Source organism: Mustela nivalis (assembly GCF_964662115.1).
Source record: "Mustela nivalis genome assembly, chromosome: 16".
In the NCBI taxonomy this organism is placed as follows: Eukaryota; Metazoa; Chordata; class Mammalia; order Carnivora; family Mustelidae; genus Mustela; species Mustela nivalis.
This window is the reverse complement of record NC_139035.1, coordinates 42,978,463-43,106,227: the sequence shown is the minus strand read 5'-3', so window position 1 is coordinate 43,106,227 and position 127,765 is coordinate 42,978,463. Positions and strand designations below refer to the sequence as shown.

General features: G+C 50.4%; 2 protein-coding genes and 1 long non-coding RNA gene across 3 annotated transcripts; 2 read left to right on the top strand and 1 right to left on the bottom strand.

The window, feature by feature from the left end:
* Positions 1-23,304: 23,304 nt before the first annotated feature.
* Positions 23,305-71,719, top strand: LOC309850297. The gene is made up of 5 exons (XR_014304176.1): positions 23,305-23,580; positions 63,362-63,535; positions 65,809-66,829; positions 67,212-67,386; positions 69,442-71,719. It is a non-coding gene; the product is annotated as an uncharacterized lncRNA (long non-coding RNA).
* A 16,378-nt stretch (positions 71,720-88,097) lies between these two features.
* Positions 88,098-98,334, top strand: FMOD (fibromodulin). The gene is made up of 3 exons (XM_082702566.1): positions 88,098-88,296; positions 91,023-92,010; positions 96,547-98,334. The coding sequence occupies exons 2-3, from the start codon at positions 91,032-91,034 to the stop codon at positions 96,696-96,698; spliced, it is 1,131 nt and encodes a 376-aa protein (XP_082558692.1). The 5' UTR covers positions 88,098-88,296; positions 91,023-91,031; the 3' UTR covers positions 96,699-98,334.
* A 21,979-nt stretch (positions 98,335-120,313) lies between these two features.
* On the bottom strand, positions 120,314-124,516 carry BTG2 (BTG anti-proliferation factor 2). The gene is made up of 2 exons (XM_082702585.1): positions 124,240-124,516; positions 120,314-122,917 (listed from the first exon to the last, which is right to left on the bottom strand). The coding sequence occupies exons 1-2, from the start codon at positions 124,391-124,393 to the stop codon at positions 122,583-122,585; spliced, it is 489 nt and encodes a 162-aa protein (XP_082558711.1). The 5' UTR covers positions 124,394-124,516; the 3' UTR covers positions 120,314-122,582.
* Between the last annotated feature and the right edge of the window lie 3,249 nt (positions 124,517-127,765).

Sequence of the window (127,765 nt, the reverse complement as noted above, 5' to 3'; positions counted from 1 at the left end):
GTCCTCCTTGGTATCCCTCCCCCTGGGATTGGACAGCAGCTCGGGTGAGTTAATGGGGCTCCAGGGCCTGGATAAGAGGATGTCGGGGTGGGGGTGGCCACAAGGTTCCTAGTTAATATCCCCCCAGGATGCTGCTGGCCACGCTGCCCTTCATCCCAGGAGGCCCCGGGGTGGGGGTGGGGGTGGGGCTTCTGGCCCTTTCTAAGACTGTGTGCGGAGGACAGAAACCTGCAGAGCTGTCATTTCCTCCTGGAGATACGCTGACTGCCTGACTCTCTACCCGGGCCTCAGTTTCCACAGAGCCCCACATTCTCCCTCGACCTGGCCCCAAGCAGGGGCCATTTCTTCTCTGAGTGGCAGAAGCTTCCTTGTCCCCCTTACTTCTAGCCAAGACACTTATGTATCCTCAGGCACCCCCAAGGGCTGAGTCTTGTGGAACATGAAGCCAATGGGACTTGGAGGCTGTCTCCATGTCTGTGTCCCCTGAGGCAGGGCGCACAGAGCTGGTCCGCAGGTTCCAACCCAAGGGAAGGAGCGGCAAAGACAGGCGAGGAAGGAATGGAGTATCTGTTGGCCACGCGGTAAATGTGCTGGGACAGAAGGATCTGAAATCCCTTTCTCCTCACCGTACATGATCCTGCCTATGGCTTGTCAACTCGTGGGCCAGCCGAGCCGTCCTACCGTACTGTCATCAGGTATAAGCCGACCCCCCTGGCCGGGGTGCACGGTCCGCACTGCTTCCGACACTCCTCAGGGGCCGGAGAAGCCAGGCTCAAAGGAGTGGTGATGGCCTTTTGCCTTCCAAGGGGTCCTCTCCCAGGTTCTGGGAGGCCTCGGCTGCCCCGCCATCATCCCTTCCAGGCACTCCGGTCGAACTTAATTCTATGTCGTGAAAATCACTTTTCACAAGTCACAACACCTGGTTCTAACTTCCGGGTCCCCGGTATCATCTGAAAAGCCAGCAGTGCCACCCTGCTCCGTGCAAAAGAGGTCCAGGCAGTGAGGCCGTCTCACAGAGGGCACACATGCTGCAGCCAGGTGACAAAAACCAGTCTGTGGACGTGTGCAGTCAGTCACGCCCCATGTCGCAAGGTCTAGGAGGGCAGGAGCAGGGCAGCCACCACCTATGGCCTTGGGTGTCCTTAACTCCCGCAAGGGCACCTGGCATCACCTTTAAACTGGAGTTTAGCTCTTGCAGTGGAGACTGCAAGAGCTAAAACTCATTGAGGCTCACAGATGCCAAGCATTTTTCTGCGAGTACAACTCCGTTCCCTGTTCAACTCCCCGCAGCAGGTGCTGCTGTAATGCCCACGTCACGGGCAGGACCCCAAGGCACAGACGACTACTGAGCTCAAGGTCTTACGTCTAGCAGTGGTGGAGGCAGGATGTGAACCCAGGTTGCTCTGCCTCCCACGCTCTTGTTTGTGTACCTCTGTGTCCTCATGATGCATAAAATGCAAATAGTTTCAGATCATCTCTAGGTCCACGCAGCTGGGTATCAGCTATTTTCAATTCATGCGGGTTTAAAGAAATCCTCACACGAGAAACTGTTGAGAACACTGACCCGGGACTCAGTTTCTCATTTCTACAAGAGAGTTAGTCTCCATGTCTGTCTTCCTTACCCTCCGTACAGGCTCCCCGAAGCCTGTCAGGTCTATTGCCTTAATGGCTTTTGTGCCCACTGCCCCTTTCCTGCCATGGCCTGAACCATTGTTGGAGATGCCTTCCGGGTTTCCCTGCCATGCCCCTCCTGCTGCTCTTCACCCTCCCAGGCTCTTGCTAAGGCACTGATCTGCCCAGGTTTCCCCTCGGTGGCTACCTGTCCCCATGATGGTTCTTACCCTATAGTGCATGTCAGAGTCATCTGAGAGTTCTAAGTGGCGAGAGGCCTCAGCCTCTGAGATACAGATTCAGTCTGATCTGGATCCTTCACAGCTGTCACCACGAGCGATTCGGGCCCACACCCTTGGCTGACAACTACAGCGCACAGAATGCAGCCCAAGCTCCCGGCTGCGACTGCTGTGTACTTCCCCAGCCCCATTGCTCAACCTCGGAGGCAGTCTCACAGCACCCAGAATACCCCAAGATATTTTGTATCTACACATGTTTGCTCACAGCTCCTTCTGTCCAGACAGCAACCCCTTCCCCGAGGTGTTCTGTCTTCTAGAATGGTCTGCTGCCAGGGCTCTCCTCTTCAACCGAAGGGAGGGATGGCCACTATGTCCACATGCTGCGGCTGTCCTCTGGTGTGTGGTCATCTCAGGACCTGCACCACGTCCCTGCCCTCCCCTCTTTTCCTCTTTGCCTGGTCCCCAGCTCCCCGGGGGCCTGTGCCCAACCGGATTCCTCCTCAGAGCCCTGGACCTGGAAGGGTTCTGATACACAGTTGGGTAGGCACCCCAGTCCCAGCGAGCCTGGAAGGACCAGAAGAGTCTGTCATCCTTTGTGTTCTCAAGTTGTCCCAGAACGCTCCCACAGGCGTGTTTCTGCAGCCCACTCACTTTCTGATCTCTTTTCCAGGACCCACGGAGTGTGTTTCTTTCCCAAGACACACACCTGACCATGAAATTCCCTTGCGTTGGATTCGGCAGTGTTTCTCAGCTATTTGAGGAACGGAATCAAACGTTTTAGCGTGACGTCTGCGGTTCCCACAGTCGGACCCCGCTTCCCCGCCATTCTCATGTCCTTCCATGGCTCTTCCAGAACCCAGGAACCAGACTTGTGGGATTAGGTTTCCCTGGTTTTCAGGTCTCTAGGCCTTTGTCCAGCCTGGGTTCACGTGACCTTCTTCCCTTAGTCTCCATTTGGGGAGCTCCTATCTACCGTGCAAGGCCTAAATCTTCTATTACCTTCTGTATGACATTCTCCCTGATTCCCCTGGGCAGAGTGCTCCTGCTTGTGCTTTCCTGGGCCACCACTGTGTCCCCGCACTCGCTGTCAGTGACTGCTCATTTCCCCTCTCCCCACCCTGTGTGACTGAGGGTCTCCAAGGCAGAAGACCAGATGCTGGCAAGGAGCCGGCGCATCAGTGATGATCAGAATAGCTAACGTGTGCCCAGAGCTTACTCTGTGCCGTGTGGGCACTTGGAGTCAGTTGGTGTCATAAGAGCCCCCAGGGCAGATATTACTATCATCACTGTCTATACCATTTTACCAAGTGTTATCCAGTCCCTAAACGTTGAAGCCAGGATTTGAACCCAGGCAGTCTGGCTCCAAGGTCCATGCTGTCTATACCAGACTGCTAGTGTTCAGAGAATGAATGGTGATCCACAGTGTGTGTGTATGTGTGCACGTGCACGTGCATGCGGAGGAGGGATATTAGTCAATAAAACATATGACTTTTTTTTTAAAGATTATTTATTTATTTGACAGAGAAAGAGATCACAAGTAGGTAGGCAGAGATGGGGGGAAGCTGGCCCTCTTGCTGAGCAGAGAGCCTGATGAGGGGCTCGATCCCAGGACCCTGAGACATGACCTGAGCCGACCGCAGAGGCTGAACCCACTGAGACGGACACCCAGGAGTCCCAAAACATGATATGACTTAGTGTCTACCCAGGCCATTCCTGGTGTCAAGCTAGGTTGGAGCCCTGGTCTCTGGAGGCCTGGTCCGTGGCTTTTAGTAAAATAACAGCCATCATCTCTTCTAGCAGGTGACACAGATGCTTGTCCAGCCCTCCTATTATCTCACAGGCCTCGGCCTCCTTTCTTCTTATTTCTCCTTTCTTCTGTTTTGCAAGGTCTGAATGGTTGGCTTGCAGCTCGAGGACTAGTGCTCATCTCCCTCTTGGCCGCGTGGGCCCCCTCCCTCCACCTGTGGTGCAGAGCCCTGGTCTTGCTCAGAGCCAAACGACGGGGCTCGGGCTGCCCACCTCCGGCTCCCTTCTGAGTGTATGAGCCTCTTGACTCCAACCCTTGCAAAGGGAAAGAACCCAGCCAGAGACAAAGATGGAAGCCAGAATGTTCTTAGTCCCCAGTTTCCTGCTTCGGAGGCCCCAGGCCGCTGCGTCAGAAGTGCTCCTGTGGGATGTCTCAAGCAATGTGTGGATTTAATCCTGCCCACTGCCTGGGGCTTCGTCACCTCCTGGGGCTGGTGACACAGGGCAGTAGCGGACTGAAGCAGGAAGAAGGAGGCAGAGCGTGTCCTCCGGTAGCTGCCTGGCCTGCCCTCTCCCCAGGCTTGGCTCTGCAGAGAGCGGCGCCCCCATCCGGATTGTGTGCAAACACCCCTTCTCCAGCAGCTCCCTGGAGCCCCCCTGCTCCTACACTCAGCCCACCTCCCGCTCATACTCACTCGCCTGTGCTTGGTACTTGGGTCTCCTACTTCCCCTCTTCATAAGCTGTTGCTCTGCCCTTAGACTATCAGGTTGAACCTGTCCCCAGTCAGACGCCGTGTCTCCCCCATCAGACTGGCATTTCCCAAAAGCAGCATGACAAGGGTTTCTCCCAGTTGATGGTGTGGGAAAGAGCAGTCGTGCTCGGCTTCATCCCCACTCTCCCTACTCAGTGCCCTGTGAGCATGGCTGGGGGCTCGGGGCCCATTCACTGAGCTCCGTGGAATGAGCCAGGAAACGTGCTTCCTTCTTCTGTAAGAGCGGACTCACAGACTACAATGGGCAGTACCTACACAGACAGGACAATCGGGACACAGACCCACAACGACTGTCTGACCCCAAGGATACAGGGTAAAAGATGAATAATTTTTTATGGCTGCAGCTCATGAAACAGTATTAAGGAAAGATCCAGAGCATTGTTATGAAGCGTCTTTGCCAAGAGACACTGTGTTTCCTTCTTGGTGTTTATGCTGGCCTTGGCATCCATGGACAGAGGATTTAGCCAAGGGAGCTCCGGCCTAAAGGCTGCGAGCAGAGAAGTAATTTGCTGGGCACAGAGGCAGCCCCTGCAGTGAGCTAATGTGGCCATCCCAGCCTGCCCTCAGCCATCCCGGACGCCCCGTCTTGGGCGGCACTCTGGGGAAGGGACCGTGGACTGTGCAGCAAGACCCCGAGGCTCCAAGTTATGGCCTCCTGACACCCCTTCCCCCTCTGTGGCCCTGGAAGCTCCCCCCACCCCGTTAATCTAAGGGCCCCAGGCCTGTTGTCACATCCCAGAAGGCGGTTCTGAGGACAGTGTAGTGCTTTCAGGCTGGAAACAGTGATGCTAGCAATGGAGCGGCCCATCTTGGCCCACTTCAGGTGTGGGGAATTTTCAAGCCCCGTTGAGCCAAGCCACAGAATGAAGGCAAAAAGGCAAAACATGTTTTGGAAGGTGGTTGGCAGCCCCGTCCGTCTGCTCCATCAGCCAGGGCTCAGTGAGAGGCTTTGGGGTTGGCAAAGTGGGGTGGGGGGAGTGGGGGAAAACAGCTGGGATCCTGGTGGCTCTGCTTTCCCCAGAGACCCCCCGACATGAAGGCTGTCACCCCACCATGCTTCCTTCCCCCGGTGTTCCGCAGACTGAAATGATCTTGTTGGGAAGTTCTTCCTTCCTTCTACCTCGCCTCTCATGCTGGAATTCAGGCTCCTCTCTTGTATGTAGGACCCTACTGGAGAAAAGGGAAGCCCCCTGCCGCCTTCAGCAGAACTTGGACTTGAGGGAGCTCTGGGCTCCTTGGAGATGGGTGCTAGGTAACTGGTGTTGTCACTGGACTGTTGTATCTTTAGCATTACTCATCTGTGGCCCTCCAGAAGCCAGTAGCTCTCGGCAGGCAGCCACACTCCTGTCTGTTCCTGGAGGTGGGGGTGTGCGGGGGCCTGGGGACAAGGAGGAAGGCCACTGATGGGAGCCTGGCTTCTGGGGGCCAGGGCAGGTGTGATGTGCGGTGACCCCGGGGGTGTGAGGCTGTCACACTCGGTTCCTCCTTGGTGGCCTTCCTCCTCTACCTTCCCCTGCCTTCTCGGCCCCACTTGGCCCCCTTCACCTGTCCTTCTGCTGCCTCCCCTCCTCCTGGGCCAGGGCAGGGGCGGGGGTGGCTGCTCGATCCTAGCTTCCCCCTCTTTCCTGCCTTCTGCTTCCTCCTGCAGCCCCAGGCTCGGGAGGGGATATGAAATTCATTAGCAGCCACATTGCCACAGGATTAAGTCATGGGCCGCTGCTCTCCAGCCTCGCTCTGCTGCTCTCCAGCCTTGCTCTCTTCCCCTCCCATCGGGCCCAACAGCCTCCGCACCCTGCAGGCCCGCCAGGACTGCCGGCTTCAGCTCAGTGGGTGGGGGATGCAGGGGGCACTACTGTCCGCTCCCCCGCACCCCCCCCACCCCCCGGCCTGGGACCCTGCTCCGGATCTCCTCCCCATCCAAGCACCCTCCTCCCCATCCACCACCGCAGGGGGGCACAGGGGCCACTTTTCAGCCTTCCTCCTGACCCCATTTCGCTTTCTTCTTCTTCTTCTTCTTTTTTTTTTTTTTTTAAAGATTTTATTTATTTATTTGACAAACAGAGATCACAAGTAGGCAGAGAAGCAGGCAGAGAGAGAGATGGGGAGGCAGGCTCCTTGCTGAGCAGAGAGCCCGAAGCAGGGCTCCCAGGACCCTGAGATCATGACCTGAGCCGAAGGCAGAGGCTTTAACCCACTGAGCCACCCAGGCGCCCCCCCACTCTGCTTTCTAAGCCCAGTGCTGGGCCCTTTCTTAGGCCCCCCACCCTGCCATCCGGCTGTCCTAAACGCATCTTCCGGTGCCCCTCTGCCTCCCCGTCAGGGCTCCTGGGCCCGCCCCTGCTGCCACCTGCCTCCTTGGGCCTGTCCTTCTCTCTTCACTCGAGGCTCCTTACCTCATACCTTCTGCTCGCCTCTTGAGACTGTCTTCAGAACAATTACTGAACTGAAGTCACTTGGGGTCCCCTTCAGATCACAGCTCTGTGAGGCTCACGGTGTCCCCAGCACCCTGCACAGGCTTGGCGCTGTTCACGGATATTTCTTGTTCTTGTTCACGGATGTTTCTTGGGTGCCTACTTTGAGGCTGGTGCTGTGTGATGCTCTGAAGAGGTCAGAGACATGGTCTCTGCCCTCCTGGAGAGCTCGTCTAATGCGAGAAACAGAAAATAAAACACCTTTAAAAAGATCACAGTGTTGGGACGCCTGGGTGGCTCAGTGGATTAAGTCTCTGTCTTCCGTGCAGGTCGTGATCTCAGGGTCCCGGGATCAAGCCCCGCATTGGGCTCTCCGCTCAGCAGGGAGCCTGCTTCCCCCTGTCTCTCTGCCTGCTTCTCTGTCAAATAAATCAATAAAGTCTTTAATAAAATAAAATAAAAAAATAAAAAGATCACAATGTAAAAGCAACGTCCATACAATTTTTATTTGTCAGTCATCTATCCACAGAGCTGACGAAAAAGAAAATAGACACAATAGCATAACATCATAAGTGGCCAGGTCATAGGTAGTGCTTCAAAAGGCCAGGGAAAAGTACACAGGAGGTGCCTACCACATTTATGTAGTGTATGAGGAATTAACTGCAATTTTTTACAATTTTTACAATTAGCTACTATTTCTTGCCCCCACTTGCTTCCAAGCTGAAGGCTGTCTGGTCTCTACCACCTAAAAATATCTTTAATTATATCCTGTCCTAAATTAGTCTCTCATTTGTTTGCCTTGTATTAGTCTTGTCTCATTCATCATAATAATCATAATTTCCATGCATTAAATGGCTGCTAGGTGCCAGGTGCTATGTTAAGAACCTTATTATATCACCTCAGTTTAATTTTTATCCCCATTTTCAAAAAAAGAAAACTGAGACTCAGGGGCGCTTAGGTGGCTCCGTCGGTTAAGCATAGGCCTTTGGCTCACGTTGTGTTCCTGTGGTCCTGGGATCGAGTCCCGTGTTGGGTTCCCTGCTCAAGGGGGCGTCTGCTTCTCCCTCTGCCTGTGACTCTCACTGGTTGTGCTCCCCCTCTCTCTTCTTCTCTTTCTCTCATTCACACTAATAAATATATAATAAATAAATAACATATAATATAATATATAATAAATATAAATAATATATAATAAATAAATAAAATCTTTGAAAAGAAAAGAAAATGAGACTCAGATTAAATAACTTGTGAGAAGCCACCAGGCAGCTGTAGTAGATCTGTGTCCTCTATTTCATTATCATCTCATGGGAGGGGGTCCCAGGATTCCACAAAAGTTGCTGGGGAACCAAGCTGATGGGGACGGACAGGTCGGGAAGGACAACTCTGCCCCAGGCTCCTGCTAGACCCAGGAAGAGTGGGTTGACAGGCTTCCTACTACTCGGAAGGCTCTGCCTCAGGGGCCTTCATGCCCCTCTTGGCACCTGAGGAAACATGAGAAGACCCACCCTGCTCTCTAGGTCTTGCCAACCATGTCCCAGAATGCCCCACTGTCTTCACTTTTATGTCTCTTCACCTACCCTCCCTTCTTTCAAGCTCTGCCCATAAAAGAAGAGGGATAAGGCATTCTAGGCCTTTCTCTTCTTATAAGACAAGGCTGCCTTCTTCAAGAGGCATCTCTGGGTTGATCCCACCCATCTCTGGCCCCTCCGGTGCTCCAGATCCATTCCCACGTAGCTCCGGAATTAGCCTCATGAGCCACTCAACCCCATGTGCTACCTACTGACCTGTCTTCACCTTACAAACTCATTAGTGCTGTATTTATAACCGGGAGCATTTCACTCCCCCCTCACCCCACCTTCCCCATAGCCAGACTTCAGGCTCACAGATGACTGGGATGGTGAGCAGTGCCCAGTCTTTACTGTCTCATAAGGATCTTGTGCAGGGCTGCTTGCTACTCTATAATCCATTCTTCATGGGAAACAAAAGATATTTGTTATTACTTTTTAAGCTGTATTATGCTTAGAGTAAAATGTACCCATTTTCAGCATATAGTTTGATGAACTTTGGCAATGTACATACTCATTGTGGCTACCGTCACCCAATCAGATGTAAAATGTTTCCAACAGCCTGGAAAATTCCATGTCATGTCACCACTACCGCTCAAACCATTCGGTGAGATTACCAATCTGCAGTAATGGTGGATTAAGTTATTTGAACTAATTTTATCACTGGGAAAAAAGTAAAACTGAGGGATGCCTGGGTGGCTCAGTATGTTAGGTGTCTGCCTTTGGCTCAGGTCATAATCCTGGGGTCCTGAGATGGAGTCCTGCATCAGGCTTCTTGCTCAGCGGGGATCCTGCTGCTCCCCTTGCTTGTGCTCTCTCTCTCTGAAAAATAAAGAAATATTTTGTAATAAAGTAAAACTGATAAAATATTAAATTATTTTCTCTAAAAAACAAGAGCTGAGAATAGAGTTGGTAATAGAGAATGAACAATGAGGCCAAACTGAAGAGGAAATACACAAACTCCAGAGACAGACACTGAAGGTTTGCCCTGAGGGCAATGCTGATCCCAGTACATTTGAACCTTATCTCAGATGCAAATCAAAGCTTGGGTCTTGAAGAAGATGGGAAGATATTCTCCTCTATAAGCAAGGATGACAAAGGACTACACCCTGAGAGTAAAAGTAAACCAAAGTTAAACCAGATTGGTAATAATTTCACAGAGTTCTCATCACAGTCTGGTTCAGGGAAACTCAGTAACCTGAACTTGATTTAAGGTGGTTCCAGATCAGTGCCCCCAGGTGCATGCCAAAAGCAAAAAACCAAAATGAAACAAACAAGAACATTTCTCTGCAGGAAGGCAGTCTTATCTCCTCCATGTCAACCTATTTCACCAAATTATTTTTCTAGCATAGTGAGCAGCAAACACAAAATAATCAAATATACCAGAGAACAAGCACCATGAGTAAGAAAGTGCAGATACAACTGACAAAAGAAACCAAACTGCAAAAAGGTTAGATTTTATATTTATCAGGCCCAGATTAGAAAACAAGTATGATTACTGTGTTTAGATAAGACATGCTTGAAAATATTTGCAGTTAATAAGAAACTATGACAATTTATATCTGGAAAAAGACCAACTCAAACTTCCAGAAATAATTAATTCAATTAATGAAAATAAAAGCTCAAAAGATACACTTGGAGAGAACTAATAAACTAATAAACTACAAGATTGAAAAAATTACCCAAAATTTAGCCAGAGAAACAAAAAAGGCAGATACTACTAAAGACAAGTTAAGAGCTGTAGAGGGACAGAGGGAGAGGAACCAACACGTGTTTAATTGGAGTCCCAGGAACACAAGAGAGCTAAACGGACTCGGGGCAGCATGGTGACCAAATCACAACTGATAACACTCCAGAACTGAAGAACAATAGCAACAAATCACAAATTCAAGAAGACAAATGCAGGGGTGCCTGGGTGGCTCAGTGGGTTAAAGCCTCTGCCTTCAGCTCAGGTCATGATCTCAGGGTCCTGGGATCAAGCCCCACATTGGGCTTTCTGCTCAGCAGGGAGCCTGCTTCCCTTCCTCTCTCTCTACCTGCATTTCTGCCTACTTGTGATCTCTTTCTCTCTGTCAAATAAATAAATAAAATCTTAAAAAAAAAAAAAAAAGAAGACAAATGGCAAGTCAAACACGATAAACAGATATCTAAAGCCATACAAGTAATGGTGAAACTTTAGTATATCAACACACAAAGAAAATATGAAAGACACACACTCTTCAAAATTATTTTCAGGGGCTCCTGGGTGGTGCAGTTAAGTAACTGCCTTCTGCTCAGGTCATGAACCCAAAGTCCTGGGATAGAGTCCCACATGGGGCTCCCTGCTCAGTGGGGAGCCTGCTTCCCCCTCTGCCTGCTGCTGGCCCAGCTTGTGCTCTCTCTCTCTCTCTCACTCTGACAAATAAATAAATAAATAAATCTTAAAAAAAATTTTTTCCAGTATGCTGAAAAACAATAGCTGCCCAACTAAAATTCTTTTTTTCAGTGAAAATACATTTCCAGAACAAAGGTGAAATGCAGACATTGCAGAAAATAAAGTAAAAAAAAAAAAAAAAAAAAAAGGGTGCCTGGGTGGCTCAGTCATTTGTCTGCCTACAGCTTAGGTCATGATTCTGGAGTCCTGGGATTCAGTCCTACATGGGTTCCCTGCCCAGAGTGGGGATTCTGCTTTTCCCTCTGCCCCTCACCCCATTCATGCCCTCTCTCCCTCTCAAATAAATAAATAAATAAAATCTTGTTTGAAAAACAAAACAAGGGATACCTGTTGGTTAGGCAACTGCCTTCCTCTCAGATCATGATCCTGGGGTCATGGGATCGAGTCCCGCATCGGGCTCCTTGCTCAGCGGGGAGCCTGCTTCCTCCTCTCTCTCTGCCTGCCTCTCTGCCTGCTTGTGATCTCTCCTTGTCTGACAAATAAATAAATAAATAAATAAAATCTTTAAAACAACAACAAACAAACAAAATATAAACAGGGTGTTTGCTACCAGCTGATTTTCACGAAGGGAAGTCCTGACCTTTAGGCAGAAGGAAAATGAGCCCACATGGAAAGTCTGAGAGGCAAGAATGAACAAAGAGCAAAGAGAGTGGGAAATAGGTGGTAAATCTAAATGAACATTGACTCTATGAAACAGTAACAATGTCTTGTGATATTTAAAAATAAAAGGCATAATGGGTTTCTCAAATTTATGACGTCTAAACTGAGATCTCTGCTATTTCCCCCAAACCCGATCCCATGGTACTCCTCCCCATCTGAACAAATGGCGACTCCATTTTATCTGTTGCCCAAATCTCAGAATTCACTGTGTCTCTTTCTTTTGCTTCTCATATTCAATCCATCAGCAAGTGCTCACAGTTCTACCCAGCAGTGTGTGGACACTGGTCTGTATGGGCTTGTAAGAGTCTGTTGTAAAATTGTTAGGAATCCATCCTGTGAGCCGGTTGACATCCCTTAGGTGGCTTGAAATCAGCCACGTCAAGGATATTTACACAACGGAAACCAAGCACCCCCGCCCCCCGCACACACACCCCACAAGCCGGTTGTTAGGCCTTTACCAGCACATCACTGGGTTTACCTACCAAGTATGCCCAGAGTTGGATCACTTCTCACTGTCTTCAGAGCACCACCCTGGCCCCAGACATGGGCTTATTGCCGGAGCCTCAGAAAGGCTCTTTTCCCTTCATTGTTTGCTTCACTTCATTCTAGTCTCAACACAGCAGCAAGAATGATCCTGTCCCTCTAACAGCTTCCAGTCCCATTCAGAGTAAAACCCAAGGCCCCAGGCACTTTGGCTTCCCCTTCCCCCCTCTTCTTACCTCTCTGACCTCTAATACTACATTTCCTCTCCTCGGTGAGGCTATCTCTGGTCACCCTGTCTGTAACTGAATTACTGGCACAAAACCTAAGTGCCTTCCCTGCTTTTTCTCCTTAGCAGTTATTGTTAAGACACTAAAAATTTTACACGTTTATCTTCACGGTATGTCACTCCACTTAGAATAGCATAAGCTTCATGAGAGTGCTTTTGTCAAGTTGTATCCCACACGCCCCCCCCCCCAAAATGAGACTTGACATTCCTGTGTGACCCACCCCAGGGGCACTTGAATGTCTGAATTCTGTCAAAGAAGGTGGGGGCTAATCCCAGCTTCACTGGCATCTTGGAGAACTACGCGTGGGCCCGAGTCTGCAAACTGGCAGCCTGCACTCAAGTCCAGCCCAAGAATGTGTCTTGTTTAGCCACTAGATATTTTAAGCAAAATTAAATCAGTTTCCAGCACTTAAAACTGGGAAATTTCGCATTTTAAAAAATCCAGATTTTCAGCTTCTCTGGAAAAATCCAAAGATCTCGCAATCCTGAGGCTGCATTCCCACCTGGCAACAATCATCAGGCACAGAGCACGACCCGCAGTCCTGTCCCCACCCCATCCCGGCCCGCTTCAGTCACTCGCAAGCCCGGAATGCCTGCCTCCCGGCTTAGGTTTGCAGCCCTCCGACAGCAAGGTTAACAGCAAGACCTCTGAATTGGAAGCAGAAGCTCTGAGGTTCAGTCCTTATCTGTAAAAGGAGATATTATCAATACCAACTCAGAAGGCATTTGTGGAACAACATCTGTGACTGGACGGTGTGGGTTGCAGAGCCTAGAACACTCCGAAGGGACAGTCACGGCAATTCATATAAGCACTTCGTAAGGGGTCGCTGGCCTGTCTCTGTCCAGGCTGGTCCTGAGGATCCCACCCAGATATTCTGTGTAACAGCCTCTGTCTCTCAGGTGACATCTGGTTCTTATGCAGAGCTGGTTCTCAGCCTGTCCAAGGACCCTTACTCAGCCCCCTTTCCGGCACATCTGGTCTACTAGGCTGACCCAGTGGCCAAGTCTGAGGGTCTGTGGCATCCCCACCGGACAGGGCTCCCCTGGCCTGGGCCCTGGGCTGCTCGGTCCGTGAAGTCTGACAGGTTGATGCCTGGAGATAATCTATAGGACCCTGTGCACCCTGGGCCCTGGGAGAGCCGTGGCTCTCTGCCTGCCCACAGAGCCCACCAACACTGCCACAGGAGCCCAGTGTGGTTCCTGCCGAGCTCCCTGCCTGAGACCAGAAAGGCAGGAGTGTGGTAAAGGGGACACCATTCCCCGGGCCCATGGTGGCTTTGGGGTGGGAGCGCCTTCTGTTAACTGGAAAACTTCAAGAACGTGTAGGGAAGCCACAGGAATGCCAAAGGAGGGGAGATGGTGGGGTGGTAGGGATGCCAGAGCTCAGGGTGTCTCTATGCCACGTCTGTGGGGCTCAGAATCTTAGCTTTGAGTAACCCTGTGGTGCTGCCTGAGGCAAGTCCATTTAACTTCTTAGAGCCTGGTTTCCCTCCTCTGCAAAGAGGAAGTTTCTTTACCTACTTTTCAGTTGTGACAATCACATGAAACCATGTGAGAACAACATCTACTGAATCTCCTGCTGTGTGGCGGACCCTGCTCCTCACCCTCTGGGCGCGCTGACTCACGCACCCCTCACAGGAGCTCTGTGATGTAGGCTCTATGTCCACTTCAGAGACAGGGAAACCGGGCACAGCCTGGTTAAGGAATTCGCTGTGAATTTACATTTAGTAGGTGGCAGAGTGGGATTTGAGCCCAAGAAGTCTGGGTCTAGAGTTCAGGACCCTTGTAAGCTCTTGCTATACCCCTTCTCTGGAAAATGGTGCTAAGGAGCACCCGAAAATGTACTTCAAAATGGAAGGGCAGATGGTTCAGGCTGACAGCTGGGGCTTCCCTCACGGGGAGGGGGTATTTGTGAGTGGAACAGACAGGCTGTCTAATGAACCCCTCGAGCCCTGTGGGGTGCCAGTTCCGCCAGGAGGCTTGGATGCAGGAGGCCCACAGCTCCCTGCGGAGACTAGGATTCACAGGCTGGGGAGAGAGAAGCATCAGCACGAGGAAGAGCCCCGGTGTTGAGCTGTGTGCGGAGGCCCAAGAGAGGAGACCCGTAAGCGATTTCCAGAAAGTCTTCTGGAACGGGTAGTGCCCGAAGGATAAAGTCTTGAAACATGGGAGGAGATAGAGGATAGGAGCCACCCCAGGTGCTGTGGTTGTGGTGTGATTTGGAGACCTGCTCGCTGACCCCTCTGCATTTTATTTTATTATTTATTTTTTTCTGAATCCTACTGGCTCTTCCAAACAAACCCAGGGCTGGGATCATCCCCTGATTCATTCTGTGGCAAAGGGCAGGATTCTGGGGTCTCAAAGGCTTTGTTCAGCTTAAGGGTAGCCGTGAATGGGCCCGGTGGCCTGCCCTCTTTGCAGGCAGGGGCCTTGTCATTACTTTATGATATAAACTATTCTCCTTGTCACTTTCTGAGCAAGAGAGCCAATGGCTGCCAGAGGCTGGGTCCTGGGGCTGGTGGCCTAAGAAGAAGGAGATGGGAAGTAAGAATGTCATCTTCCCTGCCATGGAGTCACTCCCTGCATCTGTCCTGTGTCACACCCTCTCATCTTTGGGAGGAGGCTGGCTGAGGCTGGACTGGCCTGGGGCTTCATGAGTGGGTTTCTGGAAGACCTGCTCTGGTTCTGCCACAATGTGACAGGAAGCTCTCTTTTCCAGAAAACAATCACATCTGTTCCTGGAGTCTCTCCTTCTCCCCTCCCTAGACATGATCAGAACAGAGTGAGACACTTCTCGCCCCTGACAAAGCCATGTTTATGAAATGACTCACATCCAGATTTCTCGAAACCAATCAGCTCTCTAGAAAGTATGATTCATTCATTCATTCATTCATTAAATATTTCCTCATCTATCAGTGGGATTAGTGGAGTATCTCACGGGGGAATTGTGAGGTGCTGAATGGCCCAGGATGTGTAAAGCCCCTAGAACCTGGGAATTGTGCCGGGAACACGGTGAACACCACGTCCGGGTTCGCTGGTGCTATTCAGTCCTGGCACTACTCTGCATGCCCTGGGGATTCGAAGTGACCCAGACACGATGCCTGCTCTCGAGTGAGTTTTGGAGAAGCTGACTCTGCACTCATTTCTTCACCCAGTGACCACGCTGAGCCCCAGAGAGGGAGATAAGAGGGATCTCCCAACAGGAGGTCTGGACCATATTATACGGGGACAGCTCCAGGTGGCTAGGAGCTCAGGGAGGAGACAGGCTACATGGGACATCTAGGCGGGTGAAGGCCTTATGGAATTTTCTCTATGTTCCACACATGGTGGGTCCGGGTTCGCTGGTGCTATTCAGTCCTGGCACTACTCTGCATGCCCTGGGGATTCGAAGTGACCCAGACACGATGCCTGCTCTCGAGTGAGTTTTGGAGAAGCTGACTCTGCACTCATTTCTTCACCCAGTGACCACGCTGAGCCCCAGAGAGGGAGATAAGAGGGATCTCCCAACAGGAGGTCTGGACCATATTATACGGGGACAGCTCCAGGTGGCTAGGAGCTCAGGGAGGAGACAGGCTACATGGGACATCTAGGCGGGTGAAGGCCTTATGGAATTTTCTCTATGTTCCACACATGGTGGGGCTCCAGAGTCATCTCTGGGTGGCAGAGAGGTAACAGAGAGAGCCATCACCATCACTCTGAAGGGATCACAGGGGAGGAACAAAGGGCATCTACCCACCAAGACCAGGTGGGGTGATGGAGGTCCCAGAGGAAGCTTCTGCAAACAGGGGACATGGGCCTCCTCTGTCCCATCCACTAGATACCCCTTTGGGGAAAGGGTTTGGTTCTTGAAGATTCTGCCAATCCAACTGAATGAAAAGTCAAAATAGAAATTAAAGAAAACAAGGCAGTCACACTTCTCATATACATGACTTTGTGAACAATTCATAAAACTTCAATCATATCAACATACAGATTTAACAAATTGCCTTTTTAAAAACTGAGGCTTTCTGGGAAGATGTCAGGCAGGGATTACTGTATAATATAAAACTGAATCTTAAGGTGCCTTTAAAAATAATTTTTTTTTTTGAGTATGGTTGGCACACAATGTTACATTGATTTCAGGTATACAACATAGTGATTCGACTTCTTTATACGTTATATATGCTCACCACAAGTGCAGCTACGTAGGTGCTTTTTAAATGAAGAAGGAGAAATTATTCCAACTCCTCTCAAAAAAAAGAAAAGGAGAAAGAGGGTCATTGTAGTGCTAGCAGCCACTTTCCAAACATTTGACTGAAAAAAAAAAAAAACCCTCTTGAATCTAGTCATTCATTCATCTCAGGCAAATACGGAAAAACTGGAAGAATTAGCAATGAACAGTGAAGTTACCAGAACAGGGGCTGGAGATGGAAAAGGCTTTGCAATTTCATAGCCGTCGCCACCTCGGGTGGCGTAACGGGTCATGAACACCGTGTGTTTGGGTCCCTGCTGGTAAGGGCAGCCCAGAGGAGAGTCCAGACACTGGCTCCTTTGACCTTCACGTCTTTAATGTCCCGGCGGCCCTGATGTCTGGAACAGCTGCCTCACCCGCTCCTGTGGAAGACGCGCTGGCAAGTCCTGCACTCCCCGCCCATCCCCACCAATTTGTGAGGTGGAGTCATGGAACCTTCTGCCTTCAGGGGCTTCCCACTAGGCTGGGCTGCAAACGTGCACTTGGAAAAGATTCTTGCTAAAGCAGAGGGGGACCCCTGAGAAGGGAGAGAAGGGCTTTGGCAGGCAGCAGAGGCAGAGGGACCTATGTTAGGTGTCAGGAAGTACTTTCCAGATCATCTGTACCAAAAAGCGTGGGTTCATGTCCCCCCAGGGAAATTGGGATGGTGGGAATCTGTTCAGATTGCCTAGAAACAAGGGTGACTCTGTCACTTAATGCCATCCTGCAGTTTTGTGTTTTTTACAGGGCCTTGCACTTTTAATTTTTATTTTTATTTGAGAGAGAGCAAGCGAGCAGAAGGGGGAGAGGAGGTGTAGGGGAGGGGCAGGAAGAGAGGGAGAGAGAGAATCTTAAGCAGGCTCCACGATCAGCACGGAGCCTGACACGGGGCTTAATCTCACGACCCTGAGATCATGACCTGAGCCAAAACCAAGACTTGGATGTTTAACTGACTGAGCCACCCAGGTGCCCCTAGAAACTTCCACTTTTAAATATACCCACAGACACACACAAGCAACAGATTTACTTCCAAGTTCTCTCAATGGTGCCTCAGTCCTTCAACCGGGCTTTTCTCCCTCAGCCTTGCCTTGAAGAATTTTCTCCTACCCTGTGTACTAAGAGACCAAAGCTTAAAGGCTGTCACTAGAGCAGAGAAATGGACAGGACAGAGAGGATAACAGTCCACCCCCCAGTCCCAGAGACTCTTGTCGAATTCAGGCATATCTCTGAATTCATTAGCCCACCCCTCCAATCTCGCCCATAGTGGGAATGGAGAACAGAAATGCCTTACGTCAAGGCGGTCACCCTGTCTCCCCATCTCCCAGCATCTTGTCTCCTAGATAAAGACCCGGGGATGAAGTCAGTTGTGTAATGTGTTATTCAGAGCTAACCAAGCAATGAGAGTCTAAACATTTTTTCAGCACTTACTCTCTGCCAGGCCCTTGATGTGGTCTGCTTTATTGAATTCCTCCAAAAGCCCTGGGAAGTAGAGATATTTATCAACTTCATTTTTCAGAAAGCCGAGGAGCACCTGGGTGGCTCAGTCAGTGGAGCGTCTGACTCTTGGTTTGCTGAGGTCATGATCCAGGATCATGGCATTGAACCCCACGTCAGGCTCCATGCTTAGCTTGGAATCCGCTTGCCATTCTTCCTCCCTCTCCTTCTGCCCCTCCCTCTGCTCATGGGCTCCCTCTCTTTCTAAAATAAATAAATAAATCTTGAAAGAAAGAGAGAGAGAGAGAGAGAAGAGAGAAAGAAAGGAAGAAAGAAGGAGAAAGGAAGGAAGGAAGCAAGCAAGGCGTGCAGAGGGTAAGTAACTGACCAAAGGCTGCATGGCCATTAAGAGGCAGACTGGGGTTTGGACCCAGGTCTCTATGACTCTAGAGCAGGATCTTGACTCCTGGGATCTACCATTTCCTAGAAAGGATATGGAGGGATGCATGACATATGGAAAGCCCAGAGATAAGTAGACTAGTGCATGAAATGACAGGAGGGGCGAAATCTATTTTAAAACTATAGATAATGTCGGGGCATCTGGGTGGCTCAACTCCAAGCCTCTGCCTTCAACTCAGGTCATGATCCCAGAGTCCTGGGATCTAGCCCTGCATCGGGCTCTCTGCTCAGCAGGGAGCCCGCTTCCACCTCTCTCTCTATGCCTGCCTCTCTGCCTACTTGTGATCTCTGTCAAATAAGTAAATAAAATATTTAAATAAAACAAACAAACAAACAAACAAACAAACAAAAACTATAGACGATGTCTTTGGGGCAATGCTGAAATTTCTGTTGTTGAAAATCGTAACCCTGTTCCTGTGCTTGGCAAATAGACATGGAGGCCATGGGTGCACAAACTTGTAAGACAATAGAAGTCGGAGTCAATGAGTTAGAAGGTTTGGAATGTACCAACATCTTCCAAATACAGGTTTCCCCCACTATCAGGAAATAGATCCTCCCTCTGAAAACGTTTGCAAGAGGAAATGACATAAAACAAAGAAGCACTTGCCATTAATTTACATGGAAAACATTTTGAGTGTTCCCAGACCCCAAAATGACCTCTCCCAGGGTTTCTGATACCTCAGGCCACATCTTGCTAACACGTGTACAGAGCAAGTGGAGAGAAGGCAGCAATGCTCACAGACACAGTTCCGAGCTCCGGCGCCTGGATGCTGAGGTGCTGAGCACAGTTCCCCTCTGGGGAAGGAGCTGGGGTGCTGCTCTGGGGTGCATACTGCCTCTCTAAGGGATCCCTACACTGCACCCCACTTTCAGTTGTCACCTTTGTTCATGAAAGCACAATCCCCCAGAGTGAAGTCGTGTACTTTTGAAAAGCAGGAAACATATAAAGGCATTGCTCGTTCTCCCTGTCCTAGCTCAACTCCAAGCCCCAGCTCTCTAACTCCCAGGCCTTCTGCTGAGCCATACTCCCCACCCTGTCCAACCCCACCAAACTTCAGGCCTAACTCACTAGCTTCCAAGAAAATGGCAGGGTGGGACGGCCGGAGATGACAGCTCTAAGGGAAGCTGCCAAGCCTGCTCTGCCTCCAGAAGCCAATGGAAGGCATGATACAGAGAGGAGGAGAGCCAAGCTATTACTGGGTGGGAAGCTGGATTCTCTGTCCAGACCATCTGTGGACACCTATCCGAAGTTTGGTTCCTGCGACCTCTCTGAAGATTCTGAAGGGACTGGGGTGGGGTGTGTGTGTGTGTGTGTATGTCGGGAAGGTGGTTGGTAGCATTCTGAAGGATAGAGATTCCAGGTAAAAGACTGAGCAAGGGTAACCAGCGGCTTAGGAGACAAGCCTGGCTTAAGATAGGGACTAGCTGCTAGGCTTCCAAAGAGTGTTGAGAGATCTAGCTGGAAGCTGCAAGCTTTCTTATTACAAGCTTTGAAAATTCCAGAACATCACTTCTGCCACATTCTATTGGTCAAGCAAGGCACGAAGGCCAACCCAGCTCTCAAAAGGGGGAGTAGCCATCTTTAACATACCACACATTCTCATTTGCCAGAAGGAATAAGTGACATCCATAAGTGGTACCTGACTGCTTCTAGGTCATACTGTTGGTAGTTACTATATTAGTTTTGTATTGCTGCTGTAACAGATTATCATAAACTTGGTGTTTTATAGCATCACATTTATTCTCTTATAGTTCTGGGAGTCTGCAGTGTCTTACAGGTGAAAATCAAAGTTTCAACAGATGGTGTTTCTTCTGAAGGCTCTAGAGGAGAATTTGTTTTCTTGCCTTTGGCAGCTTCTAGGGTCTGCCTGCATTCCTTGGCCCATCCTTCCTCCAGCCTCTGCTCTGCCTTCACACCTCCCCTCTGACTTTGACCTTGTGATTAGACTGGATCCACCTGGATAATGCTGGATGGTTACCCCATCTCAAGATCTTTTAATTTATTTTCTCTATGGTTAAAAAAAGTTACATTTAGGTTTAGCCACCTGGACTGAGTTTACTTATTTTTTTAAAAAGTTTTATTTATTTATTTATTTGAGATTGAGAGAGAGAGAGAGAGGGAGTGAAAGAGATCAAGCAGGGGGAGCAAGAGAGGGAGAAGCAGGCCCCTCCCTGAGCAGGGAGCCCAATGCAGGGCTTGATCCCAGGACCCTGGAATCATGATCTGAGCCAAAGGCAAATGCTTAACCAACTGAGTGACCCAGGTGCCCTGGTTTAGATGATCCCCCCCTTTTTAAAGATTTTACTTATTTATTTGACAGACAAAGATCACAAGTAGGCAGAGAGGCAGGCAGAGAGGCAGAGTGGGGAAGCAGGCTCCTTGCCAAGCAGGGAGTCCGATGCAGGGCTGGATCCCAGGACCCTGAGATCATGACCTGAGCCAAAGCCAGAGGCTTTAATCCCTGAGCCACCCAGGTGCTCCGAGAGAGAGAATCGTAAGCAGACTCCATGCCCAGCACTGAGCCCTAGGTGGGGCTCGGTTTCACAACCCTGAGATCATGACCTGAGCTGAATCAAGAGTCAGAGGCTTAACCAACTGAGCCTCCCAGATACCCCAAGATGATCCCGATTTTGTTGGCAACATCCAAAGCAGCAGAGTTAAGAACCAGCCAAACTATGCCTTCTTCTCTTCATTGGGCCTGGTCAGGGTGTTGACCTTGCCCGTGTCAATGTCATAGAGCTTCTTCACAGGCTCTTTGATCGGGTGCTTGTTGGTCCATCTCAAGACTCTTAATCCCATCTGTAAGGTCCCCTTTGCTGCATAAGGTAACATATCCACAGGCTCTGGGAATTAGGATATGGCCATTGAGGAGCTATTATCTCACCTTCTAGAGATACCAAGCCTGACCTAGAACACAGGCTCCCAGCTCACGAGGTGTTTTCTGCAAGAGTAAGAGGAGAGGCTACAGGGTTTACATATTGCTTAAAAATGCACATAAATGATCAATTCCCAAACTTGAGGCCTTAAAACTATACATATTCATTTAGCTCACAAGCCCGCGGGGTGATGGGTGGCTCTTCTCATCTTCCCTGGTCTTGCTCCCATATTTGTGTGTTGGTGTTCTTCAGCAGGCACAACTGAGGCAAATCGGCTCCTTTCCACATGTCTCATATCCTCCAATGGGCCAGCCCAGCTTATTTTCCCATCAAAGGCTGAAGTGCAGAAACCCCAGGAGAAACACACGAGTGCATTTAAAGTCTGACCCACATCTGCTAACAGCCCAACCATCAAGACAAGTCATATGGTTGGGGCCAGAGTCAGGGTAGGGAAGACACGCTAAGATTTCATGGCAGGATTGTGGATCCAGGAAGGGGTAAAGACTTAAGACTCTGGATGTATTTCCCTCTTTATCTCAGGGAGAGCTGTTTCAGTTTCAGGTGCCAGTGGGTGCTAAGTTCACCAGGGAGCATTTGTTATGGGCTCGCAAGGGCTGGAGATGTTCTGGTGCTCTGTCTTCTCCAAACGGGGTCATGCCTGTGTATTTATGCCATTCCTCGAGCTCTTCTTATACGTCGCTGGAGCTCCTCCCACTGAGAGGCAGGGTTTAACAGTCCCCTGACCAGTAGGGAACAGCAGAAGTGACAAGACATGACTTCCAAAGATTGAGTTATAAAACAGGATTCAGTTTCTGTCTACCTCTTTCTGTTTCTTTCTTTCTTTTCTTTTTTTTTTTTTTTAAGATTTTATTTATTTATTTGACAGATAGGGATCACAAGTAGGCAGAGAGGCAGGCAGAGAGAGAGAGAAGAGGAAGCAGACTCCCCACTGATCAGAAAGCCTGATGTGGGGCTCTATCAGAGGACCCTGGGATCATGACCTGAGCGGAAGGCAGAGGCTTTAACCCACTGAGCCACCCAGGCACCCCACCTCTCTCTGTTTCAAGATGATTTTCCTTTGGAGCCCAACAGGCACGCTGTAGAGAAGTCAGGCCACAGGGAGGGTCCAGTGGGAGAGGAACCAAGACCTCCCGCCAACCGTCAGCACCGACTTGGCAGCTGTGGGAAGAGGTAACCTTTGGCAGTGGATCCTTCAGTCCCAAGCAGACCTTCAGAGACTGCAGCTCTTTGACCACAACAGCACGAGAGCTGAGCCAGAAGCCCCCAGCCAAGCCACTCCCAGACTCTGGAGCCACAGAAACAATGAGAACTAAGAAATGATGACTGTTTTAGTCATTCATAGTTGAGATGCTTTGTCATGCAGCATTAGCTAACAAGTACACACCGGTTCCTAAGGCTTAACCCAGAAAGAGAATAAATATAGTCTGGGACCTTAAGGAACTCACAGTCCCCAGGTGACCAAGCAGACGTTGATGGAATCAACTGCAATACATGTGTGAATCTGTTTGGGCTCCTGTAACCAAATACAGCAGATGAGGTGGCTTGGGAACAACACAAATTTGTTTCTCAGGTTCTGGAGGCTGGGAAGTCTGTCATCAAGTTACCAGCAGCTTTAGTGTCAGGGTGTCCTGACACCACTTCCTGGTGTCCACTTCCTGAGTCTTCGGGCTGAGTCCTCACATGGCAGGAGTCTTCGGGCTGAGTCCTCACATGGGGCCCCTTTCATAGCACCCCTAATCCATTCATGAGGACAGAACAGGGTGTTAGTTCACCTGCCAGACGCCCCACATCCAAACACCATCACATGGGGGGGTGATGATTTCAACATCTGAATTTTACGGGGACACACACATTCAGTCCATAGCAATACGGGAAGTATTTAATATAATCAGAGTATATGATTCTAAGATGCTTCTAAGAAGAAGGGTGGGTCAGAAATCTGGTGACCATATTTTCTCAGCTCAAAACTGGGACAGTTGACTAACGGTGGCTCACTGTAGCTTGGGGTGAGAACAAAATATTTAGATCAGGGCTGACTGAAAGAGTCAGGTCGGTATGGTCATTTTGTCTGGAAACGGCCCGGCCCTGCTGGGACTTGGCATGATCTGGAAGGGCTATCTATGGGGACAGCTCACAGGTGACAGGGAATAAACAACTGCTGCATGAATGTTTCCATTCTCTCCTGCCTGGGAAAGAGGGGCTTTACCACGTCACCTGCTTCCCGACCCTTTCTCCAGAGTGTGTGGTGTGGGCTCTGGTGTTGCAGAATCAGGAGGAGCGCGGAGAGAAGGAGAAGGGGTGTGTGGCTACAGCCGGAAGAGGAGTTTGGGAAGCAGGAATGTGGAAGAGAAGAGGTCCAGGATCTGATGTGGTATGTAGAGAAATACGTGGGGGAGGAAAAACAGGATTTCGAGAAGGATAGTTCCGATTTACTGCGTCCGCTTCCTAGTATTTGAGAATTTGCACAAACAGCTTGAGTTATTTTGAAACATGTGTTGGTTGCCAGACTGCATTTATTTGATGGCAGCCGCCGCGAGAATGGACCATGTGGGTGACGGCGAAGTGCGGCGCCTTGATTTCGGAGCAGAAGGGAATGGGGTGTGGTGAGGAGGAGACCGTTGGGTCGGCGGCCGCGAGGGGAGGAGGCTGGAAGCCAGGGAAATGTTCGTTTGTTCCAGCGTGACTTATGACCTGGAGAATGTGGGCTGCCCCAGGCCCAGCTGTGTCCAGATGTGTGCGCAGAGCTCAAAGGCCCAGGGTTTTTACAGGCCTGTTCGTGGCGTCACTGGCCGCTCTGGCAGTAGCCCCTGGAGCAGCTCTGGGAGGAGGGACTTGGCGGAGCAAAAGGGCAGGAGGGAGATGTGGGAGGTTTGCTGGGCCCCCATGAGGAACTCAGAAGTAAAGACAGGGAGGGAAAAAACCCTCTTGGGGAGGCGGGGGGATGTAAAGAGCTTGCTCCCTTTTCTGGAATTTCCCAAGGGATTGTGAGTTTTCCAGGGGGCAAGGGTAGCTTCTTATTCCTGTTTGTTTCTTAGCACTAGCCTGATGCCTGCCAGGTTGTAACTGCCCAGTAAACAACGTTATAGGGATAGAAGGAGGGAGGGAGGAAAGGGGGCAAACAGGAAGGAGAGGGAAGGGAGGGAAGAGCAGAGATCGCATGGTTCCGTGATCCGGATTTTAGTTGCTAAGGTTCTTGAATCCTGGAGTTTAAGGCCTTGGTTCTCTCTGGTCCCACGGTGCCTCCTCTCTCAGCTGAACAACTCAGATGTTAGGAACCCATTTGGGATCTGATAGACCCGGATTCAAATGCAAGTCTCGACCCCTTTACCCTGGGACCACAAGTAAGGGACATGGATGACTTATGTAGGTTTCAGGCTCCTGTAAGAGAAGGCGGGGTTTCGCAGCAACGTGGGGCCATGGAAATAAGGGTGTGCAAGCCCCTGGCCTTACCTTTTGTACATGGGTCTCAGGAGTGCTGAGATCTCCCTTTCCTCTTCTGGGTGAGCTCAGTCCCTGCCCCCGTCTCGCAGCTGATCTGACCATTCCTTACGCTTTGACCTCTTCAAGCTGCCCTCGCGCTCTTTCCTCCTTAGCTCTCACTCTGTTTCCTCTTGACATTGTCCAGGCTCGGTTATTGCTCCCTGGCCCCTTTTTTTGTAGAGTTTCTCTTGCTAGCTCTGCTTAGTCCGCTCGATAGAACTATGGCAATGACCCTCCCAGAGGCTCATGGCCTGGAATATGAGGGGCCACACAGCACCCAGAGATGAGCCCTAAGGATAGGACTGTTTACACAGTGCCTTCTGGAGGGTTAACACCCATCTTCTTCTAGCAACTGAACACAGCTTATTATGGAGGGAAGGAATAAAATTAAAAATTAAAAAAAAAAAAAAAACCAGCAACCAGATGCTCCTATATTCCAGAACATTCCAGGGCTCTGTCTCAGCCCCAGGTCAACTCCATCCTCTACCAGCCTTCCCCTGCACCCCTGTACCCCCAGGCTCAGGGGCTTTTCTGCCATCCCCTCTGACTCTGCTCTCCAACTTTTGCCTAGAGGGACAGTCAGCTGCAGGCTGGCAGAAGCCTTGGTTCCACTCCCCTCACCCCCACACCTAAGGTGGGAGGATGACATAAGGTGCCCCAGCCCCCATGCGGGCATTTAGACCAATAGCCCAGCTCTGTCTCTGAGATTGCACTGAAATAAGCCCACCGCGGGGAGCGCGTCGGTGCCTGATTTGAAGGACGACTCCTGGGCTGGGATCAGGCAAAACCCTGAGACCAGGTAAGGGGTGGGTGGTCCCTGAGAGAGTGCAGGGGCCGTACCCTAGGCAGACCCCTTGCAAGGGAGGAACAGCATGAGCCCGAGCCCTCTCTCGTTGGGACATGAAGCCTCAGGAGGGAGTGAGATCAGGGCCTGCTTTCTGTCCACCGCGGGGCACCAGTGCACCGTGAGGAGGGCCCAGGACAAGCTGCCAGCGTGGCTCTGTCCAGGGTGAGGAGTGAGTGGCTCGGGGAGGAGCCGCTCTAAGGCGCCCTGGCAAGCCCTTGTCACATTCCAAAACGCAGAGGACCACGAATCCCCACTTGGCCTGAGGCCTCCGGGGCTGGCATCCCGCCCAGGCGCAAAACTCCCTCCCGGGCTCTCCTTTCTCTGCTTGTTTTCTGCATCCTGGGGCCAAAGGTTCAATGGCGCTTCCATTTTTCTTCCTTGTGGAGGAGCTGCACTGGAACTGGGGAGACTAGGGGAAGAGGTGGGTGTCAGCCGGACTTTTCTGCCTTGTTTAGCGTGGCTGGAAAGTCAGACGTCTCTAAAATACGGACTGAGCACCCCTGAGGGCCCAACCCTATGCCCACCAGCCCTGGAATAAAGGCACGAAGAGGCCTGGTCTCTGCTCCAAGGAGCTCTCTCTGGGGGTGGGGGGGGGGGTGGGAAACTGTGCTTCTGGAAGGGTCCTTGAAAACCTCACTGGCTGGGCACCTCAAGGAGATGTCACCGAGGCTTCCAGAACACTGCATTGCATATGCGGCGCGAGGCTGGAGACCATAGCTGCTTGTTCTCGGCCAGTGCCCCACACAGTGCCTTCCCCACTGGAGGAGCTTAACACACATTTCAGTGTGGAATGAATGAACCAACGAATGAGTGAATGAAATGGGGTGGTCCAAGAAGGCTTTCTGGAGGAAAGGGAATCTGAATAGTGCCTAGGAGGGTGGGCAGGATTGGACCAGGCCAAGCAGAAGGAAATGGATCTTAGGCAGCCTTGTACAGAAAGGCAGGGAAGGGGACGGTCCACAGAAGGGACTTTCTGGACTCCTCTGTTCTCTCAGGATACAGTGCGGTGTCCCTCCCAAGCCCCTTTGCTAGCTTTTCCAGCCCCTTTGGTACTGTCTCTGATCTCTGTCTCTGACTAGTGTCTCTATCTCCCTTCGAGCTGACTCAAGTGTTTATTTGTAGCCCATGGAACATGCTTCTTGCTCTCTCTCCTCCAGGCCTGCCGTCATATCATTCTCATGTCCCCTGGCCAGAAGGCTGTCACCCTCTGCCCCCGTGTCAGTGGTCCCTTGCTCCTAGGGAACTCCCTTCCCAGTCAGGTCAGCCGGCCCTCCTCGTGTGGCTACACAGCTCCGTGCTCGCCCCACGCTAGCCCCAAGCTCACACTTGTCAGGGTCTCACGGCCATGAGCGAGTTGCCATATTCCCCCGGAGACTGCCCACCAAGGTCAGAGATAGCCGACCAGGACTCCAGCAACACAGACCTCAATGTCCCAGGCAGCTGGCACCCAGGGACCCCATGTGCAGCCGCCCTCTCAGAGACTGTGCGTCCCAGATACTCCCGACCTTGGCTCACGTAGATCTTTCCTTCTCGTCTCCAAGTGCCAGAGCCTGGTCTCAAATGGCCTTGGCTTCCAGAGGTTTTCCATAAAGCGGTAACGATTTCTGATCATACTTGGCAAACTGTCTTTGTGGAGATGGATTTCCCATTAGCTTGCAAGCTCCTGCTGGAGGTCTAGGCTCACTCTCCCTTTAAGTGCCATGCCAGTCACACAGTAGGCTTCAGAAATAACGGATTACTTATTTGGCTCATTAACCGATTATACCCTCTTAAAGAAGGTGTCGTCATAATTTCCAAGCTCAGCTCTCAGTCTTGAATGGGCTGCAGGCAGGGGCCCGGCACCTAGAGCGTGTGCTCAGAACAGAGCATAATACTGGAAGAAGGAATAAGAAAGCTCAGTCAGGGGCGCCTGGGTGGCTCAGTGGGTTAAAGCCTCTGCCTTCGGCTCGTCATGATCTCAGGGTCCTGGGATCAAGGACATTGGGCTCTCTCCTCAGCAGGGAGCCTGCTTCCCTCCTCTCTCTCTGCCTGCCTCTCTGTCTACCTGTGATCTCTGTCTGTCAAATAAAATAAATTTTAAAAATCTTAAAAAAAAAAAAAAAAGCTCAGTCAGTGAAGTGTCTGACTCTTGGTTTCCACTCAGGTCATGATCTCAGGGTCACGGGATCAAGCCGTACATGAGGCTCTGTGCTTAGCTCAGAGTCAGCTTGAGATTGCCTCCTCCTGTTGCCTTTCCCAAGAAGTGGCCTGGTGGAAAAATCGTGGACATTGGTGTGATTCTGCTCCTTCATCGCTCTTCGGCCTTGAGCAACCCTCCAATCATGCTCTTCTGAAAGCGAGATCTGTACCGACTGAGGCCGGCGTGTGAGTTCTCGGTGAGTTCATGCTGGCAGACCCAGGGTCCCCAGTAAGCGTCAGCTCTGTATTCTTCTCCCTTTTCTTGGGAATTGTTCTTGCTTCTCTGTCTTTCCCTGGCTCCCAGAAAACCATAACCACTTAGAAGGGCTTCTGCGAGTCTGTGGCCTACTCTCCCGTACAGTCCGTCCCCCTCTAGCTCCTTGCCACATAAACACGTGCCAGCAGGGGCAGGCAGGTAGGGCCCGCCTTGCCTGGGATCTAACCCCACACGTCCTCCTGCAGTTTAGGGATGAAGCCCTCTTCCTTATGTTGCCTCCAAAAGGAAGCAAAACCCTCTTTTTCCCTTCCTCCTTCCTCTTCGTATTCTGCGTGTTGATTCTCTCTCCGATGTCCTAATTTACCCTCCCTTGCCCCTTTCCCAGGCCTTCAGGAGCTAACCCGTCACCCTCGCTGGCCTCCCTCGCCCCACCCTTTGTCTCTCGACGGTCCCACACAACCTTTCCAGTGCACAGCCCCCTCCCACAGCATCCCACCGGACCCAGGTGTCTCGGCCCCGCTCAGCACCTGCTGCCGGCAGACACCTTCTCTCTGTCCCCACAGACAGCTCCTGTGACAGGCAGTGAGGGCAGAGGGATGCTGAACAACTCTCAGGAGTCTGCAGACAGGGTCCCCGGGAGCTCTCTCAGCCAGCCGCCTGCTCCGGGAGAAGGGGAATGAGGCCTCCCTTCTCCCTCCGCTTCTGTGACAAAATGCCACAAGACTCCCAGGGCCCCCCGTGCGTTCCACGAGATGGGAGCTACTACCTCTCCCCGCCCCAGACCCTTCTCCCTGAGCTGCCCTGGCCCCTTTGCCAGAAGATTCCAGGGCAGGCTGAGGCAAACCAGCCAGATGCCAAGCCACCACAGGAAGGGCCAAAGGGTTTTGGTTTAAGCCAAAAGCTCCGAGCACGGACCCAACCTCCTCACTCAGGGGGCAGTTTCTGGTTGTTGTTTTAGAGTCTCCTGTCTTTTCTTGGGCTGACTGCCTCCCTCCTCCCCATGCTGGGTGTGGGGAGGTCAGGAACAGAGGGCAGGCAGAAGGGCCTGGAGCGAAGTCATGGGCTGCTTTGGCAGGAGGCAGGTCCCTGCCTGGCTGTGCCCCTCGACTTGCAGTCTGACTGGAAGGCCATGTTGTTATTTCAGTCCCGGCCACTGTGGGCAACGGCCCGACCCTGGATTCTGGAAGCACATTCTACCTTTGCCAAAGCACCTTCATCTCTACGAATCCACATTGTCCCCCTTGCAGCCCTGGGTAGGGAGTTAGGAGAGAGACTGGCGTCAGAGGTCGCAGAGGTCGGCTGTGTCCAGGCTTGATGCCCTCCCAGCACGCTGGCTCAGGAGGCCTCTGGCATCTGCCCCTTGCCTCTGGGACCACCTCCTTGGAGAGCGTGCCTTCTGTTGATAGATGCAGGACTTCCAGAAACTTCCACACACTGGCCTCCTATTGAGGTGTTTGAGAGCATGGGCCCAGGTTCAGAATCTGTCTGGCCAAGCGCCCAGATGACTGGCCCCCTGGTGACCATAGAGCCTTTGGCAAGTTAGTGGGCCTCTTGGGTCTCAGTTTCCCTGTGTGTGAAACAGTGCTAGGGTCAGGCCCCGCCCCACAGGGCTGTAAGAAGGGCAAAGTGATCACTGTGTAGAAGATACCAGAAGTGGCAGGCGCCCCAGCAGTCAGCACTTGCTCAACAAGTGGATCGCGATTCTGAAACACAGGCTCGCACGGACCACAGTCCCCTCTATGCACGGAGCTCTCCAGGCCTGAAACTCTTCCTCCCCGTCCCGTGGTTTGCTTAACAAATATTTACTGTCCGCTCACCACGTGCCTCTGGGTTTGGCCTTCTGTGCGCTGTGTGAACAAGACAAAACAGCCCCGCGCTCGTGGACTTGACAGCAAATGCACAGAGGAGTAAATCAGCATGGGCAGCGCAGGAAGCGCAGGGGTGGGTGCTGTACCCAAGGACAAGGGGCGAGCCCTGGTGTGGGCGGGCAAGCATGAGCCACTCTCCCTGGCCCAGCATCAAGCCCGGACCTGAGGGATCCGTAGGAGCGGCTGCCAGAGCTGGACGGCAGGGAAGAGCATTCTGGGCAGAGGGAACAGCACGTGTGAGGGCCCTGTAAGGACAGGGCTGGAGAATTAGTAGGACCCAAGGTAGGGCTGGGCCGAACTCCCGGTACAGCGGGAGGTGTGGAGAGGCTTGGTGATGCAGGAGCAAAGACGGAGCGGTTGGCGGGGTTCTACAGCCATGGTCGGAGATGGGAGATGCTGGTGCCTTTGGCAGAGAAGGGGCTGTGGATGGATGGGGCTAGAAGGCGGGGCCTGTGCCGAAAGCCTGCAGAGCATCAGGGACCGCTAAGCTTGCCTGAGTCCGGCTGCAGGGAGGCTGCAGGGGGATGGCTTTGAGGGTGGTATTGAGGCTGACTCCCTGCACTGCGGCAGGAGTCCTGGGTAGATGAACGTTCCCGAACACTCTCTTCTGGACATGCCTTTGCCTCTAAGAAAGACTTGGAGTGTTCACCTTAGAACAAAACAGAAGAGTCTGGAAAATGGGTTCTTCTCAGCACAGAGCAGAAAATGACTCCGCCTCCCTGCCCTAAATTCCAGGCTTCCATCCCCCAGCATACGCGGTCTGCATCCGGAGGGCTCCTGGCTCCACCACCTGGCGGCCGTGGGCTCTTGGGTAAACTACTGAAATCTCTCTGTGCCTCCACTTCCTCCTCTGCAAAATGGTCATAATAGAGTAGTGCTCCTCCCATCGGGTAATCTGAGGCTGGCAAGAAATTGCACTGAGCACACTGGAAACATCCGCCCTACATCCAAGGGACAAACACTTGCTTTCCCCGGCAGTCTGAGTCGCAACAAGCTCATCAGCCCCTAAGGCCTGAAAGCTTTCCTACACAGGCCGCTCCTCAGCCCCACCTCCACCATTCTGCGCTCCTGCACTTGGATTTTGAAACGCAAGTTCAGGGCCTGACATTTATCCCTGTTAAATTTTATTTTGTTAGACGCAGCCCGTGGCACTGGCCTGTCAGCTTCCTTTTAATTTTGATGGAGAGAGGCCCCGCGGTGCACATTAAATTCATCTTTGTGGCCACAGAGGCATCTACGGAGGATGCTTTTGCTATTCTCTTGCCTCCTGGGGAGTGGTCCCTGGCCTGGGGAGGTGGAGGCAGGCGCAGCCTGGGGCTGAGATGGAGCTGGGGTGATAGCCCGACACTGCCTCGGCTTGAGGATGTTCTGGCACAACTGTCCTGGTCCCTTCTCCCAAGTCCAGTGCTGGCTTTGGGTTTCTAGGTATCGGGCCAGAGGGACAAAACCTTTCAGTGGCAGAGGGGCGGTATCATGGACCTGGGGCTTGGGCCACAGCTCCCCTCTCTCTCCAAAAAGCCCACTCACTCCCTTATGGTCCCATCTCTTTCCAAACCTCTCTGCCACATTCTCTGACCTTAGATCGGAGAAGGGTGTGGGCCAGAGGGAAAGAGATGTCCAGCCCAATAAAGCCTTCTTTGCTGTCTTATTTGCATAGTGCGGGGGTGTGCTCAGGTGCCCTTGAGTTTAATTGCACACTTGCCCCCCAACACACACATGTACTGTTTCTTTACTGATCAGAACAACCTCTTCCATGTTGGTTGGGGAATTGTGCTCCGCCCGATTCATCTCTCTCCTCTGAACTTTTCCAAAGCCCTGGTCGCCACCTTGGAGCCAATCTCATCGTACCAGAGGTGCGTAGCTTTGAGGTTCCCACTCAGCTGCATGCAGGAAGGAGCCTTCTTCTGGGGGCATCTCTCTTCCTAACTTCCTGGGGGCGGGAGGTTCTGCCATCAGGCTGAGAGCTCCCAGGGCAGAGCTGTCTATCTCAGGAGTTCTCTTCCTGCTCTCCCAACACCTACTGGGCTCTGCTCACCAAGGGAGCTGAACTTGAAGGTGACCCTGTCACTTAGCAAAGGCGTGCAAAGAGAGCCAACCCTAGAAGGCCAGGGAGGCAATGGCCCATTGATTCCGTGGTCCTCTCAGACTCCAGGGGAGCAGGGAGAGAGGGACACCTTCGGACACCAGGCCTGTGTGGCTGCCGTCTGGGCCAGACACAACATGCCTTTGGTACAACTGAAAGACTTAACCAGATTCCAGAACTGGGGGACACCTTGGTCCAGGGCCCACCACCGGTCTCCTTCCCCGGTTAATGCACTCCTTGTTCTCCATGTGGTGAGGTATTTTTCCAGGTGGTATGTTCTAGGGAGAATTGAATTTCCCTAACAAGCAGTCTTGCAAATAAGTAGGAGTGAGTGGGGGAGGCGACTCCTATTAGAGTCTAACATTGGTAACCACATATTAACCCTTGCTGGAGCAATCAGCCCTCACTAAAGATTAGGAAAGAATGTTCTGGAAGGGGGTGGTGACTGGGTGGCTCAGTCCTTAAGCGTCTGCCTTCGGCTCGGGTCATGATCCCAGGCAGTCCCTGCATTGGGCTCGCTGCTCAGAGGGAGCCTGCTTCTCCCTTTCCCACTCCCCCTGCTTGTGTTCCTTCTCTTGCTGTGTCTCTCTCTGTCCAATAAATAAATAAAATCTTAAAAAAAAAAAAAAAACAGTTCTAAGGGCGCATGGGTGGCTCAGTGGGTTAAAGCCTCTGCCTTCGGCTTAGGTCATGATCCCAGGGTCCTGAGATAGAGCCCCACATTGGGCTCTCTGCTTAGCAGGGAGCCTGCTTCTTCCTCTCTCTCTCTCTCTCTCTCTCTCTCTCTGCCTGCCCCTCTGCCTACTTGTGATCTCTGCCTGTCAAATAAATAAAACAAAATAAAAAAAAAAGATTAAACAACAACAACAGTTCTAGAAAGTATCCTCTTTTTCAAGTTTCCCATTCCTCAAACAAACCGTGGTTAATTTTCTCTGCCAGTCTGGTCTGTCTTGGAGAGGACTCTGGGAGAGGGGCTGAGATGGAGGACAGAGAAGAAATATACACCCTCCCTTATATTGTACAACACTTCCCGTCTTTTCCAAGCATTATCACCTCCATACGCCCAATGTTGTCTCCGTGCTGTCGTTACACACCGTCCCCCATACAGCTTCCAGTGTGGGCGTCCCGTGCGGATGACGGGTATGATCGCTTTGCAAAGGAAGTGATGACTCATCCCAGCTGCTCCTGATAATGGAGTCCAGGAGGAGAAGGAAGGAAGTTCTTCCTTTTGTCTAACCTTTTGTCTTCCTTGTGTTCTTACAGCAGTGCTCAGCTGTACATTGCTGCCAGCGTGGCAAAAGGCCTAGAAACCACAGCATATCAGGAAAAGAAGGAGCCCTGGGGTCTGACCTGGGGAAGTCTTGGAGATAAGGAAGCACCTCATTGTTACTTGGACTGATGGGCAATGTAAAGACGTATCGGGAGCTCCGTGTGACTCCCGTGGAGAGAAGCAGGCTAGTGGGTAGAAGGGAAAAGGTTGAGCTCTGCGGAGAGACAGCAGGTGATAAGTGGGCAGATCAACCAGCGGTGACATCGCTTCCCACCCAGAGGAGGTTTGACAAAGTCTGGAGCTGATTTCGCTTGTCACAGCTGGTGGGGGAGGCGTTCATTAGCATCTGGTGGGCAGCGGTGGGGGGTGCCACACTATAGCCTCCAGTGTTCAGCGACGTCCCTCAACAAAGAATTCTCCAGCCCCTAATGCCAAAATGCCCAGATCAATGTTGTGGAAAGAACACAGGCTTGGGTTTTAGTCTCCAGTGCCGGACTTGAGACCTTGGGCAAGGGACTCAAGCAGTCCTGTTGGCAGTACTCTCATCCATGAAATGGGATAACAGAGCCGAATTTGCTGGTCAAAGTGCCATACACGGGGGGTCTTTCCATACGGGGCCTGCTGTGGAGGAGGGGTCCACTGTGCCTTGGGGTGCCTGGTATTATAACATGAGAGAGATGCTTCCTCTAACCAGTAAGGCCTGCCCATGACTGCGTAAGAGCACCGGGGAGGCTTGAGTTGTAAGGAATTTTCTGTCCCTGGAAATGCCCAACCTCCGGCCGGGACGTTGTAGAGGGTTTTCTCAAATAGGTGGGGAATGGGCGCTACATGATGTGACGGTGGCTTGGTTCTTCCATTCTGGCATTTTTCGTCGGGGGGGAATCCTGATATCTGCTCTGTAGTCCAACACCGCTGTGAATCTAGCCATGTCCTATTCAGGAAACCAAAGAACTGATGAATGAGTCTGGTCAAAGTCCTACCAGAGCCTCAGTCCCCATATCTTCAACAGCGCCCTCTCCCGCCCTCTCCCACCCCCGGGTTTTGGCCTTTAAAAGAAGGTGGGAAACTAAACAGGCTTCCCAACAAGGAACGCAAAGGACACAAGGATCGGAAGGTGATCCAGGCAGATGGGGAAGTGCTCTGCTTGGGAAGGGGGAGGCCGAGGGGCGCCCGGGGAGCCCTGTGACAGTTGAGGCATCTTCGAGGACATTAGCTGCCGTTCTCTGCCTCCCCAGAGGCCAGAAGGAGGAAGGAACTTCAACGGTAACAAGAGGAAGGTAGGACTGAAGTGCCTCCCTGTCAAAAAAGCCAGGATCTATGACCCAAACTCAGCAAAGGAGGGTGGCGTCCCTGCCCCCACACTGTGTGCAGAGACGCTGTCTGGAACCTCTGGGGAGAATCCAGCAAATGGCTGAACCACCTCCTCGGGTTGGAGTCAGCATCCTCCATGCTGATCCGTCCACACAGTCTGGAGGGGCCAGACCAGGAGGATAGATGGAGGCGAGGCTGAGTGGCAGTAATCCACAGAACTCGGGCGGGAGGCCGGCGCATGTATTTAATTTTACAGTTTATTCAGGGAACGGTGAGGGACACTAGGGTTCGCTGAAGGGTCTGCTTTGGCTTGAGGGCATCCCTTTGCCCCTGGCTGTCACTGCCAGGCTGCCCCGAGACTGGTCATCCTTTGCCTACCTGTGAACTGCAATCAGTCTCCTGGTGCAACTGAACTTGATTTTCCCTGATGCTGCTTGATGTCTGCTGCCACCTGCCCCCCTGCCTGGCCCATGGCACCGCAGAGTGTGTGTCTGGGTGGGAGGGCGATCCCACAAACCTGGGCGATGCACACTGCCCCCATCCTCTCTCACCGCTCTGCCCACCCTAAGCTCCAGCTGAACCGGACTGTTTGTGATTCCCGAACATTCCCGACACCCTCCCGGCCCAGCCCTTTGCTCCTGCTGCTTCCCTGCCCCAATACCCTTCACACCCCAGCCACACTGATTCTGCTCGTGCCTCCGGACTCTGGGGAGCACAGCTGATTGCCAGATCTCTACCCACTCTCCCGCCTCATTAGCAATGTGTTGATTTTGCTAGGATAAGGGAGATCAATGTGCCTTCCTAAAAATATTGATTTTTCAAGGTTCCCTTGTTTCTAGGAGTGATGATGTGACAGTTCAGGCCAACAAGATGTAAGTAACATGAATTCTTTTTGCCTGAAAAGGTGAAGGCAGAGCTGGAGCATGTCTGGCTTGTGTCTTTTGCTTTTCTCTGTCTTGCTCCCTGGAAAGTCTACGACGTGATGCTGGAGTGTGGAGTACCCAGCTTGCATCCCATAAAGGCCACGTGTGAAACATATGGGCTTGTGAGACGGAAGGGCTTAATTTCTGGGTGGCTTAGTGGGTTAAGCATCTGCCTTTGGCTCAGGTAATGATCCCAGGGTCCTGGGATGGGCCCCTGTGTCAGGCTCCCTACTCAGCAGGGAGCCTGCTTCTTTCTCTCCCTATGACCCCCACCAACCTCCCCCCTCCCACCGCCCAGACTCATGCTCTCTGCCACTATCTCTTTCTCACTCTGTCTCTCTCTCAAATAAATAAGAAAAAAAAATCTTAAAAAAAAAAAAAAAGAAAAGAAGGGCTTGGGTTCTTGAAGATGTCCCTGAAGCCGGCACTGGCTTCCCTCCACATTTTTTGTTACAAGAGAAAAATAAACTCCTTTTGTTAAACCTCAGTAGTCAGGTTTCTGTCACATCTAGTCAAAGGCAGTCCTTAGTGATGCAAAGGCTCATTTTGAAAGCTGTTCCCTGACAAACCATAAGAGACTCTTAATCTCACAAAACAAATAAACTGAGGGTTGCTGGGGTGGGGGGATGGGGGGTTTTAGGGAGGGGGGGTGGGGTTATGGACATTGGGGAGGGTGTGTGCTATGGTGAGTGCTCTGAAGTGTGTAAACCTGGCGATTCACAGACCTTTACCCCTGGGGCTAATAATACATTATATTTTAATAAAAAATTTTAATAAAAAAAGCCGTTCCCTGCATTTTTAACCACCACCCCACACACACTGGGTAGGCTCTTTTGTACCTCTGAGCTCCTTTGCCTCTTTTTTTGCTCTTTTTTTCTTTTTTAAAATTTAAACTCAATTAGCCAACATGTAGTTTATCATTAGTTTTTATATCGTGTTCAATGATTCGTGAGTTGTGTTTAACACCCAATACTCATCACATCTCGTGCCCTCCTTAATGCCAATCACCCGATTACCCCCATCCCCCACCCACCTCCCTTTCTGCAACCCTCAGTTTGTTTACCAGAGTCGAGTCTCTCTTGATTTGTCTCCCTTTCTGATTTCTTTCCATTCCGTTTTCCCTCCCTTCTCCTCTTGTCCTCTGCACTGCTACTTATATGCCACATATGAGTAGAACTGTATGATAATTGTCTTTCTCTGATTGACTTCTCTCACTTAACATAGTCCCACCAGTTTCATCCACATTGATGTAAATGGTGGGTGTTCATCCTTTCTGATGGCTGCGTAATACTCCACTGTGTATATGGGCCACATCTTCTTTATCCATTCATCTGCTGAAGGGCATCTCATCTCCTTCCACAGTTTGGCTATTGTGGCCATTGCTGCTATGAACATTGTGGTGCAGGTGCCCCTTCTTTTCACTACGTCTGTATCTTTGGGGTAAATACCCAGTAGTGCAATTACTGGGTCATAGGGTAGCTCTGTTTTCAACTTTTTGAGGAACCTCCATGCTGTTTTCCAGGATGCCTGCACCAGCTTGCATTCCCACCAACAGCATAAGAGGGTTTCCCTTTCTCCACATCCTCGCTAACATTTGTCATTCCCTGTCTTGTTAATTTTAGCCATTCTCACTGGCATAAGGTGTATCTCATTGTGGTTCTGATTTGTATTTCCTTGATGGCATCACTTGGCTCTTCATACTGCTCCCAGGGAAGCCAGCTTACTCTACTGAACATGCTCATTGCATATTTGTCTCAGCAACTTCAGTGGGAGCACTTTGAGGGGCAAGGAGTGAGTCTTCCTCTCCCTAGGACCCCACCCCCCAGTGGTAGCACTGACTTAGGAGATCCCTGGTAAAGATTGCCGAGCAGCATCAGTTAGGCATTGGATTCTTCCAGATCTACCAGACCTGTAGCACCACTGAGGGCTATTCCATGATGATCCCACCATGGGCCTCTTCACAAACTGCCCATGCCCCCTGGATGTGTCCCTCAGTCTATCTCCAGGCCAGGAATCCTCCAAGGCAATGAGGCACAGGGAGAGGGAGGATCTCTCTCTCTCTCTCTCTCTCTCTCTCTCACACACACACACACACACACACTTCTCTTCTAAGGAGCGAAATTAGGAGAGCAGATGGTCTCCTGAGAGTCTCCCCCCTCGTTATCCTCTGCAAGACTGCTGTGTGAGGAAAGGGTGTGTTCAGAGGTTTCCTTACATCCCCTATAGACCATAGACTCAAGGAACACAAGAGGTCGTCTGGTCCAGTCTCTGGCCTTCAGGTCAGAAAATTCTAGGTCTCCCAGGGCTGAGAAGATGCAATGTATCCCTTCAACCAACAGGCAGACACCAGCCTATAAGAGGGGCCTGGGGTGAAGAGTGGTTGAGGTGGCTCTGAGGCTTGGCGGCATGCTGCCCATGTCATGAGGGGTCAAGTGAGGTTCTGGTCTGGGGTCCAGAGGATGTCTCCTTGAAAGATCTTCCCCTCCTGCAGGACCCGGAGCTCGAACAAGTTCTACATGTTTGTCTTGCCGCTGATCTGTGAGCCCTTCAAGATAGGACATGTCTTAGTCATACTTGCTTCTTCCACCTAACAAGGTATTTGATACAGAAAAAGGTGATCAATAAATACTGGTGGGAGGAAGGGAGGGATGAAGGGAGGGGAGGAGTGAGTGAGGAAGGGAGGGAAGGAAGGATCCCTTAGATGAAGTTGTTGGGCAATTGAGTTGCCGACCCAGCACATAGCCTGGCCCTCCCTCATCTCAGCCCAACCTTCTTCTGTGGCCCTTATCTTTGAATGTTGCCCTGATTTTGGTCCTTCATTCTTCAGGCCCTGGCTCGAGTAATACCTCCCCTCCATGAGCTCCCCCCATCCATCCCGTGCCCCAACAGCATGTTGGTTCCTCCCTGATGGCATTTAACTGACTGGATTGGGAGTCTCCGCTCTTCTCTCCCCAGCAATGGATGGAGCTACTGTGGATGAGGATCAAGGCCTGGTTCAGGGTGCCCAGCTTTGCCAGGTCAGAAGGCGGCACAGCAGGGTAGCTGAGATGAAGGTTAAGGTGAGACATCTCCATCCTGGGATGAGGAGGGAGGGGTGATTGGGTGGAAGAAGGCTGCCTTGGTGGAGGACTGGCAGCACCAGGGCAAATACGCCCTCAGGCCAGCAGGAGCATGCCATCTGGACAGACTTGTGTTTCATAAAGGAAATGAAGTAGTTCCTGGCACTGGAAATTAGAACCCAGCCGGGGAGCGGGATGGAAAATACAGCTCCACTGGCTGCTAAGGGGCACTGTGGAACATAGGATTGGACCTCAGTGATCTCCTAGCCGGTGGCTCTTACAGGGAGTCCCTGGATTCCTATGTGTTCTCAAAGACCATGTCAATCATTTCTTCCTTTCTTGAAATCTTCCCAAGCTGACCCCCTCACAGAAGCCTCGTGAGTCTTTCTGCCATGGTCTCCATCTATAGGGGGGTGGTGGCGAGCAGGGACAGTCATGAGGAATGACCAGAAGACTCCAGACTGAATGATTCACCAAAACCAGACCTCTGCCAAGAGCAACCAGAGGACTGCTCTGATAAAGTTGGTTGGGTTACTTCAGGAGCACCCTATGGAAATTTGTAGAAAGCTTGGGATGGTCATTAGGCTTTGCAAAATCCCAGGGACTGTAATGGTTCACGTGATGCTTGCCTTGATGTTCGTGGTCACCGTGACTCTCTGGTCTTGATGAACAAGTTTGTGTGTGTTTTGTTTGCAGTGTGTGTAAGAAGTGCGAGTGTTCATTGTAGAGTTCAGGGCTGTGGTTGCAACCGTACCAAAGCTGTGCCTGTTCATGCACTTGTTTTGGATTTATGTATGGGTGTGATTGCATGTTGTGTCCTTGTTGGAGATGCTGCTAAATTTCATGGAATCATACTTGTTAAAAAGTTCTGAGTACCCTTGACCCACTAAGTTACATTAATTTCAGGTGTAGGACACAGTGATTTGACAAGTTTGTAGGCTACGCTATGCTCACCACAAGGGTAGCTACCATCTCATGAGATCATACTTTTCTTCCTCATTGGATCTTCGCATAGGGGAACTGAGTCCTCTCCTACCCCAAAAGGAGCAGAGGCCTTCCCAAGATGGGTCCAGCCGTCTCTCCCTGAGCCCAGCCAAGTAATGTGCACCCCCTGCCCCTGCACCTTGTCCCTGACTTCTTTCTCCAGCCCTAACACAGCCAAGGTCCTTAACCGAGAACAGGAAAACAAAAATCAGGTCACCAGATGTGTTCCATTCCATCCTCTCCCTCCCCATCCCTTCTTACCACAGGGCAATAAATTCTGACTATGTATACAGCAAGCACCTGGCATCTTCCAAGCCCAGTGGTGCCTGCCTGGGGACAGACCCAACTGAGGCGGAGCCTGGGGAGACCACATGAGCCTACCACACAGCCCACCCATGTCTCTAGCACCAAAGTGTAGCTCATCTGCTTTGTCTAGACAGCCGAGGCCAACCCAAGAATGATTTTTCCGGTCTGACCGAAGGGCGATAACGTTTGTGCCAACTGTCATGCCGGGTCTCCCTCTTCCTGTGTAGACCTTGCCTGTCTGGGTTTGGAAGGAGACCGAGGTCTCCCAGGCAAGATCCCTGTCTGGATACTGGAGGAATGAGAGAGGGACAGCCCCGGCGAGCTTGCGCACAGGGCTCCCTAGAGCTGGTCCCCACCTGGAGGCCAGAAGGAGTGTCTGGGTCTCTGGAATGAAGCAGGCATCTGGGATTCTCATTAAAGAGTGTTTACTTGTCTATTTGCATGGCAGGTTAACAGCCCACAGCAGCCCACTTCCTGCCAGGGACTTTCAGGAACAATGTCTCCAAGCCAGCGTGGCCCAGCCTGGGCATGAGCCCACCCCATCGCTCCCTCCTTCCCTCCCTCCCCACATCAGCCACGTGGACATGACTCACGCAGGCTCTCAGAGCCTCTGCCAAGAACAGCCAGCGGACTGCTCTGATAAAGTTGGTTGGGTTACTTCAGGAGCAGGGAATGGTCCAGAGGGCCTTTGGAATCCCGTGGGCCCCCATTTCTTCCTCCCACTGCGGTTCCTCAGGTGGCCCACCACCCAGACCCACTGAGGCAGGGGACTAAGATCTCCTTACTCTGGAGTAAGATCTCCTGAGCCCCCCAGGAGGTTCTCTCTTTCCTCCAACAGCATGCAAGACAGTCAGGCGCTTGGCTTTTGGGAGGGCGCTTGGCTTTTCACTGGATTATTACATAAATAACAGACACCTAGAGCAAAACTCTCATGCAGCCCATCTCGTTTTAGCCTCATGATCTCCTTGTGAGACAGTGATTTCTCCCATTTCAAAGGAGAAAGAATTGAGAATAAGAAGTTGAAGTGAAGGCAGAAGGCAGAGCACAGAGGATTTTTATTATTATTTTTTAAAGATTTATTTATTTGAGGGAGAACAGAGCGGGGAGGGGCAGAGGGAGAAGCAGACTCCATGCTGAGTGCAGAGCCCAATGCAGGGCTTGATCTCACGACCCTGAGACTACAACACTGAGATCACTACTTGAGCAGAAACCAAGAGTTGGATGCTTCACCGACCGCACCACCCAGGCGCCCCCAGAGGATTTTTAGAGCAGTGGAGCTATCCTGAATGATACTGTAGTGATAGATGCAGGCCATTAAATATTTGCCAAAACCCTGGAGAGTGTCCGACAGACCCCAGGAGTGAACCTGAAGGTAAACTGTGGACTTTAGGCAGCTGCGATATGCCGGTGCGGGTCCGCGGACCTGGAGAGTGAAGGAGGCTGTGCATGGGGGGGGGGGGGGGGGCGGGAGTGATGGGGAGCTCTTTGTATGAGCCGCTCAATTTTGCTGTGAACCTAAAACTGCTCCAGAAAAGGTCTACTTTACAAACAACCAGGAAAAATAAAACGATGAAGTGCCTTGTTACGATCACACAGACAGGGGTGGGCTGGGTTCTGAATAGGGGCTGCCTGCTCACACGGTCTGTTCTCACCCGCCAAGGAGCTCCCCGTCAGATGGGACAGGAGACCTTAATGAGTCAGGCTGCCCTGGAGGTCCTCTAAGGCTAATGTCCTCGGTCTCAGAGTTTCCCATGTTCTTGACGTGCCGTTTGAGCCTCTGAAGGTACTTGGAGACTTACCAGTTAACTGTCTTTGCCCATTGTCACTCCTCAGCCCGGCCTGTCACCTGTGCGCCCCACCCCTCCCACGAGCCCAAATTCTAAGAGCCTCGAGCCTGGACTGTCTCTGTTTTCTGAGCTTCCAGCACAGTCTGACACACAGCAGCAGCTGAGAAAATGCATGGCTGCAGGAGTGAGGAGGAAGGAGAAGGAGAGGAGGGAACAGGCAGGAAAAAGAGGGAAGGAGTGGGGTTAAGGCTGGGGTCGGGAGGAGAAAAGGCTTGGCCTCCTAGGTTTGATCTCATCCCCCTGTCCTCCCGGGGCCTGGAGAGTCCTCTCCTGTTGCTTCCTCTCCCCGACCCCCGCCTGAGACTCGAGGAGGGCTTTGGCCTGAGCCCTGGCCATCCCCTCCAGGGACTCCTCATAAAGTCTTTAACCCCTGGATGGAGGACTGCCCCATCCCCTTTCCACAGAATGAACGTGTTATTTGGGCAAAAGAGAAAAGGAGAAAAATTGAAGTGGAAAAATCTTTGATTTGGAAATTCAGCTGACTGCCCTCGTTTGGAATAAAAGCTCCTTCAGCCTCTGGCCGCGTGGCAGGAGGCTGAGCCAACAGTAACACCGGATGCCGGGATGCTGGGAGGAGGAGGCCTAGGGACCCCGCTGAGGGACCGCCAGGGCCCTATGAACTTGGCGCCCGGGAAGACCGTGAGGGGGGTCATCTCAAGGCTGAATCTCAACCCCTTGCCTCATTAAGACAGTGGTCCGTCATCCGGTGGCTTGGGCCGAGCACTGTGCTGGGGGCAGGAAAAGGAGGGGAGGCCGATCCTGAGGGAAGCCAGGCCTGGGTCTGTCTTCTCTCCTCAGCACCGACCTCAGTGCCTGACATGTGGAAGTTGCCCAGAACGCTCCAACTGGTGGGGCGGGGAGGAGTAACCTTTGTGCAGAGGTTGAGAGGAGACGAGGTCCATACCCTCTTCTTGCTCTCAGTCTAATGGCAGAGAAAGCTGCTGGAAATGACTTGGCTGAAACGAACAGGTATCCAAGTGGAAAGGGACCCTCCTGTGGAAACCTGGGAGCAGGAGAGCAGGGAGGTGAGGGGACCAGGCAGGACCGGCACTCGCTGGCCGGGACAGGTGTCTGACAGCTGTGTGCAGGGTTGGCCGTGTGTGAGCGAGGCTGGTTTATGCTGGCTCCATGGTCACCTGGGTAGCAGGAGACAGAGCAGAAGGTGTTTTCCAAACCTTAACATCATCTTCCGGATTCTTTGCTTTCAGCCTTGGTTGTGCTTTGAGGGGAGACAGAGGGAGGCCCAGACGTGGAAGAGCCCAGGGCTCAAATGGACTGCCACAGAAAGGGCCTGTGGACGAATGAGGGAATATGTGGAAACACACAAGAGGAGGTCGGAGGCCTGGGGCCAGGCTGGGCTTGGTATGTTTGGTTGTGCAAGAAGAGAACAGGAGATCGGGGCCACTGTTGAGAGGAGGCAGAGGGAAGTATAAAGAGACTCATAAAATAGGTTGGCGGGGCCGGTGTGTGCCGTGATCCACTACCCGTGTGCAAAAGGCTTTCAGTATAGACCCGAACTGCCCTTCGGGCTGCTGGATCGGAGCTGGTGGTCCTGTCACATGGGAGCCCGCCAAGCGAGGCTTTGGAGCAGAAGGGAAGTGAAAAGACTCGAGTCTATTCTGGTTACACTTTTCTGGCAGACGACAGTTTCTGCCCAATATCCATTCTCTCCTTCCTTATTAATGAAACCACAGTCTGTCGCCCAAGACAAGATGACATCTCCCAGTCTCTCTTGTAGGTAGGATCAGCCACGTGGCCCAGCTCCGACCTATGAGGACTCTGCGGAAGCTGCTGGAGGGTTTGTGGGAAAGTCTAGTTTTCCTCATAGAGACCCCCCTCCCTTTTGGGGTCATTTTCTTTTTCTTCTTCCTTCCTGGAGCATGTGATCGGCAAGCAGTGGGGAGGCTGAAGTGAGGTGTGAAGGGTGATGGGGCAGCCGGGGTGGAGGACCCTGCCTCGGGCAGCTGGTTCCCGTGAAATCAGCCCGCAGCCCCAGCAATGTGGGTCCAGCAGCGGCCGCAGGAAGCCATCCCACCTGAGCCAGCAGCCTGCGCCCAGGCAGTGTCTGCTTAGGAAGTAGGGAGCAGCTCCCAGAGGCACGGCAGCAAAAGAAACTCGTCAGAGGGCTGGGGCATTTGTTATTCCAGCCCTGGCCCCTCTGTCCACTGGTGACAGGAAGGGCAGGCCCTCCACCCAACAGATTCTGTCCCCAGAGGTGGTCCAGCCCCCAGACAGGGAGGAGGCAGGATGGGGACTCAGCAGGGGGGGGTCCTGTGGCTGGACTGAAGGGGGGAGGAAGGGGTGCAGGGGGTGATGCTACTCCCCCACTCCTTTCCCACATGGGGACCACCGTGTCCATCCCCCCTCCCCAGGCTGTAACCTACTCATTTTCATCTTCTGATTAAAGGACAGAGAAAGGAGAGTATGGTGGGCAGATCCCCTGGTCGCTGGTGGCTCCCAACCAGGTCATCGTGCTCTGTTACAGCACGGACTCCCGCCCCACCACACCTGCACACTTGCCCATGGCTTCCCGGCCCCACCCCAGCCACTGGCCATGTTCATGGTTCCAGCACATCCTCAGAGGTCTATCAGAAGACTTGGGTTCTCCTGTCCTGCTCACTCACAGACCTTAGCGGGAGACATCATGCCTGCTTCAGACTTCAGTCTCCCCACCTCCCCCAACCCCACCCCCCCAAAGAGAAAAGGGTTGCTCCATCAATGGCTCCCAGGGACCAGCTTAAGAAGGCGTCACCAGTCCCCGCACTGTTATAACAATGGCTGTCATTTACCGGCTACTTCTGTGCGCTAAGCGTTTTTCACATATCAACTCATTGAATCCTCACGATTACTTAGGGCAAGTATGTCCTACTATTCTTTTTTTTTTTTTTTAAGATTTTATTTATTTATTTGACAGACAGAGATCACAAGTAGGCAGAGAGGCCCGCAGAGAGAGAGGGAAGCAGGTTCCCTGCTGAGCAGAGAGCCCGAGAGCTCAATCCCAGGACCCTGAGATCATGACCTGAGCTGAAGGCAGAGGCTTTAATCAACTGAGCCACCTAGGCGCCCCAAGTATGTCCTACTATTATGACCTTCACTTATAGATAATAAAACCAACAAGTTCGGAGAAGTTAAGTAGCTTATCTGAGGTTCTTCAGATCCCAAGTGGCAGAGCCTGGATTTGAACTCGGGCTTGTGGTCCAGAGTCCAGGAGCCACATCACTACACCAGGGCTGCCTGGGCGATAAGAAGAAGGTAAGGAGCAGGAGGAGGATAAATGTGTGCACATAGGAATACAGATGTGTGCACACACATATTTTAAAATATCTTTGTGATGCTGCGTAAGTTTAACGCTGACTTTCTCAGAAAGGACTGGGATAGTTCTTTCATGTTAAGAGTGAGAGAATAAGTTTTTCATATTGTCTATGTTAAAGTGTCCTTTCCTGAAATGACAGAGGAGTGTTTTATTTGTTTAACTAGCAAAATAATAACTAATAGCCCGTTATTTTTTTATATTATGTTTCCCGCTCCTGCTGCAGGTTGTGAGAGACTGTGAAATTATATAAATCGAGGAGTTTCTGGACTATAAGAACTCAAAGTCCTTTCTGGGTTAAATAGTCTAAGGTCTTCAGCCTCCAGATGAGGTGATTCAGGCCACATGCTCCTCCCACTCCCGCCCCGATATTGGGCCACGCCACCCCGGCGCCCTGGTTAGCCTTGCAAGAGGGCAGTCACCCAGACGGGCCTGTCAGGACGTGCCTGCTTGAGGCTCAGCAAATATTTTGATCTATGAAGAAAGTTTCCTTTCCTGTCCTGGCCTCAACTTTAGCTCTAGCTCTTCTGTACTTGTCCACCTCTTGGGATAGATGCCACAGAAAGAGTGTTAAATTACTCTTTAACTGGGTGGAACTATTTTATTTGAGGTCAGGCCCCAAGCATAACCTCCTCCCTGCACCAGATCCTGAACACGTACCACAGAAGAACTCGCTCTAGCCTGAGCGCTGCACCCAAGAGGAAGCAAAAGGCAAAATTCTGGATTATCTTGAGACTGTCTGTTCAAACTAACTGTTCTCTACTTGTATGGATTCTGTCAAAGCTGGGAACAGAACCAGCAGTACTGGGGGCACTCCGTGGTGCTTTCTTGGAAAGGAAGCTGGCAAATGGGGCACCAGGGTGGCTCAGTGGGTTAAGCGTCTGCCTTTGGCTCAGGTCATAATCTCGGGTTCTGGGATGGAGCCCCACATGGGGCTATCTCCTCAGTGGGGAGTCTGCCTCTCCCTCTCCCTCTGCTCCTTCCCCCTGCTTGTGTTCTCTGGCTCTATCTCTCAGTCAAATAAATAAGTAAAGTCTTCCAAAATTTAAAAAAAAAAAAAAAACAGTTGGCAAACACTTGCAGGTTTTTAAATTTTTATTTGTTTTTTAAAGATTTTATTTATTTGAGAGAGAGAGAGAGAGAGAGAGAGCATGAGCTGGGATGGGGGTGGGGGAAGGGCAGGGGCAGACTCCCCCGCTGAGCAGGGAGCCAGACCGAGGGCTAGATCCCAGGACCCTGAGATCATGACCTGAACCAAAAGCAGACACTTAATCGACTGAGCAAACACTTATTGGGTTGTTGTTTTTTTTTTTTTAAGATTTTATTTATTTATTTGACAGACAGAGATCACAAGTAGGCAGAGAGGCAGGCAGAGAGAGAGAGAGAGGAAGGGAAGCAGGCTCCCCGCTGAGCAGAAAGCCTGATACGGGGCTCGATCCCAGGACCCTGAGACCATGACCTGAGCTGAAGGCAGAGGCTTAACCCACCGAGCCACCCAGGCGCCCCCAAATACTTGTTTTGAAGCTAATATAGAATAAGCAATTCAGAAGAAAAAGAGTTTGTCAGCCCTATATTGTCATTTTTTTTTTCCTTACTGGAAGTTTCATAGTACCCTATGAAGGAGGAAGATGTTTGCTAATGTGCACATAGTGACCAGAGATATTCTCCTTCTTTTCTTTTTTTCTTTTTATTTTTTTTAGAGATTTTATTTATTTATTTGAGAGAGAATGAGAGAAAGAGAGCATGAGAAGGGGGGTGTCAGAGGGAGAAGCAGGGAGCCTGATGTGGGACTCAATCCAAGTTCTCCAGGATCATGACCTAAGCTGAATGCAGTCACTTAACCAACTGAGCCACCCAGGAGCCCTCTTTTTTTATTTTTTAAAAAAGATTTTATTTATTTATTTGAGAGAGAGTGTGAGAAGGGAGAGACTCAGAGGGAGAAGTTGACTCTCCAATGAGTGGGGAGCCTGATGCAGGACTTGATCCCAGGACCCTGCGATCATGACCTGAGCCGAAGGCAGATGCTTAACCACTGAGCCACCCAGGCGCCCCCCCCCCCGCACCGCTGCCCCCCCTCCCCCCCCGCTGCCAGGGACATTCTTAGGAGGGGCGGCAGAAGCCACAGAGCTTCTCCTGCTGTGGGGTCTACATGCCTCTAACCCAGCAAAGCACTACACGCAGTAGGGTGGACTCCCCACAAACAAAGTAAAACAAAACAGATTTAGGGTATTTGTGGAAAGTGAAAGGAATCTCTTTCTTTCTGTCTGTCTCACAAACACAGCAACAGAAAACTGATGAAGGCTACCAGTCTGGCAGAAATCTCAGGAATTAGAGGCATAGGACACCAGCGTTCCGGTTTTCAAACCAGATGTGAGTTGGAATGGGGTGTAAGAAAGGAGAGAAACAGTTGTTGACTATGTCATGTGGGGACCCCAATGAAAACATTCTTTCGTCATCAAATGAGCTTTGTCAGCTTCGCCACTCCCAGGGAGGTTAAAATACAGAAAGAGGAAAGACGGGCTTGATCATAGGACATCTCTGATTCGTTTGCTTGGAAAGACCCAGGCGGAGGGCCTGAACTGGTCAAGGCATCCAGCTATCAAACGCGGTTCTCTCTGGCGATGGGGTTTTAAGAAATGTTGACGTTGGCAAAGTGGATTGCTCCATTTAGAAAAATGTTTGCCACTATGGTGGTCCATTAGAACACCAAGAAAAAGAACAAGAGAAAAAAAATTTACTGGCGAGAGCTCTTATTAACCCACAACCCCACAATGTCAAAGCAGCAGCAATCGACTTGCAAATTAAAACTGGTGATTTATATTTTCTGAGCTTTTTGCAGGAAGGAGGGTCAGGGAGGGACTGTCTGCTTCTTATGGGTGGGTCCAAGGAAATGATTTCTGGTCTGGATACAAGCCCAGAGTTCGAATAATCAATTACTCCCCCTCAGTGCCATAGCCTCTGCCACTATAGTGTTTCCCTTCAGCCTCCACGCAGGGGACAGAAAGCTTTGCTGTCTGCTCTACATGCTCGGATGATCCCGCCTAGACACAACTTTCCCCACAGCTTTCCCTTCCAGCACTGGCCCTGAGTGCTCATCTTTTCTTCCCAGCCGTGCGGCCTGACGGGGAAGTCCGCATGCCGTTCCGGTAGGCTGTCTGCACAAAACACAGGACCCTGAGTTAAATTTGAATTGCAGACAATGAATACACGGGACGGACTTATTTAAAAATTGTTTATCAGGGGGCACCTGGGTGGCTCAGCCAGTTTAGTATCTGGTTCTTGATTTCGGCTCAGCTCATGGTCTCAGGGTCGTGGGATGGAGCCCCAGGTCGGGCTTTGTGCTGAGCATGAAAGCGGCCTCAGATTCTGGCTCCCTCTGCCCCTCCCCCTCCTGCTCTTGCACTGTCTCTCTCAAAATATATAAATAAATAAATAAATAATTGCTTATCTAAAATTTCTAATGAATTCCGGTTTAACAGGGTATTCTGAATTTTCTTCTGCTAAATCTGGCAATCCCACCGACCGGGATCCCCTTCCTTGCTTTTCCATGGGCAGCCCCGCCCACTGAAACCTGGTTTCTGCCTCCTCCTCTCCAGGGATACTGCTCTCCCCAGCTTCCCCCAGGGACCTGCTAAGGACCAAACCCAAAGGAGGTGTCCCCAGGCGTTACAGCAGGGAGTTTTCTGGAACATTCGCCCATCGCTCTCAGTGACCCCCCACTTACGGCAAAGCTGTCTTCTCTCTTGGCTTCTTGTTCCCTTCATCTTTCACTGACAGCCCTTCTCAGCTTTCTTGGTGTACTCTCCTTGTTACTTCCACTCTTACGAGTTTGCTGTTCTGCCGGGTCCTGTCCTTCGGCCTTCAGCAATCTCTACACACAGAGCCCTGTTTGCTACAGCATTTCTCTCTCTGCTCAGACCGCCCTGAACAGCCCTTGCCTGCTCATCAGTCATCCTGGCTGTGGGGCTTCTGAGTCCATCTCCCAGAGCAGCCTTCCTGCCCTAGGCCTCCAAGGAGACGGGCTCAGCTGCCAGAGAAGACAGGGGTTTCTGAAGGGGTCAGAGCACCAGGTCCTGCGGGACTGATCGGCTGTGAATTATGGATGTCACATCCCACTCGGTCCCAGGGCTCCCAAGCCAGAGAGGGTGTCCCTGCCTCCTCTCCTTCCCTGATCGGCCCCTTGTCCCTGGCATGGCTTTAGCATGCACTTCCTTGACAGTAGGTGCATTCTTGTTTTGCTTTTGTATTTTGTTGTTTTTAAATAATCATTATTTCTACACCTCCTCCCATCTCCATCTGACTAGGAGCTCCTTGAGCTGAGTCCTCCTTCATCAGACTGTGCCCTGCTGGACAGCAAGGACTGCTAATGCCCCATGGGGAATGGTTAGCATATAGGTATGACTGTGATTATGAGGACTGAAAGGGGGGGGAAGAGTGACAAAGAGTTTTTTGAGGGAAGAATTGGGAGACTGTGGGGGAGAGGAGATACTCAACCCGCTGCAATCTGTCATCTCCACCCAGCAGCCCAAAAAGCTGCTCTCCAGGTGGCTGGTCTTCTCAACTGCCTACCCAGATAGACATTTTTCAGTACTTACTAGTTTAGACATCTCTAATGCATTGTATTCTATGGGTCACTCTCTTCTGCTTTTTTTTTTTTTTCTTTAAAAAAATAATGTTATTATATAACCGATGGCAGTAGTTCTCAGTCATGCTTCCATGGCACATTCTAGTGGGGGTGAGAGGTGTGGATGAAGTAATGAGCTAATAACATGGTAAGTGGTTATAAATGTTTAAATAGAACAATGACTGGAACAAGAAGGGTGATTGAATCTCTTTTGTAGTTGACATTTATAAGGTGACTCAAGTGAAGAGGGGGAAGATATCATGGGGCTAGCTGGGGGAAGTGTGCTCCTGAAAGAAAAAAACAGCAGGTACAAATGAATGAAGAGGGAGTGTGCAAAGGCACCCAGGTGGTTGAATCAGAAAGAGGGTAGGAGATAGGGCACTGGGGTGGCTCAGGGGGTTAAAGCCTTTGCCTTCAACTCAGGTCATGATCCCAGGGTCCTGGGATCGAGCCTCACATCAGGCTCTCTGCTTAACAGGGAACCTGCTTCCCCCTCCCTCTCTCTACCTGCCTCTCTGCCTACATGTGATCTCTGTCTGTCAAATAAATAAATAAAATCTTTTTTAAAAAAAGAAAGAAAGAAAAAAGGGGGGAGCAGGAGATGAGGCCAAAGAATCAGCAGGAGTGACTGATCGTGCATGGCCTCGTGAGCCTTTTGCGTCCATGCCATGTGAACTAAGAAGCTGTTGGAGAATCTGGTGGTGGCTCAGACAGGAGTGTCCTGCTAGAGACTGTGATAAATGGTTAGACTCAAAGGTACAGCTGACAGGCTTTGCTGTTGGGCTGCATGTGAAATGTAACAGAAGGAAAGATTAACTCCAAAATTTTTGACCTGAATGATTGGCAGGCAGGGTGAACACGTCATTTATGGGGAAGGCTACAGAGAACCCAGATTTGAGAGGGAAAACCAAGTTTAGTATGAGACTTAAGTTTATAATATCCATTTATGATAAGTAGGTCATTGAAAAGAGGAGTCTGATGCAGGGCAGGGGTTGGAGATGGGGAGGTAGATTTGGAAGTCATCAACATAGAAATGATATTTAGAGCCATGGACTTGGTATATCATGTAAGGGAGTAACTATAGATAGGAAAGAGGTCAGAAAGAGGAGGAGGAACTAGGAAAAGAGATCCATCTCTGGAGCTTCCAGAGAGGTAGGAAGAGAGATGATGAGAGTGACTTCCCAGAGACCAAGGGAAAAGGAGGTTTCCAGAAGGAAGGCATGGTGGGTTAGTGCATCTGAGGAGCTACGTAAGATGAGGAACGGCTGTGGGGTCCAACAGTGTGGAGGACACTGGGGCCCCTGACGACTGCTTCAGTGGAATGGTGAAGTCCAAGCCCAACCAGACAGGAATCGAAGGAGAAGATGAGAGAGCAAATTTAGGTAACTCTTTGAAGAAGCTCATTGTACAGGACAGAGAAATGGGGTAATAGTTACAAGTAGAAATGTGAAATCAGGGAGAGATTTTAGGTTTTGTTTTTTAAATGGGAGGTATTGTAGGGTTTGGGGCCATTTCAACTCAACCTCAACAATAACATTACACTCATGTACTTACATAGTCAGGCAGGATCTGCTGAATGGAAAGGCACAAGTTTGTCCCTCACTGTAGCCTAACCCTTGTGCTGCATACCTCACCCAGTTCTCCCGGGAGGAGGGGCCATCCCTAGGAACATAATCAACAGAGTAGGTCCCAGACGTAGTAATGTTGCTTTATGTATTAATGTATTAGAATTTTATCACATCTACAGAAAATATATATTGTGTGATTTTAAAATATTTTCTAAGTACTTGCGGTGGTAGACATGCAGGCAAGAAAAGAGAATAAAGACTTCCATTTCTGCCCATACTAAGTAACAAGGGCTAGATTTATCCTCCTCCCTTAAATAACTAAAACAAACAAACAAAAACAGACAGAATATATGAAATAATGGTTTTCGCACTATGGACAACAGCAGCATAGAATAATGACTACTAAGAGAAGGGAAACAAAGTGATCTCCGAACTAAGGGCCAGAGTTCGGAGTTTTGGAAGTCCAAGTTGGCCAGGCTCTGCAGGGAAGAGTGCTGGAGAGGAGAGAGCTGCACCCACAGACAGTTCCTGAGCCTTCACCTCAAGTCTCCCCCTAAGACTGATCAGCGCATGCGTGTGAAGAAACGACCGTGCAGAAGAGCGGGCGGAATGATCCTTGTTGCTCACACAGCTCAAGGAAGTAGTTCCGGGTCCCTCCAGCCGGAAGTGAAAGGTCTCCTAACTCACAGGGCACAGAGAGGCGTCACCTCAGAGGAGCATCACCTCAGGAATGGGGCCAAATTAGCCTTAGAATAAAAGGTTATTCTGGATTGGCTTATAGCTTGAAAGCAAGTCAAAGAATCAAGCTAGTCCTATGCAACTTAACCATATCCTAGAATAACTATCCAGCAACTAACAGTGTTAAATTGACAATGTCTGGCATCCAAATAAATCTTCCCAGGCATGCAAAGAGGCAGGAAAATATGACCCTTAATGAAAAGAAAAATATTTGAAACAGACGCAGAATTGACAGAGATGATAGAATTAAGTGGAGGAGAACCAGGCTACCACAGGCTACTGCAAATAAAGCTGCTCTTAGAGGTCATGTTCAAGTCTTCGTGGGAGGGAGCCCTCTGGAGCCTCTTCATTCATGGCACCAACCTCAGTCCTGAGGGCTCCACCCTCAGCTAGTCACACAGCCAAGGCTCCACCTCCTAACACCGCCTCTTTGGGCATCAGGATTTCAACCTGTGAATTTGGGGGGAGGGGCACCAACATTCAGACCAGAGCAGGGGTACCTGGGAGCATGGCTAGCAGGGGACAGGGAAAATCGAGAGCCATCTCAGAGTCTGTCTGTTGCAAGAAAATGGCTGGGTTGTGCTGAGGACTTATGGGTATATACCTATTTTGAAACTCACCCAATTTACATGTGAAAAGTGTAGTTTTTGTGCATTAAGTACACCGCAGTGAAGTTGCAAAAAGCTAACAAACAAAAAAACTTGACGAGCCAATTATAAAATTAATATGGAAAGGCAGAGAGCCAAGTTCAGCCGTAACAGGAGAGTTTTGCCCTAATTAGATAGGAGGATTTGCTTTTAAAAACAAAACAAGGGCGCCTGGGTGACTCAGTTGGTTAAGCAACTGCCTTCGGCTCAGGTCATGATCCAGGAGTCACAGGATTGAGTTCCGCATGGGGCTCCCAGCTCCACAAGGAGTCTGCTTCTCCTTCTGACCTTCTCCCCTCTCATGCTCTCTCTTATTGCCTCTCTCTCTCAAATAAATAAAATCTTAAAAACAAACAAACAAACCAAAAAACAAAAACAAAAACCAACTACCACAATTAAGACAGTGTGGTGTTCCTATTGGGAGAGACAGACAGTCCAGTGGAACAGATTAGAAAACCCAGAAACAGACCCACACATGTGGGAGTTGACAAACAACAGAGATAGCTCTAAATCGAGAGGGACAAGATGGACTTCTAAAGAAATGATGCAGAGACAACTGGGTATCCATATGGAAAAAAATAAAATTAGATATTCACTTCATAAATGGTCACAAAAATAAATTTCAGGTGGAGAAGATACCTAGATGTTGCAAGAGCAAAACTTTAAAACTTTGAAAAGAAAATAAAAATGTATAACTGTATGCCTTTTGTATAAATGTGTATCTTTATGCCTTCTGTGTAGAGAAGACTTTGGAAACAATGGAAACAGTGGAAAATATAAACCATAAAAGAGTAATCAATTTGATTGCCTGAAAATTATAATCTTGTGTGTAACAAGAAAACCATCTATTAAAGGAAAAACAAGCCACACAATAGGAGAAATTATTTGCAATATATATAACTGAACAAAGGATTTGTACCCATATTATATATTTTTTAAAACGTCCTGAGATCAGTAAGAAAATTATAAACCCATAGACAAATAATATGAACATATAATTCACCAAAGAGAAAACCCCAAATTCTGTATGTTTGTGGAAATGTTCTCAACCTCACTAGTAATCAGAGAATGCCAATTTGAAAATTAATAAGGCTATTCACACCCATCAGACTGGAAAAATTCAAAAGTCTGACAACACTGGACATGGCCAAGGAAATGAAAAAAATATGAACTTGTATTCTCCTAGTTGGAATGCAAACTAGTAAAACCATTTTGGAAAAATACTTTGGCAGAGTTGAAGGTTCACATAGCTTATTCCGTTGCTATGTACGTATTCTAAAGAAACTCGCACCGTTGCATAAAAAGACAAAATATTTATTTTAGCAATGATTTTCCTCCCTGTGAAGCTTAGCTCTAGCCGTTGAGTTTGGTTTGCAGTCTACATAAAGTACAGCACAGTGGTTAACAGCGTGGACTCTAGAAACTGAGTTACCCAAGTCCTGGTTCAATCACTTATCAGCTGTGTGACCTCAGCAAGTTACTAAACCTTTCTGTGCCTCAACTTCCTCATCTGTGAACTAGAGATTATAATTAAATGACCTCCTGTAGAAACTCTGAGGACTACCTGGGTTCCATGCACACTGTTTAGCACAGCCTAGCATTTAGTAAGCACCACGAGCATTAGCTATTACTGTATCTTAAGAAAAATCTGAGTAACTTGGTAAAGAGTTTTGAAAGCAGTATTACTCCTTTCCCTTCCTGCACAATTCAGTCCTGAAGCTGTTAGGTAAAGTAGAGAAAGGTAAGCATCCATGGGGGCGGGGGTGACCTAGCATGGGGTGTTGGAGCCTGAACTGAGTGAGGAATGCTTTCATCTGTGCCTGGTGAAGGCCAAGTACTGGGTGTCTGAGCCCAGAGAGGGTAAGGAGGGCATCCACGGAGCAGGGGAGGACCGGCATGAGGTGTTGGAGTCCAAGCAGAGCAGGAAGGTGTTCACATGGGTAGAAGGAAGTCGGGGTATGCATGTGGGGACAGCCCAAAAGAGGTGTTGGGGTCCAGGGGAGGGGGAATGAAGAATGCATTCATGAGTGGGAGGGTCTGTCATGAGGGGTCAGTCCAAACAGGGCACCTGGAGGCGCCACGTAAAAAAGCAGCTTGCATGGAGACTCAGAGCCCGTGCATGGTGACCAGATGTCCACACACAGGGTGGCCTAGAGAAGGACATCAGAGGCCACGCAGGATGAAGAGGGTGTCAGTAAGGGGCAGGGTTGGCAACAGTAATGGAAAATTGACTATAGGGGTGAATGACCAAATGAGATAGGCTTTCAAGTATAGTGAAAGCCAGGGTTCTCTCTGTTGCAAATATGGGAAGGGAGAAAAGTGGAAACTATCCCATAGTATTAGATTTGATTCAAGAGCATTGTAAACACATGCTCATGTTCTAGCTCTGCCCACTGAGAGGGCCTGGGAAGAGCAACAGCCCAGTAGCTCTGAGCACATGTGGTTCCCAGATCCCAGCTTCTGAGTGTTAAAACTCTCCACTGAAAGACACTACGGTTCTTGGAAGAAATGCCTGTTTTCAAGGCAGGAGCAGAGAAAGTACAAAACGAGACTGGCAATGAAGGGCCCAAAGAATGATGGAGGCAAAAGGGCACAGAAGCCAGCTTGAAGAGCCTTGGATAATCTGAACATCCAGATACATGTTAGTAAGAGATTATAACCCATCGAGTAAAAGGCAAATCCATGAGTCAGCAAGTTATGGCCATGGATCAAATCCAGACTGCTGTCTGTTTTTGTATGGGCCACAAGAGTGGTTTTTATAGGGGAACACCTGTAATTAGTATGATAATAGGGAACGCTAACTTTGATTTAACAATTAAATCTAATCTCTCCCCAACCAAGGGTAGAATTCCATTCTCATTAGGAGACCTGCCTTAAAAAAAGAGTACTCAATAATTACATTTTTAATTTCATCAATGAAAATCTGCAGAAAAAATTTAGCCCCTCTTGTTATAATAGTACCTACATAAGGGGCACCTGGGTGGCTCAGTTAAGCATCTGAATCTTGATTTCATCTCAGGTCATGATCTCTGGGTCCTGAGATCAAACCCCACATCGAGCTCTAACCTAGCGTGGACCCTGCTTGAGATTCTGTCTCTCCCTCTGCCCCTCTTCCTGCCAGTGCTCGCTCTCTCCCAGAAATAGTTAATTGATTTATTTTTTTTTAAAGTACCTACATAATATCCTCAACTTTGCCTCTTGCAAAACCTAAAATATTTATTATCTGGCCCTTTAAACACAGAGTTTGTTGACTTCTGGTCTAAACTAATATAAAGAAATAAATTGCATGTCTGAAGAGGAATGGTATATCTAAATAGTTTCAAAGTATTTCTTAGTTACATAAAATACTTGCTAGTTACAAAGGAATAAGGAAAATCACAGTTGTGGAGAAGCCTATCCGGTCTCAACTGTTGTGACTGGAGAAGACCCTTCAGCAAGGGGTGATGTAAGCTCAATGTAAATTGAGCTTCTCTTGGTAGGTTTCATGAGACACAGATGACTCCTATAATATTTCTGCCAAAGACTCGTAACCCGAGTCAAATCAAAAGGGATCAAAATAAATCCACAGTGAAAGACATCACAAAATAACTGGTCTATGATCCTCAAACGTGTCAAGGTCATGAAAGTCAAGGAAAAACTGAGGAACCAATCCAGATGGAGGAGATTAAAGAGACACAGCAGCAAAATGCAACACATGATTCCAAACTGGATACTTTTGCTGTAAAGGAGATTCTCGGACAAATGGCCGAACAAAATAGAAAAACAAAAACCCTTCAGAATAATTATTTTTAAAACCAGGTATGTAAGCATCTTTTAAAGTAAAAATAATTACATAATTTACAAGGAAACAAAGTAAAGTTATGTATAAAATGTAATAGATATAAATAATTAATGGAAAATGAAAGTTAAGAGTTTCAAAGGAAAAAAAAAACCACCAGAGGGCAAAGGTATACAAAAATAAAGAGTCTTAATGAACAAACAAGAACAAAACAGCTAGACATGAGCAAGCAGTTTATTTACATCTGTATACTTCCCCATCAAGAAGAAGAATCAAAATGACAAAAACGGCTGAAGAACATGGAATTGAGCCGGGGGCAATGTCACCAAAAGAAGGAGAAAAAGAAGAAAATAGCAAAAGTAGAAAAAGATCCAAGGGCTAAACCATATTTTTCTGGCCTGCAGGGAGAAACTAGAGCCCAAAGGAAAAACTAAAGAAAGAGTTTAATATCTCCTTCAACTCAGGAAGTGAACATGCATCTGAGGCATGCCTCCTGGGAGGAGAGCTTGGGGAGACCACACTACTTTGGCCTCACAATCCCCCGGAAGGCTCTTACCCCGCTCTTGGGTATTTCTGGAAACAGGGGAAGGAGGGCCATTCCATTGCCTCAGCAGGGTCACATATGCACAAGAACCCAGGAAAAGATAAATGGCCAGGTCTTGCTAGAAACAAAAATTGGAGGATGTTCATAGGCCTTTGCGCTGGTGCTCCACCACGAAAATGACTACTGTAGATTGAATGTTTGTGTGCCCCCTGCCCATTCCTAGGTTGAAATCCTAACTTCTGATAGGATGGTATTAGGAGGGGGCCCTCTGGGAAGTGATTAGGTCATGAGAGGAGAGCCCTCACAGACAGTGTTAGTGCCCTTACAAAAGAGACTCCAGAGAGCTCCCTCCCACTTCCGTCCACAGCAGGAAGTTGGCCATCTATGAGCCAGGAAGTGGGCTTTCATGGGACACCAGATATGCCAGCGCCATAATCTCAGACTTCCCACCCTACAAAACCATGAGAAATCAATGTTTGTTACTGAGGCACCCTGTCTATGGGATTCTGTTTCAGCAGCCCAGACAGTTACTCTACAGTTATGCTTCTCAACCCAGGCCCTCTTTTCTTGTTCAGCCACAGCTTTCCAGGCTACACCATGGAGATTCAGAGATGGATGTGGATATGAGTAGCAAGATGCTAAAACACGACTCTTTCTCCCACAGTTTTGATGGGAGCCCAAAAGTTTAGCACAAAACAATAGGTGCAAAGCAACCCCATGTGGCAGAGTGAGGAGCCAAGCCGCCAGGCAGGACTTGCAAAGGAGATAAATGAAAACCCGTTTTGCAACCCTAAGTACCTCAATCCCCTAGAGGGTATTGAAGGGTTGAGACTGAAGTTGGGGGAGGAGGAGTCAGAGACAGAGAGAGGTAGAGAAAAAAGAGGATTTAAGTTTTTGTAGAAAGCTATAGGAGTGTTGCCTAGGAGGGGAAGAGACCTTGCCCCAAACCAAGTGAGGAGGAGAATATGGAGACCATATGGAGAATATATAACAGGCAGGACCCATGCCTATGAAGGTATAAAAGGCAAGATACTGTGACTGGCTAGTACCTTGGCATAGTGGAGCAGAGGGAGCTGTGTTGGGAAGCCTCCGTTCCCTCATGATGGTAGGACCAATATCCTGATAGGAGCTTGGAATAGGGATGGTGGCTTGGGCGTCTCCATAAAGAGACCCTTCCCAAGAAGACTGCTCAGAGGAACTTCAGGGCCCCAGAAAGAATCTGTGTGGTGTGGACCCCAGGATGCCCATGAGCTAAGTAAATGGAATAGTAAATGGGCAGCTGGAGGAAAGGCATGATCTGCATCAAGGAAGCTGCCATCAGAGAAACCCAACAGGAGCATCACCAAGAAACACTCATCAGATCCCAGAGAAGAATGGCAGCTCTAAGTACCCACCAAGGCCAGAAATCACTAGCTCTATGCTACAACAGCCAAGTAAGACCTTTCTATCTCTTCCATCTTTCTCCTCTCCGAGCAACGATCTGGGGGACCAAGGGGCAGCCTAGTGAGGTAAGGGAAGATGAGGAGATGAACAAGGCAAGGAAACAGGACAAGTGGACCACCATCCCTCCTGCCCCTGCAGCTTCCGGCCTGAAGCAGACAGGACTGAGAGAGAGAAGTCTTAATATTGTATGAAATTTAGAGTTTTGTTCCCCTAGACAGGGAAGAATTGATGTGTCAGGAGAAAGAGGGGCAGACCACAGTAGTGAAGGTCTTGAGTAGACAGGAGGAGAAGGGATCAACCCAATGTCTCAGGGAAGGGACCTGTCCCAATAGAACAGGCTGTTCAACCCATAGCTGGGACTTGGGGGTGAATTGACTGGGGAAATGTAGCTGATACCCCGGCAGTACTGAGCCTCATTTAGAGATGAGTTGTCTTGCATTAAGGAAAGGACCAGGCCATGCAGGGTTAGTTTTCTTCTGTTCATGTCTGCTTGCTTGGGAATGGTACAGAACAGAGTGCTGGGTCTACCAAGGTTTGGATTTTGCTGGGTAGGTATGATGGAGGAAGACAGGGACATGCACAGGGGGTGAGTACACTGAAGACCCATAGTATCCACCTGGGGCAGGAGGGAGATGAAGACAAGAAGGGGCTGAGGGACACCAAATCACAGGGCCAACATCACAAATGTCCTGATGAGTATGAAGAACCATGGGGCTGATTGTGTCTATAAGCAGCCATCACAGATGACCCTCAAATGGAAAACACAAATCCGTTAGCACTGCTCACGCCCACCTCTCTACCCTTTAAACCCTTCAGAGGCTTCCCACTGTCTATTTTCTGATGTTCCTATTTCTGGCACACTCTATATGTCCTTCAACAAATTGCAAGAGCTGTGGCTATAGCTCTGTTGTTGGTCCTGCAATGCCACTCAATGGATTTTTCCCTCGGGTTTCAGTCCCTATACTCTCTTTTTCTGCACACTGCCATTTCTGGATCCGTGTGCCTTCGATAAAGCTCAGTCATTTTTCAGAAAGTCAGAGCTGGGTGTAGAGGCGTAGACCCCCTCAACCCCAGCTGGGGAACATGTTCTCCCTCTCATGAGCAAATGCTTCCCACAGCAGAGCTTTGGGAGACAAATAGTATCCCGGCTCCTTTAGGTGGGGTCCAGGAAATAAGAGGGAGACACAATAGTCACAGACCCTCCAGGACCCTCCAGCTAAGGGAGCAAAGTGTTGAGACATCAGGGAGCTCCCACCAGAGAACCATCCTCCCATCCAAGTACTAACCAGGCCCGACCCTACTTAGCTTCTGAGATCAGTGGAGAACCATCCTTAGAGTACAAGGGTTTCAAGGGAACAAAACCAGTAGTTGTCATGTAATCTTGATGGCGTCAGCTGAAGCACATAGGATTTAGAGCTGGCTGGGGAAGGTGGAGACTCCTGATCTGTGTGTTGAGCTATGCTAGTCAACTACACGTGGTAAGTAGACTACCCTCCCCCCCCACCTCCCCCCCACCCCAAGAGTGTTTTTCTTTTCTTTTCTTTTTTTAAAAGATTTTATTTATTTATTTGAGAGAGAGACAGTGAGAGAGAACATAAGGGAGAAGATCAGAGGGAGAAGCAGACTCCCCATGGAGCTGGGAGCCCAATGCTTGACTCGATCCTGGGACTCCAGGATCATGACCTGAAAGGAAGACAGTTGCTTAACCAACTAGGCCACCCAGGCACCCTCCAAAAGTGTTTTTTCAACCTCTTTTCTCTCTCAAGTGGGTGTCTATTCCACCGTCCGAAGACAATCTCCTTAAGGAAATGGAGCCCAGGGACTCCTGGGTGGCTCAGTTGGTTAAGCAGCTGCCTTCGGCTCAGGTCATGATCCCAGCGTCCCACATCGGGCTCCTTGCTCAGCAGGAAGCCTGCTTCTCCCTCTGCCTCTGCCTGCCATTCTGTCTGCCTGTGCTCGCTCTCCCCCCCCCCCTCTGATAAATAAAAAAAATAAATAAATAAAAATAAATTAAAAAAAAAAAAAAAAGGAAATGGAGCCCATTCTAAGCCTCCCTTGGTGGTGTGGCCATGGCTTTTAATGGGAGTGGTTCTAACACCAATGCATTTATCCCCAGACTCTAAGTGAAAAAGGAGCTCTGGCCCCGTACTCTGAAGCCAGCCCACACTGGCTCACAAGATTGAACTGTCCAATTTTCAGGACCTTGTGAGCTGCTTGTTAAAGGCATACATCATTTGGAATTAAGTTATAGGAGTTTAATGTGACAATATCACATTAAAAAACAAAGATAATAAATCCTCAGAGATAGTAACAGAGATAAGAAATAATGAAAATTCATCATGCACTGATTATTTTACTGTGTTTTATTATTATCTGTGCTCTTGAGTTTATATACATGGGTTGTATGTCTATGGCAGAAATACTGGAAGTTGGAGCCCCACTGAGCATCTCCCCCTAACTCCTGTGTTCAGTGATTTCAGTTTTGGCAGCTCCAAAGGGGCAGTGGGGAACAGCGCTCACACCCCTGGTCCCCAGAGAGCTGGAGTCGCACTGCTGGCCTCCAGGGGCCCCAGGGACCCGAGGAAGCGCCCTTAGAATGACTGCCACACCGCCCTGCCATTTTTTTCTGCCCTTTCCCCACTCCCTCCTCTCTGCAGGGAGGGGACAAAGCTGCATTTACTTGGAGGGCATCTCGGCCAGATGGTCTCCCTCAGACAGCAGTGCTCTGAGGAGCTGGCTGAGGAAATATTTTCCCGGCTCTGCCTGGTTTCCTTTTGAATGGGAACAAAACCAGTTCTAAGGAATGCAGCCGGTAGGTCAGTAAATAGGGTGGCTGTGATGTGAGTTCCAGCCGAAATAAAGCAAACTTATGAGTCTGGTTTGTGTAAAAAAACAAACTTATAAATTCAGATTTTCCTCCCATCCTGCCCTCCCGGCTCTTTCCTCTCACAGGACACGGTCTGTGCCTGCACTGCCCTCCCTCTTCCCCAGGGACGCCACCGGCACCTGGTTGTTCCTTGGCTCTAGGACAGGAGAAACTTGCTCTCTTCTGGACACGTGTTTCCAGTAGTGAGCTCTTTACTTCTCCTTCTGTCGTGGACATGGCTTAGGCACCATGGGACTCTTTCAAGGGCCCACGTTCCAGAACCCATTGCTCTGAATTAGAACAACCCTCCAGCCCCAGTTCCATGCAAAGCTCAGTCATTTCACTCAAGGGCCAAGTATAGGACAGGGAAGAGATGGGGCAACCTAGCAAGTTGGGAATTCTGATTTCTGATCGTCCCGGAAAATAAATACACAGCTGTCTTTTCTACCCCCAAACCTGTTGGTGAATTAGCCACACTAAAGACACCCTGTGGACATGTGCTCCATGCTAAGACATGCCAACGACCTGCAGAAAAAGCTTGATTTACTAGCTTCTACTCGTTCGTATGTACGTGTTAGTGTGTAGGGCAGTCATCATCATGAACCCAAATATCTACAGGTAGACAGGGGTATGTGTGTAGATGAGCATATGTGAGGACCATGTGGTAGGTGTTGGTGTCCAGAACAACGTGTGCAGCTGTGAGTTCCTCTGCCCGCACCTCTGTGTATGCAGACATGATCACGTGTGTGTGTGGCAGGAAGCCCAGTGACATCCACAAACCTCGTTCAAATGCTTGGAGAATGCCACCATCTTCTAAAAATAGAGGAACTGTAACATTTTGAAGAAAGGATTTCTTTTAATAAAAACACACCCAGGGATGTCTGGGTGTCTCAGTCGTTAAGCTTCTGCCTTCTGCTCAAGTCATGGTCCCAAGGGTCCTAGGATGGAGCCGTACACCAGGCTCCCTGCTCGGCGGGAAGCCTGCTTCTCCCTCTCCCACTCCCCCTGCTTGTTTCCTTCTCTCACTGTTTCTCTCTCTGTCAAATAAATAAATAAGATCTTAAAAACAAACAAACAAACAAAACCCACCCAAACATATTTCTTTTTAAAGACTCCGCATGTATTATTAGAAAATACCAAATATTTGGTATTTGATCTTATCCAGGGACATATTTCATCATTTTAAGCTGGAAGTTCTTTAGAGGGAAAGTCCTAAGGGGAAGGAGGAGAGGCCACGGCCCCGGAAGGGGCAGGTTTCAATGTAGCAGGCTTCCCTTGCTTCTTTCCAGCTGTTACCAGCTGTTTCTGAAGTATTTTGGGCCTCCTCCCACTGTAAAGATAAGGAACTGGTCTCCAGCTGTAGATCCATTTGGCACATGGGCAAGGGATCAGGGGTCCATACCCTTCTTCCTTTTGAGGACAAGGAAACACAAAGACGACCTGAAATCATGTTGCAGCAGAATGAGGTTAGAACCAGGGAAGAATGTCTACTTCTTAAGGGCCATGAGATTTTCTGCAGTGTTTGTGGCATCTCCTCCAGAAGATTCTAAGAGGAGACTCATTGCTCTATGATGTGAATTACAAGGAGGGTCACGGAGAGGCATGCGATCAGGAGGATGGCCTCTGGAAGTTTGAACAGTACGATAAGTTCTGTCTATTGGGCCTTTGTTGCAACAGCATGGAGTGAAGGTTTTGTGTGTATCAAGTCATTCAATCACCACAACTGTATAAGGGTAATTATTACCTCTAGTTCACACAGGAGGAAATGAGACGCAAAGAGGTGGACATGTGGCCAAGGTCATGGAGTTAACAATGGATTACGCAATGGATCCAAGGTTCACACCTGGGTGGTCTGGCTCCGGAGTCCATGCTGGTAGCCATTAGGCCACCTTAGTCCTGCCAACTCAGCTCCACGGCTCTGTGTCACTTCAGAGAAGTCCCCATCTCTTCTTAGTGCTCACATCCAGAAGCGTAAGGCTAAACCAGGCAGACATCAAAGGTTCCCAACTAACCAGGAGAGCTTTCAGATGTGTGTGTTCATGCCATGAAAACCCTAAGTTGGAAGGGAACCTCGGCAAGTCACCTGTCCTCATGGGTTGAGGTTGGGAAGTTTCTGCAGGCAGGAAACTAACATGTACGGAACCCCTAGTATCTAACAGCTGTTCAGCTCCTTGTCTTTCTCAATGACCAGCATCTCTCAGTCACCAGGTCTTGCCATAAACCCTTAGTAACAAACCCTTTGTTTGTTGTTTCCCCCACAGCTGTAAAGTCTGTCTTACATGAAAGCCTGCCAAGACACGGACTTCTTCTAAGGAAAACTGCCCTGCCTCCAGCCCCTGTAAGCTTGTGGTTCAGTCTCCCTGGATACAGTTGCCTTGAGGCAAAGGTGACCCAGTGGCAGCCAATTCACAGATGGGCCAGCCCAGGCTAACAAGGTGAACTAAGATACTCATTTAAGGTCGCTTTCAGGAATCCAAGCTAGTGACTATTGGAAAAAGGAAGGGGTTAACCATGCAAGTTAAGGTGGAAAGATTAGGGGCGCCTGGGTGGCTCAGTGGGTTAAGCCACTGCCTTCGGCTCAGGTCATGATCTCAGGGTCCTGGGATCGAGTCCCACATCGGGCTCTCTGCTCAGCGGAGAGCCTGCTTCCTCCTCTCTCTCTCTGCCTGCCTCTCTGCCTACTTGTGATCTCTCTCTGTCAAATAAATAAATAAAATCTTTAAAAAAAAAAAAAAAGGTGGAAAGATTAGGATATACCAAGAAGGGAATGGCCATGAAGGTCATGTGCAAACTGAGATTACAAGGGAGCAGAAACTGGGAGTGAACAACAGCTATAAGGGGGAGAGAAAGAGAGAGAGATGATGATGATGATGATGATGACAACGATGGAGAGACACAGAAACAGAGTAGAAACAGAATGTGGCTGAATCCCAATGGCCTTCTGGTTTCAGAACCACCATGAGCCCCTATATGTCCTCAAGCAGCTTGAGTGATCTCTTTGCAACCTAAAGGCCTGCTTAGAATTCCGAAGTTTTCAAATTGTCCGTATTTTTTATATCGTTAGAATTCAGAATTGATGTTATCCCATAATAAGTCTTTGGTTGATTTGTGTTTTAAAATGCCATTTTAAGTGGGGGAAAATATTAGGAAAGGTAGGAAAATGTCACAGAACACGAGCTGTATCTTACCTATGTCTGCAACAACCACATCTCACATGCATTAAGAGTTGTGACAAACACAGATTATTGTAGTGTTAGGGTCCATAATCAAAGGAGCGAGACTGATACAAAGTGAAGGTCAAGCAAAGCTTTATTTCATACCAAGCATCGAGAATCAAACTGACCGGTCAGGGCCGTCTCTTGCAAAGAGGCAACCCCTCCCAGCCTCACAGACTAACTTTTATAGAGGTAGTTTAGCCAGGCTATACACCGGTGGCCAATGAGATTGCAATACACAAAGAAAACTGCACAGTCATGTTAGGTCACACATGGGCGGCCAATTGAATTACAGTTCACCCTAGTAGATATATGCGTGCCCCACTGATTGGATGTCTCTATCTGGCCTGACCCGCCCTTGTATCTGGGCTTTGCAAGTAAGTTCCTTTGGGAGGGACAGGGTAATCTAAGTTTACTATATAAGATCAATCTAAGTTTAATGCATAAACAACAAAATGGCTCCCTCTTATTAAGTAGGCCCTTACAGTAGTGTTTTACTTACCTGCCACATTGACTTGGGTATGATAAAAATCTGGCATGTCATTCATGTGAATGCCCTCCATTGTGAAGTGCAGCACGTGGCAGTGGGAAACAGATGAGAATCACATTGGATATTCTTATAGGCGGTTTCACAAGGAGTCTGACAGAGACACAAAATGCTGAGACCCACCCCTGCCGAAGATTCGCAATTGGAATATGTCAGAAACAGGATAAAAATTTAGATCTTGACTTTACCTTCCAGGAGTTTGATGGGCTAGAAATTCTGAAGGCTTCTGCAACTACACAACCAATCTTGTGCAAAACATAATTATTACTTCAATGCCAAGCTCATAGTAAATGATTCTATAAGGACTGAAAAAGGCCTTAAAAGCCATGAGCTAAAACCAGTACTGGGAATGTTGAGCATACGTTAAAGGTGAAGATTGTCCAGATGAACTATAGAACTGTAGAAGACCAAGCCTTGGGCCATCAACAAATTAGGGAGCTGAACCCAAGATGCTGAGGTTAAGTGAAGGACCCCGGGGATAACAGAAACCCTGGTCAGGAGTGCCCTTGCTTCCAGCAGAAACAAATGCAAATTCTCACTGAGGAAAGCATCTTCATGTTAGTTCTGCAGGTTTTCCAGAAATTAAATCAGCCAACTAGGAGATCACAATAAAAGATCACCAAACACATAAGCAATAAACCACCACAGCAAGCATAGACCCTGCCTCCCCACAAGGGCTTCAGGTATTGAAACAATCAGATACAGAATAGAAAGTCATGGTATAAAAAACATTAAAAGAAATTGAAAAAGGAGTGACAAAGGAGGGAATTACATACCACCAGAAGTGACCAGGCATGTTTGAGAAAAGAACCAAAAAAATATTTTGTAGGTGAAACACTATATATATATATATATATACACACACACACACACCCCATATATACACCATATATATATATATATTATATATATATATAATATATATATATAATTTTTTTTTTTTTAGGAAATATTTTCTTTTGAAGTAATCTCTACACCCAACATGGGGCTTGAACTCACAACTCTTGAGATCAATTCCATCTCTACTGATGGAACCCTCCAGGCACCCCTTGGTAAAACACCATAAAGAGCTTAAACAGGAAATGAGAAATCGCTGTGGAGAGAACAAGTGAAGTGTAAATACAGAACAAAGAGAGAGAACATATGAAAAGCATTAAGCAAGAATGGAGGATAGAATGAAAAAACTGAATAAACATTAACGAGAATCCCAGGAGAAAGGAGAGTGAATGGAGGAAAGAGAACATTTGAAGAGAATTTTCCAGAACCCAGGAACGACATGAATCCAGAGAGGATTACAACATGTACCAGGCAGAATGAACACACAGAAACTCACACTAGACCCATTTCAAGGAATAAGAAAGGCCAGGAGAGGATCTTGCCACCAAGAACAGAGAGAAGCAAAATCACCAGTGAAGGCGTGACACATAGACTACCTCAGAATTCCCAACAACAATAATGGAAGCCATAGGCAGTGAAGTCATCTTGAGGGGAAAAACCCTCTCAACCTGCAATCGCACACAAAGAAATATTATTCCCAGTCGAGGGTGAAATAAAGACATTTTCAGAAGTCAGACTCCAGGGTTCATGCTTCTTCCTCTGGATTATTACTGGTAGTTCTCAGCTACTTCCAGATCTGCCATCGTACTTCAAGAATTCCCTTCCCGGCCATTGTTCTCGACCTTCTATGTCCTCCTGCCCTAGCTATTTCTCCTGAGGTCCGAGCACGTTCGTGAAGAGAACACGCCGTGTGCTTGTTTTTGAGGGAGGGCCTGGCCTAAAGCCTGGGGGAATTTTCTGTCAGGAAATGCCCCAAGGAAGCCAAGGCTTTGCTGGGGAACCCTCCTCCCAACAGTCTGGGACTGAGAAGGGGCTCAAGCCAAGCAGAGGGGGGCAGTCACGGAACATACCACAAAGGCCCCCAAAGTCCCTTCTAGAAAACTTCCAGGCTCCTAAGAGCCCACCACTTGGTAAACACTGAACCTTTAAATACCATCTTACTGGAGTGAACAGAACCTTGCAGGCGATGAGCTCAGTGCTCCCTCTGGGCCAGGGGGAGGGGGGGGGGCTGGCTGCGATTTGCCTTCTATTTTCCCAAGGTCAGAAGTGACTTTGTAGTTTCCTAGGCTGTTTCCTTTCAGATCAGCACTAGGCTTTTAACGAAACGTTTTCCCCTCCCAGAAATGCTCCAAACTCTCAGCTAAACCTCCTGGCCTTAGATCACAGGCCCCCCGCCCCGCCCCTCCACCCCTAGGAGTAACTTTGAGGGTGACTGACTGGCTTTTTAACATTTGTTGGTGCAAATATTTGAATTAGCTAACATTTGAATCCATTGATGTTATTGCTTTCTAGGGGTTGGCATTTCTTGAAGGACTTTTCTGGTCCTCCACAGAAGAGGCAAGCTTGTCCTCTCAGAAGGAGCCAAACAAGGGGACAAATGGAGAGGTTGCAGAGAAAAAGGGAGTTCCGACAAGCCAGTGGAAGGGCCGCCCTGTCCCTCCCAGGACCCGTATCTCAGCCTCCCCAGGTGTGTTATCTCTCTCTCTCTCACTTCTTCCCCTCCCCTGTCCTGCTCTGGGCCAGCCTATACCGCTACTCCGTTCCCACCCTAACAGTCCCGCTCCTCCCCTTCTTCCAAGACTCCTGGATGAGGAGGGACATCCCCCCACAACCTAGACCTTGCTGCATCCTCTTTTTACCTTTAAGTCTCTCAGGCTGGGGCCCCTGGAAGTCCTACCCTCACTCCCTGCATTGCATAAGATAACACTAAGTGTTATCACAAATAAACCTAAAAATACATATGGCTCCAATTGGTGGAAATATATTTCTTGTTCATGTAAAGTCCAAAAAGGGCCTTCTGGACTAGCAGGAAGGCCTCCTCTGAGCAGTGGCTGGCATCCAGGTTCCTTCCATCCTACAATCCCACCACCTCCGGCCCCCGCCTCCCTAGGGACCAGAGGAAAGTCACACAGGTCTAGGCACCAGAGACCTTTACGGGCCAGACCCCCAAGTAGTGCTTCTCCTCACTGCATTGGCTGGAACCCAGTCACGTGGCCATGGGGCCTCCCCAGGGAGGCTGGCATGGGTAGGGAGCTGTCTCCCATCCCTGCACCCCTCACTTTAATATTTTGCTTGCCACGTCATTACTGGCTCCCAGTTAAGGCAGGGTCTGCTGTTCAGAGAACCTCAGCTGCTTCACTCACTTCTCTAGACAGGAGAGACATGAGATGTCCCCTCTAGGTCACTTCTAAGGATGTGGGCGTGGCTCTCTTGAGAAGTATGCTGAGGCCTCGAGGGCTCTTGACCAGCTCACAGGTGCGAGAAGGTGGCATTAGTTCGTTTATTGACCGTCCCTGCCCCACGGCATCATTTTATGTTTATTTCCCTAGTGACTCTGTGTCTCAAAGGCCAGCGCTGTAACCCTTGGGATGTTGGTCCCCCTTCCCTGTCCACTTTACCCCTCTGCGCTCAGCTTCTACTCACCTAGCTGATACTGGTTGATTTGTAGAGCAGAGCTGTCATCTGTAAGATCAGGGAGAAGGAGCAGACCGTAAAAGGCTCCACAAGGCAGCCTTGTGACCTAGGCAACACTGAGGCTTGAAGGGGATGTAGGTGACAGCTATGTTTTAGGAAGCAGCCTGCTACGGGGGGTCGGGGCTGTCATGACTGCTGAGGGCAAGGAGCGCAGCCAGAAGGCATTGGGGGTCTTATGAAAGTGATAAAGAAATCTGGTCAGGGGTCTCCGCTTCTCCCTCGGCCACCCCCTCCACCGAGGCTGGAGCACAGAAAGCTGAGGTCATGGCGTCCAGTTCACATTGATGGAGATCATTTGTCTTGACCCTCCCCATCACCACAAATTGGATCCATCCTTCCCCTATGGCCAAAAAGATGCAAAAAAAAAAAAAACCGTGTAAGTCCCTCCCGCAGGTCTGCTTCTGTTAGGGAACAGAGCCCCAGTTAATCCAGCCCCGAGTGGCAGGAGTGATAGACCCAGAAGGGCACGTCCTGGAACCTGAAAGGGGACATGCTTGGCCTCCGCAAAGCTCCTAGTCCTTGATGTCCATGAGAAACCCCTGGAGAAGTGGTTATAATTACAAAGTCCTGGACCCCAAGCCAGAGCCCCTGGATTCAAATCTCCTGTCATAGCATCCCCTTGGCTGCCTGGACAGCTCCCCCAGAGAATCGAGGTGTGCCCAGAAGTCTGAGAACAACTGGCTGAGGGCAGTCTGTTCTGCAGTCTGTGAGGAGAGATGCTGCGAGCGCCTCGCAGACAGCACCCTCAGACTTCCACAGACTTCCACAACCAGAGGAGCAGCGGTGGGCGTGCACCTGCTGGCTCTTCCCCACGTGCCACCTGCTATTGCTGAGGGTTTCACATCTGATTTCCTTTTCACAGGAACCCTATGAAGTAGGCACTACTGTTTTCCCCATTTTACAGATTAGGAGACTGAGGCACAGAGAGGAGTTTCCTCTGATCACAGAGCTGCTAAGCGACCTCAGAAAGTCTTGCCCCAAAGTCTCTGCGCTCAGCCATGATACCAAATATTCGCCCTGTCCTAACTGGACCTTTCTGTTTCTCCAGTAAGCATGGGGTTGAAAGAGGAGGAGGCCGGACCAAAGCCAACAAGACGAAGGCGGAAGGACCGTTGAGCTCCGTCTCTCCCAGGGAAGGACCAGAGACAGACGCCACCAGCCCCTGCCACACTACCCAGAGGTGACAGTGAAGGGATCAGAGAGGGGTGACAAGAAGGAGATGGCTCCTCCACTTCTATTTCAGTCCAGCCACCCAGGGAATACCTTCCTGCTTCCGAGGAACGGCACAGTCGGCCTTCTCTGCCTGCCCCATCCTTCTCTGCATCAACACCTGACCTCTGGAACCTTCGAGGCTCCCTGGGAAGCCTTGGCTAGCTGTCCACTCCAGCAGAGCCGACAGGGACTTTTTGACGCTCTTTTGTAACTTTATATGTTCATATCTTTCTCTCGTCGTGTGCTCCTAGAAAGCAGGGACTCCACTGTCCTGTCATTGTAGTCCCCATACGCGGCCCATCAGGACACTCAGCAAATGTTGCTGAAACAGATGAATGAGGGAGTGAAATGCTTATTGACCTCTACCATGAGACTGACACCCCTAGACCCTGTGGATCTATCAGGCTGTGAGGACATTGTTCCTGATTACAAGAAATGCCTGGTCCGGTTAAGAGGCACAGATGCCACCGCCCCCCACTGCTCCCACCAGACGAGTTGGAACTAGAGGCATCACTTGTCTGCTCTGTCCTGTGAGTCGGCCACTGCCCGGCTTTTATTTTTATCCTGGTAGAAAGGGCTTAAAAGCCGCTGGGGATATGTGATATGTGATATGTGATATGTGATATGTGATCCTGTTTCCTCCTGTCCATTTCCACAGAGATATTTTCTTTTTTTCTACCCATATTCTTGAGGTGGGTATCACAATCTCAGTTGTACAGTTTTATAGCAGATAAGGTCCTTATGGCTGCTTTGGCTGATTGGCACCCGTTTTTTTAAATTTTCATTCCGGTAGAGTTAACATACAGTGTTCTGTTCGGATCAGGTGCTCATTGCCCATCTCGGTACATGTGCTCTCGATCCCTTTAACCCATCTCACCTGTCCGCCCACCCACCCCCACTCTGGAGACCACCAGTGTGTTCTGCATGCAGACATCTTTAAATAGAAAGAGCTAGGTCCTCCAAGTTTGGAGATGGGGGGGGGGGAGCCAGGGAGGTGGAGCTGGAAAGGCCACTTCCCAAGCTTCCCTGGGGTAGGGTAGGCGGTGGCCCATGGAGGAGGAGAGAAAATCTGACCAGGGCCCTGAGCCCCTGATGAAGAAATGGGGGGCTTCTCAGGGAACCAGCCTGGGAAGAGGCAGTGCTCCCAATGGGCGATTTTTAGTCTGGGTGCAGGTCCAAGGCTGCTCTCCACAGCTTTGCTATTTGCTGGGGTTGAGGGGGCTGTGAATGGAAGGAGCTGTCTTCCTCCTGCTCAGACCCCAGGAACCCTGAGACCAGACATGTCCCCCAGGCTGCTGCACGACATCCGTTTGGGCCCTCCATGTTGCCGAGCTCCAGGCTGCAGCTCCAGGACTGAACTGTGAGCCCATCACGACCCCTTCTGTCCTCAGATAGGAATGTGCACAGGCCTGAAGCAGCAGCCCAGGGTTGCAGAGGAACCAGACGCCCAAGGGCAGCACGGGTGGGAGATCTCGGGGTTAAGCCTGACCTGAGCGGATGCACACTGTCTTCTGAAGGTTGAGATGAGGCACCAAGGTCAGGAGGCCCAGCCAGGGCCACAGAGGTCAAGAAGGAGGCAGAAGCATGGCCTCAATTTCCCCTATGGAAAAACTGGTGTCAGGACACAGGATGGAAAAATTAATGTGTCTCCCAGATCCTAGCTCTGTTATTTTTCTTCTGATCTCAGATGCTTCCCAAATGACTTGTCCAGGCCCAGCCAGTCCCTCAGCAGAGCCTAGGCAGATAAGGTTAGGGCTGAGAGGCCAAAACTGCCAACAGGACTTGGGAGCCCCAAGGAACCCATTTGTCTGCTTTCTGGAATGTGTCATATATCAACCAGGTTGGCTCAACAGGTGGCCTCGCCTGGTCTCCACTTCAGCAGGGGCCACGCACAGTCTTGAGTCCCAGGTCTGGGCCCCGGGGCAGGAGGGATTAAAGCCACTGGAGCCCAGAACCCTGCGTCTGTGCATCAAGGCCCTGGCTGTTCATTTGCCTGACCTCGGCCGGGCTTGTGACAAGAAGCTTTCTGCCTTGCCCTTGAGACCCCTTTTCTTCTATCCTGAAGACCTAAGCGTCTCCATCAGTGCATTTTTTTAAAAAGATTTTATTTATTTGAGAGAGAGAGAGAGAGAGAGAGCACACACACAACTGGAGGAGAGTTGGAGGGAGAGGGAGAAGCAGGCCCCTTGCTGAGCAGGGAGCCAGATGTGGGGCTAAATACCTGGACCCTGGGATCATGACCTGAGCTGAAGGCAGACACTTCACCTCCTGAGCCACCCAGGCACCCCCCTCTCCACCAGTCTACACAGAGCTGTGTGTTCCTGCCCAGAGATGCCATGTTGCCCCGAGGCCCCCATGGTAGCCATTGTTGGTCAAGCACACCACTCTTGACTACTTTTTCTGCTGAACCCAGAGCTCAAATCCCCCTTGGCCCAGCACTCCAGTTAGTGACCACCGTCCACTAGACCTAGCACAGGAGCAGACACCAATTTATCCTCTCTGCTTTTTCCATTTCTTCCTCAAGACCTAGAGTCTGAAAAGCAGCTAAAGCCCCTCAACCAAATGGGCTGCCATGACTTCCTCATCTATCTGTGTAGCCCATGTCTCCTGTGCCCCACCTGCAGGGACAACCTGGTCCTTTTGCCTTGGTACCCCCAGGTCTAAGGGTCCCTGGCCCATCACCTGCTGTATCCCCTCTATGTTCTGCCTTCCAGTATAGACCCCTGCAGGTCCCCATGGTAGGCTCCCCTAGCAAGTGCCTGAGCCATGCCAGGGGCAGAGCGTGGCTCTTTTCTGTCTCCCTGTCCTGTGGGAGTTTGCCGGGCCAAGCCCCAGATAGGGTAAGATGCTCCAAGCAGCTAATAAGGAGTCCAGCTCCTTTCCCTCCTAATCTCAGAGGGAAATTGACATCAGCCATTGCAGGAAGAGGGGAACCATGGGGAGAAAGAAGATATAGGAGTCTTATCTGGTTCTGAACTCAAAGGCAAGGGAAGGGGGTAGCACCCCTTAATCAGGCTGAGCAAAGTCCCAGCATATAAGCAGGACCACCAGCTTTATCCGAGGTTGACCCCATTAAAAAAGCAAAGCACCTGATGGTCACTTACCTCGGAGGGCCCCAGCTGGCTCTCAGCAATGAACTCTCATTTCACAGGCCTTTTATCCTCTTGCTGCCAAGGACAGCGATGTCTCTCTCTATGTCACTGTCCTTGCTGTAACTGGGTTCAAAACCCATCTCCTCAGCATCCCTGATTGTGTCATTGGGGGTCCAATATAACAATGCAGATCTAAAGCATGGGTTTCCTAATCCTTGTGCCTCACCTCACCTGCAAGCCTCTTAAACAGGCAGATTCCTGGGCCCTGCTCTATTCTAAGAATCCCCTGCCTTCCAGGGCCTGAGACCCTGGCTCTAGACAGGTGTCCTTACTCTGCAGACCGCTGCCATCAACACCTGGAAACTTCTTATTAATGCAAATTCTCCCTCTGCCCCAGACTCATTAAATTAGAGATGCGGGAGATGGGACCACATAATCCTGTTTTTTTTCATCCCCAAAGATTTATTTATTTCAGAGAAAGAGAGAGAGAGACAGTAGGGGGAGAGGCAGAGGGAGAGGGAGACAAGCAGACTCTCCGCTGAGCTTAGAGCCCACTATGGGGCTCTGTCTCACAACCCTGAGATCATGACCTGAACCGAAATCAAGAACCCGATGCCTGACTGACTGAGCCACTCAGGCGCCCCACCACCACCCCCGCAATCTGGTTTTAACAACCCTCCAGCTGATACTGACGCACAGAGAAGTCGGAGAAGCCCTGCCCTAGGTGATTCTGAGACAGATCTAAGTTCGGGAGCCACTGATCCAAGAGGCCCTCTGGAATTCCAAATCCAGCTGTGGCTCCTTTGGGCCCGTCCAATGCAACCAGAGCAGTGGGGAGCAAAGACCGGGACATCGCTAGCCTTCCCTGGAGAACGATCTGTTGGAAGGGAGCTGCTGCCATGGACAGCTTCTCCGAGGCTGTTGGTGTACCGAGCGGCAATTTCTGCAGGCTGCCTGGCCCAAAGGCCTTCTGAAAGGTTCTATTCAGAGTTGTTAGATGAGTAAACATCACTGCTTTTTTCCTTTCCCCTGCACCTGGGGCTCTGACCAGAATGGTTGGCAGCTCCAACAGTGACCCCAGGAAAGGGTCAGAGCAAGAGATCAATTCTCACCTGCTGGGGAGCTGGGCCCCAGGGACGGAGCTGGCCATTGGGTTGGAGAGAGGAAATGTCTCCCAGAAATAGGGCCGATTCCTTCCAGTGGGGAAAACCCATCTCTCTTCTACACCCTGAGCACAGTGCTTGCATTTAGAAGGTGCCTAAATAGTGGGCTGGGCTGAAGGCTTCCCAGATGGTCTCTGTGGATCTCTCAGTCGGAGGGGGACACATGGACAGGCTGACCACCCACAGATAATCCAATAGCAACACTAAACACCAAGATGGGAACCGATGTCATAGCTCTCAAGGGTCAGAACACTTCAGGGCTGGAGCCAGGGACCTCTGTAGCTGCCGACAGAGCAGAGATTTGACTCTGTCCTGTTCCTGGTGTCCGTGTGACATAACCAAAGCAGGGCTCTGAGCCCTGGCCGCTGCCACGGGCCCCTGCCCAGAGGGAGGTACATCGCTGTGCATCCTGTCTTGGACCTAGCACACTTCATCTTTTCCACAAGGCAGTATGAGTCCTGGTTTCTGGTTTCAACGGCAGTTTATTTTTTTTAATCTCCTATCCTTTAATTCACTAGGGGACAGGAATCAACTCTCTGGTATTTTATGAAATCATAAGACTTTGACTGTATTGCATTTGAACCCCAAAGGGGTCAACACACACTCCATCCCCTCTCATATTCCTGGAAACCTTTCTTATTACAGTGGGGTTGAGTAACCTTCATGTCTTTCTCCAGCCTCCACCTCCTTCTCTGCAAAGTAGGGATGACACCATCAACCTCACCATGCCCTTATAGCACGTTACAAGGCATTCAATCAATTCTCATTTCCTACTTCCTTTCTCCTTTAGACTGGAGAAGCCAACACTCAAAGCCACAAAATGGTGGATATGGGGCCTGGGTCCAGATTCTCTCTCTCTCCACCCAGAATACCTCTGCAGTGAGTTGAACTGTGTTCCTCAAAAACATATGTTGAGGTCCTAACCCCTATGACCTGTGAACATGAACTTATTTGGAAATAGGATCTTTGCACATATAACTAAGTTAGAATGAAGTCACTGGACTCGAGTGAGTCCTAAAGCCTATGACAGAGACACACAAAGAAGGAGGCCATGGAAAGTTGGAGGCAGAGATAGGAGTGATAAATTCTAAGCCAAGGAGTGCCGAGGAATGCTGGGGGCCGCCAGAAAGTAGGGAGAGGCAGGGAAGGATCCTTCTCTGGAGTCTTCAAAGGAAGCGTGGTCCCTCTGATACTTTGATTTTGGATTTCAGGCCTCTAGAAACTGTGGAAGAATAAATCTCTGTCGTTTTAAGCCACCGCACTTTTGGTAATATGTACCAGCAGCCTTAGGAAACTAGTACCCCAACCTTCACCCAAATCCAGAGCACGGTCACTGACCTTTCCTTGGCCCCGTTCCCATTAGCAGCCCCTGCTTTCCTGGGGATATCTGCCTTGATCTGGCTCTTCCTAAACCAAAACAATATTTTACACAAAATCATGCTTTACAGTTTATTACAGTTTATAAGGCACCGAAAACATCCAACATCTCAAGTCTGTCCTCACAGCCTTCCTGAGCGTTTTGATCTGTTGACCCCATTTTATAGATGCGGAGACTGAGGACCAGAGAGATGAAATTGATCACCCTGTGATGTCATAACAAATAAGCAGAAGAGCCAAGACAGAAGCCAGATATTCTGACCCTTAGGCCGGATTCTTTCTCTTTAAACTTCTTTATTTTAAAGTGTTATAATGCACATCTATAAAAATGCACAAAATACAAATGGAAAGCTTGAGGAAAGCAACTCCCATATAACCACCATCTAGGTCAAGGATGAGAACATCTCCCCCTCCCAACCTCTTTTCCTTCCCTCCTCCCCTGGGTCACCCAAGCCAGTGTTCCTTACACGAGACCACTCATTCTTTTCTGACATTTGGGCCCTTCAGAATCAATGGAGCTATCATAAAAACTCAGAAGCCTCTCTGTTCTTAGGGAAGTCCTCTAGACTTTTCCCCTAAGGCTCACAATTTCCCTAAAACTATGCCTCTCTGGGGCTCTTCTCCATCCTTCATTCCAGAGGAGGGAAAAAAAAAAAAAAAAAAAGCTCCCAACTGGTCTTGACATTTTCAGAACCACAAAATCTGGGAGTGGTGTCCACGTTTTTGAAGCAGTCAAACCACAGACTTTTTAGCAAGAAGGGGGGGGAGGGAGGGCAAAAGGGCAGGATCTCAGGGCTGGGACTGTAGATGGGTTAAAGAAACAAAACAATTACCAAGTTCCCCAGGACAGGCCGTCTGCCGCTTCTCCCTCCCACCTCCTGTCTGCTCTCATGGTGGGAGTCAGTCTGATCCCTGGAATTTGGGCCTAATCTTGCCCCGAGGCAGGGGTAAACCACATGGCTCCTTGGATCCTTCCTGCCTGAGTCTGTAACCTCTCTCTTCTCCTGGGTTCCTATTCTTGGTATCCCAGAGCAGGGCAGGAACTTGAGCTGTTACTCCCTTGCCTGACTTCTGGAAAGTCAATGAAGTCCTCTGAAGCAAGGGGGCCGGTCAAGTCCCTGCGGGACGGTAGTGAGTTAACACAGATGCGAACATGAGATGTTCACTTGAACTCCCAGATGGGAAGAGACAAGCAGATGGATCTTTCTGTTGTGGACAAGTCTGGGTCGCAAGCTCCCCCGGGCTGCCCGAGGCGGAGGCTCAATGCAGCTGCTTTGGCAGATGGGTCCCAGGGCAGGACAATGAGGGGCTCAGTAGGGACAGTGCGAGCTCAGGGGAAGTGACAGCTCAGCCGCCTGTCGGGTACAATCAGCGCCACTCTCCACCTGCTGTCACGGCTGCCACCGCATGGCTCTGGCCCAGGGAGAGGGCAGAGCAGTGCGGTGGGCTGTGGGTTGGGACAGCCGACTAGAAGTGCTCTCTCCTCAGTTGTCCTATCTCTTCTTGGGTTAGGATGTGACAGGTCCCCTGAGCCCATGGGGAAATTCAGACTCCTGGGGTTGTTTTCAGGGCAAAAACTATGGCATGAGTTCCTGAAATCTACTGCAGGACATACGCTCTCTAGACTTAAAACCGGAAGCCCTCGGTTTTGCTCTGATTCTACGACTTTTAGTATGCTTGAGCAAATCACTTCCACTCTCTGAGCCTCGGTATCGACATCTGATAATAACATTTTTAAATTTACCGAGCACAGGGGCGCCTGGGTGGCTCAGTCAGTAGGACATCTGCCTTTGGCTCAGGTCATGGTCCTGGGGTGCTGGGATCGAGTCCCACATCAGGCTCCGTGCTCTATGGGGAGCCTGCTTCTCCCTCTCTCTCTGCCTGCTGTTCCTCCTGCTTGTGTTCTCTCCCTCTGCGTCAAGTAAATTAATAAAATCTTTTTTTTAAAAATGTACTGAGTCCATATTATGTGCAGGGTAATGAGTTGGATGCTTGGTAAGCATTCTCTCTAATATCAACCCTGTCTAGCACGCAGGGAGGCTGTAAGGGTCAGATAAAAATGTATTTCCTTAAAAAGTGAAACACAGTTACCGTATGACCCAGGAATTCCACCCCTAGGGATTTTCTCCAAAGAATTGAACACAGGCACTCAAACAAATACTCATTCACAAATGTTCACAGCTATTCACAATGGCTAAAAGGTGGAAACAACCCCAGGGTCTCCCAGCAGATGGACAGATAGACAAAATGTGGTATAGCCATACAGTGCAACATTATTCAGCCATAAAAAGAAATGAACTCCCAACCGGCCCTACAACACAGATGAGCCACCAGGATGTGATGCTACATGAAAGCCAGACAGAGAATCACACATTGTATCATTTCTTCTATAAGAAATATTCAGAATAGGCAAATCCACAGAGATAGAAAGCAGAGTCGAGGATGCCAAGGAATGGGAGGAGCGGAGAGTGGGGAGTGATTACTTAATGGGTGAAAAAAAATCTTTGAGACCAGAGTGTGGTGACTGCACAATACCTGGGATGCACCAAAGAGCCTGAAATGTACACGTGAGGATGGCCGCTTGTGTACCACGTGACCGTCACCTGATGAAACACATGCATGCATGGATACGGAAGCAGCCTCCATGTGTCAAGTCACTGGTGTGCATACGTCCGGCTAGCTGACTCCTCTAAAATGACAGGGATCAAGGCAGCTTGCCTCCGCTGTCCTCTGAAGCACAATGCAGACATGCTTCTCTGCACGTGGTTGAAGTCAGCCTCCCCGGCCAGTGGTCGGGCCAGAGGACACAGGCGTATGTGAGCCATGCGGTTCCTGACGCACTCACGGGCTTGCTGCTTCTCGGAACACATGGTTCCACAGCAGCAACCCCCTTGGCAGGCAGCAAATGTGCCCAGAGCTCCCCACATACCCATCTCAGGTGGCCGGCAGTTACCAGCAAAAGCAACAGGCTTCTATTAGCACCGAGCCTCTGCCCACACAGCAGTGTCCATCGTCGCTCACAGAAGGGTGAGACGGGCTCCCACTTCAGAGACAATAGCAAGGGGCAGGCCGGTGGGTGCTGTGGAGGTCGCTGCCCGGCCCGCTGTAATGCACTTCTCACCGGCAGGATTTGCTTTTAGCTAATGAACAAAGCCCAGCTCACCCCTTGTGCCTCCTCCTCTGCTGATCTCCAAGCCCCTAAGGGGCACTGCTTTCCTTAGGGAGAGTCTCCAGAGAGGCAGAGGCCAGGAGGGGAGATGGGGCTGGATGTGGATTGTAGGGAAGGAGGGGGCAGCACTCTGGATGGGTACCCAGGCCTCCTCTGCTGATAGCTCTAGGATTCTTACTTTGCATGAAGATCCTGGAAGGCCTGGGAGCAGTCTGTGTGTGGCGGGAAGAGAACAGTCTCAGGTGCTACGAGCTCACCAGGAAAAGGCTACATTCTCAGACGGCCAAGCAGGAGGGACAGCGCCCGCCCTCCGTCCACGCCCTGCTCTGACCCCCAGAGGATGCCGAGGTCCAGCAGGCCCCTTGTCACCAACCTCCGATGAGCTGCCTGCTGCCCTTGAGGCCATGACCCTAGGGGACCAGGGCCAAGGGACCTCTCTGAGCCGCAAAACACAACATGGAAGTGAGTTCAAGCCGCTGGGCTCCTTGGCCCGGGTTGGTGCTGCTGTTACCCTTTGAATGCCCAGGGCCCTCTCAGCAGCGCTCAAGATTCCCCGAACCTGGCAGCCAAGCCCACTCAAGTCCCAGATGCTAGAGGTCTCTTAATAGCTCTGCAGTGTCCCCTTGCATTCCTCACCCACGCCCCACTCAGCCTGGGAGGGACTGGGGCTTCTGGAGTCGAAAAGACTGTGTCTGACCCTCCGCTGGGGTGCAGACGGCAGTCTGAAGAAGGTTTTGGGGGGAAGGAGAGGGGGCCGGCAGCACCAATCACGCAGTCTGCACCCACCGCCCTCCCGGATACACACACACACTGGCACCAGGGCAGGTGAACCCCCGTGCTCCCCAAAAGTGGGAGAATAACGCAGAAGGGGGCAGGGCTTTCCAGAGGAGGCCCTCTGTACCAGGCGGAGCGACAGAAGCTGAACCCCCTTTACCCACAAGCAGCTGGTGCTCTCCGCCCTGCCCTCCTGCTCCGGTCTCTAGCGGAGAGCCTCCCCACCCCTTGGCAGAGGAGAGGGCGCTCATTGAAAGATCAGCTTCGGGTTTGAACCCCAGTCGCCTTTCCCACTCCCTTAAAATGCCTCCCAGTGACACCCCCACACCGCTCCGAGACTTCCGAGGGGCTCCCCGGCTGGGGGCGCTGACCTGGGCCTCTAAGAACAACAGCAAGACTAGACAAGAACATCTTCCAGCACCTCACCTTTCAGATCTTCTCCCGCCGAAGAGCGGCACTGGTTCGCGTCAAATCTCAGTCGCAGGCGATGCTGACGCCTCTCCTGCAGCCCACCGACGAGAGACCAGGCCTGCCAGCTAAGGGCCTCCTCCTGCTTCCCTCCTGCCCCCACCGCTGCCCTCCCATTCTCCCTCCTGAGGAGGCGAGAGGCCATGTCCGGCAGCTGGCAACTCCAGGCAGGGTAGCTAATCTGACCGAATATCCACAATGTGTCAGGTGTGGGTGCGGGGTTGTGGGGGCGCTGGGCCTCCAGCAACATCATACGCACCAGGGCCCAAGTCAGAGCAAACTAGGCAAGAACACAGAGAAAGAAAAGAAATAAACGAAGGTCTCACTCACCTCTATACCTCACGGGCTTGGTTCATACGGAAGCTGGTTCTGGAAAAGAACAAACAGGGTGAGGAGGGCCTGTTGCAGAAAGTTAGGTGATGTCCCACTCCAGACTCCAGGAGCAGACCTTCCCGAGCGGGGGGTCTTCCGAGAGAGCTCCCCAGCGGGCACAGAAGGCTGCTTTAGACAGCGGGGGTTATCATACAGGCTTCAAGCATCTCTACTGATGCCCTTGTCTGCCACTGATGGGAGCAGCAAGAGAAAGGAGAATGGTGGAGAGTTGTCTTTGCCGGGAGAAGCCCAGAGAATCCCGGTCAGTCTAATTCTCTGAGGAGGTGGCAGGGAAGGGGCTGGGGGGGGGGGGGGTGTTTTCTGCTGACAACCATGATTGCTGTTGGCCCTGGGGCAGGCTTTGCTTCCCAGGTGACTTACCTACTCATTCATCCTGTCCCCTAGGCAACCTTTCCTTCACTCCGATGCTGGGCTTGTGTTAAAATCTCAGTTCACCTCTTCGACCCTCAGTTTACCGTCCATGTTAAATGGAAATAATTGTAACTACGTTTCAGGGTTTTACAAAGGGTAAATGTTGTAGGTAGAGGATCCAGCCCAGAGCTTTCAAAAATAGCAATTCCCTTCGTCTTCCTTTTTCTGGTTCTCCAGAAAGAAGGCACTCTCTTCTAACCCTGTACCATGCACCCCAGTTCGCCCCTCAAGGTCCAACACATTGGCTCCTGGAAGATGTTGTTTTTTTGTTAAAGTGGATGGAAAGGGGAGCTGGAGGCAGAGAGGGGCAGATGAGAAGGAAACATCACGGGCCTCAGGCACAGAAGCTGGAGAACAGGCCGCCCTGGGGGGCTGCTCCTCCTGGCGGGGAGGGGGTGGGTGGGGAGCCAACTCTCCCACAGGGGGTGTTACTTAACGTGGCTGGGGATGGAAGGAGTGGAAGGCAGGGGGAGTGAATCTTTCTGTATCTTGATTGAAGATCAAAACAATTTCTATTCTTGCAAATTCCCTTAGAAATATAGCCGCCTGGGGATTGGAAAAGGAATTCAGCTCTTCGCAAAGCTTACCAAGCAGCCTGGCTGGGAGCCATTTGGCTGTTTCTCCAACAGGAAAGGTGGTGAGGAAGCAACAGTGCCCCCTCTTCCTGCTCCAGCAACAGACGGGGGGGGGGGGGGGGGGAGACAGTCTGTGAACTCCACAGCCATGGTGCATCCCTGAGATACGAGATCCACAGGGACAACTCCCCAAGCTGTCCCTCTAGTAACCAGGGAGCTCACCAGCCAAAGTGAATGACTGCTCTGTCTGTGATTGCCCAGGTCCACAGAGCCTCTGGAGAAGCATGGTGTATCTAGACCCCCATTTTTACCCCAGGAGTTTTCATGGGGGTGAAGGTAGATTGCTATGGAAATAAACATGAATGTTTTATGGACCAAAATGCAAACATCACATGACTTTTTAACATCAAATGTGAGATTTTGGCTTGAGGGGGCTGCTTTGGATGGTGCGCTTTGATTACTGGATTCTTCTGGCGTCTTCTCTCCTCTTCTGGACACTTCATGAAGAAAAGTTTGAGAAGCCCCTCATTTTAGAGACAGAGGTTTCAGCGATGGCCTCTAGTTTTGAGGTCATCACGTGGATCTCCCTGCCTCCAGAGAGCATTCTCAAACCTGGTTACACACGAAAACCACCCGCCAATCAATGATGAGATGCCGGGTCCCATCTGCACAGATCCTATTTCATTCATCTGGGGTGACGCCTGGGCCTGGGTGTTCTTTTTTTTTAAAGATTTTATTTATTTATTTGACAGAGATTACAAGTAGGCAGAGAGAGAGGAGGAAGCAGGCTCCCCGCTGAGCAGAGAGCCCCATGAGGGGCTCGATCCCAGCACCCTGGGATCATGACCTGAGCCGAAGGCAGAGGCTTAGCCCACTGAGCCACCCAGGCACCCCTGGGCCTGGGTGTTCTTGAAAGCCACCCCACTGGCTCCCCGTGCAGCCAGGGCTGAGAAACAGGCCCCCCACATGGAGGGCTGTGCTACAGGAATCCTAGGCCCTTTGGGCCCGCTAACCTCTGGTTCTGTTTTTCCTTACAAGTGTCAAGTACATCGTCTATTTCCTTTCCAAGCTGCCGCCACCCACAACCCTACCAAAACGTCTTCTCTCTGACCTTTCTGTAGATTAGGGCTTCCTTTCCACACCCTGGCCCTGGCCCACTCCTGGACAAATACCCAAGGTGAGGAAAAGAAGTGACATTTTTCTAAGTGTCTTCCATGTGCCAGGTGCTGTGCTAGATACTTCCGATTGCTTTAAAACCACCTAATGAAAAAAAAACAAAATAAAATAAAATAAAACCACCTAATGATCTAGGTGTTAATCATTTCCATTCTGCAGATAAGGAACCTGAAGACCAAGGGCAGTAAGGAACACACTCTAAATTTCTGGGATCCAACACCATTCTGTCTGACTCAAAATCCATGCCCTTTCCAAGACAATGATAATACATTGCTTTTCCTAAACCCCCTTTTTGCTTTTAAAGGGTTTTTCTTTCTTTTTTTTTTTTTTTTAATTTCATTGTTGAACTATTACTTTACTAGGGGGACCATGTACAGGTAAGCGGATGAATAAATGAACCAGAATACAGGAATCACACACATTACTAGGGATCATTATTCTCTATTCTTCTCTGAACTCCAGTAGAACTAGACCCAAGTCCTTAGACCTTTCCATGGACCCAGGTCCCTAGTTCTTGCTTTGAAAAACCAGCCCTGTCCACCCTCGGCTTGGAGCCAATTTCTTTCCTCAGCCCAAAGGGATTCAGAGTGGTGCTACTCGTTAGGTAGCATTCTTCTTCTACCCTCTCTCCACCTTAAACCTGTCTCTTAAGCCCCTGTCTGAGAAGGAACCAGGCATCTCTTCTTCTGGGCTGCTCAGTACTTGGCTCTTAGATCCTGACCTTTTCCATGACCCCCTCCCCAAGATATTTCTCCATGTCCATAGAGTGTTCCACATGGACCTTGCCGTCACCTCTTGCGTCCTTCCTTGGCAGGGGAGGGGAGGGGTGTTGAAAATTCTAGGCCCTGAAAGTCCCACCTCTATCCTTAACTAGCCTCTCTCTGATTGGTTTAAGATACCGAAGTAGATTAGCTATCCTTCAGTAAAATCCAGCTTCTACACCTTCCATTTATTCAACCAACATTTAGAAAGGACCTTATAAATGCCAGGCACTTGGCCAAGCATTAGGTCAACCAATGAGATTGCCCCCCCACCCCCGCTCCCAGGGAACTTGTAATCTACTAAAATAACCAAAGGCGGCTGCCATTTATTGACGGGCCAACATGTGACAGGCTCTCTACCAGGAGCCTCTTTTTTTTTTTTGTCTCATTTACTCTTCCCAAGATCTCAAGAAGTTAGGGTCATTGCCCCCATTTTACAAATGAAGTTTCATGGACGTGTAAGCAATTAGCCCCAAATCACAGAGACAGTAAGTGGTTGAGCTGTAATCTGAACAAATATATGTTCCAAACCCATGGAACATTGGTTTTTCCTTTAACCAGGAGAGTCCATATGCATAGTGGTCAGGAACTCAGACTCTAGAAGCAGACAGACAAGTTTAAAATCCCAGCTCTGCCACTTAATTGCTATGCAATCTTAAACAAATTTATGAGCCTTCCTAAATTTCCATTTCTTCATGTGTAAAAATAAGGTATGATAATACTTATTCGACAGGGTTGTGGTAAGAATATCAGAAATGGTAGCTGGTGTTTGAGAGTTATTATCTAGTCCTGGTCTTACCTACAGCCAGGTAACCATAGCTGGTGCCAGAATCCTGGGAAGGGTCCGTCTTAGATAGGTTCTCTCCCCCAGCACCGTCTCAGGAATATCAGTAGCTCTCAGCTCATTTGCAAAACAAAGAAGCATGCCCTACCTTGTGTGGCCTCCAGACTTCAGACCTCAGGTTATCTCCTTTGACTCCTTCCTCATCTAGGTATCTCTCCCCGAGACAACCCTGATTTCCCTATTCAAGCACATGCATATTTTCAAGAAGGTGAACTTCTAAAAAGAACCTGTTATCATCAGGTTAATAGCACCAAGCATGATGCAAATACACAGTCAAAATAAGAGATTCTATCCATTAAAAGAGAAAAGTTGTTCTCTGTCTTATTTTTAAGGAGCTCATTAGAAGAAAATTCTGAAGCCCTCAATGAATTTCCCAGAACTTAGAACTCAAAGTCTTCCTCCTACTGCATTTGAAAGAAAACAAGTCTCTTCCCCAGCTCCAACATCTTTTTGTCTCATCCTTCTGGAAAGAGGAGACTATCCATAGTAAGGACTTCAAATGACCCCTCCATGACGAGAGAATAAGGAGAAAAAAACTCCCTTGGAAACTTTGGGACATTACTGTTGGGTGCCAGGGTAGCCCAGACTTTCCATCGAAACATCAAACTAATAAACAATCTCTCTCTGGCATCAAGAGTCTTCAGGATGAGCCAGGAGTGGAGCCTGGATTGTATCACCATGATCGTCTTTCTACTGACCTCTTTATAGTCAACTCACCAATTCTATTTGGGTGGATTTCCACTCTTATCCTCCCCACTGCTCCCCCGTCCCAGTTGTTTGGGATCAGAGGCTCTGTTATAAAAACAAGAGATATTGGGTCCTATGGGGGAGAAAGAGGAAGGGGCTGGTGGCCACCGAAGGTCACTGTGTCTTGAATTCCAGTAAGAATTTGAATCGGAACACATTTCATCCCTTCCAGACAGGGTGGGTCCAACATCAGAGACAATCAGCTGTGCCTAGTGGTTGCAGCTTAACCTGTACTTTTCTGGGTGGGGAGGAAATAGCAGTGGCTTGAACCCCCGGAAAGTCAAATAGGCCTGAAGGCCAAACGGTTTTCCTGGCCTCAGTGGTGGTGGTTATTCTACCCGGCCTTGGGTACTGAAGACAGGCAGACTCTGTAGGGAGCCAAAAATACAATTCATTCCACAACTCTTTACTGATCACCTACTAAGCACCAGGCATCGTGTGCCCAGCTAGGACTGGGGCTATATAAATGAATAACATAGCCCCTCTTTTTAGTTTGCTTGCAGCCTGGTGACTGGGGAGTGCTGGCTCGACACCTCCCAGAAAGCACAGTGTCCCGAATGAACCCCTGTCACATGTGGACTCCCTCGGCAATCTGGAGGACATCAGGATCCCCTACTTGGTTTCTCATGCTGAAGCCAAGCTCTGAGGGCCTAGATCCAGGATCCAGATGAACAGAGTGGTGAAAATGGAGATCAGAGCCCATCAACAGTGGAACTTTTGAACCGTGGGTGGCCCCCCTGGAACATGCCTCCTGACCTGGTCCCAGTCACCCTCTCTTCTTTCTTCCTCCCAAGCCTGCCTCGGACCAGGATTGATAACAAAAGATCTGGTAGAGATCTCACCACTTTAGAAATGGTCAACAAAACACATGAGGATACTGCCTTTTTGGCGGAGCCTGGTTGGGAAGAATCCCAGGCAACGGTTGGTCCCCAGGCTCCCCTGACTTTCGCTGCTAATAAATGCAGCATTGTTCAGCATGCTGCAGTTAAAAAATAAATAAACATCTGTACCCAATGGGCGGATGTGCGTGGCTATCTAGGCCCATCCAAGAAGTATATCTTGGGCCCTGTTACCAAAACCAGTGTCTTCTGTTGAAAAGTGACTGCTTTCTGGACTCAGAATGATAAGAAGGTTGTCTGTGCATTATTGATAACCATCTTCACATTAATGTCACTCTGTCTCATTCATGGAATCAGAGTTTACTGCAAAGTCTCCTGCTTTATTTTGAGCAAGCATTATATTAGAACCTTCTATACATCCCCAACACTTAAGACCACACCAGGCACATAGTAGAGGTTCATATTTATTAAACTGAAATGAAATATGTCTGGACTTGGAAAGAGAAGCCCTGTACTCCAGCCCTCTCTCACTCTACCCTCTCTGTCCTCAGATTCCTGCAGATTGGACCACTCTACTTAGTCGGGCTCCATATGAACTGAGTCCAACCGTGGCAGCAAGGTGCTCATCGCCCCTCCCACTCCATCAGCCCTCTGGCCTTTGGTTGTAGGAAAGTCTATAGGCTTTGGAATCATGCAGATCAAGGTTCAAATCCTTGTTTTCCTACTTTTTAGCTAGTCACACTAGTTCTCTGTACCTCTGTCTCCAACACAAAATACCTCCTATGTTCATTAAGTGAAATAACATCAGTAGACCGCTTAGTTTATAGTAGGTCGTCAGCAGATACCGATTCATTATATTTAATCTTTTTAAAAAACTCTTCATGGGGTGCCTGGGCGACTCAGTCCTTAAGCATCTGTCTCTGGCTCAGGTCATGATCCCAGAGTCCTGGGATCGAGCCCAGCATCGGGCTCCCAGCTCGGTAGGTAGGGAGCCTGCTTTTCCTTCTCCCACTCCCCCTGCTTGTGTTCCCTCTCACTGTCTCTCTCTCTCTCTCTCTCTCTCTCTGTCAAGTAAATAAATAAAAATCCTTAAAGAAAATAAAATTTTTAAAAATTTTTAAAAAATTAAAAAACTCTTCATAAGCCCTGAAGAGAGTGGGTTCCTGACAAGGGCCTTTCTGACAGCCTACTCAGTTTAGACCCATTGGAGCAACCGAAAGTTGCACCTTCCTCGACACCTCTAATGTCTTCTGATTTGAATGTGAGGCTTTCTCAATCAGTATTTCTTAAAAAACAAGGAGTGTTTAAAACTTGAACCTTTGTGCCCCACTGGCGTTCCCATCTACTATGGGAAATAGGATGGTGGTTTAAAAAATTAAAAATAAGGATGCCTAGGTAGCTCAATTGGTTAAGCCACTGCCTTCAGCTCATGTCCACATTGGGCTCCTTGCTCGGCAGGGATCCTGTTTCTCTCTCTGCCTCTGCCTACCACTCTGCCCCCTTGAGCGCTCTCACTCTCTCGCTCTCTCTCTCTCACACACTGACAAATAAGTAAATAAATAAAATCTTTTTTAAAAAATTAAAAATAGAATTCCCATATGTTCCAACAATTCCATTTCTTTTTTTTTTTTAATTAATTAATTTATTTATTTGTCAGAGAGAGAGAGGTAGAGCGAGCGCGAGCACAAGCAGACAGAGAGAGGCAGGCAGAGTCAGAGTGAGAAGCAGGCTCCCTGCAGAGCAAGGAGCCCGATGTGGGACTCGTTGATCCCAGGACGCTGGGATCATGACCTGAGCCGAAGGCAGCTGCTTAACCAACTGAGCCACCCAGGCGTCCCCCAACAATTCCATTTCTAAGCGTATATCCAAATTAATTAAAAGCAGGGGCTTCAAAAGGTATTTGTACACTCACGTTCATAGGGGTGTTATTTACGAAAGCCAAGAGGCTAAGGCAACCCAAATGTCCATCAGTGGATGAACAGATCAACAAAACGTGGTCTACATATACAAGAGAATGTTGTAGGAAGGGGATTCTGCCGCATACTGTGACGGATGAATTTTAAGAACATGATGCCAAGTGAAATCAGCCAGTCACAGAAAGATGAGTGCTGTACCATTCTGTTTATGGGAGTTTTCCAGAGCAGTCAAGTTCATAGAGACCAAAAGTTGAATGCTTGCCAGGGGATTAAATGAAAGTGTGTGATGCAGGCGTGTGGTAAGTGACCCATGAAGGTGAGCTCCCCTTCTTTTCCATTAATTCCAAAGGAGGAGAGAAACCCTACAGCCCAGGCAAGTCTACATGGGTAAGGGATAGAACTGGAGCCCGAGCCAGCTATCCTGTGTCGTGCACTGTGCCTGCTCGTGCACTGGTCTAACCACCTGCACAGAGGGAAGGCGAGGAGGCCGAGTGGTCCTGGCCCTCTGGGGTGACACATGGGTTGCTGAAACAGTTAAGACATCCTCTTCCCCAATCCTGGCCCTCCCGAGCCCTGCATCTGCCCTTGTGGGTTTAACGAGAAAGCCAGACACTTGGTAAGAGACTGTACAAATACCTTCCAGGGCGCCACTAACTCACTCAGCAGAAAGAGACCCGGAGCTGCCAATGCTTTAGGGAAGATAAGTGAGTGGAAAGAAGGTGGTTTTTCTAACGTCAGGCAGACGGAAGGATTTTGCTTGGTTGAGTGTGAGCTCCGCCCCCGCAGCAGAGCCGAAAAAGCCAGGATCCGGCCTCCTCAGTCCCTCTCTTCACAATATTTGATTAGGAATTTGGGGGCGGGACCCTGGCCTGGCACAGACCCGCACACTCTCAGTAGACACTCTGTCTCTCTCTCTCTCACACGTTCTCCAACCCAAGGAGGCCAGACAGAGGGACGTGGTCACTCTCTGAAAGGTTCAACTGGCGGTAAGTTTAGTCATTTTACTTCAGTTTTTGTCCCTTGTAGTTCCATAATGGGAGGAAAGGGAAGGGCCGGGGCTTAGGGAGAAAGGCTCAGAGGGAGGAGCGGATTGGATTCTTCTTTCTCCCATCCGGACCATGACCCCAGGATGCTGGAGAGGCACAAAGGGGAGTAGAAGGAATGTGCTACCTCTGTCCTATGGTTCCTTTCTGGTTGTTGGGGAAAGGGGCTCCCCTTCTCAGGCATGAAAAAGGGGAGGACCAGGTATCTCGAGAAGCCAGCTCTGTCCCACTGGTACTCATAATCCCACCATCTGGCCTGTGGGCAGATGATGGTACCTGAGTGCTCTTACAAGGGAAGGATGTGGGGGGTGAGAGTGAGAGTGTGTGTGTGTGTGTGTGTGTGTGTGTGTGTGTTGCTGGGATAAAGGAAAAGAATAAAGAGAAATGCTGAGACTCAACCATGTTCAGGGAGCATGAAGGAGGGTCTAATCCAGCACAGGGGATGACTTCCGGTCTGACCTCTTCAACCCTGATAGGAGGGAAGGATCGTTCTCCAGAGTGGAGAAGGGAGAGGACAGCATTAGCTCCTGAGGCAGCTCCCCACAGCTCAGGGAGCACCAATCCTGGAAACTTTCCACCTCACGAAACTCTGAGCTCAGAAAGGTCTCTGCCATTAGGGTGGGCAGGGGGGCTTCAGAGCAGATGACTGTGGGCCAACACTGCTGATGGAGCAGAAGAGAGAAGCAAGCCCCCCATGCAACCCTCTCGGCCGTCATGGCTCCTGAGGAGAGGCCAAAGCGGGCAGGAGGCACGGCCCCTGGAAAGCTGGGTCTTGAAGAGGAAGGTGGCTCTCGTCTGCCAAGATGCCAGGTCTGGAAGGAGAAATGGAGACAGAGGCTCACTGTGCCAGCCTCCAGTCAGCCACCTTGGTCCTGCAGCAGTCCAGGGCTGTGCATGGAAAAATGCACTGTTGGCAGTGGGCCGCTCCATCCGTCTTCTCTCCTGGCCGGAGCCAGGGCCCAGCCAGCATGCCCAGGCAGTGGGCAGTTGGGTTGGCTTCTCAGAAACACTGTGGGCTCTTTGTCTGAGGCCTGAGGCTGCTTGAGGACGAGCCAGGTGCCTCTCCCCTGCAGCCCAGAGGCTAATGGAATGAAGGAGGCCGACGGGACTTACTTTCAGGAAACAGAGAGGTCTGCGGCCTGGGAGGCAGGGTGGTAGAGGTGACTAGTTTGAGTGTCACAGTCAGGGTCTTTCCCATCATTGAACTTGATGTTGACTTTCAGATTCCTTTCTTTCCTCTGTCTCCAGTGGCCAACCCCAGGAGGCCCAACAGCAAGGTGAGGGATATATATGACCCTTCCACGACCAGGAAAGGCTCTAAGGTTCCTCTGTCCAAGGGTGACACTCACACCTCTGGAAGGTTCCCATTGCCCCCAAGGGCTATCCAGTGCCTTGGCTATAGGTATTCAGAGTAGGTTGACCAGTAGGGTTCCTCATCTTCCATACCTTCGGCTTTCCTCCCAAATGTGGGCACCAAATCCACATATCTCTCCATGCCTGCCCTGTTCTTATCTCACTAGCACAGCAGCTCGAGGTGACAGATTGCCAGGTGCTAGGGGGCAAGAGGGCTGGTCATGGAGGCTGGTGATCCATATGTCATCATAGGTAGCCCAGGATGGGAGAGGGGATGCCAGGCTCCCATTCCAAAGCATGTTCTCTTGGGTATACTCAAGTGTCGTCAATTCCTATTCCATTTTTCAGTGTTCTTCATTCATTTCTTTGGTTCTGTGTGGCTCTAGCATAATGTCCATGGGGGAGCAGGAGGGAGGCTAACAATTTACTAGATACCACGGAAGCCAAGTGCACTGACTCAGGCTCCCCAAACTCAGTACTCACCCCCTAGAAGACAATGCCACACCTGGTGCCAATGTCCCCATTCCAGTGGGGGGTACTGTCGCTGTTACATGAAGACCATGGGCCCTCCAAATGGCACGTATAGCCGCAGACTGCCAACCAGAGAGTGCTCTCCCCCAGCAGATGGCTACCCACACTGACTCTCTGGAAGGTAGCCTAAGACTTGCGGTGACTCCTGGCGGACCACACCCCTCCCCAAAGCCTAGAAACCAGAAACCCCCAGCCTGCCCAAGAGACCAAAAGATCTTCCAGGAGTAGTTCAGATCTTCCCATCTGAGATCTCAAGATGCTTCTGGAGGTTTCCCAGAGATAGGGAAAGGACTAGAGGGCTTTTTCTTTGGACTCTTGGAAAATCTTAAGATTCCCAGGGAGTCCAAACTGAATGGGAATTCAAGTCTGAAGAGCACGCACCACCACCACTGCCCCCTGCCGAAGATGAGTGCTGGGGTTTCCCAGCTCCCCCAACAGAACCTTCATGTTGCTAGAGGCTCCTAAGGACCTGCCCCTTGAAAAAAAAATGCAGTGCACCCCATTCAAGTTCCTTCTCATCTCGAAGGCTCTGCTTCTGTGACTCTGTGAGCAGGGCAAGATGTACCCAGCTCCCCCAGGGAGCCACAGGCCACCTGGACCATGTGTTCAAAGCTGGCACTGGGAGGGCGAGGCATGTGGGAAGTGAGGGCAGGACTCCCCGTCCCAGGAGCCTGCTGCAGAAGTTAGATGGGATTGCTCACAGCCCAAGGCTCTCCTCCCTGCTGCCCTGCCTCCCTGCTGTCTCACTCATGCTTGCCTGCTCTGCTCTCTCCCCCTTCTTGCAGAGAGACAAAATGCAGTGGGCCTCCCTCCTGCTGCTGGCCGGGCTCTGTTCCCTCTCCCAGGCCCAGTACGACGAAGACCCCCACTGGTGGTTCCACTACCTCCGCAGCCAGCAGTCCACCTACTACGACCCTTATGAGCCCTACCCGTACGAGCCCTATGAGCCCTACCCCTACGGGGTGGAGGAAGGCCCAGCCTATGCCTATGGCTCTCCGCCCCCTCCAGAGCCCCGTGACTGCCCCCAGGAGTGCGACTGCCCCCCCAACTTCCCCACGGCCATGTACTGTGACAACCGCAACCTCAAGTATCTGCCCTTTGTCCCTTCCCGCATGAAGTACGTCTACTTCCAGAACAACCAGATCTCGTCCATGCAGGAGGGCGTTTTCGACAACGCCACTGGGCTGCTCTGGATTGCCCTCCATGGCAACCAGATCACCAGTGATAAGGTGGGCAGGAGGGTCTTCTCCAAGCTGAGGCACCTGGAGAGGCTCTACCTGGACCACAACAACCTCACCCGGATGCCCGGCCCCCTGCCTCGATCGCTGCGGGAGCTCCACCTCGACCACAACCAGATCTCGAGGGTCCCCAACAATGCTCTGGAGGGTCTGGAGAACCTCACGGCCTTGTATCTCCAGCACAACGAGATCCAGGAAGTGGGCAGCGCGATGAGGGGCCTCCGGTCCCTGATCTTGCTGGACCTGAGTTACAATCACCTACGGAAGGTGCCTGACGGGCTGCCCATAGCCCTCGAGCAGCTCTACCTGGAGCACAACAACGTCTACTCCGTCCCCGACAGCTACTTCCGGGGGTCCCCCAAGCTGCTGTATGTGCGGCTGTCCCACAACAGTCTCACCAACAACGGCCTGGCCTCCAACACCTTCAACTCCAGCAGCCTCCTTGAGCTTGACCTCTCCTACAACCAGCTGCAGAAGATCCCCCCGGTCAACACCAACCTGGAGAATCTCTACCTCCAAGGCAATAGAATCAATGGTGAGACCCTCACAGAGGGGAGTGGGGAGTGTCTATCTGTTTCATTGGAAAAAACCCCATTGTGAGTGCTAGCAACAATGCGAAAGACACAGAAGTAGGGGAGCCAGAGAACACAAAGGAAGCCACCAGCAATCCATGCCCCACCCCTGTCCAAGAGGTCCAACATGGCACGCCCCTAGACCAAACAGCAATGCTGGGAAAATTCTGGGAGTTGGGGGGGGGGGGGTTGGCTTGGAAGAAGATTTCCCAGAAGAGGTAAGCTTTGTTTTAAGTTTTGAGAGCTAAGTGAGCGCGGGCTGGAGGCAAGGGACAAGGCCATTCTGGGAAATGGGAATGTCACAGGGGAACTGATCATTTAATGGGTCACTTGCAGGGAACAGCCAGGAACTCCGTGTGTCTGAGAGGAGGGGCTTGGGTGTTGAGTAGCAAGGAGAGATGAAAACAGTTCCTAGAGAGGGGGATTTAAACTGAACTTCCAGGTCCATCTTGGGAGGAAGGTGGGCTGTTAAGAAACTGTGGCTTTCCTTTTCATTCACTGACCCGGAAGAGGAGGAGCTTTGTTTCCACACGCTCTATCCCTGCCTCTACAGCCAGCCGTGTGTTTGGCTATTTATTTGTTTTTTAAACAGAGCAGCTGCTGGATAAGAATGTGCAGCCTCTCTGAGCCGAATGAGGCACTTGTTCTGGTCCATTCTCCCTGGAGTACAAGGCGCCCCTGGTAGGGGGCAGAGGTCCCCCTAGGGTGCCAGGGGTTCTATCACCACAAAGCCCTGGGGCAGTTGGCAAAGACACAGGCCTCCTGTCTTCCAGAATGCTTGAAGGAATCAAAAGTGCTGCCTCTGCCTCTTAGGACTGAAATACTCATTTTGGGTAGAATGATCTAGTTGCTTTTCAGCTCTGTGTCAGGATCTTGTGTTCAGAATGTGCTTACATTACCCCAGGGTCTCTGATGTTGGAGTCCCAGCTGGAATGTACTGAGCCTTCCTCGGCCAGCCAAGTCCCCCTTTCCCTGGGAAAGGACTCACTACGGACCCCTGGGCAAAGGGCTTTGAAGCGGAGCCTGCTGTGAGCAAAGGGCGCTGTCAAAACACTGATGGGGACTGAGCCTTCATCCCCTCCCGCCCCCTCTCTCTCTCCTGGTGCTCAGGGAACAGATCAATCATTCAGCAAGACAGAAACAGGCTGAACAGCCCATTCAGCTGTCCCAGAGGTTGACAGCGGGGCGGGCGAGGTACGGAGGTGTCTGGTCCTCTGTTGGAAGTGCGAGACACCTTCATGGGCACCCAGACAGTTTTATATGTAAAGTCTCTCTTTTTTGGTGGGGAGGGGCAGGCCTTATTCCCAAGTGGGCCAGTGCTTTGGGATGTCTCTGAGATGTCGCATGCTGGAAAGGGCTTGACATTTACTCGTGGCTGTCCATCATCCCACCCAGCAGTCCCCTGTCACCCTACTCCGAATCCGGGAGGACTGTCACATCAGAAAGGTCACATTATGTGCTGTGTTTGACCCCAAAGATGTGCCAACAAAGAGCAGCTGTCATGGGAGAGAACCCATTAGTTATTGCCCTATGATACATAGTCAGAGAAAGGCGGGGCGGGCAGGGCTCAGTCGGGGCACCCTGTCAGCGCCTGCCTCCGCAAAGAGCTCATCTGCCACTCAGATGCGGGGGGGCGGGGGCTTCACAAAGCTCTGTGGAACATAAAACCACTTCAGTTAAGTGTCCCAAGGTCTTGCAAGAAAGTTCTCCATGAAGTCAAACAACCTAAAAACATTCAGTGTCTCCCCCAAATCCCTTCTTGTGTCATTGAAGCCAGATCCCCTGATCTAGTTATCATTTAGTCTCTCTGCCAGTCTGATTTTGAGGCAAAATAACACCACTTTCTGCACTTAATTTGTCTTAAATTAGCAAATCAAAACATAGAAGGTGCTTGGTCCAGGGCCTGGTACATAACTGAGGAGCCAGATACAATAACCAGGACTAGCTTCTCCTCTCCTTGCTGCTTGGGAGTTGACAGGCATAGTCCTGTTTTTTTGACTTCTTGCATTGTGAAGATGGGGACACCGAGAAGGAGCGGCCATCTCTCCAGGCCACCCAGGCTATGTAGGGAAAACCCTGAAGGCTGGCCTTCAATATCCAAGGACCTGGCACCAGGCTTCTCTGTCTGAGACAGTGAGGACTCTCTCTCTGATTCAGACCACCAGCAGGAAGGACAGTGCCCCAAGCTAGCCCCCTCTCCTGGGATGTCCTCCCACAGCCAGTGGGGGCGACGGAGGGGGGGGGGGACTTAAGCAGTCCTCTGGGGGAGGAGCTAAACGGAGGGCAGGAACTAAAGGGTTTGCAGGGGAATCAAGCCAGTCCCCTGCCTCCCCCTTGCCTCTTCCATTAGCATCTCCCTCAGATTTTCCAGCTTGGCAATAGCAAGGGAACAGAGCTCGGAATGTTATTCAGTAGCTGTGGGATCCAAGGGAGCAGGGTGGGTACCCCAGGAGGAATTTGGAAAGACTTATGTCAGTATTTAATCTGGGCTGGAAAATGTCCTCCAGAGTCTCCAAGCAGAAGCCCTGTCCTCTTCATGAGCGTGGGGAAGGCAAACAGGGGCACAGTGCGCCGCTGTGTGGATGGAATCAATACACGGGGTGTGTCTAGCAGCCCCTAAGTACCCCCCATATTTGTATATATGCACAAGGATCCAGAATTTAGCAGACGGCCTGAGGGCCCAAGGCGGGGGTAGGGAATCCATCTAGAACAGCCCGGAGTAGGAAATGAGCTATAAGCCGACCCAGCTGACTTCTGCTCAGCCCTCCCCGCTCTACGCTCCTCGGTGGCTACCACAGGCGCAGCCTCTGGCTTAAGCTATGCGCCCAACCTCCCCACTCAGAGGCAATTTAATCTCCTTCCTGAGATCAGAAAGTATCCAAAAGATCTCCATCTTCCCCACACCCCTCCCATCACTACCCATTCCCCTCCTTGTCGCCCCCCACCCCGCCGCCTCCTCACAGCCCCACCACTGAACGCTGCCCACAGACAGGCATTTCCCATCTCCTCCCCTCTTCCCAGTCCAGTGTCGCATTATTCTTTGGGGCTGGATTTTCTGTCTTACGTTTGCAATGCAAGCGCATGGACTGCAGTCTCCCCCTATCTCCTCTTGATCAGGTCTTCTTTATTTTTTTAAAGATTTATTTATTTGACAGACAGATCACAAGTAGGCAGAGAGGCAGGCAGAGAGAGAGGAGGAAGCAGGCTCCCCGCGGAGCAGAGAGCCTGACGCAGGACTTGATCCCAAGACCCTGGGTTCATAACCTGAGCTGAAGGCAGAGGCTTAACCCACTGAGCTACCCAGGTGCCCCCTCTTGGTCAGTTCTTTAGAGAGACTGAAAACAATTGTTAGTGCTCCTTGAAAAGCACTTTCCTTGCTAACAAGCTATTTAAGTTCCCCACACTATCTTCTTCACAACCTTCCCTTTCACGCCCATGGCCCATGACCACACCCCCCAGGAGGCCATCCCCCTCCCGCTCCTCCCATGCCTCCTGGCCACCCTGGCAAGATGCAGAGGAATGCCTCTGGTAGAAGCAAAGGCAAGCTCTGGGGCTGCCCCATGTTAGAAACTGCACTTGAGATGTAGCTCACCCACTCAGACACTAGGCTTCACCAGGAGCCCCTCTGGCAGGAGCGGGCTTCCAGAAGCCCTCAGTCATGGCGTGGAAGCTAGCTTTTCCTGGTGATATGTGCCATTCCTGCTGGTGCTGTAGCTGAGCTCTTGGTGCTTTCCCTTCAAGTTCCTAACCCAGGAGACTTGAGACAGATTTGGCCAATATGCCCAAGAAGCCAACTAGAGGGAAAAGGGAAGGGTTTATGTTAAGCCCAAACAGAACTATTACATCTATTAAGATTGTGTGGGTTTGGGGGGGGGGTATCTTTTAAAAAGGGGATTTCTTTTGAGATTAAAAAAAAAAAAAAGAGGGTAAGCCATATCATATTAAACACAGGAGGCAAGGGAATTGTTTACTTGACTTTTGAGGTCCAGGACAGCTTCATTTGTCTATGAATTTCCACCTCCTTGAACCTCAGGGCCTTGCTCATTCCTTTGGCAGTACTGGCAATGGAGACATGCGTCCCCTCAAATCTCCTGCACGCAAAGACACTTGTCTCCCTGCTCAGGCTTTCTCTCTTTAATTTCCTGCCCCTTCTATCTGCGAAGTGTCAGGAAATATTCCGGATTTAGGTCCATCCATTTCCCCAGTCTTCCTTCCCAGAGCCATTCAGCAAAGTCCTTCGAAGCTGCTAAGGCTGGTTTTCGACTACCTTCTGCTTCCCCCTGTTGGCACATGGAGAGACCACACTCCCGCCCTGGTGCTGCCCCTAGCGGTGCCAGTCGGTATGACTCCGATCCCGAGGCCGCCGCCCCAGCCAGCCAAGTCTCACTCCTGCCCTCAGAAGAGCTCAAGCCGCTTCGCAGTGGCTGAGCCGCCTCCCTGTGGATCCGGGGCCCTGATCCGCGCTTCTCCCACCCACCCCGCTCCTCCTGTCCCCACAGAGTTCTCCATCAGCAGCTTCTGCACCGTGGTGGACGTCATGAACTTCTCCAAGCTGCAGGTGCTTCGCCTGGACGGGAACGAGATCAAGCGCAGCGCGATGCCGGTGGACGCGCCCCTCTGCCTGCGCCTTGCCAGCCTCATCGAGATCTGAGGGGCCCTTGCACTGGGCACGGGGCCAGGGGGCCCCCCACGCCCCACTGCATTTGGCTTGATGGTTTGGTTTGGCTTTTGCTGGAAGGTCTGGGACAGACCAAGTGACAGAACTCCATGGGCTCCCTCTGTAGTCTTCTTCCCTGTAGCAGGGGTCAGGCAGGGTCAGGGGACAGGCAGCCTTTTCCTGAGGGACATGGCTGCAGCTCTCTTTCCAGGACAGACACGGTAGCAGAGGAAGTCATCCCTGGAAGACCCAACCCCAGACAGTTCTTCCCAACAATCTGGCGTCATGAACTGTGCAAGTCGCTTGGGCAACCGCACGGAGCTCCATCCCTGGCCAGGCCGGGGGGGCGGAGGTGCGATTCCTCTGGGCTGCTTCTCAGTGCTCCTCGGAATACCTCTTGCCCAGCTGCCTCCTCTTTCACCCTCCTCATCCACTCAGCCTTGCCCCCCACACACCCCTTCTGTGCCTTAGGCAGAAGCACGAGAGCCCAAAGCGCGTGGCCCTCAGCCCTGTGGCCTTGCAGAGAAGTCACACTAGTGTCTGGAGGGAGGGAAATCAGGAGTCACCTCTACACCTCCCAAAGCTAACTCCTTGAAAGCCACCAGCCCGGAGGGCACCGGCTTGATCACAATATTCAGGGACTGGTATGGGAGGAGACACCCAGCTTGAGGCTTTGATACACGGAGGGGCTATATTTTAGCAGCTGGGAAAGGAAAGGCCAGACCTTACTTACATCAGCATCCCTAACAGGGCCAAACATCCCTATTCGGCTGAATTGAGGAAGCAGCCCCCCGAGGTCCACCTTGCCCCACACCCTCTGCTTGTTCCCAGCCGCTCCTTACTCGGGTCCCTATCCTCCAAGGCACGTGGTTCCGGAAGCATGAGAAAGGTAGTGTGTCCTCTTCTCTTATCCAGGCTGAAAGGTCTACATCCTGATGGGAGAAAAACACTCCAGCCAGCCCTGCACGTGCCCGGCTAGCCCAAAGGAGGGCGCTGTGGTCCAGTTGTGTTCATTGATTTGTCGTGAGGCCACAGTTCATAGTGAGAGCTCTGGCTGGAGATGATTGTTGGGTCTGGGAAGCCTGGGCCAGGCAGCCAGATCTAGCCCGTGCGGAAGTACGACACCCTCTGCTTTCACATCTCTGAGCTACACCCTCATTACTGAAGATGCCTTTTGCTTTATAGCTTGGTTGGAAAGCAATTTCTTCTTCCCATGTCTGAAAGGTAATGTTGCCGGGGGTGTAAGCATCCTGCTTCTTCCGGCACCACTGGGATGGAGCCAACTGGGCAGTCAGGGACAGGGACTCCCTGAGGACAGCTAGCCATAGCTGGACCCTTGCCCAGATGCCATCAGATTCCTGATACTGTGTATGCTTCGAAGCAGCTTCCCTGAGAAGTGCAGGGGAGGATCCCTGGACTATGTTCTTGGCTCCAGACTCAAAAATCCACAAAAGCCAAACCAGCTCATTTCAACAAAGGAGCTCTGATGTGGGGGGCAAGGCTGTCCCCGCCCCAGGCTCTTCAGAAAGCGTCTGCATGTGAACGCCATCATGCCTCTATAAAGGATCCTTATTACAGGAAAAGCATGAGTGGTGGCTAACCTGACCAATAAAGTTATTTTATGATTGCATCTGCAAGAGCGGAGTCATTTAAGGCACACACAGAAGCGTTATTTTAAGGGAACCTAGTGAGTCACATAGGTCTCGGACGGAAGAGCCCCTTTTCTCAACTTTTCTGCTTGCGCAGTGGTAGCTAGGGGGTTAAAAAAAAAAAAGTCACCTGTCTAAACGTTTAAAGTAGCAAACTTTGTGTTCCTAAAGTTCTTCCTGTAGTCTAACTTCCATCCCGCTAGCTGCACATTTCCTTTCATTTGGTCCCCCAGGAGGTAAGGAACAACTGGGCTTTTGTGTTTTGTTTTGTTTTTTCGTTCATTGTTAACATTTTTCTGCCTGGGCTGTCCTCCCTGCTCCCTCCTCGAGCCACGAATTCTGGGGCTGGCGGGTCCTGAGTATTGTTGTCTTAACTGCTCCTGCCCTCTACTGGTCACTGTGCAGAACTGAGGGTTGTCCAAGGCGATGCCGCCTAGTTAGGCTTGGAAGAGGAAAAGCCCCAAAGTGCCAGGTGCTTAGCAGATATTACAGAAGTTAGGGGGGCACACTAGCCTGGTGCTAGAGACAGTCTGCCATTTTCGAAAAGGGAGATCACCACAACTGATTCTTATCGAGCTGAATATATTCCTTACCGGATATGTACTAATACATTCTGTGAAATTCCGTACTGAGACGGCTTCTCATGCTACAACCCCATCTTCAGCCAGAGTGAACAACCTTGGTCCTTCGGAGCAAGAGTTAGGCAGGAACGGGAGGGGGTACAAAGATGGGAAGGAAATCACAACTGCAGGTGCTGTTCAGGGAAGAAAGCATCGAGGCCAGGATCTGACCTCTGGCCTGTCAGTTTCGTCATCCTGTGTCCCCTGTGCTGGGCCTGACGTATCCACCTCACTGGTGTAAGCAGGTCTACTGGGAACACAGAGGGACCTTGGTGGACCAAGGCCATCTAACTTAACTGCTGGTGTACCGAAATCCATTCTGCTAGCATTCACAGTCCCTTCACAAATTTTCCGACCGAAGTAGACTCTCCACCAGTGCACGAGTATCCTCGGGCAGACACAAAAACCATGGCACAAAAGAATTGTGGGGAGACCATGTGGTTACAAACTGAGAGAGGGCTGTGAAGGACATGAGCTACAGGTCTGCGTGCGGATGATCAGGGAGGCTGACCTAGACTGGCAGTCCAGGGGCAGATAGCAGATAAGGAGGGAGAGCACCGCTATCTAGATGGAGAGGTGGGAGGGGCGGTGCAGGAGAGGTAACGACAGGTATAAACTCCTTAAACGGGGGAAGCTTCCGAGTCACTGAATGATGGCGAAGATGGCTGGAGCAGAGGTGGAAGGAGAGGGTTTCAAGCGGCAGGGATATGTGGGCAGGGGTAAAACCACCCACTGCCTCTGTTTCTCTTATTTCCGATCCAAGTACCTAGAATTAGTACCCAAACCCGGTAAAGGTGTGCCTTACAATCTCGCAGTTCTGACGTCCAGCCACTAGTGGGCAGCATCTCACTTTGTACCATCAGAGCCTTTTCTGAAACTTTTTAAGGCTTCAATCCACTCCACTTTCTCCCAACTGCTCGGATCAGCTGGTCTTCGGCCCCACTGGACACCGACAAAAAATCCAGGCACCAGAAGGCACTGTGTAACCAAAGAATCTTGACCTTTGTGTGCTGTGGACCCTTCGGCAGGCTAGTGAAACTGCGGAGCTCTTCTCAAAATGTTTTTAAAGGCATAGAATACATAAGATTTTGAAGGAACCCAGTTGCATTGAATACAGTTATCAAAATAGAAAATATACAGGTTTTTTTATACGGTATATATGCTTGTTTATTAATGCAACAAATGGCAAGATCTAGCAATGGGTCTAATTCATTTGGAAGTACTGATGAACATAAATGACATTTTGAACTATTTCCAATAATTGTAATATGACATAAAAATACCTGTGATTTCAGCTGGTGATAAAACCTCAGGGACCAGGGCGCCTGGGTGGCTCAGTGGGTTAAAGCCTCTGCCTTCGGCTCAGGTCATAATCCTAGGGTCTGGGGAGCCTGCTTCCCTTCCTCTCTCTGCCTGCCTTTCTGCCTATTTGTGATCTGTGTCTATCAAATAAATAAATAAATAATCTTTAAAAAAAAAAAAAAAGCCCTCAGGGACCACTAATATCACAGTGGTTTGTTACCTTTGTAATGGGCAGGAATGTTACATTTCAGTTAGCTGTGTGAAAAATCAAAATATAGTATTTTCTCACCCAAATTCCCAGACCCCCTCTAAGTTAAGCCCTGGTAAGAGAGGCAAAAGATGAATCATAGAAGAAAAGAAAGAAAAGAATGTACATATGGTCTTTTCTCTCCATGAGCATAGCTCAATCACTCAAGAAATGTTTATCGTGTGCAAAACCCCAAGCCAGCAAAGGTCAATAGTTAGTGCATTTAGTATACAAAGTCTCCTGGTCCTTGCTGTGGAATTTGGTGAAGCTGGTAGTAACTAGATGTATTTTGCTTAGCCATTTAAAAGACGATTAATTTGAGAACATTTGAAGTACTTTTTTTTTTAAGATTTTATTTATTTATTTGAGACTTTAAGTGCCAAATGAAGTATATGAACAAAATGTCTCTTTGTGTTGTTTTAAGAGGAAGAAATGGTTAGGGTTGAGTGGCCAGGAAAGCTGTAGGAGAAGCCCCAGGCACCCTCTCCCCCTGGGGCGGGAAAAGTGGGTGGGGGGTGGGACGGAAGATCTCCTTTCTTCAGTAGTCAGCCACCCATTCCACAAGCAGTCTCCCAGCAGTCCGGAGGAGGGTCTACTCTTGAAAGCTGTCATCAGGGGAGTCAGCCTCCTGGGGAGACCTCAGACTCTCCCAGAAAGTTCTCTACCTCAAACAGACGAATGGAAGCTGGCAGACACGGTTCCCACCACTGACTGAGTCCTTGGGGTGCCCCAGGCCACCATGTTGTGTCCAATGAGAGCAAACAATGATCAATCCCATGGCAGCGTGAGTTTCCAGAGAGCGATCCTTCCCGGAAACTAGACAACGTGCTGAGGACAGAGCCCACAGGTGTTTGAGAAGGACTGCCACGAAAGACTGGCTGCCACCTGGGACCTGGAAAGGCTGAAATGGACAAAAGGACCAAGTGCCTGCTGCCTGGTCGTGCTGCGCTCCAGCACGAACTGCAACGCTGAAGTGAAATGAGCAGCTCCACCTGGGTGGCTGGGTGGCCATCTATGATTAGAGGAGAAAGAACAGAATTACACTTGACCCAGTTTTAGAGATCATAACAGGAAATGGGTCAGAGTCCCAAGAGGAGGTAAGAAGACCTATCTACCTAAGCAAAAGCATCCGAAAGCAGGTGGGGTTAGTGTTGAACCCTCTTGCCACCCAGCAGCAGTAAACATTGTACTCCAGTAGTGCCCCACGTCTCCACCCCTTGTCATATGGAGCCGTGGCCCTTGGCGACATAAGACTGTGAAGATAGGCCGGGACGGTAACAGATGTGTGCCCAGCTTAGTGGGCAGCTCCGGAAGCTGATCTGAGTCAGATACTAGGGCCAGAAAGGGCAGTTAGTATAGGAAAGGGTGGGGAAAGCTATTCCACGGAAGGAGCCACAAAACCCGAGTCCCAAAATAGAACTAGATATGGTTCTATGTGGTCAGTGTGGCAGGGACACAAGGAGCTTGAAGACTAGGAATAAAGGTGACCCAGGAAGACGGGGAGGGGTCTATGGCAAATGGGCAAGCCCTGGTGACGAGCCCAGGGCAAGTGTCCGGTGGGGTCTCCCGGCCTGTCCTCACACGTGGAGGCTCACAGCCCTTCAGCACCTTGGAAATATGAAAAGTATTTCTCATTGGGCATTTCTCATTAGCCTCAATGATCATGTTTTCTTTTATGTATGTATGTATGTATGTATGTATGTATGTATGTATTTGAGAGCACAGTGAGTGAGAACATGAATGCAGGGAGGGGGGCAGAGGGAGAGGGAAAAGCAGGCTCCCTGCTGAGCAGGGAGCAGGACCCTGAGATCATGACTTGAGCCAAAGGCAGATGATTAACCAGTGGAGCCACCCAGGTGCCCCAGCATGAAACAATTTTTTTAAATGTCTTCATTCTTTTGGATTTCGGAAGTCCAGAAGGCCAGGATCGAGGTGCCACGAGGGCCAGGCTTCCTCTGACGGCTTTGGGGAAAGAATCCTTCTTTCATGCTTCCGGCTTCTGGCTCCCCTTTTCCTCGGAGCACCACTCCGACCTCTGCTTACCTCCATCCTCACGTGTCCTTCTCCGTATCTGTCTCGGTCTCTTAGTCATTGGATTTAATTCATAATGATCTCATCCTGATCCCTATTTGTTTCCAAATAAGACCATTTTCTAAGATTCTAGACAGATATGAATAATCTGGGGGTACTTTATTCAATCCATTATTTCATCTAAAGGGGACTCCCCAAAGGCAGACTAGAAGAACTTCCTACAGGATGTCAGACAGATGTTTCCAGGGGCTTGGGGATGGACGACCAGGCAAACACTAAGACCCAGGCAGCACAGACCAGGTGCTGGGGATGAAATCCTGATGACCGCAAAAGCAGTCCAAGGTAGGCATCACATACGCACCAAACCAAAGAACAGAGCAAAAGAAAGGGGACATATTTCTGGGTTGGTATAAATAGAAAACAAAGCAATCTAAAATGTCTCCAGGGTTGCCAAATATTCCCTGGGGGCCAAAAGCACCACGCTGTTAAGAACCACTGGTGTGCACGCCCAGGATGGAACGGCCAACTGTGAAGTCTGAGCCCATTACCTCCACCAGATGCCGTCAGCCTGCTCTCCAAAGCGCGCGAACAAAAATGTACATTCTCACCCATGGTCCATGACAGCACCCACTTCCCCACATCCCCCAAGGCCAAATACTGCTTCAGACCTGAGTTATTTGGACAGTCTGCTGGGGGAGACTTGGTACTGATTTTTATTTTAATTAGGATAGCCCAGCTTTTATTTTCAAAGATGATAGCAATTACACGGACCTATTCTTCCTCGGAAGTTAGGATGAGACTTTTGGGGGGCAATCCCAAAATCTGCTGAAGCTGGAACCTTCCTGCCAAGCGTGAGCAACAGAACGGGTCCTTCACCCTGTTACAGACCAGCCTTCCCCAACCAAGAAGGTTGGGGGCAGTCCCCGAAGGGGCACAGCCGTCTGTGCTGGGGGGAAAGGTGAGCACTTTGCATCTTTTCTAGTCTATCTGGGGCAAATGTAGAAATCAGAAGGCGTACCCTAGCACCCTTCTTCCTCCAGTGAAGGGGGAAGGGAAGTGGCCTCTCTTGGCCAGCACAGAAGGGATGGGGACAAGAGCACCCCAGTGTCCCACCCCAGGTCCCCCCTGGAGCAGCTGCTGCCATTACAGTAGTTGTGATGGAATTTGTAACTAGCGGTGGCGGAAGCGTACAGGTGAGGAAGTGTCAGGAACAGGAACCTCCATGATTGCAGGTGAAGGGCAGCATCAGCCCAGGTGAGGAGACCCCGGTGAATGCACAGTTGTCCCCGCAAGCCTGTCACGAGGCATGAGGTCATGACTCATGGACACTGGTAAGGCAGCGGTAAGGATGGTCTGTAAGGCTCCTGTGCCCTGCCAAGGACAGAAAGGCAAGAGTAAGAGGTCAGCAGCTGTGCTGGCCCCAGTGGGGGGCACCCCTACCTTCTGGCTTCATTGTCACATCATCAGACAATCCATGTAGTGTCACATAGGATTGGGTCTGGAAACTTCCTTGCAAGCCCACAGTCAGCACCACATATCAACGTTTCATGGGGTAGTGGAGTGAACTGGTTAGATGGTAAGTTCTTTAAAAGTAGAGGTTATGTCATATGATTCCTTCACATACCCACAAGAGTTAGCACAGAGCTGGTTTCCAAGTTTTTTAGTAACGCCTGTTGGATCATATTCTCTGGGGCCCAATGTAAACAGTGATATAAAATGGATCTATCAGCCTATTACCCACCCACCCACCCCACACAGCTTTTTTTTTTTTTTTCCTATAAAGTGCTTTCAACTATATGGCTTCATTTCTTTTCCTAAAATATCTACCCAGTAGGAGGCAAGTATGGTTCTCTCCATTTTACAGATAGAGTAATTGAGACCTGCCACTTTTGATTGATTTAACTCTAATGGCATAGACTTGACACTGAAACCTGGGTCTACTACTTCCCATTGAACTATACCTCAGTACTGTGCACTCCTTGCCCTCCTCCCCACCCCCATCACCCTGCGCCACCGAGGTAGCCCCCCCTCCATCATTGCCTTTGTTTTGAACAATGCACAACATCCATGAAGCCCCTTCAGACAGCAACAGAGCCCAGCAGGGCTTAGAACTGGATGGCCAAGAGGGATCCCTGAACATTGAATTTCCAGTCTCTGTTCCCTGATAAAAATCGGTGTACCAGGGTGTAGTATTTGTGGGGAGGTGAAGCCTGCAGAAGGGGTTGGAGAAAAACAATCATCTTGGTGTTAATGTAGGCATATGTGGGAGATGAGATAGGGCACCCCACAAGTCCATAAAAAAAGGACAATGTCAAATCCTATTCAAATGGCATGGATTATAAATCCTCAGATGCTGCTTTTTGTAAAACTTTTGAGAGAGGAATTTGAAGAAAAGTCCTGGAGCAAAAAAGGAATTCTGTCCTGCCAAGACATCTCTCCGTTAGTAAAAATCCAAGAGCTAAAAGCCGGACCCTATACTAAGTTTTAGTCTATGTCTTATATTGCCTTATGGGTAGGAATCTTTTCTGTCCTTTTTTCTTTTTTTTTCTTTAATTTTAGGTCATTGGGAGCACCTGGGTGGCTCAGAGGGTTAAGTCTCTGCCTTCAGCTCAGGTCATGATCTCAGGGTCCTGGGATGGAGCCCCACATTGCATTGGGCTCTCTGCTCAGCAGGGAGCCTGCTTCCCCCCTCTCTCTCTGCCTGTTGCTCTGCCTCCTTGTGATCTCTCTCTCTCTCTCTCTGTCAAATAAATAAATAAAATCTTTTAAAAATATTTTATGTCGTTAACATATAGTGTAATATTGGTTTCAGGAGTAGTATTCAGTGATTCATTACTTACATACAATACCCAGTGCTCAACATAAGTGATCTCTTTAATGTCCATCCCTCATCTAGCCAATCCCCACCCCACCTCCCTCTAGCAACCTGCAATTTGTTCTCTATCATTAAGACTCTCTTGTGGGTTGTTTCCCCCTCTCTCATTGTCCCTCCCCCTTTACCTAGCATTCATCTCTTTTCTTTCTTAAATTCCGCATATGAGTGAGGTCATATGGTATTTGTCTTTCTCTTACTGATTTATTTTGCTTAGCAGAATACACTCTAGCTCCAAGCATGTCGTTGCAAATGGCAAGATTTTGTTTTTTGACAGCTGAGTAATTTTCCATTGTATATATCTACCACATCTTCTTTAGTCATTCATCAGTTGAGGGACGTTTGGGCTCTCTCCATAGTTTGGCTACTGTTGAGAATGCTGCTATAAACACTGAGGTTCATGTGTCCCTTCAAATCTGTATTTTTTTTATTGTTTGGATAAATAATAAGACCAAATGTAATAATGTTTGGGTAAATAATAAGGGTAAATATTGGGGTAAATAATAAGGTAAAATTATTTGGGTAAATAATAAGATCAAAGGGTAATTCTATTTTTAACTGTTTGAGGAGCCTCCAAACTGTTCTCCAGAGTGGCTGCACCATTTTGCATTCCCACCAACAGTGCATGAGGGTTGCCCTTTCTCCACATCCTTATCAATACCTATTGTTTCCTGTGTTGTTAGTTTTAGCCATTATGACAGGTGTAAGATGGGTTCTCCTTATGGTCTTGATTTGTATTTCCCTGATGATGAGTGATGCTGAGCATAGTTTTGTGTGTCTGTCAACCATCTGGAAGTCCTCTTGGGAAAAGTGTCTATTCATGTCTTCTGCCCATTTCTTAATTGGCTATTTGTTTTTTGGTGTTGAGTTGGATAAACTATAGATTTTGGATAGTAACCTTATAGAAAGAAATCTTAAATGTCCCTAAAATCGAGAGTTCTCCATCCCAGCCAAATCAAGAATGGAGGACTAAAATTAAATGTGGCAGGGAATACTGCCTGAATAACTGAAATGACAGCATCATGTAAGCATTCACGTTTTAGGTATTTTGTCATAGTAATGTTAGAAGGCAGGCACTATTATCTTTAACATTTTTCATGAAAAGAAATAGGTTCAGATCAAGATCACACAGTAATTAAGTGGAAGAGGCTGAAGTCAACCCCTGGTCACCTGTCTCTAGCCCTCATCTTGTTGCTCCCATGCTCAGTCTTTGGAGTCCGTGTCTGTGTGTGTATGTTTGTGTAGGTTGGGCTGGGGGAACAAAGCTATTCAAGATACTTTCTCTTACAACACTCACAAGGTGTCCTCACAAATATATACTGTATCAGAGCGCATGAGGCTGGTGGCAATGCGTACAGTATAATGAAGCAATGGTCAGTTTGGTTTTAGAGGTGGGTGAGCGAAGAGGGCCCAGGGAAGGAACTTGGGGAGATAAACGCCCCTATCTACAGGGACTTAGGAAAGAGGACAGAAATCCAGAATCTCTAGACTTGCTCAAGAATGGCTGCGAGGGTGTAAAAGAAGCGGGGACACGACGGTCGTTTTAGGGACCCAAGGCACTCAGGCAGCCGGTGGTGGACGGGAGGGACTCCTGGCACCACGAACGCCGAAAGGCCGCATTCCGCCTTTCCGCTTCCTTCTGAAAGGCCTCAACCTCCGCAGTCAATGGGCTGAGCAACTGAGCTCCGCAACCACCTAGTGCCCCCGCCCCTAGTCCCCTCTTTAAAAACTTCTTGGCCGGACCTCTCGCGTCAGGGAAGACTTTGATTGGCCAGCTCTGCTGCCCCGCCAGCCAATCAGCAGCCTGTTACCAAGGTGGGGCTTCCCAGAGCGAGAGGACGCCCGGGCGCCGGCGCTGTAGCCAAGCTCTGAGAACAGAAGCGAGCGCGTTTGGTCAAGTTTCAAGGTCCAGCCAGCTGCTCGATGGAGGATTGAGGGACTTGGGTGGCCGGCCCAGGGCTCCTCCCTCGGCCCATATCCGGGAGGGAGGGAGCCAGACACCTGCTTGCCCTCGCCCCCGCAGCCTGCCCTCTCTCCACCCTCGCCAGGCAGCTCTGATTCCAGACGGTCCCGGGTGGGATCCTCCGCTGTCCCGGGCTTAAAGACATCGCCACTGCCCCCCAGACAGGTTGAGGACGAGAGAACTGCCTCCGCTGGCAGGTGCGGAAAACACACCCCACCAGGCAGGGCAAGGGAAGACATGAAGCCGTGCTAACAAAGAGGCTGTCTTTCGGTGTGTGTCCCACAGTGACCGCCTCATGCCGGGTAATCTTGCAGTCTGGGAGGGGCTAAGGAGAGTGACAAAAGCCCCAGGAAGCAAAAGAATCAAATCTCAAGCGCCCTGACCTTTTGGATTGGTTATTCCACCGGTAAAATGGGGGCTAACGGTATTGCCCCAAATGCCACACAGCAAGGGTCTGGACCGGAAGGTCTCGGAGCCTGAGGACCTACAGCTGTTGGCTCAGTCTGGGGAAGGTGGAAGAGGGGTGCAGGTGGGAAGAGGGTTACGGAGCCGCACTGTGACGGTATTTCCAACCACAGCTCCTTACAAATGGGAGAAAGGGGAAGTAAATTGTTGTCCTCGCCAAATTCTCCTTTGGCCTCATTCCCAATTCCCAGATGCCCTGTTCCAATTCCCAAATGCCCTGTTTCTCTCAGTTTCCATTGTGTAACCTACATAAAGTTCTCCTGGGCTGGAAAGGGTAATATTAAAATTTAATAAAACTTTGTGCTTACTAAGATCCAAGCACTCTTCTAAGCTCTTCTCACGTATTAATTCCCTCTACAACACAGAATGGGCACTATATTTTATGCTCATTTTAAAGATGAGAAAACTGAGGCATTGAGAAGTACCTTGCCTGTGGTCACAGAGCTAGTAAATGGCAACGCCAGACTGGAGCCTAGGTAGTATGTTTCCACCTAGGAGGCCCATCTGACCTTGATCTTCATGATGGAGCCCTTACTGCTATGTTGTCAGAGAAAATGTCTGCGATGGGTTTGCCCCCAAGATCAGGAACTCCAAGTATTTGCCTCATCAGTACTTTCACGGACTCACTGTATGGTCTCACCATATAGAATGAAACCAGATAAAATGGCAAATTTTATGATATATGAATTTTACTATGAAGAAGAAAGAAGGGAAGGAAAGAAAGAGAAGGAAAGGAGAAAGGGAGGGAAAGAGGGAGGAAGGGAGAGCAGGCTGAAGGGAAAATCCTGCCATCCATCTGCCCAGCCCCGATCACTGCTGTTGAATCCATCTGAACCATCCCTAAGTGCCAGTAGAGAGGTAAAGGGGTGATCCCCACACTTTCCAGCTTTGGACCTCACTTAGGGCAGATGTGAACTTTGAGGTTGGCTGGGGTGGGGGCGGGCAGGAGTTCAGGAAAGAAAGGCTAAGCCCCTACTCCCACCCGGTGTAGGGAAAAGCTACTTGTGGGCCACTGCTGTGGTCTGAAGAGCAATCCCCGACTCACTTCCTCACTTCCTCCAGCCCTCTTACAGCCTGAGCTCCGACCTCTGGCTCAGCACTCCCTACCTCCCCCACCCCTATCTTGGCTCACCAGCACCCAGATTCCCAGATCCTTGGCCACACCATCTGCCTAGCCTCCCCCTTCCCCAGGGACTTAACTCCTTTTATTGAGACCTTTAAATAATTAAATGCCCCAAAGCCTCCCCCACTCTGATCCCAGCCCCTGGCCTGGGGTGTTATTCAAAGACCAGGAGCTGGCTTGGACGGCTGCCAACCCCACTGGCTCTATTCAGCTCCTTTCTTTTCCTACTCAGCTGTCGGGCAGCTAATGGGCCTTTTCTCCAGCTCAGGCCCCTCTGCCAGGCCACAGAAACCAAACAAAAAGCGAGGAACTCTAAGAGATGGATGGGGGTGGGGAGAGAGGAAGACACCAGCCCCATATGGAGCTGGGAAAGGGATGGGGACAGAGGGTGGAGAGAGAGAACCAGAGTGGCTTTTCCAACTCCCTAGCCCTGCAGAGGAGCTCGGGGTCATGTTCTCCAACCCCAGAGAGCTACAGGCAGAAGAGGGGAGGTGGCTGTCAATCACTTGAGGGGTTTGGGCCTTGGGCAGCGTCCTCATGCAAATTATCTTAGTGAGTCACTGAAAGTTTGGTCCAGACACAAAGAAGCTTGCTGCCTCCCTCAACTGCCCTAACAGAAGGCCCCCCCCCACCCCTGCCCCAGGGCCAGCCAACCAAACAAAGGCCGGAGCCCAGCGGTGCGTGAAGGAGTGAATGGGCGAGAATGTCCCTGATGACGTCCCACCAGACAGATGGCAACAGTTGCCAGCCTTCTTTCATCGGCTCCGGATCATAAAGAACAGCCGCCATCCCTCCAGAGCCCACCGGCTCCTCAGAGCCAGCCCAAAGACAGGCACACGTTGGCGGGGCTGGGGGTGGGAGGCTGCCAGGGAGTTGGGGGGATGGCAGGGAACTGAGACTGGATGTTTGGCTGGAAAACAAAAAGGTTGTTCAAAGCACTGGCGCTGGGGCCAGCCTGCCCATCTGTCCTCTTCTGGGGAGGCTCTGCCACCGTGGCTTCTGGCCAACTCCCTGCAGAGTCAGCCCCCCCCCCCCCCGGGAAGGGACACCTCAATGTGGGGCAGCCGGGCTGGGCCACGGGAGTTCAGGGCTTTGTGCTTTGAGGCTTTCGTGTCGCAAAATCCCTTGACTAGGCATTGTTTTGCCTCTTCAGAAATAGAGTTAAATGGACAATCCAGGGCCTTGGGACAGGTGGAACACAGTGGGATCAGGGTCTTCTGCCATTAAATAATCAAGTTCGAGTTGTTCTAGAATGGGATCCCGTCAAAATAATCCGCACACGCTCTCCAACGTCAGAAGCTCACGGAGAAGAGTGGACCAGGAATCAGAGGACCCGACTCTGCTCTCAGCTCACCATCTGGTTGTTGTGTAACTTGGACAGGTCATCCCCGTGGTTGGAGTCCCAGTTTTCTCTCTGTCGGCGGGGGGTAAAAATCACCTGCGGCCTCTGCCTCCCAGCGCCCTGGATAGTAAGCTGATGTGCAATCCGATGTTCTCTACACAGGGGAAGCTGTGCAAATATAAGGCTTTACTCTCAATTTCCCCGCTCCCATACCTCCCAGGAGGTAGACTGGGCATGGCACTTTCAACATTTTTAAAGTACTTCATACTTGTTCTTTTGTGAGGCAGTTGAAAGCAGAAAGGTCTAGGGCAATACAAAGATCCTTTTTTTATCCAGCAATGATGGAGGCTCTCCCTGCTTACCCCACCCATGCGCCAGGCTCTTGAGTCTCCGATTTTTGTTTCCCTTCTCTCTCTGTCTTCCAGCATCAGCCCAGCCCCATTAGGGAGGCTTAGGGGGAACTTTAGGTTAAGGGGCTAAGAAATCTCAAAAAAATCAAAGCAAAGGGCAACCATTCCTTGGCTCTTAAAACAATACAAGTGTAGCAAACACAAAATTATGATTCTGAGGCCACAGGCCTGCCTCTGGGCTAAACTGTACCCACCATTGTATTTTCTGCAGAAGGTGTGGTCTGGTGGTGCTGGGGGAGGGGGGTCCTGGGTTGGGGGATGAGGAGAGGGGATGGAGCAGAGTTGCTGCCCAGGGACACAGAGGACAGAGCTCTCCACTCTCCCCCTACCTGCCTTCATGCCCCTGCCCATCCATCCACCCACCTGACCTCCTGTTGTTTGTGTTGGCAGAGGTGACTGTGCTCAGCTGGTTTGGGCTTCTTCTCTCCAGCAGAAGATAGTAAAGGCATTTCTCAAAACATCTCTCTTTCCCAATCCTCACTCAAGCTAACCTCACCCATCCCTGACCATTTCCATGTGTCTAACAACCATCTGGGCACGTACTTCTGTGTCATGCATCGTTCTGTGTCATTTCCATTTAATCTCGTATGTAATTATCCCATCACCTCCTTTGCACTGGCGATACCCTAAGGACAAAAACTTTATTTCCTCATCTCTGCCCTCCCCCAACCCTGGGCATTTCCCAAGGACCCATCTTAGGGCATCAAAGGGCAGACCAAAAGCTGCCACTCAACCAAGAGAAAAGGTCTTCCAAGTCATCGCACACAGCTGGCCCCGTACTAGACTCCAGATACAGACCCTGGACTCCAAACTCAGCTTCGATCCACTCCAACCCCTCACCTTCCAATAATACTATAATTTTAACAAGTGCATGTATGTCCTGTTCCACCTTGTCTTTGAATCTCATCCCACGACACCCTCAGCGTTCCATTTTTTGTTTTCCCCGCCTGGGAGGTGACACGAGGAAAGTCTCTTGGTCAAGCAGCAACGATGACAGGGAGGCTGTTTGCCTTTTGGAAAAACAAGAGAAGCCACTGGGACCTAAGCCTCCACCCTGGCAGGTCCAGGGAAGAAAGGAAGTGGGTCACAATGAACACAGGGAGTTCCTGTGTTTTGCACCAGGGCTGGGAAATCAGCAGCGAGGGATGAAGCAATCCATCTGGTTGGTTCGTTCCTACAGGATTGAGATGTCTCCAACTGGAAGGGCACAAAGGGCAGAGGAGGGGCTGGTCACACGAGGACCTAGAACAGAAGACCTTGTCCCCCAGCCCTCTTGCTGTCAGATTCAGACCCAGGTACTGTATTAGACTCAGATGTTATTCAGAGGTGATCTCTAGGGGCTTGTAGTCGATTGGAAATCTGATACATAAACAAAAAAGAAAATTCATGGAAGACATATGGACACAAAACCCCATCTGGGAGTTGGGAAGGGAGGGAGCAGCAACTCCTTCCTTTGAGAGTTCAGAAGGTTTTTGTAAAGTTCCTTCAGGACAAATGGCAAGGATTTCATAGAGGAGAGACAACCCGAGCTTGCACTTAAAGATGCGGAAGATTGAGATCTCAGATTTTTCTGATCTTTTTTGACTTTCTGTAATGTGAACTGTGGCCTTGTGTAGAAGTTCCTGGAGTCCAGCAGACCAGAGCACTGAGGAAGGGCAGGAAGAATTAGAAGAAGCCATGGGTCCAGTTGTGGCTTCATTTTTCTTCTTGTTTCTCATTTCTCATTCTGGATTTGAACTTGGCTCCACCACTCAGCAGCGGTACACCTGTAGATCCTGGGCTTCACCTTCCAGAGCCTGGGTCTCCTCTTCTCTAGTTAAACAGTAATAGTATCAGTGCCTGGGTTTCTGAGGATTTAACGAGATTATGAACACGGTGAATGTTCGCAGGTGCTATTATTGTTATTCTGTTGGCCCACCACAAACATAAAGACAGAAAGGGATGAGAAAGGGAACATCCCTTCATTCATTTGCAGTATTGTAGTGAGCCCACCATGTGCCAGGGCCCCCGTGCAAGTGCTGGAGATAAAATGTAGCAGCCAAACAGCCTAGCTCCCCAGGGACCAATAATCTGACAGGGAGACATAAATAAAATAATCATCCAGATGACTGGATTATTTAAGCCCAAATTGAGAAACCTGAACCACAAATAAGGCCCGCGAGAAACCCAAGACAGCATGTGGCTTTGCACCAACCGGCTGGGGGTGTGGGTGCTTGGGGGGTGCAGTGGGGGGTGCTGGGGGGAGGGCTTGGTGAAGATGGGGTGTGCAGTCATTTCAGCTTTACCTGGCTGCTCCTGGCTTTCCCCTCGAGAAGCAATGCCATCCACTTCGTGGCAGGTGGACAACGGAGGGTGACCCAGTACTGCCTGGGCTTATCCAGTAGGGATTAGAGTCCTTTGCCCTAAGGTTCCTGGGATGACCCACACTTTAGGCCTTGACTCCTCCTCTGGGGAAAGGAGAACTGAGGTGGGAAGCTTCTGGACAATCCATTTGGGAAATGACCCCCTTTGGTTTGCACACACACACACACACACACACACACACACACACACACCCCGCCGCGCCCCGCCCCACCCCCTCCGCCCTGCTCTGCGGAGGAAGCTTCCTGGGCCCCGCACTGTTTACAGACTCGCAGTAGGGCAGGTGTTGGGAGGCAGCTGCTGCCTGTGGTCGGTTCTCCCCAGATACAGGAGCCCCGGCTTCCCCTCCGCAGGCGGCCATTGGCTAACAGGAGGCCCAAAGAGACGCCCCCCCCCCGCCCCCGCCCTCAGCCACCCCGCCGGCAAACAAAGGGCCCACAGGAAACACCTGGAGGAGAGGGCAGCTGGCAGGGGGACCTCCACCCGAAAGAAGAAAGAGTTTGCCAGAGGAGTTGGGCCTGTGAGGAGCTGGGGGTGGGGGGGTGCTCAGGTGCTTAGTTGCACTTCTGGCCCCCACTGGCTGCTGAGAAAGAGCCGCTGAGTTGCTCAAATGCAAGGTCACTGCCGCGCCGTCCGCCCTCCCCTCCCCCACCAATCCCCGTAAAGGGATCGTTCCCTCCAGAGCCAGCTTTCCTAGAACCAGGGCAAGAACACCCATAAAGAAGAGAAGGCTCAGAAGGCTTTGCCTCCGCCCCTCTCCACCCCACCCCACCCCCACCTCCCGCGGTCTCCTCCCTTTCAAACGGAGTCCATCCCGGTGGGAAGATAGAACCCTTAACCAAGGTAGCCGCCCACGTCCTGTGAAAGCCTATTCCAAAGAAAAGTCTCCATGTATTTCCAGTCTTATCTAGATCTGCCTCGGTCTCTGCCAGCTCACTGCTCTCGACTTCAAGTGGTTGTGGCTCTGGGTGGAACAGACTGGATTCCGGAGAGCCAGGCAAGCCCTACCACCAGCATGGGCCCAAGAACACGCTGGCAGACCATGAGCTGGGAGCCACGTGGGGCCGCAGGGGCCCCAGCCCACGGGGGGCTCCCTCACCCCCTCTTAGGAAACTCCCAGAGTGGGCACCTTCCTTCCTGCCTCCGGAGTGGGAAGAGTGGAAGGGGGCGGTGAGAAGGCGCGGGACCCACAGCCACCTGAGGGTCAGACACAGTTTACTCAACCACAGCCTTTCACTCAAGGGCCAGCGCCCTCAGACTGCGCACACTGAGGCCTGGGCCCCACACAGGGGTGTGAAGAGAAATAGAAGGCAAGTGTCCTTCCCAGGGGGGGCGTGTGTGCTGACAGTCGGAGAGGGGACGTGAGCTTGCAAAGCCTCCAGACATCAACCCAAGCTGTTTGTGGAGATGTGCTGACCGTGTTTGTTATCCGGATGTAAACAGTAATAAGCGATGTGTGTACATCATTAAGAGGTCCTGGAATAAGGAATTTATTGTGAAAGTGTAAGCACTTTAAAACCATAGGTATCAGTGTTGAAAAGCCTCCGGGTGAGACTGTTTTTCAAGAGCTCAGTGGAGTTATTCAGGGAAAATATCTCAGAGAGGTGGCAGGTGAAGGGGGAAAAAGCATGGACTCTGGAGACAGACACATCCAGATAAATCTGTTTCCACCACTGCCCCCTGTCCTTACTGGTGCTTTGCCTCCTTTGTCTGTGAGCCTGAGCCTGAAGCATCTCCCAGGGTCCTTGTGGGAGCCACAAGGGAGAGGCTTTGTGTATACGGCCCCCGGCAGAGTGCGTGGGAACAGCCAGTGTTCAGTGCCCAGCACCGGCTCCTGTCCTAGAGGAAAGTATGTCAGAGTACTTACACAAGTGGTTTGCGGCCGCTGTAACTAGCAGGGGAGAGAGACTTGGAGATGTGGCCATGGCTTGAGGAAAGGTGAGAAGCAGAGAATTGAGAAGGTAGGGGGTCCTGGCATTGTGAGGCCACTTCCCAGGGTGTCTGGGGTTGGAAAGATTGGGAGAGCCTTGTATCCCCATTTTGGAACTCACAACGGCAAAGGAAGGCAGCAGAAAGGGAATGGCTTGAGGAAAATGAAGTTTTTGGTGGCCCTGGGCTGCTGGCTGGGCCCCGTGGGGAGGTGTGTGGAAGGCTGTTGTGTTACCTTAAGTGTGACATGGTAGGACCTGGGAGTACACAGCACAGAGGAGTCCGAGATTTTCCTGCTCTGTTTGAAAATGGAAATGGGATGGTGAGAGGCGATTCAGCACCAGTGACTCATTTTACAGATGAGAAAACGGAGGCTCAGAAGAGGGAAGAGATTAGTCTAAAATGTCAAAGACTAATCCAGTACTAGTTTTTGTCAGACCTAAAGCTAGGGCCCCTATTTCCCAACTCTTAAGACTGGGGGTGTTTCTACCACCCAGCAGCTGGCCTCCAAAGTGAGTTCTCTGAAGTGAGTTCTCCCTATCCTGCTACCGTGGTCAGAATTCCTTCCCCACACGTCATAGCCCAGCCTTCTGTCCAGGTGACCTTACCTTCTGGGTAAACCCACTTTAGGGAGTTAATTGATAACTGAGGTTCCCCTACATTATGATTTAAAGTGTGTCCACCCCTCTCTAAGTAACATTTACATTTCAATAGCAGGTGCTTAGAGACCTAAGAGCCTGCAAGATTCAAAGGATTGTTTTCTTAAGAAGGTGAGATCACAGGTTAGCCATTCTGAGCTGGGACCCTTGGCTGGCACACCTTAAACAGACTTGATTTTTTTTTTTCCACTCCTTCCCCAAATTCCTTTCATCAATTAGCCTCCACTCTTGGCAACTTTAACATTCACCTGTTCAACCAAAATTCACTAATACTTACTAAGCACCAGACAATGCTCAGGGAAGGTCTCTGGCCTGCATTCTAGCAGTAAATTCAGGGTTAGAAGGACTAGGACAGAGGAAAAACTGGGTAGCATGGGAAGGAACAATGTCTTTGAAAAGCTGGAAGAGAAGATCTAAAGCTTGAGAGATGAGAGTTAACCAAAGTAGGTAGATAGGAGGAGTCAGAATATTCCTTGAGCAAAGACTGAGAGGCCTGAGTTAATGGGCACCAGTTGAGGGTGGGCTGAACTGCTTCTAATGTAATCCTTGGAGGGGAAGCAGAGGCCCCATGTATGCCCTCGGTCCTATCCGGAACATTCTAGGAAGTTCCTTCAAGAGATCACAGGCATGGTGATGGCGTGCCATTGATGTCCTCGATGCACAGCCTCATCCTAGTATGGGGGCTGGGGTCAGAAAGCCCTACCTCCCCCCGCCCCCCACCCCGGTGGTCTAACACATCACAAGTCACCAACGAGAAACCTAGGCAAATAAGTACTTAAAAGCAGTTTACCACTTAAAAAAAAAAAAAATCAGTTGTCATCGTTAGAACTTAGGTAGATGTGAAATAAAAGTCTCTATTTCAGATTTCTCTTGAAAAATCACAGCGTCTGGTATCATTGGTCTCCCAGGAGCACAGCAGACTACAGCTAAAGGGCAGGGTCCTTTTCAGACAAAGCCTGAGCTCACTCTCTGTGTTCACAGCAGTCTCTGTCCGGCTGCCCTTCTTCACTGCTGACCTGGCCGTACCTTCGCTCCTCTGGTGCCCACCGAAGTTTAAACAGCCCCTTCCTGCCGGTGTGGGTATAGAAAGTAGCCCTCGCTCTAACCTGCCCAGCTATAACATCACCTTATCTGATGTGCTCTGGCAGCCCAACAGGTTTGCTGGACAAGGATTGAATAAAGGCCTGCCCTCGTTTATGGGAACAGGGGTGGAGAGTGGGAGAGCCACTTCAACTGGGAGCAAAATGACTTGGAGCTGTGGGTGCCCAGAGCAGCAGACCCCTGTCAAAGCTGCAAAAAGGATAGACCACCCATCTCAGCATGCTTGTTTGTGTAAGATCATTATCCGGGGCCCTAAGAGCCGCTTAGACTGAGTTCAGATGTTTTTCATGCCAGCTCTGCAAAAAAGTGGTACAGAGGGTACAGAACTCTCCAGAACTCACCAGGCTTGCCCTTCTCAGCTTCCCCATTTCTCTCTCTTCCCGGAAGGAACGCGTGGGTGTGATTCCACCCGTGGGCAGGATGGAGATAAGCAAAGTTGTTATTGGAAAATCTATCTCCCCACCCACTGTGTGTGTGAATGAGCACAGAGTCCAGTTTGGTATTAATCCACAAGCATCTCACGGAGCCAAGAGGTCAGAGCTCCCCGCCTCCTAATAAGGGCAAATGTCTGGCAGGGAAGACATGGTACATTTGGGCAAAAATGGCAGAGATCAGGCATGAGTGCATTCATTCGTTCTGCATAGACTTTGGGAGTATGTCCTCTGGGTTCCATGACATCAGGAAGAGCTCTTGGACTCTGAAGACTTGCTGGGTTTTTTATATTTTTTGTTTTTTATTTTAAGTAGGCTCCACACCCAGGGTGGAACTTGAACTCACAACTTGGAGATGAAAAGCCACATGCTCTACTGACTGAGCCAGACAGATGCCCCTGGGCTGTGAAGACTTTTCAGCAAAGGACTGAAAATCATCTTTCAGTGGGGGAGGCCAAAGGCTGCTCCGATGTTGTTAACTGCCGCCCTCCAGGGAGACTCTAATAGAAATACTCCTTAAATACATGGTTTCCTCCTGGTTACCAGAATGTCAGAGTGTCCTTAGTCATCTCCCAATTCAGATTAACTTCTACTTAAAACTACAGTTCTCCTGTAGAGTACTTAAACATGCCAAGAGCTATTCTAAGTGGTTTAGACTTCATTTAATCCTTCTCAACATTTTGAGATGGTTCTATCCTTACTCCCATTTTACAAATGGGGAAATGGAGGCCGGGTGAAGTAACTTGCTCCAGGTGGCAGAGCCAGGAGCTGGGCAGTAGAGGTAAGATCAGACCCCCGACAACCTTACCCCACTGCCTGAGCTGCTGACCTCCGCAGCACTGTCTCACTGTGCGTGACATCAAAAGCTTATCATGGGCCAGAGTCAGAGTCAAGCAAGGGGAGGTATATTTCTCCACATCCCAACCCAAGTGACCTTCCAGTTCATCTAATTGAAAATAATGATCATAATTGGGCTCATTTGCCCTCCATGATTGCTAGGATAATGGAGATGACTTAGAATCAAAAGCCAAAGAGAGAAACAGAGGTCATCTAATCCAACTCCCTAATTTCTGAGAGGAAAATTGAGGGGCTTGTCCAAGTTCACACAGCTCATTAGGAAGAACCTGAGCGACAACCCATCTATTCTCCCTCCCGGTGCAGAACTCCTTCTGTGGGATCATGCTTCGCTGGGCCTCCGGGCCAGTGTGGCCCTGGAAGCCAGGAGGCCCTCGGTGCCTTGGCTTACGAGAGGCTGTTCCAGAGGCGATGTCAGACTCCCAGGGGAGGCTTTCTTCCCCCCTGGGCTTGCTTGTTGAAGCATCAAGGCCTCCCCCACCCACATGTCCTTATCAGAATCTGGGATGGGCTCTTAATCCGCAGCTCCCAGGCCCCATCTACACTCTCTGGACAGTGTGATATCATCCAGAAACAGCTGACCGAGCACAGGTCTCCCAGGAGGGCTAGGTGTACCAAGTGGGGAAACGGGGAGCAGAGTGGACCAAGCAACGCCCAGTCCCTGAACACATGAGACCCATCAGCTACAACTCCTCGAACTGTTCGTTCGGGTCCACAGCCCCTGGACCCCCAGCTGGCCAAGGGGTACTCCCCACCCCTGCTGAAATGGGCCAGATCTACAGTAAAAAAGACCGTGCTTGGTCACAGAACACTCCCATGTCCACTGAGGGACTGTCAGGCTACCAGGAGCCGCGAACAACCCCCAGATCAGTCTGCCGTTCTGCAGTCACCCTAGCTTGGAGACTGGTGGGTAATGATATGTCCCTTTGGCCTCCAGATAGCCCTCCCTTTCAGGCTTTCTGCTAGAGAGTAGGAACGCAATGAAATCTCCTTCACGAATGGAGCCTGTTAGGAGACAAGAAGATAGGTGCTGACAAGAATAAAACACCAGGATGGACAAAAATGCATCCCTAACCCCTTCCTTACATCCCTCAAGGCGGGTCCTTACAAACGAGTGCCTAGGACATTTGTGTTCAAAGCCGCCGACGAAAATGCGACCATTCCTTCAAATAACCTCTTGACACAAGTGGGTCCCTATAATCAAGTCTATCTGTGAGACAGATGAGCCGGCTTCCCCCAACCCCATCTCCTGCCTCCTCTACCCGCCCACTGTACCATACACAGCCTCTCCGGTCCCCCGGCCATCTAGACACCTTGGTCAACCACAAGTTCATTGACAAGGATCATGGAGGTGTGAAATGAAGCAAGTGTTGATGGAGGGGGGGGGAATGGTTCTGTTCATGAATCAATATGTTTAAAATTTAATTTAAATACAGCCCACTGCTGGGTGGGAAAAAACAAAAACAAAAACAAAACTAGCCCAGGTCCATGATGTCCTGGTGATCTCCGTGGGAAATGCTGAGCTCCTAAGTGGGGTGGGGGGTGCTGAAGCCTGTGTCAAGCCTCATGGACAGAACACAGGAGCCTGGGATGATGAAGGCTGCTCTTATTTCCTTGCATATGTCTGATCCACATGGCCAGGGAGAGTAATAAATTGGTAACAAACCTTTGCTGTCGGGAGTAGCTGCTCTTTAGCGACTGGTATAGCCTCGGTATGCAAGGCCCAGATACTACGGCCCAGCTGTTTTTGTCTAATAGGATCGGAGGTACCAAATGGCCATCCCAGAGATGACAAGAGAGCCTGGACCTGGAACTTTCTGACAATTCTGCCCCAGCCTGGGAACGGGTTCGGGGTCCCCAGCTCACCATCTCAGTCTGAGACTCGGGCTATAAGTCCCAATCAAGTGTATTATTTTCTGTGCCTCGTGTGGATGGACAGGTCACACATGCTGAATGAGCAAATGTGTGAGCACAGCCGAGGCCCAGCAAGAACAGATGCAGGAGACCTGGCCAGACTCCGGAGTGCTCAGTCTAGAACCCCGGCCCGTCCAGTAGGGTCACAGGAAAGTGAGAACATGCATTAAAGGATGGAGGAAGGAGTCACACAACTAGATTTTTCTTTTATACAAGCCACATGCTATAGGCCTTCGGGGGTCACTGAAGGGAAACACTGAGACACCAAGAAAGGATTTGATTCCAAGGGAAAGGCTCAGTGATATGGGAATGCGACCTTTTCTAAACCACACGGCTTCAACTGCAACATTTTTATTAAAGTAACAACAACAACAAAAAAAGCGTACATTTGTCCATAAAGCTGTACATTCTTCCATATAAAAACACTATTATACAATTAGTAACCTTTGACTTTTCTGTCAGAATATAGCTTACAAATGTACGACTATTATTTTTACTTCATAGGAGAGACAGGCCTGCTCAACAGTCCAGCTCTGGGTGTTTTGCTGTTTTTAAAGTGAACATCAAAAAAGAAAAAAACAAAAAATGAGAGAAGATGAAGCACGAGACCGTGAGGCTGCTTTGAAAAAGGCAGGGGCCTGTTTGTAGACAAGAGGCAACACCACAGTCTGTGGGGATTCACAGCTTCATTTCCACCCACAGGCCAGAAAAGGTGCTCTTGGGTCTGCGGGCCTGAAGTTATCTTTAAAGCAAGAAAGGCTGGAAGCAGGGTCTGGGAAGGCAGCTTGGAGTCTAGAGTTGAAAAGGGGGCAGACCTGGCAGGAATGGGGTGTGTAGGGGAGAGTGTTTGGTAAATAGCACCTTTGTGTCAGAACTGACTAGTTCAGGAATCCAGGGAAGGGGACTGGCTGTGGAGCAGGGACCCCTGGGGTGGGGGATGGTTAGGGAGAAAAGTTCCTCACTAAGGGGCAACAGCCAGGTAGGCTGTCGTAGGAGGGGTGCCAGGTCGACCAGATGCTCTAGCTACACCCTTCTAAAGTGATTCGGGTTGGAAAACTCAAGACCTTCTGAGGGACTCCTTGCTAATGTCACTGAAAAACCGAAGGAAGGGTTTCTTCCCAGTATGGACTTCCATGGGCTCCAACCCAGAACAGTAAATATTGCACAAGTCTAGAGACAAACTTGGATTGTACTAAGACAGCAACTTCCCCACGGGTGCTCTGAGCACCACCAAAGGGGGAGAAAAAAAAAAACCATAAAAAAGAAAAAAAAAAAGCAATGCCCAGGATTGTGGCTTTTAGTGTCAGCCCTACAAGAATACCAAGTAGTTGCAGGACTTGGGGCATTCTCCCATTCAGCCAAGGAACTCCTGCAAGGCTGAACAGCCAGCCAGAGTCCCGAGCATGGAGGGAGGAGGGAGAGTTTCCTAAGTCCTCCAGGGCACCAGGAGGTTCCGGGAAGCAGTTCTCCTTCAGACTCTCCTGGGATCCAGGAGGCCATATTGCACAGTGAGTGAGAGCTCTTGTTCTGGAAAGTTGGGCAGCTCCATGACCCAACAAGAAGGGGACAAGAGTGGGAGAGTCAGGGAGGAGTGTTGTGCTTTGCAAAAGAAGGCAGTAATAAAGAACCTGGAGTTCCCCGTAGCTTTTGAGTCAACTTTCGAAGGGGTAATGGCGGCAGCATCAGGAGTTTCGCGTGGTTCCAAAAAGAAGGGTTTGGCCAAAAACAAATATCCCCAAGTGGATACTCTTTGGGTCCCAAAATTCCATTGCAAACCACCCCCAAGTTATTCACCCCCGCACAGAGCAGCACATAGCAAAGCCAAGGTTTTGTGCAGGGTACCCTTTCGTCCCAACCCCAATAACCTCTAACTCCTGCCTTACCCCCCATGAACCCCACAAAACAAAAAGCTTTTTGTTTCCTGCCTGGGAAGCAACATCTACAGGCCCCTGAGTGTAGATCAGAAACAAGTCATGATTTCAAGAAAAGCTGCTTAGGATAGAAGTAACGGGGAGAGGACTTTTCACTTTCTGCCCTAGATCTCCCCGGAAAAATAGAAGAGAAGATTAGGTAACATAGCATAATTGAAGTCCAGGCTTGAATGCCCCTGAGGAGGAGAGGGCCCAGGGGTGCAGGCAGGTATCCTGCTCTGGAGAGAGAGGTCTGAACTCGGTCTCTCTTCTCCCGGCCGCACGCCAGATCCTGGCCACTCTCATTCACAGTTGCTAACCTTGCTTGCTCCCTTCTCACATCTTCCTGGGGGGCCAGCCAAGTTTCTCCCACCTTACCCCTGTCAGGTCCGCCCCCTCACGACTCGCCCCCTCCCGTAGGCAGGCACTGGGTCCCAGACTCAAGCGCACACAACAGTTCTCTCCAAAGGCACCTGGGGAGGCCACTTCTGAGCAGCTCCCTTTAAGGATTTTTCTTTAAAAAAAATCTTTTGGTTTTTTTTTTTCCTCCCCTTTTCTTAAAAAAAATAATATATATTTATATATATATAAATAGCTCTTCATTTAAAATAGTTCCCCAGGTTGAGGTATGCGGTGGCCTGTTGTCGCGGCAGAATGAGTACAGTAGCGTGCCTGATGGGGGCGGCGGGGGACCCTAACTGGAGACCGCCATCACGTAGTTCTTCGAGGGGCTGCTCCGGCCGAGCATCATTTGGTTCTTGCAGGTGAGGAGTCCATAGGAGGCAGCCACCGGGGCCTCCTCATACAGGACACAGATGGAGCCATCCTCCCCGATGCGGTAGGACACCTCGTAGGGGTCCACCCACAGGGTCAGCTCGCTGGGCAGCAGCTGGTGCAGCTGGGGCTGGCTGAGTCCGATCCGGCTGGCCACCTTGCTGATGATGGGGTCCATCTTGTGGTTGATGCGGATGCAACGGTAGCCGGAGCCCTTGGACGGCTTTTCAGGAAACCAGTGGTGTTTGTAGTGCTCTGCGGGGACGGAACAAGAGGGAGATGCCCTGGTTAGAGCATCCGGGCTGTGAAGGCTACAGCAAGGTGGGATGGGGATGAAGAGAAAGGAGTAGAGGAAGGAACCCAGAGACTGTAAGTGAGCAATGTGGTTTCTCAGGAGTTCCAGGACCCTCCTGAAATCCTCTGGCCACTGAAGCAGAGAACGTTACAGGATTTCCCCCCTCACTTCTTCTAGGACAAGGATGTGAGGGTGTATAGGGAGGGAGTCCCACGGCTCCGGGGCCATCCCAAGTAGCTAGTGTATTGCTTTTGGCACACTCTCTGTTTAAGAAGGAGGGGTGAGCCTGGGGAGGACTTGTCCAGGCAGAGCCTCTGGAGACCTATGAGCTGAAGCTGCAAGGCCAGCAAGGCAGCCCTTATTGTCAGACTCACAGCAAGTCACTCTGTCTCCCACCCTGGGCCCCAGAGGCCCCCTCTGCCTCCTACAAAAGCCAGAGACCTTCTGGCAGTGGTGAGAGGAGTGAAAACCCGGTTGTTTTTGATGAAATGGATGTTGCTCCTCGGAAGGTAGGATCTGTGTGGGCACGTTTGAAGATGGCTATCGCTGCTGGAGACTGGCGGCCAACCAGCTAGAAACAGCTGGGAGATAGGTTTCTCTCCCCAGGCTGCCCTGCTTATCTCTTGTCAACCTCCCATGTCAGGCCGCCCCCGCCCCAGCACACAGGCCCGCAGAGCGCAGTTACTACCTACAAGGCTTTCTCAGTACCATAATGGGTGGCAGATGGCTAAGGGGAGCCAAAGCATACAAAGGGGGCCGGGATTCCAACTTCGAACGAGTCAACAACCCGCCCGGGGAACAGCGCAGCCCTGTGCCGCCTGAAGAACCACGATGAGGATCCAAGTTGTTGAGAAGGCTCAACTCAACTGTGCCTTCTTCCCCCATAACTAGCCCATGGCTGGCTGGGCTGGCTCGCCCCCAGCGCCCCTGGAAAGTCTCAGTAAGGGGAATGAGCTCGCACTCAGGCCCGCAGGTGCCTCCTCTCTCGGAACAGAAGCCGGGGCCTAGGCTCGCACTCCAGGACAAGGGTCTGCGTGGAGGAACGCGCCCCACCAGAGCCATCATCCATCGAAACCCGAGCGCAGGGCCGCGCAGGAGAGACACGACCCAGGTGAACGCGGCGATGCGGGCCGCCCAGGGGGCTGGAGGGAAACCGAGTCCCGGTGCTGCTCGCGAGGGGAACCCTGCCCTAAGAGGAGAGGAAAGACGGACCAGGCAGGAAGGCGGGGCCGAACCCCAGTGGCGGGGCTCGACGGAAGCCAGGATCCTCGGCGGGGCTCACCTGTTAGTGCCTCCTGGAGAGCCCCGCTGAAAACCTTTAGTCTCTGCTCGCTCACGCAGCCCCGGGTCCTCAGGAGGCTGGAGAGGAAGCCCACGGCGGCGGCGATCTCCGGGAGCATGTCTGTTCTTTTTCCTGTCCAGTGGGCCTGGCTCATGTCGTGCGCGGTTCGGACGGAGGTAGCAGCGGCGGGGAGCAGTGAGAGGTCGCCGATGGGACGTGCCGCCTACTTGCTGCTCTACGCTCGCTGGGCCGCTGCTCGGGCTCTGCCCGGACTTCACCCGGTACGTCCCTTTCATACTGTTCCGAGAGGCGGGGGAGCCCGCGGCGGCACCCATTGGCTACCGCCGGCGGATGGGGGCGTGGCAAGATGCCTGCCCCGCCCCGCGCGCTCCGAGCCGGGCGGGGCCTCGCCGCTAGTCCCCCGCCCCGCCCCCGCCCCCGCCGCCTCCTCGGCGCTGAGGTCATCGCCCGCTGACGTCAGTGCTGGGAACCTGAGCCGGGCTTGCTGGCGAAAGGTGGCGCGGGGAGGAAAAGGGGAGCCGGGGAGGGCACTGAAGCCTTTCGGCGGAGGAAAGCTGCGCCCAGTCCGCCCCGCGCTGGGAATGCCTGGATCTCTCCTCTCCGCCGGTCCTTCAAGACTTTGGTCACCGGCCACCTCCTCCAGGAAGCCTTCCTTTGCTGATACCACCTCTCCCACTCGATCCCTTTTCTGGCTCTCACATTTTCCAATCCCCACTGTCAGAACCACTCACCCAGACTCTTTGTCACCATTTTACGGTTTTGCCGTGTTTGTTAAACAGGTTTCTCCAGGCTCTTCGGAAATAGGGACTGTTTTCTATTTACTTCAACAATAATCCCACCTCCGCCAGACAAGTTCTGCCCTTCCTCTACACCAATGCCTTTTCTCTTGCCTGGTAGCACCCAAGGGTTCCCTGTTTGATGGTAGGGGTGGGGGTAGTGTTGTAAGACTTTTCTGTCCCCTCGAGTTGTCTTCCGACCTCTCGCTTTCCTTTAAATGCCCGAATTTTTAAATGAGTGGCCTGCTCTGAGCCGCACCCATTTCCCCATCTACTCCCTCTTCCTCCATCTCCTCTCTTCCCTCAGCCCTCTCTCTCCCATTCTTTCTCAATGTGGATTGAAACTTTTGTAAACACAGGATCCTGGGAGAAAGAACTCAGCGTCAGTCTCCAGGGTCCACACATAGGACTGTGCTCAGAGCCTGGGACCATCAGAGGCACTCAGCAGATGCCCCCTCCAAAGGGGCTAACTCCTAACCCCATCTGACATTTGGCATAGTAGATGCTCCATATGTATTTTTTAAATGAATGAAACCCAATGACCTCTATCAATTCTTGTTTTTCTGGAACTCTGGGCCCTGCTGACCACCTCTGGAGGCAGTCCCTCCTCCTTTTTCTGGGTACCTGATGCCAGGCTTCTCAGCCTCCTTCCCCAGCTGTGTGTGCTCTGGCTTTCCTCCTGCCCGTGTTCCCTCTCTGTGTCCCCTCACTCCTCTCCCTTTTCTTCCCACTTGCCTTCCTCAGAGAAACCCTATTCACATTGTCTGCTCTGATGTTTTACTTTTTCACAGCTGACTTTTGTGCCTGGGTAGTCTGTGTCCTTCCATCCTGCTGCTCCTATCACCTGCTCTGTCCCGCCCCTGGGTGTCCAGCCACCACCTCAATGTCAGTTCAAGCCCACTGTCTTCTCCAGTCCTGGAGATGTCCTGATGTCCATTTCTGTCGGAGATACCATCGCTTCCCCAGGCAATCCGCCCTGCAAATTCACACTCACTTTTGACTTCTCCTTGTGCTTTGCTCCTCAGATCCAGCCGCAAGACCTGTTGCTTCTTCATATCTAGATGATTGCAGTCGACTTGTCAAATCCCATCCCCAAATGACCCTTCCCGCTGTTAGGAGAGCTGCATTCCCAAAAGTCTGCCTTCACTTGCTCTTTTGCTCGCATTGTTCCGAAACACCTTCCACCCCCATTGTCTTCTGCATTAATTATGAACTCCTTTGCCTGCTATTAAGATCTTTCATAATGCGGCCCATCCACCTTTTTAGGTTTCTGCCATTGTGTGCCCCAGGGTCATTCTCCTCACTGTTCTCTAACATGAGAGCAGCTTTGCAGCCCAGAGTCCTCAACATTTTCCCCATGAACCCCATCTCTACTATTTAACATGGCCTCCATTCCAGGGATGCCTGAAGACACCAGGCTCTGCTGCACAGGGGCTCATGCCGCTATGTCCTGGACACTTCACTGCCTCCTTCCCACCTGTGCCAATCTCCGTCCCGTCCTCCTGAAGGCACATTTGAAGCTTGGTCTTCCACCCTGAAAACCTGCAAGGACCATTCTCCTTCTACAGAATTAATGTAATCTCTACCACTTATGCGGCATTTATAATCTATTGTTTGGTATTAGTAGGGATATTTTTAGAGGATGTCATCTCAACAACAGTCTGCAGGCTGCTTGAAAACAGGTTACTAGGCTCATTTGTCCTACATTTGTCCAGGACAGTTTGGATTTCAAATACTCTGCTCCATGGCTTCATCTAGCTCATCGGGCTGCCCTGGAGCTCATCTCTTAGATGGTCTCTTCACCAGCTCCTCCCCAGAGCAGGATGAGGCCAGATGAGACTCTTCCCTCTGCTTGCTGAGAGCAAAATGATTCGTTCCAGAAAACAGGGCTGGGAGTGGAAACAGGAAGACCTACAGTATATCATCCAGGGAGACCAGGTGCAGCCCAGACCAGGACTGACCAAGGACAACCACAAGGAAGTCAGGGAAACAGATCCAAGTCTATACAGGTATATAGGGTGGTTCAGCACTTAAATCTGAAAATACTTAACATCTTTGTGGGTATGTCTTTGACAAGGGTTGGGTGATCTGGGCTTTGCTTTTGTCCAGAACTGATTTAAAAAAAAAAAAAAAAAAAACTCTTTTGACAAGACCATATTTTTTGCCATAGGAAACAGAACTCTGTCCTTATGTAGATTTTTGTATCATTCACCAGGTCACACAGCTAGTTCTCACTACAGCCAGAGCCACATCTGCCGCCTTCAAATATGGCACCCTTTTCATGGAGCCTCTGTGCTGTTGTTACTAGGGCATGACCCACAGTTCCACATAGTCCCACAGAGCTGTTATTCCAGGTGATGGTGCAAAAAACTGGGGGCAAACAGGATGCATTTGGGGGGAAGGAACAAGGAGGTCTTATCCCTGACCCTCCCCCATTACCCAGATGTACCTTCGCCTCCTCACTGGTGCTTAGTTCCTGAACTCTGTATAGGACATCCATAGGAACTAGAAGGCACGCGCACTCCCTCCTGCCCCTGCTTACTCATTCTCTTTCCTTTCTACACACAAGCCTAGGGAGAGCAGGCTTAATTCATCCCACACTCAACGTTCCCCCCCAAGTCACTATACAATGTAATTGTACCCAACTCAGGATCTGGATTCAAAGTCAGTTTCTTATAAATGCAAATACACGACAGCTGTCCAAATTATTTTTGAAATTTTCTGAAATT

Excerpts from the sequence above, each read along its gene's own strand:
- FMOD (XM_082702566.1), top strand. The coding sequence starts at position 91,032 with ATGCAGTGGGCCTCCCTCCTGCTGCTGGCCGGGCTCTGTTCCCTCTCC. Across the intron at positions 92,011-96,546 it reads CCAAGGCAATAGAATCAATG|AGTTCTCCATCAGCAGCTTC; the intron begins GTGAGACCCTCA and ends CTGTCCCCACAG.
- BTG2 (XM_082702585.1), bottom strand. The coding sequence starts at position 124,393 with ATGAGCCAGGCCCACTGGACAGGAAAAAGAACAGACATGCTCCCGGAG. Across the intron at positions 122,918-124,239 it reads TCTCCAGGAGGCACTAACAG|AGCACTACAAACACCACTGG; the intron begins GTGAGCCCCGCC and ends CCGTCCCCGCAG.